The sequence below is a fragment of the Dasypus novemcinctus genome, chromosome 3, assembly GCF_030445035.2.
Source record: "Dasypus novemcinctus isolate mDasNov1 chromosome 3, mDasNov1.1.hap2, whole genome shotgun sequence".
Taxonomy (NCBI): Eukaryota; Metazoa; Chordata; class Mammalia; order Cingulata; family Dasypodidae; genus Dasypus; species Dasypus novemcinctus.
In genome coordinates, this window is record NC_080675.1 from 149038188 (window position 1) to 149178215 (window position 140028).

The window sequence follows — 140028 nt, forward strand, 5'->3', positions numbered from 1 at the left end:
AATCAAAGTATACTTATTTCACATAATTAACAATATTAAATTTCAAACCAACAGCCAAAAAGAGTGAAATGCAAGAAACATTCCTATTAAATCTGGGAATACACAGAGATTTCTACTATCCCATTAGTTAACATTGTTCTAAAGATCCTAACTAATGCAATTAGAAAGAAAAAAATGAGAAAATAGAACAAATTATTATTTACAAATATGATTGTCTTCCTAGAAAAACCAAGACAATAAATGAAAAATTATCAAAACAGAAGAGTTGTGTGAAGTGATTGGTGGTAAAATAACTACAAAAAATATAATAGCTTTTCCATTTTCTAGTAACCTGTTAGGAAACAGGATACAAAAAGAAAAAAAGATGCCTTTTTAGTTACTTATTGCTGCACAACAAATTACCCAAAAATTCAGTGGCTTAAAACATTTATTGTCTCACAGCTTTTGTAAATCCAGGAGTAGCTTAGCTGGGTCGTCAGCCTCAGCATCTCTCACAATCAATGTATCAGTCAAGGCCATGGTCTTATCTGAAGACTCAACTGGGGGAAAAGCTGCTTCCAAGCTCATTCTATGTGGTTGTTGGCCAGAGTCAGTTCCTTGGAGGTTGCTGGGCTGAGGGCCTCAGCTCCCCACTGGGTGTCACCTAGAGGCCACTCTCAGTTCCTTGTCACAAGGGTCTCTCCATAGGGCAGCTCAAAACATGGTGGCCAACTTCATCAGAACAAGCAAGACACCACACCAGAGAGACAGTGCCAGCAAGACAGAAGTAATAGTCTTTTATAATCTAATCTTAGATGTGGCATCCATCACTTTTCACCACATTTTATTCATCAGAAGCAAGTCATCAGGTACAGTCCACATCCACAGGAGATGGAAATCATTAGGAGTAATTTCAGAAGCATCCTACCACAAAATCATGTTTCATACCACAAGTTCATGAAAATAAGGACCAAATGCATATATTCATCTAGAAAACAAAACTTCACTGAAGAAAAACAACAAAAAAGACTTTAATAATAGATACTCCACGTTCCTGATGGAAATACTCTGATGTTGGAAAGAAGTCTATTATCACTAAGTTAATCTATAAATGTAATCCAATTCCAAATCCAAGAGGAATTTTTATCTTGGAAAAATATTAAAACTAGAGTTTGGGGAAGCAGATGTGGCTTAAGCCATTGAGCTCCTGCATACCACATGGGAGGTCCCAGGTTTGGTTCCTGGTGCCTCCTGGAGAAGATGAGCAAGACAGCAAGCTGATGTGACAGGCAGGCATGGCAAGCTGATGCAACTAGATGATGCAACAAGGAGACACAAAGAGGAAAGACAAAAGAAAACACAACAAAGCAGGGAGCTGAGTTGGCTCAAGTGACTGAGCACCTCTCTCCCACACGGGAGGTCCCAGGTTCAGTTCCCAGTGCCTCCTAAAGAGATGAGCAGACACAGAAAGCAAACAGCAAATTGACAGAGAGCAGACAGTGAGTGCAAAATAATTGGGGTGGGGGGGGAATAATTTAAAAAAATAAATCTTTTAAAAACAAAATGAAGCAAAAAAAAAAAAACAGAAAAACTAGAGTTTGTCTTGAAGAATATATGCTACAATAGCTGAGAACAATTTTTTTAAAAATAAAAGGGAATTTTACTCTCAGTTATTAATCTGTATTAAAAAGCCACAATTATTAAAACAGAGCAATACTGGTGTAAGAATGGTCTGAAAGACTGACAGAACAGAATAGAAAGCCCAGCCAAAGACAAAAGTATTTGGTGTAGGATAAAAGTAGCCTTTCAGATTTTCAGATCACTGAGAAATGATGGATTCATTTATGACTCATATTGGGATAGGCAATTTTTTTTAAGTTAGGTTCTAAACTCTCACCAGTCATGAAGATAAAATAGATTAAAGAGTTAACTATAAAAAAGCGAAATGAAATCATAAAATCATAGAAGAAAGTCTAATTGAAAATTTATATATTCTTGAGGAAGGCAACATTCTAAGTACAACAATAAAGTCTGAGACCATGAAGGAAAGATTAATCATTTGACAGCTTAAAAATGAAGTATGTCAAGAAACTATAAAAAAGGTTGAGGCAAATGACAAGCTTTAAAAATCAGCTGCGCAATATGTGACAAAGAGTGATATATGAAAAAGATGCTAAATATACTAAACCTTATAAATCAGTACTAAAAAGATGAACATACCAATAGAAAATAGTCAAAGAATAGGAACAAGAAATTCATCAGTTATTCAACAAATATTTATCGAGTGCCTTCGATATGCCAGGTGCGGTTCTAGGCATCTGGGACACAGCAGTGAACAAGACGGAGATCCCTGCATTTGTGGAGTTTATGTTCTAAGGGGGCCGAGACAAAAAACACATCAATGATGAAGTGCTCCAAAAGGTGATAAGTACCAGTGCAGAGTGCCCTTATGCACAACTGAGCAGAGTCTGAGAGACAGATAAAGCAGATACAACCCCCAGATATTGGTTCCTTTGAGGGCTAAAGAGACCCATGGGAGTTATGGTCATGGCCGATGGGGTTAACTACCAGGGCAGATGGCCCCTCTTTGGAAATGGTGTTTATGTGTGATGAATCTGGACTCAGATGGGATCTCCCTTCATAAGACTTTCATGCTAATGTGCTGGAGGTGCAGTTAACGTTGGGGTCTAAGATATATTTAGGGGATTTGAATCTCTGGACTGACAATGTGATAGCCAGATCCTGAGCCTCAACAGACTCCAGCACCTACAATCTGATTTATTGGACTTACCACACTCAGCTAAGATGGAGTTGAAGGACAACCACCACACCATGGAGCCTAGAGTGATTACAACTGAAAATGGGAGGATTGCATCCAGCATCCATGTGGAATCTGAGCCTCCTCTTGACATAGAGGTGCAATGGACACAACCAATCCAATGTCCACATAGAAGAGGTGGCATTGGATTGGGAAAAGTGGACATGGTGGCTGATGGGTATGGGGAAAGGCAGGAAGAGATGAGAGGTGGAGGCATCTTTGGGACATGGAGCTGCCCTGGATGGTGCTTCAGGGGCAATCACCGGACACTGTAAATCCTCACAGGGCCCACTGGATGGAATGGGGGAGAGTATGGGCCATGATGTGGACCACTGACCATGAGGTGCAGAGGTGCCCAAAGATGTACTTACCAAATGCAATGGATGTGTCATGATCATGGGAACGAGTGTTGCTGGGGGGGGGGGAGAGGTGGGGTGGGGGGGGGGGGGTTGAATGGGACTTCATATATATATTTTTAATGTAATATTATTACAAAGTCAATAAAAAATAAATAAAAATTTTTTAAAAATTAAAAAAAAAAAAGAAAAGCAGAGTAAGATAAGGGGATCCGGAATGAGGAAGGCCTCACTGAGAAGGCGATGTTCGTGCAAAGTCCTGAACAAGTCGAGCGAGCTGGCCCCATGGACAGTCAAGGATACAGAGTGTGAGAAGCCTGTGGCTCACGTGGTGCCCTGGAGGGACAGCGGGGAGACCAGCGTGGCTGGAGCAGAGAGTGTCAGGGGGAGATTGGTGGGAGACCACCAGTGACAGAACGGGGGCCAAATGGTGAGGCTCCCAGATGCCCTTAAGAGGACAATTGTACTCCAGGTGAACTGGAGAACATTGCAGGGGTTTAGGCAGGAGAGTGAAAATTTGACTGAAGTCTTAAAAAGATCATTCTTGGGAAGCAGACTTGGCCCAATGGATAGGGCGTCTGACTACCACATGGGAAGTCCACGGTTCAAACCCCGGGCCTCCTTGACCTGTGTGGAGCTGGCCCAGGCGCAGTGCTGATGCGTGCAAGGAGTGCCCTGCCACGCAGGGGTGTCCCCTGCATAGGGGAGCCCCACGCACAAGGAGTGCGCCCCGTAAGGAGAGCCACCCAGCATGAGAGGAAGTGCAGCCTGCCCAAGAATGGCACCGCACACACAGAGACCTGACACAACAAGATGACCCAACAAAAAGAAACACAGATTCCTGGTGCTGCTGATAAGGATAGACACGTTCACAGAAGAACACACAGCGAATGGACACAGAGAGCAGACAACTGGGGGGGGCGGGAAGGGGAGAGAAAGAAATCCTTAAAAAAAAAAACATCATTCTGGCTGCTATGTTGGTAATAGACTTCTGGGACACAAGGGTAGAAGCAAGAAGACCAGTTGGGAGGTCAAAAAAGAGGACAAAATGTTTACTCTCACAGGTGATTGAAGAAGTGCAACTAAAAAATGAGTTAACTTGTTTTTAACCTATTCAACGTTTAATGCTCTTGAAAAAAGATAGCACCCAGTGTCAATGATGGAGAGGGCACTCGGGGCAGGCAAATGGGGGCAACCTTTCCAGAGGCAGCTGAGTAATGTGTGCCAAAGCCTTAGAAACATTCTAACCCTTTCACCAGAAATCCAACTTCCTATTAATCAAACTGAGGTACTAATAAAGGCTGATGCTCACTGAGTGTGTGCCTGTACCCAGCACTGTACTAAAAGCACCCCAAAATGTCCCCTCATTTAAATCAGTATCAATATTTCCATTTTACAGACAGAAAAGAGGCCTAATGGGATTGACTTTTCCTGGTCCCACAGCTGACAAATGGTGGACGCTGGAGCCAAACCCAGGAATCTGATGCCATTATGCAGCGGAGGTGAACACAAAGACCAACGTCCACGGTGCTTGCAGTGAGCTGAACGCTGTCCCCCCAAATCCCTGTCCACCCAGAACTGGAGAGTGGGACCTTCTTTGGAAATGGGACCTTTGCAGATGTAATTAATTAAAACGAAGACATACTGGATCAGGGTGGGCCCTAGATCAGTGCCTGGTGTCCTTAGAAGGAGAGGACACAGAGAGACCCGCAGGGAGAAGACAGCGTGGGAAGGCGCAAGCAGAGCGTAGAGGGGTGCTGCCATGAGCCAAGGAACAAGAACCGCCAGAAGCCGAAGAGCAAGGAGGACCCTCCTCTAGAGGCTTTGGAAGGAGCATGGCCCTGCCGACACTTTGATTTCAGACTTCGGGCTTGCAGGATTGTGAGGGAAGACATTTCCGTGGTTTTGAGGCAGCCAGTTTCCAGTAACCTATATGGCAGCCCTAAGAAGCCAATACAGTGTTCATTATAGCATTATTTACAATAACTGAAAAATGAACCAACAAAGGAAGACATGTTCATTTGACGATGATTTATCCACACAATTCAGTCATTAACAATCCTGCTGAAGATAAACAGTTTGAGATGTAGTGGGCGTTGTCACAGGCAGAAGGTGAAGGAGCATCCTGTTAGAAGTTGCCAGCTGCTGTGATGCTGCATTTCTTGATCTAGGTGGTGGTTACGTGGGTGTGACACTTCAGGATCATTCATCAAGCTGTAGACTTAGGACGTGTGTGCTTTTCTGTATGGATGTTACACTAACATTTTTTAAAAGTATTAAAAAATAATTTGTCAGATGCCTCTCCCAGCTAGAGAAACACAAGAGGTTCTTGGAGCAGGTCTTCAGGGGTCAGGGAAGAGTCCCTGGAGGTTCCCTCTTAGTTATGGAGACACAGGGCTTGGGTAGGTGCTGCTTGCTCCACCTGCTTCATGGGGAGGTTGTGACCAACCAATGATGGTCTGGAAAGGTCTGGTCCTCCCAATACTGCGGTGCAGGAAACGGCAGGCCTTCTGGGCAGCCCCGCCATCCCACCTTCTCATCTCACCCCACGGTTGAGATGCCCCAACTCAGATCTGTCTGCAGAGCTAGAGGCTCCGACCGCAGGCTGAGGCTCCAGATCCCGTCCTGAGAGAGACATGGTTCCCACAGGGGAGGGCTGAGGCCGGAGCGCCCCTGAGCCAGCTCCCCGACCCAGCCCAGCGAGCATCTCAGGGAACACGGCTCGATCACCCCTCATCCGGGGCAGGGAAGTTCCTGTGATAGATGTGAACTCTGAAAGAAGCCATGACACGGGAAAAGGCTCATCAAATATGATGTCCACAAAGGAGGCCATAAAACAACCTGTGCAACATGACCCCAATTTTTTTAAGTAAGGGAATAGAGTCTGGAACAGCGTTTTTCTCTAAGTTAAAGGATGAGTTGTCTTTTCTCTTTATTCTGTATTTTCTAAATTTCTTATAATTGATGCATTTATCTGTAGTAAAAAGTTATTAGAAAATTAAGAGGCTTGCTGATATTTTGTTTCCATTCCTCTTCCAACACCCTGTGCCCATTCTTCTCCCAAACCCCAGACTTCTGGGGGCCAGGAAGTCACATACACTAAAGTAAAGGAAATACTATCAGTAAAGAACCTTTTTTTGTCCAGTCCTATGAAGACAGTAGGAGTTTAATCCTTACCATGACCATATAACTTGAAGTTACCTTCAAGGAAACAACTCTTTAGATAGAATCCTGACTGTCCGATGACTTGGATGGAACTGGGCAAATCATTGGGACCAGCAGAGCTGCGTCTGGAGAGCAAGTCCCCACCCAGCCCTCGTGCAGGCATGGCTCTCAGCACTGTCCCCAAGGCTGCTGCTCCTTCCACTCCACCCAAGGGCCCCAGCCCCTCATCCCAGACCATGTGCCCTTCTTCAGCTCCACTGCTGTCCCCTACCAGGAGAAATAAGCAAACTGCATGTCCCACAGCAAGCAGAACACAAGCCCCTTGTGAAGATGAAACAAGGAGAGTCACAGACAGACAGACATGGATAGAAGAATGGACGATGACATGGCGACTGAAGAAGATACAACCACAGCTCTCAAAGGTCAGAGAGTCAGCACAGTGTCTTCAGCTCCACCCACAGCCCGTCTCTCTGTGCTTCGTCTGCTCACCTGAAACAGGTCTGGCTTCTCTGTAACTCCCGTGGTGAACAGAGGGCCTGGCGTTCTGCGAGCACCCAGGGAACATGCTGACTAAGTGGATTTTTTTTCACAATTTATTTTATTTGTTCACACCCTCCCTTGTTGTTTGCACTTGCTGTCTGCTCTCTGTGTTCATTTGCTATGTGCTGTGTCTTCTCATCTTCTTTTTAGGAGGCACTGAAACCAAACCTGGGACCTCCCATGTGGGAGGCAAGTGCTCAATTGCTTGAGCCATCTCAGCTCCCTGCTTTGTTGTGTCTCTCATTGTGTTTCTTCTTTGTGTCTCCTTGTTGCATCAGCTCACTGCACCAGCTCACTGCCTTGCTTGTCTTCTCCAGGAGACACCAGGATATGAACCTGGGACCTCCCGTGTGATAGGCAGGAGCTCAATCGCTTGGGCCACATCCACTCCCCCTAAGTGTATTGGTGAATGAATACCTGGAGGAAACATCAGGAGAGATGGAGATGGAGAGAATGAATAGGAGATGTGAAAGAACAGCAACACAGGCGGAGACCAATGGAGACTGCAAGGCACAGCGACACAGGCAGAGGCAGACGGAGGGAGAGACAGAGAAAATGAACGCGTGAATGGGGGGGGTATTGAAAAAAAATCGCGAGAGAAGCCCAGAGAGATGCGAGTGAAAGTGAGAGACACCAGGGCAGAAAAACAAAAGCAGAGACAGACAGAAACAGGACTGCAGTCTACCCTTAGTCTGTCAGGCTATTTACCAGGGAGAACCATTGTGTTCCTGCCTTAGTTTCCCTGCTAATTCTCCAGGACTTCATCAGGCTGCAGCCCAAGAGAACTCTGTTGTGTCCTCTCCTTTACCCCCTGAACCAAAACCCTAAGAGCTGCCTCGCCTCAGGAGCCCTCCTCTCCAGCAGCCCTTGCCTGAGCCGAATTCCCTGAGTCTGAGCCTGCAGAGCTGCAGGGTCCCTGCCTCACCCCATCCCCAGCAAGGACAGCGGAATGCATTCACCAGGGGAGGCCCCTGGGGCGGCACGCCCCCTCCTCAGCTGCTGCACGCCTGTAATAACAGCCCCCTCGGCCACACCAGAAGCTGGCTGGGTGGTGGCTGGGGCGCCCACGAGGGCATCCTGCCTCCCGGAGCCTTGCCTCAGTGCCCAGACTACTCTACCAGCCCTGGTATTTCCAGTTCCCCAGGGAACCATGGGGGGGGGGGTGGCTAGGAGGGGAAATAGAGTGGGAAGTGGCCAGAGCCGCTGAATTCCCCCAGGTCCTGGAGGACGGAGGGCCTTTCCCTCCCCCCACCCCAGATGCCCCCACAAAGCTCTGACCTCACCTCCCCCACTGCCGGGCTGCTCCCAAGTTCCAGCCCTGAAGAGAGACACTTCCAAACCCCAGGGCCCAGTCCCCTCCACGGCAGCCTTGGCTCTGGGGACCAAAGCCCCCCCTGCCTCCCCTGCCACTGTGCCAGATGTGGCTGTGGGGGAGGGGGCGTCTGGGGCCCAGCTGGCGGTGGTCACCCAGTGGTCCTGTCCCAGCAGAGTCAGCGCTTTCTGTGCCAGCGCGCCTGCCTCCTCGCTCAGCACTTTCTCCAGCCCCACTTTCCAGGGTAACAGCTGGGCCCCGCACAGCCCTCCACTGGCCTGGGTGGGACTGCCATTTCCGATTCAGCATAAATCCCTCGGCCTTTCCTGAGGCGCCCGCCCAGGTGCCCAGGCCAGGGCCCAGAAGTCGGGCATCACGGGGAGGAGGCAGAGGCCCTCAGCCCTCAGCCCCAGTGGAAACTTTCTGACCCCACAGTGGGCCTCCGGGCCCTTTTTTGCAAAGCAGTGAAACAGTCCAGGGCTCTGGTCCCCTCCCTGCTCCCCAGACCCTCTGCTTCTCAGTCCTGCTGCCCCTTCGCTCCCCCTGCTGGTTTTCCCAAGCTTGGAGTTCTATCCCAGTGTCACAGGACAGGGCCTGTCCATGGGACAATCCAGCCAGAGCTGGGCATACAGTAGGCGCTTAATAAATGGCACACTGTCAGCAGGCTCTTTCAGCCCCACATCACCGGTGCTCTGAGTGGTGAGGACAGGCAGTGCGCCTCAACCACCTGCCTCCCTGGGTCTTAACCGTGGGTTCGAATCCCAGCCTGTGAGGAAGGGAACGGGCCTGGAAGGGGAGCTGCCTGGACCCCCCTCCGCAGCTCGGGCCCAGCCAGCCTGCTGTGAGGAATCCTCTCCCTCCACAACCTGCCCAGGTCTCTCCCAGGCCCCCACACTGCACTTACCCCTAGTTACTGAGGCAAGGTGGAGCCAGGCAGGCTCCCGGGGCTCACAGAGCTGGGGGCCCCACCCTGTGGGCCACTGCAGGAGACCCAGCCTGGCAGGGAGGAGGCCAGAGGGAGTGGACGGGAGGGAAGAGGACAGGCCCTGGCAGAGATGCCATTTCAGGCCCTGCACAAGGCTCACCCCGGGCAAGGAGGGACTCTGAAGATGGATAAAAACAGGAAAGGGACAGAGAAAAGAGGTGGGGGGAGACCCTAAGGAGACGAACCCTTCCCCTCTCTCTTGGGTCAAGAGAGGAGAAAGGAAACAGCGGTTGCATGCCTGGCACGGTGCTGGGTGCAGTTCAGAAGCCTCTTATTTCATCCTCCCAAGCAGGCCACGAGAGAGGTACTATTACCCCCAGGTCACAGCCGAAGACCCTGAAGCTCTGCCAGCTTAACGAGCGTCCCCGGGGGGAGGGGGGGGCGGCCAGGAGCCAGGCCAGGACCCCAGGGCCTCTGGTTTCAGCAAGGGCGGCTGGCAGAGCCGTAGCCCTGGCCCGGGGAGCCCATTTGGAGGCCCAAGCAATGTTCAGAGCGGAGTTTATTCAAACAGAGCCTAACAGGAAACTTGGCTCGGCTGACTCACTCTGATTCAACCTTATTAAGAAAAAAGAAAGGAGAGCAGAGCCAGCATCAGCTAGGGTTTCACGCCAAAAGTTGGCTCTGAGGCTGAGGCCGGCTGAGTGGGCCGGCTGGTGCCCTGTTCGTGCAGACATCGTCCCACAGCTCCCAGCCCCTGCACCCCTGCCTGGCTGCAGGAGGGGGCTGCGCCTTCTCCACTCCAGGCCAGTGGGCTCCCCCTAGCTCGCCACCACCCTCCGTCCTCTCTCCGTTCCTCCTCTTCCCTTCCCCTCCCTGCCTGGGGGTATCCTGAGGCCTGTTTCCACTCCTCCTCTCCTGGCGCTGCTGCCCATCTGGCATGAGAGCTGCACAGGACCCCAGGGATTCGAAGCAGCAGAGGCCAGCCCTGCAGGGGGCAGGCAGGAGGGAGGGAAGCCTTAACCCTCCAGATCCCGGCCTTGGGCGAGCCTCTCCCCCGGCATCTTGGTGTCATGAGCCAAACCCATTGCTCCTCAAAGGAGCTCTGCCTGGGCTCTGAGATGAAACCAAATGCTGGGGAGATGAGGGGTCAGTGTTGAATGGGTACTGGCCAGGGGTGGTGGTGGAAGCACCCTGTCCTCCCTGGCTGGTTTATGAATATTTAAAGGGTAGGTGCATGCCCTGAGTTGCCTGAAGGTCAGTGCAATGGGTAAAGAAGTGCTTACTGGCAAGGATGGGCGGTGAGGGGGGGCAAAGAGGAGGTCTGCAGATTCCAAGGAAAGTCCACCCCCCCACCTCTTCCAAGGTGGGCTCCAGGAGTTTCCAAAGTAGAGGGGGAATCTGCACGGGCCAACTAAAAAGTAGGTGCTTCCTAAGAGAGGGGAATTTCTGCCCTCCAGTTCCCAGGAGCAGGGGTGGAGAAGGCAGAACATGGGAGGCTGAAATACAGCATTCAGAGTGTGATTCCTCAGATGTCAAAGCAGCCAAAGCTCTGGGACCCCACCTCTCTCCAACACCCCAAAGGGGACCAAGCATCTCCCAACACTCAGCACATCTGGTCTAATCCTCCACTAGTCAGATGTGACAACTGGATTAGAAAGGGAAAGTGACTTGCCCAAGATCACCCAGCAACTTAATCACAGGGGACAAAGCCCCAGCTCTCCTGTATTCCCTACTCTCTTAAAGGCTTGTACTATGCTTTTCTACCTCAAAATGACCCCTATCCCATATCAGAGACAGCCCCAGGGCTTCATTTTATCCCCCTGTATACTCAGGTTATTCCCAGGGAATGAGGAATGGAGATTTAGGAGAGAAACCACATGTGATGTGTGAGATGTTCTTCTCACCCATAATTTCACAATTCCTGTTCGGCCCAGGGCACACCCCCATTCTACAGACTGGGACAGAGAGGCCCAGAGGTGTGCCAAGAAGGGAAAAAACGGAAGTTCTAGCCCCCTTGTGCGCGGCCTCTTCCCAAGGTGGCCTATCAATGAGGGGGTGTCTCTTCGCACTGGCTTCAGGGAGCAAGCGAAAAGAGAACCCAGGGCTCCTGGGGGAGAGGCTGGAGTGAACAGGGGTCAGGGGCTCATTCACGCCCGAAGAAGCAGCCCAGTAAGAAAGGAGGAAACCAGGGATGCTGGGCTCTGTTCTTTCCAAAGAAGGAAGGAATGGGCAGGGTGGCGCTGACTCCCCAGCCCTCTTCTGCCTGCCAGGGCCCCACTTACTGAGTCCCCAGAGGCCCCCTCCTACTCTCTACTTCATTCCTTCCCTCAGAGGCAGGTCTGTGGCTTGGCGGGGAGTGCCAGGGACTAAACAGAGCAGCTGTGGGACAGGCCAAATAGCTAAAACCCGGCGGGCCATAGGGCCCAGCGGAGGAGGCCCCAGCAGGCGGACCAAGCTGCCCGAACCCTCCCCAGGCTCCCAGGCTGTTGCTTATTCATTCAGAGTGGGAAAGCGCCAGCCAGCCACCAGCCAGTGCTGCGCGGGCCATGTAAGGCCCCCAGGCGGTCCTGCCCGCCCGGTGCCCTGCAGAGAGCCTGGTGCAGCCCCGGGCACCGCCCCTGCCCTGCCCTGACTCCTTGGCCTCGAAATGCTGTCATCGGAGGAGCTGTCCCGCCCGGGACAAGGCGAGGATGGACAAAGCTAGAGCTGGGGCAGGCAAGAAGCCATCCTGTCCTCGAGGCTGTGGAAAGAGAAGCACACACAGGGGGCTACTCCTGAGAGCCTCCCTCTCCACCCGGCCTCTGCAGAGGGGCCACCATGGCTCTGGCCTGGGCCGGCTGGCAGCTGGGGGCCGTGATGTGGGGCGCCTGCCTCTGTGTCCTGGTGCAGGGGCAGCAGGCGCAGCCGGAGCAGGGCTCGGACCCGGGGCGCTGGCGGCAGCTGATTCAATGGGAGAACAACGGGCAGGTGTACAGCCTGCTCAACTCCGGCTCAGAGTACGTGCCGGCCGGGCCTCGGGGCGCCGAGAGTAGCTCCCGGGTGCTCTTGGCCGGCAGCCCCCAGGCCTCGCAGCGGCGCAGCACAGGGGGCCCCCGGCGACGGCAGGCCCCGTCCCTGCCCCTGCCTGGGCGCGTGGGCTCGGACACTGTGCGCGGCCAGGCGCGGCACCCCTTTGGTTTCGGCCAGGTGCCCGACAACTGGCGCGAAGTGGCCGTCGGGGACAGCACCGGGATGGCCCGGGCCCGCACCTCTGTCTCCCAGCAACGGCACGGGGGCTCCGCCTCCTCGGTCTCGGCCTCGGCCTCGGCCTTCGCCACCACCTACCGCCAGCCGCCCTCCTTCCCGCAGCAGTTCCCCTACCCGCAGGCGCCCTTCGTCAGCCAGTACGAGAACTACGACCCCGCGTCGCGGACCTACGACCAGGGTTACGTGTACTACCGCGGCGCGGGCGGCGGCCTGGGCGCGGGGGCGGCGGCCGTGGCCTCGGCGGGCGTCCTCTACCCCTTCCAGCCCCGGGCGCGCTACGACGAGTACGGCGGCGGCGAGGAGCAGCCCGAGTACTCGCCCCAGGGCTTCTACCCGGCCCAGGCCCCGGAGAGGCCCTACGCGCCGCCGGCGCCCGACGGCCTGGACCGCCGCTACTCCCACAGCCTGTACCACGAGGGCACCGCGGGCTTGGAGCAGGCCTACCCCGACGCCGGCCCCGACGCGGCGCAGGCCCCCGGGGGCGCCTACGCCAGCGACCCCCGCCTCGGCTGGTACCCGCCCTACGCCAACGTGCCGCCCGAGGCCTACGCCCCGCCGCGGGCCGTGGAGCCGCAGCCCCCCTTCCGCGTGCTCGAGCCGCCCTACCTGCCGGTGCGCAGCTCGGACGCGCCGCCGCTCGGCGGGGAGCGCAACGGCGCGCAGCAGGGCCGCCTCAGCGTGGGCAGCGTGTACCGGCCCAACCAGAACGGCCGCGGTGAGTACTTGTCCCCGCGCACCGGGGCTCACAGGGCCCCTGTCCCGCCTTCTGGTCCCTGGTGAACTGCTCCCTGCGTCCAGACCCCTCCTCCCGTGCTTTACCAAGGCCTCCCCTGAGCTGCTAGTAGAAGCCCACCTGCAGCCCCAGCCACCAGCCTCCGTGGGCCCCACCACCCTGCCTTCCCACACCCAGGCATCACCGGTGCCAGCGTTTGGCCATTCTGGTCGGGGTCCTGAACCTGCATTTGGAGGGAGGGGAGGGGCCAACTGAGCTTCTGGAGGAGGCACCTTCCTGACCTGGCTTGGGTCATCTCAGGACAAAGGATGATGCCCTGCTCCCCACCTCTCCCTCATGCTGAGCCAGGCAACTCCTTCATCCATGGAGTGTCCCAGTCCCAGCCACACAGGTTGAGGCAGGGAGCGTCGGAAACCTGGTCTCCAGGGTCAAAAGGCCTTAGGTGATGATTCTGGAGGTGTGGCAGGTCCCCACCGCTGGACACAGGTGAGCTGGGTCCGAATGAGCAGGAGGTGAGAGGGGATGCTCCTGGCCCAGGAGGGGCCCAGGTTGGCTGACCTAGAGCTCCCCGAGGTCAGGAGTAAAGAGAGGCAAGTGAGGCACTGGCGGGGGGCACGGAATTTCGGGGGCACCAAAAAGCTCAGTAATCACGATGATTCATATTTTAAGGCAATATTTTGATGCTGAGCCTTATGGGAGCCTGAGATAAAAGGAAAACTCAGTAAGACCAATTCTGCCTTTATTGGAAATCAGGTCCTTTTTGCATACATTTTGATTTTTTTTAAATTATTGCATTAAAATATTACTCATCATGATTACTGAGCTTCTTGGCACACCTAAAATTTTGCACCCCAGGCCGGTGGCTCCCTCGTCTCATTCACCTCCCCTCTGGTCCTAGCCCTGTATTGGGAGGCAGCTGGGGACAGGACCTGGTGTGCCTGCCCCTGGCTTTTTGCAGGGGGTGATAGCATGACCCAGTCTTGGGAAGGCCCAATGCACTACACGCAGTGGGGCAGTAGAGGGGACAGCCTTCGAGGGGCGACCTCCACACTTGCTGTCAGCAGGTGGGGCTGCTGTGGCCAGGGCCAGCTGGGGGACTGGGCAGGGCTGGAAGGCTCTCTGCCCATCCTCTGCTGTCCTAGGAGTCCCCTTCTTCCTTCTCTCCCTGTGGGGCGGTCAGCTTTGGTCAGGGTCTTCGACTCAACTCCCCTCTGACCCGCCTCTTTCAGGCTACAGTCGGTGCTTTTACCCACTATTCTCTGCTCCATGCTGCCAGCCCCAGTCGTTGATGGCTGAGCCCTGTGGGACCCAGGGACCCAGGGGCCAAATCCCCAGCCTTGGTTCTTCTCCCTCGGTCAGCAGCGGGGACTGCTGCCTTGTCTCCAGCCATACTGACCTTGGAGGAGGGCTGCTGGTGAGGGGCCTCCTGACTCCCTGGGGGCTGCAGGAGCCCAAGGCTTGGGGACAGGACTGTCCCCACTTGAGACATTCGCTCCCTCACATTCAAGGCCTGGCACTCGAGTTGGGTACTGAATGCCACTTTGAGAACCTGCAGGAGCTCAGGACAGGAGCCCGATGGAGGCACCTTCTGTGATGTGGTGGAGGATGTGTCCTCCCGCACCCTGCGACCACCCCCATCTGGTCCTCCCCAGATACTTTGCAGCGTCCCCACAGCAGGCATCCACTGCCCCTGGAGCCCGTTTCCTAAAGGGTGCTAAACTTCTGTGGCAGTTTTTCTTAGAATGCAAGACCTCAGAGTGGGTCTCGGCCAGAAGAGCCCCACCTCTGGGCAGAGGAGACAGCTGAGGCCTCAAATGGCACAGCCTGAAGCTGGCGGAGCCAGGCCTGGGCCTCGGCCTCTGGGCTCCCAGCCAGGGAGCTTTCTAGGGCCCCTCTTTGGCCCATCAGCGCTTCAGGGAGTCATTGGGTTCAGGGTAGGATGGGCCAGGGCAAGGCTGAGTCTGAAGTGGGGGCGCTTGGTGCTTAGGAGGGCCTCTGGCCACAGCCGGAGCCCCGCAGTTGGTCTGGGGGGAAAGCCATTTATCCTCTGAATGGAGCACACTGTGTCTAGCCTTGTGTGCTAGTGAGCATCAGACCCAGGCCCTGCCCTGGGGCAGCGCCTGCGCGGGCGGGGGCGACTCAGCGCTGCCATTGGGCAAGTGCCGGGGCTGTGGAGCCAGAGCAGGGGGCCTCCCCAGACAGGGGCTGGGGGCTCAGGGCCGACTTCCCAGAGGAGACGGTGCTCAAGAATTGCGGCAAGAAATGGCGGCCCAGCTCCTCTCCAGGTCATGGAGGAAGTGCGGTGGGCTGGGAATGTGTGGCCAGGTGGGGGGGAAGGCAGGTTTGGGGCTCGCGAAGAGGCCAGGGAGGGAGCAATGCCATCTCCCATTATTGATTCCTTCTTCCCCACCCGGCTCGGTCGGGTTCATGGAAAATCCCAGTGCGGGGAAGGCCAAGCCCTGTCCTTAAACTCAGACCCCCAGGCCTGTGCGGGAGCCCAGGGCACATTCTCCAAACCTGACCTCACTCGTCCTGGCCTCACACCACGGGGTCTGAGGCCGCTGCTGGCAGCCTGCGCACGCGTGTGGGCGGGGACGTGTCCTCACAACACTAAACACATGTGCGCACCGCCCACGGCCTCCCCTGCTTGGGTGGTTTCCAAGCGCCTGTCCTGAGCCCGGGCCCTTCCTCAGGCACCCGCACCCTCTCCCCTCCCGCCCGGGGCCCAGGGGCCTGCCCAAGGCCTCCTCCGATACTGCTGTGCCCAACTTCAGAATCATTACCTGGAAGGAATGAGAGGAGGACAGAGAGACCCTGGCAGCGTCGGGGGTTCCCCTGGCTCTCACACAAGCCGGTGCGGAGAGGCCTAGAGGGGGTCGTCTGCTTCCCAGGCCCGCCGGTCCCCCGGGCTCTGCCGGCTCCCACAGCCTCTCGCTGACCATGTCCTCCTGCCTGGTCCCCTCTGCGGGCCTCCTCGCCCCTGCTCCTGCCTTCCCACAGCCTCAGCTTCTTGGAGCTGGTGGTCTCAGAAGACCACAGCTCTCCTCCCAGGCCTCCCCTCACCCCTCCCCTGCCCAGCCCAATACACCAGCTCTGGCAATCCCGTGAAAGTACCATGGAGCAGGCTGCCCTGCCCCTCCTCAGGGCACATCCAGGGGCTGAGCCCCTGCTGCCCAGCATGTGTCCTTCTTCCTGTCCTCACTTGGCCAGCTGGAGGCCAGGAGTGACCCCTGTCCACAGCCTCTCCTTTTCTCTTCCATCCTACACGTTGGGCAGATAAACCCTGGCTGTGCTAACCATGTCACTCCCCTGCTGAGGAAGGTTCTGTGGCTCTCCATGACTTCAGGACCAAATCTAAGCACCTTAAGCTGCTGCTGCAGAGCCTGAGGCTCTGCCTTCCTCCTCCTCTCCTCCTCTTCCCTTCTCTCAGGCCTTGAGGCTCTCCCTGTGCTGCTTCTGGGCCCCCTCTCAGTCCATCCTCCTGGGCCCAAGAGGCCAGTCCAGGACCCCCAGTCCACAGAGCCACACAGCTCCTTGCCCCACCCCCACTGCCTGGGGCCCTTGCCTGGCCCTGACCTCCGGGCCTCCTGCTGCCCAGGCCAGCTGCCCTCCCAGGCTCGCTTCCTGCCTCCACAGGGCTTGGAGCCGACACAGGGAAGGACAGAAGCTTCCCGAGTTAGAGCTCTAAGGCAGGGATAAGGCTAAGAACCCAGCCATTTGCTGAAGAGCACCTGCTGAGCTTAGTGGCTTAAATGTGCAATTCCAGTCATCCTCGTTCCCTCCCACTGAGGTGAAGATTTTCCTCCTCCTTCTGCAAAGGAGAAAACTGAGGCCTAGCATCTTCTCCCAGCAGGGTGCGGCTGACCCAGAATTCAAATGCAGCCTGTAGCCTCTGTCTTGTGCTGAGATGACCTAGGACAGCCCCTGCTCAGGCAAAGGATTGTGATGCCCTGAGACCAGCGAGCCAAGCAGGGCAGGGCAGGAGTTCAGGGCTCCTCCACCGACCGGCCCTTGCTGAGCCTCAGTCCCCCATTTGCAACCAGGGGAGATTATTGCCCTAGCATTTATTGAACACTTTACACATTGTCTCCCTTAATTCTCACAGAGAACCCGCGGGCCAGGTGCCATTATTAGTTCTACTTTCCAGATAAGGGACAGGCTGACTCACTGACTGTCATACATCCTCTTATTGGTGAAAGCAGGATTTGAGTTTACATGGCTCTCCATCCTGAGCTCCTTTTTGTTTTTTAAAGATTTATTTATTTATTTATTTCTCTCCCCTTCCCCCCTGCCCCCAGTTGTCTGCTCTCTGTGTCCATTCGCTGTGTGTTCTTCTGTGACCGCTTCTATCCTTATCAGCAGCACCGGGAATCTGTGTTTCTTTTTGTTGCATCATCTTGTTGCGTCAGCTCTCCGTGTGTGTGGCGCCATTTTTGGGCAGGCTGTGCTTTCTTTCACACTGGGTAGCTCTCCTTACAGGGTGCACTGCTTGTGCGTGGGGCTCCCCTATGCGGGGGACACCCCTGCGTGGCACGGCACTCCTTGCGCGCATCAGCACCGCACATGGGCCAGCTCCACATGGGTCAAGGAGGCCTGGGGTTTGAACTGTGGACCTCCCATGTGGTAGGCGGATGTCCTATCCCTTGGGCCAAGTCCGCTTCCCCATCCTGATTTCTTAACCACCATGCATTTTTTAAATTGTATGCATTCTTTTTTTATTATTATATTTTTTTGAAAATACATAGATCACAAAAAATGTTACATTAGAAAATATTAGAGTTTCCCACATACCCCACACTCCCCCCCCCCCACTCCTCCCACATCAACAACCTCCTTCATCATTGCAACATATCTCTTGCATTTGGTGAAAGTATTTTGGAGCACTGCTGCACCACATGGATTATAGTTCACACTGTAGTTTACACTGTCCCCCAGTCCACTCAGTGGGTTATGGCAAGATATATAATGTCCTGCATTTGTCCCTGCAATATCATTTAGGACAACTCCAAGTCGTGAAAATACCCCCACATCACATCTCTCCTTCTCTCTCCCTGCCCTCAGCAACTACCGTGGCCACTTTCTCGAGATCAGTGCCACAGTGTCTTCCATTACTAGTCACAATAGTTCTATAGTAGAATACCAGTAAGTCCACTCTAATCCATATTTTAGTCCTCCATCCTGTGGACCCTGGGATGGTGATATCCACTGCAGTTCAGTGCCTTGTCAGTGGGCCCCACTTTGAAATTTATGTCCCTGAGTGTGATGGAGTTGGACTCAGATGTGACCTTTCTACACGTGCCTCTTCTGTCACTTTTACTGAACGTGTGGTTGGCGCTGGGGTTGGTGTAAGCACAGGAGCCTTGAATTTCTGGACTGTCCATGCGCCAGCTGGGCCCTGAGCCTCAGCAGAGTTGCAACTCCTATTCTCCGGTTCATTGGACTTACCCAGATTGGCTCACAGTGGGGTGAAGATGGTCAGCCACCACACCGGGGAACCGAGAGCGCCTCCAACTCCAAGCAGGAGAATCACATCCATCAGCCATGTATGCATTCTTGTTTACTCTGCCCACCTCGTTCATTCACTCATCCATTCAACAGGTATTTGACTGACTACTATATTCCAGGTACCAGTTGTGACAGGATGAAGTGGGGTTGTGGGTGTGAAGGGCTTTGGAAGCAGAGTCCCTCCCCAGTATGTATTACAGTGAAGGCTTGTCATTCTTACTCCAGACTACAGAACACTTACTTAACAAACAATTATAGCATGCTTACTATGTGCCTGGTGCTGTTCTTGGACCTTTACAATTAGTGTCATTTAATCCTCCTGACTGGGAAGCGGATGTGGCTCATGCAGTTGTGCACCTGCCTACCACACAGGAGGTCCCAGGTTCGTTTCCCAATGCCTCCTAAAAAAAGAAGACAGGCAAACACAGAGAGCACACAGTGGACAGACACAGAGAGCAGACAGCAAGCCCAAACAGTGGAGGGGGGGAGGGAGAAATAAATTTAAAAAAAATTTTTAAACATCCTTCTAACAACCCAATGAGGAGGGACTATTATTATCCCCATCTGCAAGATGGGGAAACGGAGGACAGAGGACGTTTGAGAGGTTAAGTAGCTTGCCCAGGGTCACATAACGGGTAACTGGTGGAGCCATGGTTGGAGCCCAGCTTTCTTGCTCCCTTTCCTGACACTGCCTCAGGGTGCTCCTTCAGGAAGTCGCTCAGTGGAGGTGTGGAGACAGATGGCCTTGTCCCGCCTCCCTTTCTGGCAGCTGACGGTCCCTGGTGTCTGAGCAGACATGCCTCGTCCAGGCACGCTTCCTGTCTCCCCTCTTATCACCCAGTTGCAAGCCCGCCTCCTCTCTCCCCTGGCCTCAAACTAGACCATCCCTGCAAGAAGAGACAGCTCCTGTTTTAGCTAATTATGATAGCAGCTGCTATGTAATGAACACTAGCCATGTGCCAGACGCTGTGCTGAGCATCTTATTTTAGTCTTCTCGTCTCATCCCCCAACAGCCTTGTGAGATAGATGGAATTATCTCCCCTATTTACAGATGAGGAGGTTGAGGCTCAGAGAAGCGGCGTAACGCGCCCAGGGCCTCAGCGTTCTGAATGGCCAGCCTAGACTTCGGCTGACTCCCACTCTGCCCCAGCCTCACCTGGCTCCTGCCCCTCAGGGAAGGGTATTTTCAAGTCTGTGTCTCCTGTCTCGGGGTTCATGGTTTCTTTCAGGTCTAAACCCCCTGAAAAAACAAAAATTGGGTTTATGCCTTAAGTTTGCAGGCTCCACGGAGTTTTGGGGGTGACAGGGGTGAGGAGTGGAGAGTCTTTAGGGCAGGGCTTTTTGTTCCACAGACCCCTTTTCCAGTCAGGGGAAAACCAGGGACCCCTTACCAAGTCCACACTATACTGTGTGTTATTTAACAACTCTATCCCACCCACACCAACATGTCCCCACAAGAACAATGTTTTTTTGAATTTCAGTTCACACTCACGGACCCCTGGTGAAGAGCCACTGGTCTAGGACTTCCCTGGCTCCAGGCCACTGCCAGACCTGGCCTGGGAGCTCAGGCCTTCTGGACCCCTGCCCCTCTCTCCTAACCCTGGGGCACTTTACTGTCCTCTGGTCTCAGAAGGCACGCCTCTACCCTATAGCTGCCAGCCAAGAGCCACCCCATTTCCATCCAAGCCAAGAACTCAGGGAAAACTCCCCAGGGCAGTGGCTGAAGTGGGCAGGAGGGTTGGGAAGAGGGGGGGAGAGCGAGTGGGCCTGCTCTTGCTTCCAGTTCCTGTGCCCAGCATTCCTGTGGAGGAGCACCGGGGCTCTGGAGGCTGGCAGGAGAGGCTCTGGCCCCCCGCCTCCTCGCCACAGGCAGCTGGACCCAGAGAGCCTTTCCATCTGGGCCAGCTTTACAGGATGAGGGTGGGGCCTGCCTCCCTTTCTCCCTTGTTTCTGGGCACTCCAGGAAGCAGGCATTTCAGTATCACCTGAAATTGGGGTTTAGGTCACCAGAGCAAGAAGGGACTCAGACGTTTGCCACCAAAGCTTCAGACCCTTGCCACCATCCCCCTTCTCGTGGGCCAGTGGGATCCCTGGGGTTTCCAACCCGAAACATGCTTTTTTCCAAAGAAAGACTTTGGGGGCCAATTCCAGCCTCTCTCTCATAATGATGCCTATGCTCACATAGGCAGGTGCCACTAGACCCCTGTGGGACAAGCAGCCGTACACACCCTCACCAGAGGAGTCTAGAACAGGCCCTGGGCTGGTGTGGGGAGGCCAGCCTCACTGAGGTTGCAGCCTGGCAGCCAGAAGCCGGGCGCCGGGAACACAGAGGGGCCCGGCCCATTGCCGTCTCGCCCGTCCCTCCAGCCTCAAGCACCTGCAGGACACCCAGACCTGGGCCAGCAGCTGTGTGGCCAGGCAATGGAAGTACCACCCACCCCTGCCCTCAGGGGCTGCGTCGGGCTGAAGAGAGCAGACGTCATCTCATCCAGTCAACAGACACTTGTTGAGGGCCTTGCTGTACACCAGTGTCAGGCGTTGTTCTAGAATTGTGCGTCCATTAGTGAAAAGAAAGACAAAGATCCTTGCGCTTGTGGGTCTTAGATTTTAATGTGAACATAATAAATAGCTAACTAAGACATATTGGAAGGTGGTAAGTTCTGTGGAAAAAATAGAGATAAGGGGGAGCGGGAGTGCGGGGGGCGGGGCAGGTGACAGATTTCAGAAAGGTGGTCAGCGTAAGCCTCATGAAGGTGACATTGCAGTAACGACTCGAAGGGGGTGAATGCTTGAGCATCCGTGGGAAAAGCATTCCAGGGAGAGGGAATGGCCAGTGCAAAGGTCCTGAGGCAGGAAGCGCCTTGTGTTTTCAGGTATGTTCCACAGTGGTTGGAACCAGGTGAGGGGGCTCTGGGTAGTAGGAGACAAGGTCAGAGAGGTAACAGGGCACGGGGGACTTGGGCGTTTAGTCTGCTCCACTGGGGAGCAGCTGCAGGGTTTGAGCCGAGCAACCCTGACATTTATATGGGGTCCCCCCACTGCTGTGTTGGGAGGGGGCTGGGGGGCAGAGGTCCAGGCAGAGAGGATGGCAGCTGGGCAGGATGTCACAACAGAGGTGGTGAGAGGTCAGATCCAGGATATATTCTGGAGATAGAGCTGATGGGATTTCCTGACAGACTGGCTGTGGGGTGTGAAAGAAAGAGAGGAGCAGGGATAACACACAGGGGCGTGGCCCGGGGAGCCGGAAGGAAGAGGTGGCCATTGGCCAAGGTGGGAGGGCTGCGGAGAGCAGGCTGTGAGTAAAATTAAAATTCCACCCTGAGGGATCTGAGGGGACCCAGGGGGGCTGGAGCACCAGGGAGGGTTTCTGGGGGTGGGGTGGGGGGCACCAAGCAGGACCTGCAAGAGGGAGGAGGATTCTGACTGGACAGGAGGGGCCGGAGCTGTCTTCACACTGGGAAGGAGCGGAGCAGCGTGTGCGAGGAGGGGGTGGAAGGCGCGGCGAGGGGAGAGGTGGCCGCCGGCCGCCCCCAGCTCAGCGCTTGCCGGGGCGGTTTGCTCAGTGAACCCTCACAGGTCCCCTCTCTGAGCTGAACCCTGTGGCGCCCACATGCGGAGCGAGGTGGTGGCTGCCGCCGCACCTGTTGGTGGGTGTGTGCTCTACATGGGGCCGGGGCACGGGTGAGCAGGATGAGGAGCTGGGCTTTGGGGCCTAATGACTGTGGACCCCTGCGTGGGCAGAGCTGGTGTGGGGGGGGGGCAGGGAATTCCAGGACAAGGGCATCACAGGGTCATCGTGGAGGTGGAGGGTAGGAAATGTTGGGGTGCTGACCCTTAGGGGTGGGAGATCTGGGAGGACAGGTCAGGCCAGACCTCCCAAGGCCCCCCGGAGAAGCCTAGGCTTGACTCTGTAGGCCAGGGAGGGCCGCTAACGGTGGTGGGCCTGGCTTTGTGTCCCCCTTTCCTCATCTGTCTGGGCTGGGATGGCCCTGCACGACCCGGCTAAGCGGATCCTGCAGCAGCCCCGCCTCCTGCTCGCCAGGCAGGTGTGGGGCCGCGGGGGGCCGGCGCCGACAATTGACTGTCCTGATTATTAGATAATGACCACGCGGGGTCCGGAGCGGCCAGCTCGAGCCCCGGCGGCCCTCCCTGCTCATCTTTATTCAGGGCAGAGCTCGGGAGAGCTTCCTGCTCTCTCCCCACCTAGGGGCTCCTCTGGAGTCTGGCGGCGCTAGCCAAAACATCCCGCTCAGCACATATTTCACAACCGACTGACTGGTTCCTGCTGGACTTTGTTTATTCTCCGGCCCTGGGCTCGAGAGATTAGAGCTATTTTGCATTCCATTTTCCATCATCTGTTTCTTGCGAGCAGGAGACTCAGGGAGAAGAGGTTTTGAAGGAGACCAGGTTTCTTGTATCCACAGAAGAGGGCACGCCAAGAGGGAAACAGGTGATGGTGTGGGCAAAAGGCAGGAATGTGACCACAGGGCCCTCAGCACTGGGCAGCCTCCAGGAACCGCTGAGCTGGAGGGAACAGACTTCTAATGGAGCAGGAAGGATTTAGGTCAGACGCTGGGAGAATTTCCTGACTGTGAAAGCATTATCTGTAGAGGTCGTGAGAGGTCTCAGGCTCTTGCACAAGCCCGGGGCATGGACTGAATAGCTGCTAAAAAAGTATTTTAATCTCCAAGTGTTGATGATTCCATCAAATCTGTGCTCAAGGGTCAGTTAGTCCAATTCCCCCTATCATCCAGCTGGGGAAACCGAGGCTCAGAAAGTGGAAGGGACCTGTACAACGGGGGCGACTGGACAAGATGGCAAACTTGCCTGCTGACGTCTTTTTCGTGCAGAGGCCCCAACTGCGTCCCACCAGGGAAGGGGAAGGCGAAGACTGACATTGACCTTGGGTTCCTGCGGGCTGGCCCAGGAGCAGTGCGGCAGCTCTAGGCTTGCTGAAGTGGGAGGACAGGGATAGGGTCCAGAGCTGTTGGCGCCCAAGAGTCAGCGTGAAGGGTTTCTGTACTGGGGCCCCGGATCCCAAGCAGAGTAAGCCCCAGGGGCAGAGCAGGAGTAGAGGGCTCTAGTCTTTCTCCCTCACATGTGTGTCTTCACTGCCCTGGAGGGTCAGAAGGGGCCAGCCAAGGCCAAAGGGGCTCCCTGAGAGCAGGGGCTCTCTGCAGAATGGCCTTAGCTTTCCTCGCATGCAGCCCCTCCCCAGCAGAGCAGCCTGGCTTCAGCCATCCTAGGGCCTGCCCCCACCCCCGACCTGGACCCCAGCTCCCTGCGGCCCCCCCGTGGTCAGCACATCCCTCTGGCCAGGAGTAGGGTAGAGGGCAATTAGAACTGGACAGTTGGGAGCAGAGAGGGGCTGGGCTTGCCCATCGCACAGGAGGTCTGTGACAGAGCTGGTAAGAACCCAGGCTCTTGTCTGCCTCCCGGGTCAGAAGGCAGGATGCCCACGGTGACCAGGCCTCCCTGGGTGGCCTGAGCGAGACCCTCTACCCAGCCTTTGGGAGGTCAGACCCAGCACACCCCATCACCCCACAGTGAAGCTAGGCGCTTGGGAGAAAGCTGAGCGAGACTGGAGGTGATGCAAGAGTCGAAAGGGAGCCGGATGTGTGCCCTCGCCCAGGTACATGAGGTGGCATGTACAAGCTGTTCACTGGGGCCTGGGGGTGGGTTGGCAGTTGGAGGCGGCTGGGAAGTCCATCACCAGGAGGCTGGACGGACAGGACATGGCAGATACACTCTGGAGTCCTATTTAGCCAGGACAAGGAGTGAACTAGATCACGAAATAGAACGAGATCTCTAAGACAAGATTATTCGTATGCTCAAAAAACACGCACCCACCCCAAATGCACTGCAAATTTTATACAGCTACACAAATGTTCGAAGACATGCCTGAGGGTCAGGGGTGGGGATGAGGGCAAAAACAAATTTTAAGTAAGGCAAGAGAGAGGCCTTGCCTAGACCAGTGATAATGGGTTAGTTTGCTGTGGACCGAGAAGTATGATTAATTCAAATTTTTACATTTATAAAAATGGAGAGGAGCTGGGAGAAGTTTTCATTGGAACCCACTTTAAAGAGTCTCCCGTTCCAGGCCCAAGGTCTAGTTGAATCCATGTATCCTAGAAAAGAGATCCCAGCCCTCTCCCGCCAAACTGCGTCCCCGTGACTGACGGCTGAAATGCCCGCTTGCGCCTCCCTGCCTCGGGGGTGAGCTCCACCCTCGCTCCGGGGTCTTTCTCTAAAGCACACTTACGGAGATGGGTGCAGTCCCCCAGTCTGGTGATAGCTGGACTTCCCCCCACATTGGCCAGCCTGCCTGGAGGGCCTGGTTGTACCCCACGAGCCAGAAACAGTAGACGGGCACCCCGACCCTTACACCCCACGAGCCCCAGCTCAAGGCCCCTCATCCCCCTTCCCACCTCGCCCAGCCCCCTCCCCACACCCAAGCCCGATGGCCCAGGGCGCTGAGAGGGTGCCCCTGGGAGAGCAGGCCCTACAAGGAGGCATTGTTCCTTCCTGGAAAAACATACCCGCTGAGGGAGGGGGGCCTGCTGTTCCCGGGACCTCAGCAGGGGGTGCCCAAGGGTGGGGAGGAGGGCTGCCCTCTGGGCCAGCAGCCTCCCAGAGCTGCTGCCTTCCCAGGGCGCGGGGGACGGCCAGGGCAGCCGCAGGAGGCTGCGTGAGGGTCAGAGGCGGCGGAGCAGAGAAAATAACCAAACAACGGTAGGAGAGATTCCATTTCTGTGACATTCTAGAAGAGGCAGAGCTGAGCTGTGGTGATTAAAGAGCAGATCAGTGGCTGCTGGGGGGGTGTGGAGGCAGCGGGCAGGAGGGAACTTTCTGGGGTGGCAGAAACAATCTATAGCAGCGGTTCTTAACAAGGGGTCCATGAGCTTCAGCTGAAATTTTAAAAAAGCATTGTTCTTGTGGGGACGTGTTGGTGCGGGTGTGATATATTTATTAAATAATGCGCAGTGGAGTGTGGACTTGGCAAGGGGTCCGTGGTTTGCCCTGGCTGGCAGAGGGGTCTGTGGAGCAAAAAAAGGTGAAGGACCCCTGAGCTTGAGTGTGGTGGTGGTTACACACGTGGATGCCCTTGCCAAAATGTACCAAACCATACATCTAACATCTGTGCATTGGACTGTGTCTTGATTAAACCTTGAAAAAAAGTTGGCTTTTAGAAAAAGGAAGACCATGGGAGGAGTCCTGGGAGGGAGCTGGGACCTAGAAGAATCTCCTCCTGGGGCTGTTCCAACTTGCTATGTGGCCTTGGGAAAATTCATGGCTCTCTCTGAGCCTTCTCTGAGTCTCGGTTTCCTCCAGCACTTTCAAAGGTCCTGGGTGCGCTGGTGTCTCGAGGGCCAGAAGTGTGGAGCATGCTTGTGGATGGCTGAACAGTGATGTTTTGCGCCGCTAATTTTTAAAGACTCTTGCTTGCTGGAGGCTGAGGGCATCTCGGGCGAGTTAGTTATCCCCACAGTAAATGCTGGTGAGCACGGGGTGACGGGGTGACGCTGTGGGGCTAGAGGGGAGGAGACACAGGTCAGTATGAATATTACATACGATGATAGGTGGTGCGGTAGATCCGTGCAGCCTGTGATGGCACTGCCAGCAGGGAGCAGGAGGCACGCACCTGAGCCTGACAGGCTTCCCTGTTAATAAGGGGAAGAAGATAATCGCCAGCACGCGCGGGGTCAGGTTTCAGGGTGTGACCAGGGCCCAGCTGTCTGTCCTTAGTCTCCTCTCGCGGAGAACTCCTTGGTGTTGCTTGGAGCTTTCAGAAAAGCCACCCCATTTGGTTACAAGCAAAAAGGGTCAAGTGATGTCACAGCCACTCATTAACAAATGTTTTAAGTCCAGAGCTTTCACACATCATCTGGGGACACAGCAGTGAGGCTAGGCTCCGCGTTGTGGACAGGTATCAGGCCTCAGGGTGAGCCCTGCTCGGCTTGTGACCCGGCCGGGGCTCAGTACATAACCGGGATCGGGGCATAGTCAGGGCCAGGAGCAGCCCCAGCCTGCACTGAGCACCCCTGGCCCCTCGCTCAGCTGGCTCTTCTGACTTCCCTGAACTGCACAGCCAGCCCGTGGAATGGCCTCGAGAAAGTAGGGCCGGGCCAGAAAAGCCTTATGGAGCCATCTGTGCAGTGTTTATTGAAACCAGGTCGGGCGTGGAGAGGGGTGGGGAGGGGGCTGTCTGGTGCTGCCTGCTGGGTCCCCTGAGGCTTCAGGCCCAGCTGGGCCACCCCCACGTGCGGCAGAGGGAAGGCTCATTGATGACGGTGAAGGGGGCTGTCTCGCTCCGCCTCACCCCTCTCCCGCAGGCTGCCGCCACCCTAGGGTGAGCACCAGCTCCCACTTGGCAGTGAGGTGGGCCCTTGCTTTGTGGGCCAAGGCCCCTTGGGAAATGACTGCAGGCATTCCTGGGGGCTTGGATAATCAGGCCTCGGCTCGCCAAGACAGCCCCCATCAGCCAGGAGCTACCTCATCCTCACCCACCCCTGGACTCCAGCTTCCACCTCATTCCAAGTAGGTGAGATCACGCGGCTGCCTGCGCCAGCCTCCCGCCAGAGGCCCAGGCCCCCGGGGACGGCAGGTCTGGGGTCTGGGGACCCTAGGTGTGTGTGGGGGGGAGGGTTGGGGTTCATTCTGACACCTCTTTCAAAGGCTTGGAAGCCAGGGCTCCCCTTCGTTTGCCTCGTCTGGTGGACCTTAAAGCGGACGGATGAGGGTTCTGGCAGCAAGGGGAGGGGGCTGGAAGACAGTCTGAATGACTCAAGCCCTCCCTCCCTTGCTTGCCCTCATCCTCTCCTGCCCCCTGTTGAGCTTGAAAGAGGCAAAGAAGGCCCTAGAACCTCATTTCATCCCACCCCTCACTTACCTGCCAGAATCTCTGAGGCCTGAGTGGGGAAGGGACTTAGATGCCCAAAGCCGACTTGCCCTCTAGCTGGTGGCCGAGCCGGGATGGAGTCAGGGCTCTGGGGTCCCCCCATCAACCTGCCACCCCACCCCTGTGCACGTTGCTCCCCAGATTAAGACCAGCCCTTCTTTACCCCAGTGCAGATGGGGTATGGACACCTGAGCTTGATTTCTGCTTATTTCCAATAACTCTCGGATTAACTCAGGCACAGCCAGGAGGAGGGGTGGAGGGAGAGTGGCAGGAGGGACAGACCTCTGGCTCTGGCACATCCTGGGGAACAAGCGGCCCACAGGGGCTTTCTCCAGACCTCCCGGGGCGCCTGACTGGGGCCTGCCAGGGAGGGAGCCGGAGGCCCAAGGATGCAGGCAGGGGAGGGCGGGCCAGGTGTGGGGTGCCCGGTGGCAGGAAGCAGGAGGGAAGGGCCGTGCCAGGAAAGAGGAACCCTGAGTGTTTTCCTTCCAGCCCGGCCCTTCCTGCCCACACGCACTTCTGCCAACCAAAACCCACCTGGCTCTGCCTGGGAGCCTTCTGGGACCTGAAGCGCAGGGTTTTCTTAGTGGTTCACAAAGAATGTCGCCGAGGGAGTGTATGTCTGGTGTGGATATGAGGTATGATGATAAAAAGCAAAGCAAAACAGAAAAACCTAAAAATAAGTTAATTTCTAGAAAAGAATGCCACCATCAGCGGTGAGAGGAGCAGAGAGCATCTAGGGGCTGGTGCCCAGAGGCCTGGGGAGCAAAGGGCAGGGAGGGAGTGCTTCTGCCAGAACATGGCTTGGTCCTGCCCCCCCACCTTTTTTATACCGTTCCCCCTCCTCTCCTCTGGCCTCCAAACTCTGCCCTGTCTCCCAGATCTCGCTTCCGTCCCATCTCTCCCAGGAGGTCTTGGCGGCTCCCACACTATGGAGTTCTGATGCCGAGGAGCACCTGAGCCCAGGACTGGGCGCCCAGGGGGATTGGTCAGATTGTACACCTAGGTCGGGTGGGAAGGCTTCCTGGAGGAGGTGACGGTCCACGCAGCGAAAGGAGACTGGAAAAGGGTGTTGGGTTGGGGAGGCCTCTGGACATCGGCAGTGGTGGCCAGCCTGACCCTCCTCGATCTTGTGCTCTTCCTCCCTCCCTCCCATTTCCCCCTCCAGGCCTCCCTGACTTGGTCCCGGACCCCAACTACGTGCAGGCATCCACTTACGTCCAGAGAGCGCATCTGTACTCCCTGCGCTGTGCTGCGGAGGAGAAGTGTCTGGCCAGGTAAGGGGTTGGGACTGAAGTGTGGAAAGTTGGCACAGGTCAGGACCTGGCAGCCACCCCGAAGCAGTGCTTACGCCAGCCATGCTGCTTACGAGCCGCGTAACCTTAGCCAGGTGCCAGAGCCTCCCAGCACCCTGACCTCTTCCTCGCCCAGCCTCGTCTGTCCCAAGGGTGTTGGGAAGGGGTGGGACAAGCGGTTACTGTCTGTTTTCTGTATATATCACTGTGCCAGGTCCTTTACGTTGGCCATGGCATTTAATCTTCGCACCAGTCCTAAAGGTATGTGTTGCCCTCGCTTTAGAGAAGGGGAAGCTGAGGAGCAATGAAGGCTCTCAAGACCCAGGGCACGTCCTGTAGGGTGGGCGCGCCTCCAGGAGAGGGGGCACGACTATGGAGCCATCTCCACAGAGGACTTGGCTGGCCCGTGCTGCGTTGTCTGCTCACAGCTGGGGCAGTGGGCCTGGGTGACAAAGAGGCCCTAGTCAGGGGGAAGGACAAGAGAGGGGAAAGGACCAGCTACACGAACCCAGCATAGCTTCACCTTTGGTGGGTGATTCTGCCCCCTGCCGAGCTTGCTTCTAAATTCATGAGCAGTTAGTATTCTGGTCATATATGTGGGCTTCGGCAGGCACCTCCCTGCGCTCAAAGAACTGGTTAACAATTACATTTATTTCCTTCTTTGTCGAAAACCCTCTATGTCCAAAGCACCTATTTTCTTAATTACTTGGGTTTTTTTAAATAAAATTTTATTGAAGTTTATCATCCATATATGAACATACATAAACATACATGTACTATAAACAATAAGTGTATAGTAAAATTTGAATTTACAAAACGTGTATCATCATACAAGCCTCCCATATATCTCCCCACCAAAACCACCTTGCATTGTTGTGAAACATTTGTTACAGACTATGAAAGAGCATTGTCAAAATACTACTAACCATAGCCCATATCCTACATTTGATGTATTTTCCCCAACCTACCCAATTATTAACATCCTATATTAGTATTATATATATGTATTATATATATATATATATTGCTATTAGTATTATATATATATATATCGCTTAGGAGAAAATATTTTCATATTTGTCCTGTTAACCACAGTCCATCACCTGCCGCGGGATTCCCTGTGTTACACAGTCCCAGGCTTTGTACGATCCATTCAAAGTGGGCACTTAGTGGCTCTCATTTTCATCAACGAGTTGTGCTGTCATCACCTCAGTCAATTTTAGAACGCTCTTATTACTCCAGAAGGAAAAATTACTCTGGGTTTTTTGACCATTTAAAATCTCTTCTTGCTTTTACTTTTTAGTATTGGGAAGCCCTTTGGAACTCTAACATCATCTCATTTATAGACCCTCAAGTCCAATGCCACTCAGAGTAGCTGACTGCAAATTGTTTGTTACTTGTCTATAACAAGATAAGGAGCTTGCACCTTGTACACTGCTTCCTTCATCAAGAAAATCTTACTTTGTGGGAGGAGGGGACTGTCAGCTGAATTAAAGAGTGTGATTAGTGCTATAGTTGATTTACCTTCTGGTGCAAGTTTCCTCTTTCATCATAGACTGTCAGCAAGCAGTGTACAAGCTGACACTGTCCAGGGACCACCCTTGGAGTACCACTTAGTCTGCCGGCCCATTCGGGTCTTTTTCCGTCTCAGTTGTCCTGGGAGAGAGTTCCCACTGCTGTTCCTCCAGCCATGAGGAACTGACCATCTCAGTGGCAGTTTTGAGGGGTTTAAGACAAAGCTGAACTATCACTCCATCTTCAGGGGACCTCCTGGGGGCCCAGACCTGAGCTCGTGGATGAGGTGAGAGGAGGGAGTCTGGGCTGTGCCCTGGGGGAGTCTCCTGGTGTGGCTGAAGAGTGTCCCGATGCAGAACCAAGCAGTGCTGTGGGGTTAGAGCAGGAAGAGCCCTCTGCGAGGTCCCAGGAGGGAGGGGTCAGCAAGCTCAGAGGCTTCGGGCTGCGCCTCCGACAAACCTAGAAAACCTGGCAGAACCGGAGCCCTGGGGCAGGAGGGCCCTCCAAGGTCATCCTCGTGTCCGGGGACAGCGCCAGTTCACACACTGCAGAACCCAGAGAAGGAAAGGGACTTGCTCCAAGTCTCACCATGAGTCTGTGGCCAACTGGGCCTAGCACCTAGACCCTGATGGTTTCCCACGATATGCTGAGCCCAACAGAAAGGTAGGATTTAACTGAACAGAGGGGATGGTGGATGTTTTGTTCCAACCAGACACAGACAAATTCCAGGCCTCCCCCAGACAAGGCTGAGGGCTTTTTGTCCTGGCAGACGGGAGTCTGAGCAGCCTGTTGTCCAGACATCCTCTCAGAGAGCAAGTTAATCCCCAGGACTGGCCACCTCCTTCCTCTGGCCTTAGATCCAGACCTCAGTGAGGCTAGGGAAGGGCCCCTGAGCCAGGCCAGGGCAGCTGTGGGTGGTCAGCCAGAGGGGTGGGGCCTTCGGCCAGAAGGGGTGGGGCCTTCAGCTGGAGGGGTGGGGCCTTCAGCCGGAGGGGTGGGGCCTTCAGCCAGCCCTGCAGGGCCTACCCGCTGGGCGAGTGTGCGCATGCACGCAGCTTCTTCGTTGTCTCCTCTCTCCTCGTCTTACCCGGCAAGTCTCAGCTGGGAATTGCAGAACAACAGGGGAATTGTGAGCGGACAACCTGTAGCAGACCTGTGCTCCCTGAATGGACGCGCACAGGGCGCTGGCTCTGAAGCCTGAGCCCCAGCTGCAGTGGAAGGGGTCGGATGGGAGGCAGGGGGCAGGACGCACCCCTCTCACACCAGTCTCCTCACCTGTCCCCGCAGCACAGCCTATGCCCCTGAGGCCACCGACTACGATGTGCGGGTGCTGCTGCGCTTCCCCCAGCGCGTGAAGAACCAGGGCACTGCAGACTTCCTGCCCAACCGGCCTCGGCACACCTGGGAGTGGCACAGCTGCCACCAGTGAGTGGGGGCCGGGCTGGGGGCTTGGGCACCTCTGTCCACATCCATCTCGGCCTCGGGGCGGACTTGGTGCCCAAGTTCCCCTCCCCCACCAGAGCCCCAGGCAAGGCAGGTGCTGGGTGGAGGGGACCTGGTGAGTTGTGTTCTGCCAAGGACAGGTCACTGGGGTAAGAGTTTCTCAGAGGAGCCTCAGCAGAAAGCTAGGCTGGAAGATGGCACACAGACGGATAGTACTGAGAGGGTCTGGAAATGTCTGGAATACAGGGCATTGCCCAAGAAGGCTCGTCCAGGTGGGGGGTCCACAAAGAGATTGAAGGGTCCTGAAGGGGTACTGTCCTACGGTGGCCCACCTAGGCGGGGAGCACCAGAGATGCTGCCATAGGAGACACCAGGGCAGAAGAGCCCATACTGGTCGGGAGGCTGGGCCATCAGGGTCTCCTCATCTTCTCTGTCCCCAGACATTACCATAGCATGGACGAGTTCAGCCACTATGACCTACTGGACGCAGCCACAGGCAAGAAGGTGGCCGAAGGCCACAAGGCCAGCTTCTGCCTGGAGGACAGCACCTGTGACTTTGGCAACCTCAAGCGCTACGCCTGCACCTCTCACACGCAGGTCAGTCTCCAGAGGTGTGCGGGTGGGGGGTGCAGCAGCCTGGGTGGGCAGGGAGAGCTGCCAAGGCCCCTGGCTGCTCAGCTCAGGTCCTCAGGGCCTGCTGGGACTGCCCTTTCTGCCTCAGAACCCCCTCCTGTGCATCGTTCCCAACTGTGGCTGGATGGCACAGTGATCCATTTGCCCGTTTATCTCCCCAAATCCATCAGTTCACGCAAACATCCTATGCTGTCTCTCTACCCAGCCTCTATTCATTCCTCCATCCTTCTCTCCCAAGCATCCTTTCCTCCTTCATTTCATACCTCACCCCCTAAATTTGGCTATTATGGCTCTTGATCATCTCTCTTGTCCATCTATCCTGTGGGCCTAGGAAGAGGACAGAATCCGCAGGGTCAGGGAGGAGCACAGAGGAAGGAGGGCCCCAGAGGTGAAAGCATGGGGTGGCTCTGAGGAATGAGCAGCACCCCAGCCTCTCCTCCTGTCTCTCTTCCCAGGGCCTGAGCCCAGGCTGCTACGACACTTACAACGCAGACATCGACTGCCAGTGGATCGACATAACGGATGTCCAGGCTGGGAACTACATCCTCAAGGTGAGCCCCTGGTCTGCAGCATCCCCTCCAACGGATGGGCATGCGCAGTGCCCGCCCTCCCCCCGCCAAAACGTGCATCCACCTCCGGGCTGCTTTCCTCATCCCCAGCTGCCAAGCAGAGGCACCACCCCAGCGCCACACGCCCAGGTTTGCATTTCCCATCTGAAGCTTTCAGCCTCAGGGAGACACAGCTCTCTTTCCATGAAGAAGGCCAGGTGAAGGCATGCGAGAGGAGGCCTGCCCCATGCCACAGAGGAACCGAGAGCAAGGGGGGAGCTGGCGAGCCCCCCGTGTGCAGGCAAGGCAGGCTTTGTGCCTCTGGGAGAGGACATTGCCCTCCTCTGAGACTCGCTCCTCACGGTGACCCTGGCAGAGCTGAGGGCTCCTGTGGCCAAGAGTCCGTTAGAGTGTGACTCCCTCCTGCTCCAGCACCTGCTCACTGTACCCACGCCCCTTGTTGGGGAGCGAGTAGGAAGCATGTTAATTCACACAGCCCAACTTGGTACATCTGTGCGGACTGCGCAGGTGCCAGGTTGTCACCGCCTCACCTGGGGAGCCAAATCTCAGGTGTGACGTGAGGGTGGCGATCGCTGTACCAGTTCACTTGGACCCGCTCCACATGGAAGTTCAGCAGGGGGAGAGCAGTGGAGATGGGTTTGCAGGAGGCGACCTTAACCTACTCATGAAACAGGCTGGTGGACAGCTGCATTCAAAACACGCTCACCGGGATACAAGTTTGTTGCCCCTCCTCTGTCTCTGCTCAGCCCACCCAGTGGCTGCTGTGTCCCTGACCTTCCCTCTTTCATCTGTTCATCAAACAGGTGCAAGAGCCCGTCTGAGTTCTAGGCACTGCAGATGTGAACCACTTAAGTAATACACATTGAGGAGTAAACTAGGGTTTAAAGTGACCCATTTGCATCTGTTCTTAAGTGTCTGCATATAAAGCCGCTCCACCCCACTTGGTCCAGCGTTTAAAAGGTGTCCTTGTCCCACGGTTCCTTTTCAGATAAAAAGCCCCAAGGCTGGGGCCCTTCATCTCCATGCAGGAATGCCACCTGCACAGAGCCCCTCGGGCCATCTGGACAGGGGTGCATGGGGGGAAGAGTGTGAGCCTTGGAGGCAGGCAGGCCAGGCACCGAACCCCTGAGCAGGCCCCTCTGGGGCAGCCTCAGGCCTTTGGATAAGAGCGGTCCAATGGTGCTTTCTTTGACCACGTGCGTCTCTTCTTCCCTCTCCCTGCCTCTCACCATGTCCCTCTGCCTGTGTATCTGTCTCAGTGTCTGTTGGCCTTACGTGGTCTCTCTCCATCTCCCCATCTCCCTCTCCCTGTCCCTCCTCTGTGTCTGTCTGGCCATCTGCCTCTCCACCACCTTCCCTGGTGGCTGGATGAAGCCAACCCCTGACTCGATCCCTTTTCTCTCGATTTCCCTTCTGCCTGCAGGTGCACGTGAACCCAAAGTACATCGTCTTGGAGTCTGACTTCACCAACAACGTGGTGAGATGCAACATCCACTATACAGGCCGCTACGTATCTACAACAAACTGCAAAATTGTCCAGTAAGTGCTAACCCATGTCCCAGCCCCTTTCCAACCTGGGAGCCATTAGAGCCACATAAACTACAAAAGGTTCCTGCACGTTGGGTCACCTTAGGATGGCCAAACACGGCTGCAGCTGAGCACAGCCCAGTGACTCCACAGCCTTGTCCGTGCCAAACCCAGCTGAGAGCACATGGAGGCCTCAGTCTGCAGAGCGCTGATTTGGGGCCCAGTCACGTGGCTCCCTAAGGTTTCTCAAGTGGAAACCAGCAGGAGGTGGCATCTTGGGTGGAAATATATGGGCTCTAGAGACCCTAACTCTGCATCTGCGACACCGGGTAATTGACCTCCCCTCTCTGCACTATTCTTGTCAACTGTAAAATAGGTACTTCCCACACAGGTGTGGCAGGAAGCTTTAAAGTTCTGATATCTGTGCATGTGCTAGAGCCTGGTGTATAGTGACACTCTGTGAATGACAGCTGTGAGAACCAGTGTCCTTGCCAAGTGGATTGAAATGAACAATCCTAGACAGAAGTGACTTGGGTTGAATAAGCCATCACAGTTCTGGGCCCCCTTTGCAGGTGAAATTGGTAAACTCAGGGCCGGGGCCTTTGACTCATGGCTGCTGGGCGGAGTTAGCTGCAGCTGCCCCGGGCTGGCTGTGCACAGTCTCCCTCCCAGTTCTCCACATGAAGCACTTTGTAAAGGGACCCCCTACCTACAAGTGTGCAAAGAAACTCAGCACCACAGAGTGTGAATTTAAAAATTTTGATCAGGTAAAAATAACTCTTTTCTATAAAAATGAATATAAAGTACTCACAGAGCTTAGTCCATCAACTTGGGATAAATGGCAGAGATTCTGAGGCCCAGAGAGGCATCTTTCCCAAAAAAAGTATCTATATCTTTGAGTGGCTGACAGGTATGAGAGTTTTAGCCTGTGACTGAGGTCAGGACTGTGTGTAAACAGGCTCAGGGTTCAGTGTGTGACCAGGCTTAGGGCTCAGTGTGACCAGGCTCATTGCTCCGTGTGTGTCCAGGCTCAGGACTCCGTGTGTGACCAGGCTCAGGGCTCTGTGTGTGGCCAGGCTCAGGGCTCAGTGTGTGACTAGGCTCAGGGTTCAGTGTGTGACCAGGCCCAGGACTCAGTATGTTACCAGACTCAAGTCGGAATTCAGTGTGTGACCAGGGTCAGGACCCATTAAGAAACAACTACCACTAACCCAACTGTTCACAAGCCCTCACCTCTGGTTGAATACAGAGACACAGTTCCTCATGAGTAGAATTAGATCAGCATTATCCAGTCATAAAAATGAGTTTAAAACTACTGACTCCTGCTCTATCCCTGGGAATGTGGCTCTTTTGCAGTCCTGGGTTTCTGGCACCTTCCAGCTGTCAAGGCCTGTCTCAGCCAATTAAATTTAAGGGGTACCTAAATTCAGGATCTTCTGATAAGGACTTCTAGGGAGGGAGAAGGAAGAAGAGAGGAAGGGCAGATGGAGAAAAAAAGAGGGAGTAAGGGAAGCAGGGAGCCCCTGGCCCCGCCTGCTGCTGGGGAGGTACGGTGAGCAGCCACCAGCCCCTGGCAGCACAGACAGGAGAAACTGCCTGGCCTGCCTGCTCTGGGGGCCTGCAGGCGGCAGGGGAGGCAGCGGCCCTTTCTTCTGAGCCCTTTACATAAGTGCTTGGAAAGGGCTCGGGTCTGAGTGAGGCGGGTTTATTAGAGCGTCTCCACGACCCTGACCGCAGGCAGGCAGCAGGGCCAGTGCGCGCAGGAAGCAGACGGAGCTTTCCCAGAAAGGCCACGGGACTGACGCCTGCGGGTTTCCATCATGTTTCTGAAGAGGAAAAAGGAGGCTTTTTTTCTTTCTTTCTTTCAAAGCACTGAATTAGAAAATAACAAGAAATAGTATTTCCAGACAGTAGCAGTCTGCTAATGGCATAGAAAACAGTCTGGGGCTCAGGGCATGGGGAGGAGCATGCTGAGAGCATGCCGTGGAGGGTGGAGGGCCCATAAAAGACCCCATGTGGGCTCCCCAGGGCTCCCGTCTTCCTGGGGCTGGAGCTGAGGGGTCAGCCCCTTTCGCCTGCGCCTAAGTTATGGAGGGAAGTGGCATGTGTCATGAGATGTGGGCTCTGGAGGGGGACCCCCAGCTGCAGAGCCTGCCGGGAGTTTCTGCTGGTAGTTCAGTGAGGGACGAGTGCCCACCCCCCCACCTGCACTTGACCTCCCGTCTTCTTTTTCCCTTAGATCCTGATCTCCGAGTGGGTGGACAGATGGCCAATCTCTCCCCTTCCCAAAGCAGGCCCTGATCCCCAAGCAGCCTCCTGCCAGGACAAACCCGGCCCAAGGAGCCCAGCCCCCCACACCCACAGGCCGGGGCAGCTGGACGCCAGGGGCATCCCTCCCTGCCGACCTCAGGGAGCGGATGTGGACCGAAACCACAGGGATTCCAGATGTCAGGCCCATCTTTGTACTTAACTTTTCTCTAAAGCTTTGTTTTGTTGATTGTTAGTTTTTAAAATTTTTATATTTTGGCCATACCACAGAGCAAGATTGCCCAAGTTTGGGCTGAATAAAACAAGGTTTTTTTACTCTGTTGATCTGCATGTGATCTGCCAGCTGGGCTCGGTGGAGCTAGATTGGGCTCAGGGGATGTCCTGTGGCTTCATCCTTCCCCTGGAAAAGTGTGGAAAGAGCAACCACCACCCCAGACCAGAACCGCAGCTTGACCAGGAGGCATCCTAGCCCAGTGGGGAAACCCGGTGGGTTTAAACCGAGGGCCAAGCCCGCTGTGTGGGAAGAGGACCACAGCCTGCTGGGGGCCTCCCAGGCCAGGTGGGGAGGTTGGCCCCAGCCCCCACCTTCCTTCTTGAACTTCCCGCTCGTGCTCTCAGCCATTCCACTGTCCACTTGCCACCTTTTCCCTTCATCTCGTATTGATGAAGGCAGGCCCTGTGCTGAAGCTCAGCTCAAGCCGGAGAGTCTGCACAGCTCCTGCTCTCAGGAGCTCAGGACCCGGCGGGAAGGCAGTTTGCGGGTGAGACAGCCCTGTAAGGGCTCACAGCGAAAGCTCTAAGGGCAGGCAGCTTCCCAGCTTGGGGAGTAGCAGAGCTGCTCCGTAGGGAGGGCCTCTGGCCAGGAAGGGGAGAGAAGGGGGCAGCTTCTCCAAAAAGAAGCCTGTTACAAATCGGGAGGGGGGGGGGTAGGTGAACACCCCTTTCTGTCCAGCTTAAGCCCCCACTTCCTGGAAGCCTTCCTTAAGCGCCCCTTTCCTGTACACCCACCTTCCTGCCCTTAAACACGGACCTGCCAGGTGACCCCACCCAGCACTTGCCCACCCCCAGCCTTGCCACGGGGAAGCGTGGGAGTGGCAAGGAGGCCCACAACACAAAGGGTATGCCGAGTAAGGGCACGCAGAGTGCCAGGGCTCCTTGGGACGGGCCAGGCTGTCCAGCATTGGAGGGGGTTAGAGAGGGTGAGCAGGACCCACCAGGGAGGAGAACGCTGGGAGGAGCAGGACCCCTGTAACAAGCGCTTTCCTTCGAAGTCAAGTTCTGACGAAACAGTAGCGGGTTTGCCTGGCCATTGGGGCCTTGGTGCTGACCAGGGACCCTCCTGGCCCATGGCAAGGCCTGTGTGGAGCTTGGCACCCCCAGTCAGGGCCTCCTGGGGCAGCCTGCCCTCACCTGAGGGGCAAAGGGGGGGGGCTGAAACCCCCTCCTCAGCACGGGCCACAGCCTCAGCCCCAGCCCCTCCCCAGGCTCAGAGGCCTATAGCTCCACACTGTGCCCCCTACCCAGGGCGCAGCTCTCCCGTCAGGTCCCCGGCGAAATATCACCCCTCCTGTCTCCCCTCTCTTTCTGACAGCCTGATTAAGGTGTGACTGGCAGAGAACTGGCCCAGTGTCCTGTCTGCCTTTTAAAGGCGGAGCTTCTTAATCCACAGATAGGATGCCTAAGCGAGCACTTTAACAGACCTCTTGGCCAGGCAGGGGACCTGCAGGGATATCGGCAGATTTGGTGAAAATAAAGCCCAGGGCTCCCTTCTCCTTACCCCAAGTCTCCCTCTGTGCTGGAGGGCTCTCAGCCTGACTCCTTGCCCCAACACTGGTGCACGGGCCATGGCTCACCCTTGGCACTCACCCCACGGGCTAGCAGGGACTGGCTGGATGCCCTCAACGCCTCCAGGACGGGAGGTTGACAACGTCTACTCTCCAGCCTTGCCTGGGGACCCCCCGCCCCGCTCCTACCAGGCACCTCCTCCCCTTGATGGTCCAGACTAGAGACCACAGCCCCCTTGGGTGCCCCTGCTTGCTTCCGAGCCCCCTGCGGGTCACTCACAGGGACTGGCCTCCTGGGCCACTGCTCACCACGCCTGTGTCTGGGCACACACTATACCTGCAGCAATCCACACCCCACACACACACCTCCCTGGCAGCCCCCAGGCCGGGCCCTGCAGGCAGCGCCCTGCACACCTGCGCGGCCGGCACCAGCTGCCAGGGAGAGTGAGAAGCGCTGCCCACGTGCCAGCTCAGAAAGTGCCTAGGTAAGGGAAGCGGATGTGGCTGAGGTGACCCACCGCCCGCCTGCCACACAGGAGGTCCGTGATTCAGTTCCCGATGCCTCCTAAAGAAGACAGACAGCTGGCGTGACGGGCAGGTGCTGCGAGCTGATGAAACAAGCTGATGCAACAAGAGACACAAGAAAAAAAAACAATGGGAGGCACAGCAAAGCAGGAAAGGGAGGTGACTCAAGTGATTCGGCACCTCCCTCCCACATCAGATGTCCCAAGTTCAATTCCCAGTGCCTCCTGAAAACAGCACACAGCAAGTTCAAACAATGAGGGGGTGGGGAAGAATAAACATAAATAAATATATAAAATCTTAAAGAAAAAAAGTGTCTAGATGAGAAGTGTAATTCTTCCTAGGAGTAGTGTAATTCCTACGTAGATAGTTCTTTTCAGATAGGGAAGGGGAGTAGGGGAAAACTAAATCATCAGCTAGTCTACTCAAGGGAAATAATTACACAAAATATAAGATTAAAAGGGAGTATTAACAGCCATGGAGATGACTTTTGAAATTTAATAAAATAGTACCTACAACTCCACATTATAAATTGGTATGTTTCAACATCAAATAATAATTTTCTAGGAATATATTTATCAATTGCCAAAATTGACTCAATCTGTCGAAAGCATGAAAAGACCAGTGATGATAGAAAAATATTTAAAAGTTTTCTTCTCTAAAAGACACCAAACCTGGAGAATTTTAGTATGGATTATTTCAAAAGGCAATTTCTATGTTGGCAAATGAGGGAAATTGCGAATTGATCTTATGCTTCTGACTTGATTTTATGAACTAGCTTAGTCCTGACACCAACACAAAAACAGACTCCTACTCCGCCGCCCTCACAATGGTAACCACAGACCAATTTTCCTCCTGGCTTTCAATAAAGTCCTGGGCAAAATACCAGCAAATGGAATCCCGTCTTATGTGCTACCTAACTCTATCAATGTTGCCCAGAATTGTCCAATACCCAGTGTGTACCCCAGATCTGTACAAGGCAGAACTAAGACTACAATTCTGGGTCCAGGCAGTGCAGACACAACGTCCACTTTGTGTGGTCCTCAGCGCCCCCTCTCAGGACGCGGAGAGATAAAATGGAGCAGGAGTGCAAAGCTCCCAAAAATACAATAGTGACAGCTAGAATTACTGCTGTTGACTGGAAATGTGTGGTTACCTGGAATATCCTGTTAAGTTGATAATATGTCATTCCTGTACCTTTTTGAGAAATTCTTAAGTGTTTTGTTTTTTTTTTTCCCTAGGAGTTTACATTCTCTACCACTCCCGTGCAGGGCTAGGTAATATCTTATTAAATAATCAAGTCCTGGGAGAAATCTCTCTCTGCTGTATCAGTACGCGTACCTCAAAAAACTCGGGATGATGTCTGCAGAACCTCAGAAAAAACGTGGGGACAGTGTCTGTGGTGCTCTGGGCTACCTAGGCTGGAGCCAAAGGACTTGACCCAGCTGGCAGTGCACCCGTGACAGAGAGGGGCTTGGCCTCTTAGCCTGGGCACAGACTGTCCTTGCCCTTGGGAGCCACCCACAGGGAATAGGACTCTATTTCTCCAAGACTACCAGGTGATGTGACATAATGCCATCTCAGTTCTTTTTTATTGGAGAAAGTTATACATTTACAGAAAAATCTTGCAGAAAACATAGAGTTCCCATTCACTGCCTCTATTATTAATACTTGTGTTAGTGTGGTATATTTCCTATAAATGATGAAAGACTACTATTGTAATTATACTATTAACTATTGTCCATGATTACACTAGGGTCCCTGTTTGTGATGTACAGTCCTATGATTTAAAAAAATTTTTTATTCTAGTAACATATATACAACCTAATATTTTCCCTCTTAACCACACTGAAATATATAATTCAGTGCTGTTAATTATACCCACAATGTTGTGCTACCATCACCACCATCCATACCAAAACTTTTCTATCACCCCAAACAAAAACTCTATACAGTAAAAGCCATCTTGAGATGGCTTTTTTGATATAATACAGATTTATAAGGAATAATTTGCACTCAGCAAAATTCACCATGCAGTTTGATGAATTCTGACAAATATATGCAATCATGTAACTACCCCACAGAGTAATTCCATTACCCTAAAAATTTCTCTCCTGCCCATTTGTAGTCCATTCCCTACCCCTTACCCCCAGTGCCTGGCAGCCACTGATCTGCTTTCTGTCCCTATAGTTTTGCCTTTTCCAGAATGTCAGATAAATGGAATCATACATTATGTAGCTTTTGTATCTGTCTTCTTTCATTTACCACATTGCTTTTGAGATGCATCGGTAGTTTATTATTGCTGAGTTGTACTCCATTGCAAGGATGTACCACAATTTCTTCCCATTTCCAGTAGATGAATGTTGGTTTGCTTCCAGATTTGGGGCCATCATGAATAAAACTGCTGTAAACATTCGTGTGCCTTTTTGTGGGCATATGTTTTCATTTTTCCAGGGTAGGTATCTAGGAATAGGGTTGCTGAGTCCTGTGATATGTGTGTGTTTCACTTTGTAAGAAACAGCCAGATGGTTTTCCAAGGGGGCTATTACTTCACATGTCAGTCAGCACTGTGTACTTTCTTCTTTCAAGCCATTCTAGTAGGCATGGAGGGTTTTTCACTGTGGCTTTAATTTTTCTAATGACTAACAATGTTGGGCATCTGTTCATGTGCTTATTTGCCATTACATCTCTTCTTTGATGAAGTTCTGTTCAAATTCTTTGCCCATTTTTAATTGGTTTGCTTATCTTCTTATTGAATTGAAAGATATGCTAGATACAAGTTCCTTATCAGATGTGTGTTTGAAAATATTTCCTTTCAGTCTGTGGTTGGTCTTTTTATTTTCTTACTAGGACCTTTTGAAGAGCAGATGTTTTTAGTTTTGGTGAGAACCAATTTATTAGTCTTTTTTTTTTATGGTTTGTGTTTTTTGTGTTTTATCTAAGAAATCTTTGCCTAATCAAGATCACAAAGATTGCCTCCTATATTTTTTAATGTTATAAATTTCTCTCTCAGAACTATTTTTAACTGTCCCACAAATTTTGATATGTTGCATTTTTATTTTCACTTAATTAAAATATTTCTAATTATGCTTATGATTTCTTCTTCGGACCATGAGTTATTTAAAAGCGTGTTGCTTAGTTTCAAAATATTTGGGGATTTTCCAGATATATTTCTGTTTCTGATTTATAGTCTAATTTCATTATGATCAGAAAACATGCTTTGTATGATTTCAGCTTTTTAAAAAAAAATGTTAGATTTGTTTTATGGCCCAGAGTATGGGCTAACTCGTTGAATGATCCATGTGCATGTGAAAAGAATGTGTATTCTGCTGTGGCTGGGTGGAGTGTCCTAGAAATGTCAATCAGGCTAAATTGGTTAATAGTGTTATTCATGTTCGCCATATCCTTACTGATTTTCTGTCTACTTGTTCTATCAATTACTGAGAGCAGAGTGGTTTTGTCTACCTCTCCGTTCAGTTTTGTCATTTCAGTATTTTGTTTCAGAGGCTCTGTTTCAAGCATCCATATTCAGAGTTGTTAGTCCTTTGGATGAACTGAGCCCTTTATCATTTTGCATTACCTCTCTTTAATCCTGGAAATGCTCCCTGTTCTGAAGTCTTCCTTGTCTGGTAGTAATATAGACATTTTCTTTCAGTTAGTGTTTGCATAGTGTGTCTTTTTTCCATCTTTTACCTTTAGCCTGTGTCTATACTTAGAGCGGGTTTCTTGTAAAGCAGGAGGTTCCCGGGGCTTTGCTCGCTGGCGCTGCCCACCCCCGGCTTTCAGCAGCTTCTCCCGGCTGCCCCCTCCCCCAGAGGGGTCTCCCCCCAGACTCTGGCTCCTCCCCTGGTGGTAGACAGCTGTTGCTGGTTACTGGGTGCTAGGCTTGTGGTGGGGGCAGGGTATTTTGTTTCGCAGCCGTCCCCGCCCGGCCTTAACCGAGCCTGGGTCCCTGGGGGACAAGGAGATCGCCCGCGCAGTGCTGCCACCCCCAGCCCCCGGGCCTCGGATCTGTGGCAGGTCTTGGACTGGAGAGCCTTTCCTCCCACAGGCGCGAGCGGCTTTGACTTTCATCCTTCCCCGGAAGCAGGGGGTCTTTGTTGCCAGCTCTCCTCCAGCAGCCCTAGGACGGGAGGTTTTCGCCTCCCCTCCCCCAGCGGCTTTGTCTGATACCAGAGCCGTCCGCGAAGCGACGCGAGGGGAGTTTCCTGCCTGTCCTCCAACAGCAGCCGGTCGCCTCTTGCGCGCCTGCGCCACCAGGGGGCTCTCTGCAGCCGCCTGCTCTGCCCCTGGTCTTTGTCCCGCACACAGTGAGGAACACCTGAGGGCAAACCCCTTCCGGCCTCCGTGCCTGCAAAGACGGAACAGTTGTGTCCGGCCTTTCCGCGGAGGCGCGGCTCACTCTGTAATTCAGTTCTCTCGGTTGCCTGATGAGGAGCTTTCCGATGGGTTTATAGAGTATCTGGCTCTTTCCAGTCGTTAGAATGGGAATGAGGTTCTCATGTGGCTTCCCACACCCAAAAAGAAATAGAACTCCCCCTATTTCACCTTTAGTATTTGCAAATAATTCAAGTGCCCTCTGAGCGACTCCTGCTGCCTTCTAGGGCAATGTCCGTGGTTCACACAGTGTCTCATGGGTTTTCTCATTTCCCCATATTTGTTATATTAGCTATCAATTATGGAGCTGACATTGAGCCCTTCCTATGTTCAGGCACAGTTCTAAGAGTATGGGCTCATTTAAAACCTGGGCGACCCTCTCGACTCCTGTTTCCTCTCACACCCCTTAATCTAATCTTGTCAGATCATCGGGTTGGCTCTTGCCTCAAAAGATAACCAGTTCCTTTCCAGACTAAAACTGGACTCAACGTACAACCCAATGATTGCACTCTTGGGACTTTATCCCTGAAAAATTAAGGTTTTTTTTTTTCCACAGAGAACACAAATGTTCACAGCAGGTTTGTTTGTAATAGCCAAAAACTGGAAACGATCAATGTGCCTCTTGCTGGGTGAGTGGTTGAACAAGCTGTGGTGCATCCACACCAAGGAATACCACTCAGCAATGAAAAGGAGTGAACTATTGATGAGCTCAACAGCTCGGATGAACTGCAAGGAAATTGTGCTGAGTGAAACAAGCCAATCTCAAAAGGATGCATACTGCGTGATTCCATTCATGTAACAATCATGAAACTACAGTTCTAGAGCTGGAGAACAGATGGGTGGTTTCAGGGTTGGGAATGCGGTGGAGAGGGGGTCTGTGTGGCCAGGAAAGGGAAACCTACGTGAGTTTCCTGTGGTGATGGTGCAGTTGAGTGTCTTCACTGTGGTAGCGTTTACACAAGGCAGCACATGTGACAAAATTGTGTAGAGCTAGACACATACACACGAGTACCTGTAAAACTGACGGAATCGGAATAAGTCCTGTGGACTGTGCCAATGTCAATTTCTTGGTTTTAATATTGTAGTCATTGGTGGGATGTTGGTGCAGAGGGGTGGCTAGGAGAGAGAAGCACGGGACTTATCTGTATGTTTCTGTGCAAGCTTCTGTGAATCTATAATTATTTGGAAATAAAAATTTAAAAGTACAAATAACCAGATCCAACCCCTCCTAATCACCTGCCCTGCTTCCACTGTCATCCCTTGCCTAGATTATTGCAGCAGTTTCCTAATGGGTCTCCCTGCTTTTATATGCAGTCTCTTCTCAGGGGAGCATCTTTTGGAGATGTGAGGCAGATCCTGCCATTCCTCTCCTTGGGAATTCTCCAGTGGTCCCCAGCTCGGCCAGAGTCCTCACAATCCATTTCCCCTTTGGCTCATCTCCTCCCACTCTCTGCCCATTCCACCCCAGCCCCACAGGCCTCCTTGCTGCCCTGGAACAAGCTGGGTTCTCTCCCAAGCCACTTGCTGCCTTCTAACACCCGGCACGACTTGCTTATTTTTAACGTTTATTGTTTATGCCTGGCTCTCGCAGCTAGAATACAAATTCCACAGGGACAGGGGTCTTGCTTGGTTGTGTTCACTGCTGTACCCTCAGCACTTAGCCTTGCCTACGCATGGGGGGTACCCAATAACATTTTTAAAAATTTTTTGGAATGGATTAATGAATGGATATGTGAGTGTGTGTGTGCAGGCATATTTAATAAGAACTACTTCCTTCTACCGAATGCTTAAAATTTACCGGGTACCGTGCTAAGCGCTTTCATACATTATCCCATTTTGACCTGTGGGGTAGGTGTCATCAGGGCCACTTAGCTTTCATGTAAGGTAGGCCTAAACAGCACGTGGCCTGAGTCCTCCAACTTTTCAGGGACCTTCATAAATGTTTAAAGCCTATAAAAATGCCTTGGCTCCAAAATAAAAATAAATAAATCAAATAAATCAAATTAGTAAATGTTTAATCATATATCTACAAGATGCCTCTGATTTTTAATTTATGTCATTAATTTTATGTCAATGTCTTTAATTATTAAGTGTAGTGTTCATAAGAATTTCATTATATTTGAAAAGAATTTGAGGATTAGATTTTTTTAGACTCTGTGAGCACTTCAAGAATGCAAATGAGTGCCCAAGGACTGCTGAGAAATCATGGTTATTCTGTCATAAACAAATTACTCAGAGCCAGATAATCTCCAAGGCAAATTGCAAAAACAACTGCATGTTATTTTATCTTTAATGTAGGAATTCATTTTAATATTTGATAAGATGTGGGAAGGAGTCTCCAAAAGTAAAAGCACCTATTCCTAGGAAGGACCCCGTTTTTTCAGATTGAACCCCATGGTCTGCAGTTACCTGGCCACGCTAGGTGACCTCCCCCAGTTTCTCCTGGTCAATTCCATGCCCCTCCTCCCCAGCCATCTCCCACCTCCCCCAGCAAGCCCACCCGGGGCCAGGTCCACACACGGATGCTGTGCGTGAGTGCACCTGGGAACGGTCAGCCAAGGTGAACATCCCTGGCCAGCCCGGATTCAGGCTCTGGCTCCTCTTCACCCTCACGCCCTCCCGCCCTTGCTGGCCGCTGAAAGTGAATCTGCGAGGATGAAACCAGCTATCCCGCAAATAGCCACCAGATGGTGCCACAGGCCTGTGCCTGGGCCTCTGGGGCTCCGGTCGGGGAACAGGGAGCAAAGCTGTACAGTGGGGGTCTCTGGGGGCCTTCCCTGGGCTTCTCTTCCCAGGGATGACTGGGGCCCCCTCCAGAGGACCCACATGGCTTCATTTCAACTCTGTGGCAGGCACAGCGATTGGGGCGCCGACCTCTCTCAGCCCCAGCACCAAGCTCAAGGTTGGGGAGGAGCCCGAATCGGGGAGTGGGGCAGCGTCCCGTGACCCCAGAACAACTCTGAGACCCCCTTGCCTCCCTCTGCCACTCTGTCTGCCTCTCCTGTCTGTGGTCTTGCTTGGCTCTCCAGCTCTGGTTTCTACTCCCTCTCCCTAGTCCTTGATTTTCTGTTGTTTTGTCTCTCCTTGTTCATCATCCAGTCTTTGTCTCTCTCTTTCTCTCTCTGTCCCTCTCTCTCCAGCTTCTTCAACAAGTCTAATTGACTCCTTCATTTTTCTCAATAAATTAGTTTTAAAATCCAGCTGCAGGTGCCTAGTCTATAGCAGCCTGTGTCCAGCTCTGGAAATTCAGTGACAGTGACCTGGAGTCCCAGCCCAGGAGAAGCAGCTCACAGCTCTCTCTCTTTCCTGGCTGAGTGAGGGAGAACCTGGGGCCCAGGGGGTGGGGAGGTACCCACCTCCCTGCCACCCCCCCCCCAAGCCTCACCCCCACACAGTGGAGTCAGGCTTGGCAGAGCAACAGGAAGCCTCAGGATCTCGAGACCTTCTTTATTCCAAGCCAGTCCTACCTCCCCACAGTCCCCAGCTGATGAAATGGCCAAGTCGGGGGCTGGGAGCCACCACACTGGGTCCTGGGCCCAGCTCTGCCGCCAGCTCCCTCTGGGAGGCCACTCCAGGGATGCAGCCTTCCTGTATGGAAGATGAGATGGACAGATCAGTAATCTCCAGCCCCCTTTCCATCTCTGCACTCTAAGTTTCCCCTGGACCATCCTCTAGCCCTGCCTTGTCGTGCCATCGAGCACTCCCAGCTTCCCTCTCCAGTCTTGAAGACACTGCCTGTGGTCATCCCTAGAGACTCACTGTCCAGAATTGTTGGCTCGATCCTCTTGGCCCAGAACTGGAATGAAGAACCTCCAGAAACAACAATAATCCCCCAAGTGCAACGGCAAAGATCAACAAGGAAGGAGGGGCCAATAAGGAGCCCTTGATACGATGACTATGGTTAGGAACCTGTGTGCCTGAAATATGAACTAGGTCTAGAGCTGTAGGGTGCCTAAGAATTACCTCCTGAGAGCCTCCGTGTTGCTCAAATGTGGCCACTCTCTAAGCCAAACTCAATATGTAAATGCATTACCTTCTCCCCCAACATGGGACATGACTCCTGGGGATGAGCCTCCCTAGCGCCAAGGGATTACTACCAATCACTGACTGAAGAAACAACTAGAAAGAGACCTCCAATAAAAGGGTCAACTCAGACCAGCAGAATATCTCAGCCTATATGTTGGATCAAGTGTTGAAAACTGCTCTTTGACCTTGAATGAAAGAGGGAAATGGCAAAGACAAATGAGTTGTTATGGCTAAGAGTCTTCCAAAAAGATTCGGAAGGTCATCAGAGGGGTCACGCTTACACGCATCTCAGCAGGACCCCAGAAAAAGCCAAAATAGATACAACCCTAGGTACTGGTTCTCCTGAAGGCTACAGAGATCCACAGGGTATATAGTCATGGCAGATGGATTTGGAGTTCTGTGACAAGTCAGAGGGCCCTACTTTGGAATTTGTGCTCCTGAGTGTGATGGAGCTGGACTCAGATGTAACTTTTCTACACATGCCTCTTCTGTTACTTTTAATAAACTTGTGGTTGGCGCTAGGGATGGGCCATATTCAGGAGACTTGAATCTCTGGACTGCCCATGTGCCAGCTGGGCCCTGAGCCTCAGCAGAGTGGTGACTCCTCCTCTCTGGTTCGTTGGTCTTACCCAGGTCAGCTAACAGGGAGGTGAAGATGGTCAACCACCACACCAGGGAATCAAGAGCGCCTACAGCTGTAAGGAGAGGAATTGCATCCATCATCCATGTGGAATCTAAGCCCCCTCTTGTTCTAGAGGTGGAGGGGACATCACCATCCCAGGGTCCACAGAATGGAGGAATAAAATATGGACTAGAGTAGACTTACTGATATTCTACTATAAAACTATTGTTTTATAGTAATAGAAGAAATTTTAGCATCGAGGTAGCGAAAGTGGCCACAGTAGTTGCTAAGGGCAGGGAGAGGGAAGAAGAGCTATGATGTGGGGTCATTTTTGGGATTTTGAGTTGTCCTTAATGATATTGCAGGGTCAGATGCTGGACCTTATATATTCTGCCATAACCCACTGAAAGTACTGGGGGAGAGTGCAAACTACAGGGTAAACTATTATCTGTGTAGAGCAGCAGTGCCCCAAAATGTGTTCAGTGAGTGTGAATAAGTGTGCTGCAATGATGAGGGAGGTTGTTGGTGTGGGAGGAGTGGGGTAGGGGGGTGGGGGGTATACAGGAACCTCTTATATTTTTAAATGTAACATTTTTTGTGTGATGTATATATTTTCAAAAAAATACAATTTACAAAAGTGATGTGGTGGGGGGTGGGGAGTGGGTTACATGGGAACCTCTTCTGCCTTTTGTTTTTTTATGTTTTTTAATGTAACATTCCTTGTGATCTATTAACTTTAATTAAAAAAAGAAAAAAGAACCACCTCCAGAGAGAGCCAAAATGTTCTCCTCCCATCTTCCGCCCCTCCAATACACAAACAAATATCCCCAATTCCCTGCCTCCGCCCCATTTTCACTTCATGGTTCTGGCTTGGTGTCCCCAGAGAGGTGAGTGACCAACAGCACTTCTTTCCCTTGCAATTCTTACAGCTAAAAAACATTCCTAAGACCCCTCACCTATAGTTTCCTTGCATCTTTTTTTTTTAAGATTTATTTATTTATTTCTACCCCCAACCCCCCACCCCAACCAAGTTGTCTGCTCTCTGTGTCCATTTGCTGTCTTCTTCAGTGACTGCTTCTATCCTTAGCAGTGGAACTGGGAATCTGTGTTTCTTTTTGTTTCGTCATCTTGTTGTGTCAGCTCTCCATGTGTGCAGTGCCATTCTTGGGCATCTTTATTTTCTCCCTTCCTTTTCCAGGGTGAGACACCACTCCTTCCATCCAAGACTAATCCCTTCATCGGGGCTCATGACCCTTCTCTTTTCATCCTTTAGAAGCCACCCCTGCTTACAACCACAAAAAATGAGAATTTTTTGTGTGTGCTAATTTGGAAAGACCTTCAAGATGTAGTGTTGGGAAGCAGATTTGGCTCAACTGACAGAGTGTCCGCCTACCACATGGAAGGTTCAGGGCTCAAACCCAGGGCCTCCTGACCTGTGTGGTGAGCTGGCCCACGCACAGTGCTGATGCGTGCAAGGAGTGCCATGCCACACATGAGTGTCCCCCGCATAAGGGAGCCCCCACACAAAGAGTGCATCCCATAAGAGAACCGCCCTGAGCAAAAAAAGTCCAGCCTGCCTAGGAATGATGCCACACACAAGGAAAGCTGATGCAGCAAGATGATGCAACAACAAAAAAAGAAACACAGTTCCCAGTTCCGCTGACAAGAATGCAAGCAGTCACAGAAGAACACACAGTGAATGGACACAGAGAACAGACAATGGCGGCAGTGGGGGAGGGAAGGGTAAGGGGGGAGAAATAAATCTTAAAAAAAAAAAAGATGTGATCAAAGCAACTCGCAGAACACTGTGTTTGCTATGTGGCCATTTGTGTAAAAAAGGAAAAAAAGGGAAGAGAAGGAAAATGAGCATATATGTTTGGATTTTCTTGTATATGTATTTTTAAAAATCTTCTAGCAGAATAGCCAAGAAACTAATAGCAGGGGACACACATTTGGAGGAAGGTGTGGGAGGTATGTGGATGGAGTCAGAAGTATGAAGAATAATTTTCACAGTATGCCTTTTTAATCTATTAAAATGTTTGCGGGGAGCAGATGTGGCTCAAGCAGTTGAGCGCCTGCTTCCCACATGGGAGTCCCACTGCCTCCTAAAAAACAAACAACAAAACAAATGAAAAACTCAGGGGAGCCAAGATGGCTCAGTGGTTGAGCACTGGCTTCTCACACATGAGGCCCTGGGTTCATTCCCTGGCCCCTGGTACCCCCAAAAAAGAAAAAAAGACATTAGAAAATGTTTGGATCCTGTGAGTTATTAGTGATTCAAAAATTTAAATATTTAAAAATTTTTAAACATATTAATGTTTTATTAACATTACACACTTACCATTTTAAAAGTCATTACTCAACCAGATTATCTTGAAAGAAAATATATAGTATAGTAACTGTCTAGTCCAGTACAGAGACGTATTGGTCATATACTAGTGGTCACTATTTTTATCTCCCCCTCAAAAACCCCTGCACCTTCCCTGATACTGTAGTTTCCAATTCCCCCCCACCAGCAGTGGCCAGCTGCCTCTTCTGCCATGCCCTCACAGAGGCTTTCTGCTCTGCCCCTGGCCCCCGCCCCCCCAGCTTTCTCTCTCATGGTCAGTCTCAAGCCTCACCTCCTCAGGCAGCCTTCTCCAATGGACACACACCTCCCTGCCCCTCGCTTACACCCATCCTGTTAGGGGCCCTGTGTCCTCCCTCTCCCCCACCTCTTAGGATTCCTCATGTCCTCCCTCCCTCTCCCTTAGGTGTCCCCTCTGACCTACCTCCTCTCCACAGAAGCCCTCAGTGACTGCAGGGTTTGCCTAGCCATCTGTAGCCCTTGAGCCTCTGGACCCCCTTTCCTGGAGTGTTGGCCCCCCAAGGATGCAGCTGCCCTCCAAAAGGCAAGGTTTTACTAGCTGACAGGCAGGCCCTGCTCTCCACCCATACAGAGGGCAAGAAGATTCCGTTTCCCCTGAATGTTATGTTGCACTTTCCCCTAAACTGTTATTTCATCAATCCTGCCACTATGTGCCCTTCCCCCCTTCACCAGGGCAGTACCAGCTTTTGGCAAAGGGCAAAGGTGCAGCTCTCCTGGTGAAGACGCCTGAGGTTTCCCCACTGATTCTTTGCTGTGTGTAGCAGTGATGGAGGCAAAGTATGGATGAAGGCAGGCACATCCACGAGGGACGGCAGTGGGGAGCGAGCGAGCTGCTCTGTCCCACTGGGCAACGAGGTGGTGGGAGTGCAGCAGTGGAGACTGGAGAGAAGGCTTCTGAATGGCAAGTCCAGCTTCACCCAAGAGCGGCTTCTCCAGGTGGATGGAGGGAGGGCAGCAGCAGGTGGAGCAGGCGGGAGCTCCTGTGACTCCAGGGAAGGCGCTTGGGGCTGAAACCAGAGGCCCAGTGGTGGTAGAGGTCTATGTGGGCTTAGGGAGGTGCTCCTAGAGGACAGAGAGGAGGGACGAGGCAGTGTAGGGTCCTGGTAGGGGCAGAGGGACAAACTAAACTGAGCCTGGCCCCAAGGGACAGGGAGAGGACCCTGAGGGGGTCAGGCCTTGTGCCAGAGGGACAAGCTGAGCTTCCGCCTCAGAGGGGAGGCTCAGCGCTGATTGACTGCCCACCCCCATGCCTCTTCATCAAGTGAGTCTCATTTCTTAGGACTGGAGAAGCCAGAGGGCCCCTTCTCGGAGGTCCGGAGGTCTGGGGGGTCTGGCCTGGAGCAGAAGGCCCAGCTGGGCTCTGGGGGCAGGGCCTGGGGCCAGGCCCAGCTGCCTGTTCCCTCCCCGTTAGCTGGAGAGGAGGCAGGTCACCGCCCAAGCCCCCAGCCCACCCTCAATTAGATTAATGTGTTTGCAGGCCCAGCTCTGACCTGCTCATGCTCCTCTTTCTGGTAAACCTCTATCCCTACTACAAGGTGACCCCCTACCTTGCCCTCCTGCCTCCCGGGGCTTTGAGACAACTCGGAAGGAACAGGCAGGACAGGGTGGTTTGAGAGCATCGTCAGGGCTCGTGGCAGCTTCCAGACCTGGTGCCGCCTGGGCCAGCAGCGGGGAGTTGCCTCCTGAACCCTTCCAGCCCTTCCCCAGCCCCTACGCCTTCTCTCCTATTGATTATAAATACCACATTTATTTCTTTTTAAGATTGTCAAACCTCTGATGAGAAGCACAGGAAACAGCAGGGCCCCACTTCATGCTACCTGGGGCCCCAGCCCATCCCGCATGCAAACAGAGCTGGTCAAAATAGCCTGGGCCTGGACAGCAGCCCAGAGGGGTCCAGCCCTGGCCCCCAGGCCCCTCCCGCCACAGTGACCACCTCTTCCTGGTGGCTGCCTTCTCTCTCCTCCCTCCCCCCAACCCTCACTCCTTTCTGCCTTTGAAGCTCTCCCAGGATTCAGAGCCCAAGCCACAGGCTTTGGTCCCTCCCACAGGAATCAAGCCCACTGCTGTCAGGTCATTTCTGCGGGTTCTGCCTCTCCAGCCAGGGAGCGGAGCAGAGCAGGCCCAGCCCTCTCCTTCTGTCTCCCGTATTGTGTGCCCAGCTCAGGGCTGGGCAATGGGCAGGGGCAGGGGTGGGCAAAGGTTGTCCAGAGGACTCCTGTAGGCAAGAAGGGCAGGCGGTCTGACTCAGTCTCTCGGCCTCTGGTGTCTCACAGCCTCCATCCTTTGGCTCCCTGCTGGGCCTGAAATGCCTTAGGGCCTCAGCTCTCCAAGGTGCAGTGCCAAGGTCTCCTCCTACAACAGGCCCTCCTGGCTTGGTGCCAGGCTGAGTTGGGCTATGGGCAGCCATCCAAGGCTGCTACTTCAGGGCCCTGAGGACGGCTTCCAGCTTCATGGCCACAGCCAGGTCTCCCTTCACCTTCAGCCGCCCACTCATGTAGGCCCCCAGGGGCCGCAGCTCCCTGCACAGCAGGGCCTGCAGGTCTGCCTCGGCCACCTCCACCAGCACGTCAGGGATGCTGTCAGGTGCCCCGTGTCCTACCTTCCCCTGCCCTGTGCAGGAAAAGAAAACAGCATTAGAGAGAGCAGATTCCTCTGCTGACCAAGGCATTTTGTTCTCTCAGGTCCTTGGTTTTCCTACTCTGTAAAATGAATCTTACCTAACTAGATCAAATCCTCCCTCCATTTCAGAATTTTAAAAATTTTTTATTTTTTTGAAGATACTTATATTACATAAATGTTACCATTTCAGAATTTCTGAGGCTGGAGGATTATCATGTACAGTACTGGTTAAGAGTTCAGGTTCTGGAGAGGATGTGGAGAAACAGGAACACTCAATCATTGCTGGTGGGAATGTAAAATGGTGAAGCCACTGTGGAAAACAGTTTGGCAGCTCCTCAGAAAGTTAAGTATAGAATTACTATGACCTGGCAATCCCACTTCTAGTTATATATCCAAAAGAACTGGTAGCGGGCACTTGAGCAGGTATGTGCACTGATGTTCAGGGTAGCATTATTCACAACTGACAAAAGACGGAAGCAACCCAAGGGTTCAGCAGCCAATGAAGCATAAACAAAACGTGGTGTGCACACACCATGGAATAAATAACATTTGGCATTAACAAGGAAGGAAGTCCTATACCTGCAACAACACAGAAAACCTTGAAGACATCCTATTGAGTGAAATAAGCCAGACACAACAGGACAAATATTGTATGATCTCATTGATATGCAATATTAATAGTTAGACTAGGCAAACTCATAGGGCTAGAATCTAAAATATAGGTTACCAGGGGATGGGGTAGGGTTAGGGAATGGGAAGCTAAGGCTTAAAATATTTCTATTTTAAAAGTTTCTATTGGGGATAATGGTAATGTTTTGGATTGGATAGTGGTATGGAAGCACAACACTGTAAATGTAATTAACATCACTGAAGTATGTATTTGAATGTGGTTAAAAAGAGCTATGTTAGGTTGTATATCTGTTACTAGACTAACAATTTTTTAAAATCCAAGGAACTGCCTAATACAAACAGTAAACCCTAAGTTAAACTATGTACTATAGGGCAGTGGACTTGGCCCAGTGGTTAGGGCGTCCGTCTACCACATGGGAGGTCCGCGCTTCAAACCCCGGGCCTCCTTGACCCATGTGGAGCTGGCCCATGCGCAGTGCTGATGCGCGCAAGGAGTGCCCTGCTATGCAGGGGTGTCCCCCACATAGGGGAGTCCCATGTGCAAGGAAAGCACCCCATAAGGAGAGCTGCGCAGCGCGAAAGAAAGTGCAGCCTGCCCAGGAATGGCACCGCACAAACGGAGAGCTGACACAACAAGATGACGCAACAAAAAGAAACACAGATTCCCGTGCCATTGACAACAACAGAAGCGGACAAAGAAGACGCAGCAGACAGACACAGAGAACAGACAACCGAAATGGGGGAGAAATAAGTAAATAAATAAATCTGAAAATAAAATAAAATAAAATAAAGTATGTACTATAGTTAGTAGCACAATTATAAAAAGGTGCCTTCATCAATTCTAACAAATTATATAACACCAATATGAGGCGTTAAAAATAGGATAGTATATAGAAACCCTGTATTCTACATATGATTTTTCTATAAACCCACAACTTCTCTAATTAAAAAACAAAACAAATAAAAAATAATTCAGGTTCTAATACCCTGGGGACAAGTCCTATTGGCTGTGTGGCAGCTGAGAGCCTCAGTTTTCCAATCTGTGAATAGGGATGATGGTAATCCCTAAATTATAGACTCATGGTGAAAAGTGCGATAAAGCACGACAAGGGCTTAGCATGGAGCCTGGACGCAGTAGACCCGCAACACAGGCAGGGCGCCTGGAGTAGGAAGCCCGGCCGGCTCACCTGTCCTGCTGATGGCGGAAGGCTGAGGCCAGGACATCAGTGTCTGGAGATGGTGCCTGAGCCCCGGAGTGCTAAGCATCCACTCCACACTACTGGCAGGAGCTGCAGTTATTATCTTTGGGGTGGGGGTGGGGTAGCAAAACTACAAGCAACTCAGGTGGGAAGGAGGAGGCAGGGAGGGAGCCGCACCTGTGGTGAGGTCCAGGAAGTAGGTGCTCTGGGTGCCACCAGGTAGGACGACATTGAACTGGTAGCAAGCCCTGACCTGGCTGACCAGGGCCTCCGACAGGAACGGCTGCAGAGCACTCAGCAGCCCCTCGGCCACAGGCTGCTGCTTCGGGCTGGGCCCAGCACTGACATGCGGGGCAGGCTGCTCAACTTCGCTCACCATCTCCAAGGTGTCTGCTGGGGCTGGCCAACGGGGTGGGGCAGGGAGGCAGAGAGGGGCGAGACAAGTCAAGGTGCTGTGAAGGTCAGGGTCCCCGTGGCCTCGGTACCTTTGTGTGGTAGTTCCTCCTTTATCCCCTCCAAGCCTCATTCAACTTGTTCAGCTTCCTCCTCCAGGAAGAAATCTCCCCTGAGCTTTGAGCCCTAATCCCTTCACCCTGTCTCTAGGTCACTTCAGCTACCCTTCTGGGCCCTGTTGCTTCCTCCCACAGGGGCTCACAAAGGGGTCCACATACTCATAGACATCTACGCTCTCCTTACTGCATTAGCTCTGGGCAGCCTGAACAGCTGTGCAAGCTGTGCACTGAACAAGGGCACTTGGTTAAGGGAACAAACGGCCAAATCTGGCCTGCACTGTGCTCTGCTCACCAGCTGAGGGCCCTGGTGCTGGGCTGCACAGGCCCAGAGCAGAGGCCTTTTTCTATCTTGCAGAAAGGTGCTGGGTAGGCTTGAGAGATCCTGACTAGCACCATCCTCCCACAGTCTCCCTCCCCAACCCACACAACCCCCCAAAAAAATTTTTTTTCAGTGCCTCTTTCATTACAAGTATGTGGAGAAAAGCTTCTCCACCTGCCTCCCTGGGCTCCTTACCTGGCCCCAGGGATGGGGCACCTCCTGCCACCGAGGACATGCCTCCTCCTAGGAAGTGGAGGGCCAGCTGCTGGAGGGTGCTGTCCAGGCTGTGCCCAGCCGGGCCTTCCTGGGGCGGCTGGAGCACGGACTCCACGGCCAGCTCCACGCGGTCCACCTCCAGCCCCCAGGCCCTGGTCACGTCATTGATCTCCAGCTGGAGGAGAGCATGGGAGAGAGGGAACTCAGTCAACACATCTTTCCTGAGCACCCACTCTGAGCAGGCCAGGATGGCAGAGCAAGGTGAGGCACCATGTCTGCCCTTGAAAAGCTCCCAGCCTGGGAACACAGGCAGTGGCTATTCCAACCCAGCTGAGGTCAATGCCAGGCCAGGAAGGAGGCTGTGAGCACCAGGGGAGGGGCCTGGCCCACCTGGAGGGTCAAGGAGGGCCTGGGGCAGGGAGTGGGGGTGATGCTGGGGAGAAGGGGCAGAAGGGAAAAGAGAACAGCCCACATAAAAATCAAGACAGGAGAACCTGGCATGTTCAGCTGGCCCCTCAAATGTGGGTGGGAGCCTGGAAATAGCTGAGGGTAAGAGGCAGGGCTGCTCCTGCTAATGTGGATTTATTCTGTGGGAACAAGGAGTCCCAGAGAGGGTATAAGTGGTTGCGACAGAGCACCTCCTGGCTACTGTGTGGACTGGGATAGGAGGGGCCTGAGGCTGGGAGCAGGAAGACTAGACAAGGTATCATTTCAAACTGCAGGCAAAGAATAGTGCGGCTCTGGTGTAATGCGGGGTGATGGCTGTGAAGCCGAGATAAACCGAGGGAAGAGCAAAACTCTGCAAACTAGATAAAGCTACAGCAAGATACCAGAGAAACAGAAGCACTCAGCTTGTGAGCTGCCTGGAGGTGGGGCAGGGGTTGGAGTGGGGGAGTCAGGGGCCAGGGCACGCCCAGTTTCCAGTGTGGGCTTCTGAATGGGTTGTGAGTGTGGGCATCCACCTGTAAAGGACACTCAGGGGAGACACAGACTGGGGAGGTGGGGAGGAAGGAACGATGACTTTCTTCTCTAACTTGTGAAGCTCGAGGTGTCTGTGGACAGTCAAGTGTCCAGGGCACAGGAAGAGTCCGGACTGGAGCAGAGTGCTATGAATAATTAGCATCCAGGGGTAGCCCAAAGCTCTGGGATGGATGGTCACAGGGAGGTCACAGATGAGAAGAAGCCAGGTTGGAAACTGGAAAGTGACAGGCAAGAGACTGAAAACAAATCAGGGTGATCCAGGGAGGAAGGCAGGGAAGCTGGAGTGTGGAAAAACAGAAGATGAGGGAAGCAGGGGATCTGAAGAGAGAGGGGTCCACAGAGTCAACTGCTGCCCCAAGGTGAAGTGTGGAAGGCTGGGAAGTGCCTACTGGGCCGGCACAAGGGAGGTCACCATGATGCTGGAGCTGTCTTGAGCCTGGAGGAAGACTAGGCTAAGCATGGGAGGGGAGGCATGAAGGAAGCCAAGAGCATGTTTCTATGCAGAAAGGAGAGTGGGAGAGAGAGGAGGAGGAAGAAGAGAAAAGGGAGGAGGGGGGAGGAGGAAGATGAAGATGATGATGAAGACAAGCCAAGGAAGGAGAGGACTACAAGCAAGGGAGGGAGCTGTCCTGCCCCAAGGAGGTGGGCCCAAAGCACTGCCTGGTGCAGGGATGAACCTCAGACAAAGGAAATGGGATGCTGCCAACGAGGCAGGAAAAGCAGCCCAGCAGTAGATGAGGTTGAGGGAGGAAGCTGAAAGAGAAAGCTCTTGTCCTAGAGTTTTTCTCCTGAGGATTATGGGGTAAGGCCTGCTGCAGGGTGGGAGTGTGGGGTGGGGAGGGCAGCTGCGGGAGGGCAGCAACCATGAAGCAGCCACCCCACAGAAATGGCTTAGCCTCCAAAGAGGGGCCCAGGGGAGAGATGGGAAGTCTACAGTCCCTTCAGATGTAAAGCTGGCAAAAGAGGGAGCGAGACTGACATGTATGCCTAAACTCTAATACCGAGGTGCAAGTTTAACCACAGGAACTGACCCCACACTGCCAGGTGCCAACCAACTCTGAATGACTCTAACATCCCAGTGTGGGACTGATTTTCCCCAAACTGCCCCTCTCATGACAAAGCAAGGTGGAAGGAGGCCAACATCAATTTTCTCTTAAGGGTGAATCAAAATGGAGAGTGCTTTCACAAATAAAAACTACTATCAACCTATTACAAAACTGCTGTATCAACCTGTTATCTGAGTTGCTGGAATGAGCACTGGATTAGGTGGGTGAGTGGGGAGTCAGGTGGTCTGGTGCTCTGGCCCAGGCTCTGCCCTTGACTGTGCCTTCCTGAGCCTCAGTTCCCTCCCTCCAAAATTAAGCAAATACCTGGCCTCTTGCAACAAAAACATGAAGCTGAGATACTCAGGGACAGGCAAAAGGACTTTGTAAACTTTAAAATACTCTGCACCCAAGAGCTATTATTACTATCATGAATATTTTCTCAGGGATTCCACCTGGCTGACTGTTTAATGATTTACTTCCTGAAGGGACTGAGACCTGTAGGGTTGCATTTACCCCACTCTTCCTCCTGGGGAAAGTGGAGCTGAGGGAAAAGGGGAATTCCATCCACATTTCCCTTTCAGGAAGGAGGGTGTAGGCACAGGAGACAGGCCGCTGCAAGTGCAAGCATTTCTGCCCTATCTTGTTGCAGAAAGAGTTCAAGGTGGCTCTTGCAGTGTAGATTAGTTCTCACACACTTGGAGGAGAGGCAGGAAAAGGGTCCAAATGCTCAGAACAAAGAAAACGAAAGCCCTAAAATGCAAATGCCCAGGAGATGCCTGGGCTGGGAAAGACCCTGCTCCTCTCACCCAGCTGCCAGTCCCAGATGAGTCAGCCTGGGGAACTGGGAGTGTGCAGAGAGCCCCTGAGGCCCACTGTTGTCATGGCAACCACTGGGCCCGACAAAACACTGACGGTTAAAACCTTGGCAGTAACAGCCAGGGCCCCAAGAATTTCTGACCAAACTACTTCCTCCTCTTTAGAGACGCTTCACTCCCCAGCAACATGTTTGCCCAAGACTGCTGGGCTCCGTCCCACCTTCCGTCCCTCAAAGCACAGTCCCACCCACTGTCTCACTGGCTCTTCAAACGTTAGTACAGTCATCAGATATACGGTTCACTGAGGCCCAGAGGAATCTGTGCTTTGCTCAAGGTGACCTGCCAGGTAGAGCCAGGCGCAGGGACCAGCGGCCAAGCCCCACCCCCTGAGCAGGGCCAGCTGGGTGCCTACCAGGAGTTGGTCACTGATCTTGAGCTTCTCCATCTGGATCTCCCGCAGCGGCCTCTTGAGCAGGGCCTTGGTCATGGCATTCTGGGCCGTCATGCGTGTGGCCGTGTTCAGGTCCTTCACAGTCATCACCGACAGCACCGGGTCCCAGATACGGAACTGGACGTCGGCCCCCACGGACAGCACCGCCCCGTCCTTAGATGCCAGCTGTTGCAGGAAGCCATCAAAAAGGAGACACTCAGAGGCCAGGCCAAGAGACTGGGGCTGCAGGGAGGTCGGGCCCCCTAGGGCCCACTGGGCCCACCCAGCTTGGCATCCCAAGTGCTTCAGGTTAGGTGTGTGGAACAAGGATGTCCTCCCAGCCTCCATCTGCCATCTTCTGGTCGCATCTTCCCTCCCTTCCCTATCGGTGACTCGCAAGCCAAGGCCCTGGCACCCACAATACATTCTGCGCAAGCCTCCACTCCCTCTCTCCAGGGGCGGTGAGAAGCCCCTTACCTTGCAGGGTGGGACATTGAAGGCGCGTGTCCTCATATCCACCCTCTGAAAGGAGTCAATGAAGGGCAGGAGCAGGACCATGCCTGGCCCCTGGGGGGTGCGGATGCGGCCCAGTCGGAACACGATCATCCGCTCGTAGGTGGGCACGATCTGTCCACAATGGCAAGGGAAAGGGTTGAAAGTGGTGACTCTGGACCAGCCCACACCTCCCCAGGTCCCTCCCCCACCTCTCTCTCCCTCACCTTGGTCAGAGTGTATCTTTAGCTGTTTTTAGATGAGAAAACCAAGGCTCAGAGACAGTAAGTGACTTGCTCAAAAATTACACTGCCACAAAGTGAAACAGGTAAGATGTGAATTCAGTTCTGAATGACTCCAAAGGCCAAACTCTCAACCAGCACACTGTACTCATCTGATCTTCACAAAAACTTCTCACCACTGCTGTCTGAAGTTCATACAGGAAACTGCCTTTGTCAACTTCTGGTCCCTGGAGCCCTCAAGAGGCAGGTATGCCCAAGTTAAAAATGGAGGCCCAGAGAAAAGTGACTTGCTTGAGGTCACACAGCATTTGTTTCAGAGGCAGTTTTAAGACTAGGATCTAGAACCTTCTAAGGACTCTCTTCCAAGACCACATTGAACCTAGAGGCCTAGGGCTACCCAAAAGGCAAAGCCTGCCTGGGCTTCCAGTTTGACCGCTGCTTTCAGGTAATCCTCACCTAAAGCACTAATATTTATGCTCTTCCCATCTGCACCACACCTTGTTGAAAACCATGCCCGAGTTCCTTATTACTCATTACCTGCTGGGCCAAGTTGGGTGTGTTACGTGTTATTTTTTTTTTCATTTCTAATTTTACCCAGCCCTGGGTAATTTTACCCAGGCAGATTTGGTAAAGATATCTGTTTGAACCTTAAAGCAATGTCCAGGACTTGGGGTTTTGGGGAGACTTGTTTCTAATACTTACTAGCTCCCAGTAGGAATTTGCCTCAGTTTCCTCATCTGGACAATAGAATGAACAATCTTTGCTCAACCCATTTCACAAAGGTGAGATAATGGAATAGTTAGGGGAAGAGGGAGAGGAGGAGGGATTCATTCACCTATGTCAAAGCTGTCAGTGTGGTCACCACCCTAGGAGCTGACTGAGCTAGCCTTACCTTCAGGGCAAACCAGCCGGAAATTGGGAAGGTGACCAGCAGCAGCAAGAACCCCAAGAAACTGATGAAGCTGTGGCAGAGGCAGGAGGGCCAGCTCTGGGGCACATCTGCAGGAGAAAGCAGAGGGAGTCGTGGAATGCCCAGGCAGGGCAGCCACAGGTCCAGTGAAGCTGGTCAAGTTATGTATTTCCCCCTTCAGAGGCTCCTTCTTTCTCAGGGCTTTCAGTTAGTTTCCGTGCCTTCTACCCCCATATCCTTGGGCAGATGCTGGTTAGGGACTGTTCCCTCCTCCCCGCACATCAAAACTAGCCTGCCCCAAGTTCCGCCCCTACAAGGCTCTATTATCTGCTATGCAATAGCCACTGAATCTGACAATCCAATCCATGTGATGCTCTTCTCATTGGACAGAGCAGGTGTCAATCCCTTGTCTGATGTCGTCTCACACCTGGCATAGAGCCAAGAGCACCTGGGCACCTGTAACTATGTGCTGGGTGTGACTGGGTGCTGCTGGCATAACCCACTCCTCCTTTACCATCAGCCCCAGGAGTGTATTTTGAAGACGTCCTTTTGGAGAGAACGCCTTAGCCTAAAGGGATAAAATATTAAGGGCTCATCAAAAGGAACAGTTGTTCTTTTCTAGTTCACTATTCCTAAGGACCACTAAATGCACACTTTACTTTCAAGCAGCTTCAGGTGGGGGCAATGGGGGGCCTCGGAAAACAGGCCCATCTAAGCCAGAGGTCCTGACCTCTGGAGAACCAGAATCCCAGGATGGAAGTGGAGCCCATACAGTCCCAGACTCTGGGATGAGATTATTCTCTGCTTTCTTTCCTCCCAACCCTGGAGAGGAAACAGACAGATGCCTCTGCTCCATCCATCAACCCCAAGCTGTCCGAGCTCTCCAAGCGCCAGAGAATGAAGTCTCCATTCCTACCTGGCTCTGATATACAAAGTTCCTACAGAAGAGGAACCTTGGGATAAGCAAAGATGTCAGTAGAGAAGGGCCAGGATTTGGTTATCATGCTGAGGAGTGGGGGATCTAGCATGTAGCCCAAGAAAACCCCACAAGAGATAGCAGAGGGCCAGCCTCCATGGCCAGGCATCACCCGGAAACAGAGAGATGCCTAGTCCTAGGGCTTCCAGGGGTGCCCTCTGGGATGAAGATTTTGCCACTTCTCTGCAGCCAAGTGTCCTTGGGCGCTCATGACCTCCTCTGTCTAGACGGCAAAATAAGGGGCTGAAATCTCTGCCCAGGACTAGAGGGCTGGTAAAGGCAGAGGAGAAATGTGGCAGGGGTAAGGCTTTGGAAGATGGGAACCGCGCTGGCTCAGGGGCCGCAGCCCGGTAGCCCCAGGTAGGACGGATCGACGCCTGCACCCCAGGGCCGGGTCCAGACCCTTCTCCACATCGTGTCCCCTTTCGGTCCCTCCTCTTCGAGTTCGAAGGCTCCAGATCCGCCGATTCCCGAAAGGGACAGGAGTTTGTGCCCGGGGGCGCCGGCCGGTTCCCCCCGGGGCCCGCCGTGCTGGGCGGCCACTCACCGGCCCCCGGCCCGACACCGCCCTGCTCCGGGGACAAGCAGCCCTTCTGTGAGCCCAGGAAACCGAAGCTCGACTGCTGGAAACGGTCAAAGTCCCCCAAGGGCAGCGCCCGGTACCCGGACCTGCCAAGCATGGCGCTTGACAGGGCACAGAGCCCCCGCCCCCGGCGGAGCCCGGCTGACCAGGGTGACCAGCCGCCCCTACACGGCTCCGCCCCCGCCGCGGGCTCAAGCTCGGGCCGCGACTTGCGGCTTCCGGCTTCGCCTGCGCGGCCACCCACGCTGCCCGCGCGCAGGAGGAAGAGGCAGGCCTGGCCCCGCTACCGCCGTCGCACTGCGCCCCCTGCCCTCGGAGGACCGAACTGCAACCGCGGAGGCGGCGGGGTGAGGGGTGGCCCGGCTTTCCTGGGAGCAGACAAGGGGTACTCTCCGCCGCCTCCTCCTGGCTCCTCCGCGGTCTTGGAAAAGGAGCAGGAGAGGAAGTTGGGCTTGATAAAGTGGTTTTTCAGGACCGAATCGACTCCCTAATCCAGGATATGCTGTCATCAGCCTTCTCTGTAAACTTCCATTACCTAGGCTTAACGTCTCTTAAGGGCATGGCTGGCAAATTATCCCACTTTGCGTCCAACCGGGTCAAGTGAAACTTCAGTTCGCCCTTCTTGGGCATGGAAAATACTGCTTAGCTTGGGGCTAACTAAGGGGGGTGGTTGTGGGGGAGAATGTGGGAGGAGGATGGGACCTGTTTCAGGAGGTTATTTCTGAGTGGCAGGATGTTTGCCTGTCTTGCGGTTGGGTGTTCTGTTTGGGGAAGGAGGGGAAGCAGGTGTGGGTGGCTACCCTCCGGCAAGCGGGGCGCAGGGTCTCGCTTCTACTTAGGCCTCTACTTGGGACTGCTTGACTGTTTTGACCTACAGTTTGTCCCTCAACCTTCTCCCCCAAGACTGTGAACTTCACAAGAGCAAAGCCCTACACCATCTCTTATGGGCTGAAACATTACCCCCAAAAGATACGCTGAAGTCCTAATCGCCAGTGACGTTATGTGGAAATTGAGTCTTTGAAGATTTGAGTCGTTCAGATGAGGTCAAAGTGGATTAGGATGGGCCCCAATCCAATATGACTGGTGTCCTTATCAGAGAAGGAAATTTGGGCACAGAGACAGGTGGACCGAAGAGGGGAAAACACCATGTGATAACAGAAGCAGAGGCTGAAGTGCTGTAGCTGCAAGGCAAGGACTGCGGGTGCACTCTCTCTACAGGTTTCAGAGGGAGCACAGCCTGCTAACACCTGGATTTTGGACTTCTAGTCTCTAGAACTGTGAAACAATGCAATTCTGTTGTTTTAAGCCACCTAGGTTGTGGTAGGTACTTTTGTTACGGTAGCCCTAGAAAACTAAGACGCTGGCCCTTCTTGTCTGTTCCAAGTTGGAACTGAGCACAAAAGTGGGTACTAAGGGGTCAACAGAGTGGCTGGGATAGTTTGAAGTCAGGACAAGGACCTAGTGAAACTGCCTCCGGCTGTGCTCTTCCTCCCCTCCGCAGTGGGGATCTGGCGAGCTTCTCCCCTGGCAAGCCTGCCTCCCCTCACCAGCTCCCGCCTGCCTCAGGCCCCCAAGTGCCTCCCTCTCTGCAGTCGGTGGCCCACCTGGCCTCTCAGTGTCTCTGCCTCAGGCCCCTCCCCAGCGATCCGCAGCGCCAGGTTAGACGGGGCCACCTGCCCCTAGCCAGTCAGCGTGACCATGCCACATGCTGGTTCCCTCAGTCCACACCCTTTGTGGACTCTGTCACCCACAAATCTGGTCCGATCTCCTTAGCTATGCTCTAGCCCCAGCCCACTCCTCGGGTCTCATTTCTCACGAAGCCCCTCTTAAATCTGAAAGTAGTTAAAGTGCATTCCCGAATGGCACGCCTGGGTGCCTTTGCCAGTGCCGTTCACTCTGCTGAAGGGGTCCTAGTCTGGTGAATTCCAGCTGTTTCTTCAAGAGCCAGCTGAGGGTTCTCCTTTCCAGTCAGTCCCAACATTGTAGGTCAGTCTCATTCCAGTGGATCGTCCACTGGATCCAGAGTTCAAAAGGCAGGGCAGTCTGAGGCTCGCCTCCGTGTCCCCAGCTCCCAGCTGAGGGCTGACACAAAGCTGTGCCAATGGGAGCTGAATGAACGGCTCAGGGGCTTGGAGGGCTGCCTCCCCCTTGTCAGTCCTGCCTCTGCCCCTTTCCTGCCAGGTCAGCTGGGCGGTGGAGCTCGCCCTCTCACCTCCTCCCGTCAAGGCTCTTCAGCACACTCAGACTACCTCTCCGCCCCTAGAACCGCCCCCAGCTCCTGTCTCATTTCCTCTCAGGAGGCGGCCCCGAGCAGCACCACCCCTTTCACAACGCCCTCGGGGGTTAAGGGGGAGCCTCTAACCAGCCTATTGGCACACGCCTAACATTCGGTTTCTTTTCCCATCTCTGTAGATTAAAACCAGAGAATCGAAACTACTCGGGGGACCATGCAGCAGGAGCCGGTCTCTGCCCGATCTACGGGGCCCCAGCAGGACCCTGCACTGCCCCCCACGCCCACCATGCCACCCCCGGAGCCCCCCTTTGAGGACCACCAGCCCAGCCCCAGCCCCAGCCCCACAGAGGTACTCTCGGGTTGGGGAATGACGGGGCTTGGGCTTTGTTGGTTTGCCGTGGTGGAGGCGTGGAGGTGGGAAAGAGGAATCTGTAATGAGGAGTCTAAGTACTTTGAGGAGTGACACGGTCCTGAGCCTGGAGTGGAGGGGGTGGGGGAGAGTAGACACGGGACTGGGATTTGTCGGAAGAGCCTCTCCAGGTGGTGGTTTCTCCAAGGAGCAGTGGGGCAAGATACTGAGGGTCGGCGGCAGCTGGAACTGGGCTTTCCAGCCCACCTCTGGCTCCTTGCCCATTAGCTTCTGCCTCAGGTGTCCAACCATAGATTAGGGAGGATGCAAGAAAGAGCCCTAAGTCACCAGCCGGGAGCCAGGGGCATGTCCCAGGCTTGAAAATAGAAACCACAGTCCAGAGTTCCCAGATCTGAGACCAGAAAGTGTGGCCCAGGCGGAAGTATCTTGACCAAGTCCTCACACTCACGTGGTCTCGCCTTCAGGAAGCCTTCTGGATTTTTCTCTTGAACACTCCCACCCCTACCTCAAGAAAAGGGGGTATGTGAGATCCTCCTCCCGGAAGCTTTGCTTTGGCCCTCTCCTGGGCAACCCCCTCCATCCAAAGGAACTATAGGTCCCTTGCCCTGTTCTCCCCAGCCGTTTTGCTCCCCCACGTGAAAGTATAAATGACACCTTGTTGCAGTAGCATTTATTGTTAGCATGATTATAAGAAAGAATAATATTATTGCACAATAATAATGAACATTTACTGAGAGTTTCTCATGTGCCAGGGACTGTGTTAAGCCATTTGTATGATGCTGCTACTTAAGTGTGCCTACCATTTGAACTGAATGCCTTGAAGGCATGGACATGTCCTGTTGTCCTAGGACTGTGTCTGACAGGGATTGTGCAGTGAGGGTGGGAAGGGGGCTTCGCCTTGCTGACAAGCCAGGGTTCTGTATGATCCAATAACTGGATCCAGTGGAAAATGGGGGTTCAGGATCTCTTGATCCACAGGGGCAGGGGGTGTGGGCAGGAGGGTGGGGGTTGGGAACCCTGGCACTTCTGCAGGCCTCATGTCCCTCTCTGGACCCCCAGCAAGCCACCCAGGAGGAGTTCCAGTTCCTGCGCTGCCAGGGCTGCCGCGCCGAAGCCAAGTGCCCCAAGCTGCTACCTTGCCTCCACACGCTGTGCTCTGGGTGCCTGGAGGCGCCTTGCATGCAGTGCCCCATCTGCCAGGTGCCCCAGCCTCCAGGCGATGACATGCCCATCCTGGATAACATCTTTTTCGAAAGTCTGCAGCGGCGCCTGTTGGTGCACCAGCAGATCATGGACGCCCGGGCCTCGTGCACCCGCTGCAAAGAATCCGCGGACTTCTGGTGCTTTGAATGCGAGCAGCTCCTCTGCACCACCTGCTTCCAGGCTCATCAGTGGTTTCTCAAGCATGAGGCGCGACCCCTGGCTGAGCTCCGCAGCCAGTCGGTGCAGGAGTTCCTGGACGGCACGCGCAAGTCCAACAATATCTTCTGCTCCAACCCCAACCACCGCACGCCTGCGCTAACTAGGTGAGTGAGCTGACCCAGGGGAAGGGGGCGGGCAAGTCCTAGAGCCAGGGACTCGGTGGAGGGAGCAGAGACCCAAAGTCACCACACAGCCAGGGACAAGGAGCTTCTGGGAACTTGGGACTGTGTCGTCTACAGACCAGCAGCAGCAGTAGATTTGACCATAATTTACTCTACCTGTCACCACGTTGGTGGATACTAACAGTTTCTGATTGCCCCTCATTATAAATAATGCTGCTGTCATCATCTTTGCATCCTTATCCAGTAATTTCTTTCATTTTTGGAAGTGCCATTGCTGGATGAAGGATTATGAAAATTTTACTTTTTGATATGTTACCAAACAGACCTTTAGAAAGTCTTATAATAGAATATCCCCTCTGCGTTGTATTCAACTCATGTAAAAAGAAGTCATGTGGAATCCCAGTATAGGTGAATTCCTGGGTGATATGCAGGTAGTTAGTTTCTGTCTGAAAAGTCAAAAGCATAACATCTGGCAGTGCTACCGGAGAATGTCTATATGAAGAAAAAAAATCAACTCAGATATAATTATTCTTATTAAACAAAAATTTCAATTCTATTTTTAAGTAGATAATATATTTATATGGTTCAAAAATTACAAACAAAATTTATAGAACTAGAGAACAGTTTCCATTCTACCCCTCTTCTCTATCTGCCTAATTCCCACCACTGCCCCCCCATAGCTAATCAATGTTGTTAGTTTAGAATGTTTCTTTCCAGAGTTTCTTTGTGAATATATAAGTACATAGGAGTATATAGCCTTATAAGGTCTCATTTCCCCTTTTTAGCCACCTTTTAGCATACCTAAGTGAGTCTTTGAACCCCAGGAATATAGTGCTTGTTTAAGACACCACGTTTACTAGTTCTTTGGGATGACATTCCTTGGTCAGCCAGAGCTACACACCTGCTAAACTGAGTGAGGCTTGTTTTCGGTTTTGAGATGTACTACCTGCATTGCCATAGTGAGAATATGAGGCAATCTGGTTTTCCCATCAGATATTACTGTTTTTATTTGCATTTCTTTGCTAATTGATAAGGTTGAATAGCTTTTCATCTGTTTATTGGCCATTTGTGTTTCTTCATTTGTGAATTGCCTATTTAGGTCCTTTGCCCATTTTTCTTTGGAGGAATTAGTCTCTTTAAGAGCATGTTATAGTACACATATTTTCCCCATGTTGATCTTGATTATTTCTCTTAGTATGTGATATTGTGTTTAAAATAAGCTTTTAGTTTATGTCATCAGATCCATGAGTCTCTTCCTTTATGGTGGCTGGCTTTGAAGATTTTCCTTATTCTTGCCTTTCTCCAGACCCTGGGAACCTCTAAATCAGGGGTTCTTAACATTTTTTTCCACAGACCCCTTTGCCAGTCAAGTGAAAACCAGAATGTAGCAGCAGATAGTTTTATGACACTCAACATCGGCATTTATTTAAATTAAATTTTAGAATTATTCAAAATTAATTCAAGCTCCTGGTTAAGAGCCCCTGCTCTAAATCTACTTTCTGTCTTTTTGAGTTTGCCTATTCCATATAGTTCATGTTTGTAGAATCATACAGTATTTGTCTTTTTGTGTCTGGCGTCTCTCACTCAGCGTAACGTTTTCAAGATGGTAGCATGTATTAGCACTTTACTTCCTTTTATGGCTGAATAATATTCCATTGTATGTGTAGACCATATTTTTTTATCCATTCATCTGTTGATGGGCACTTGGGTTGTTTCCATTTTTGGGCTATTGTGAATAATGCCCCTATAAACATTGGTATACAATGTTGATTTGAGTCCCTGTTCTCAATTATTTGGGATATATATAACTATACTCTATGTTTAACTGTTTGAGGAACTGCCAAATAGTTTTCCACAGCTGCTGCACCATTTTACATTCTCACCAGCAATACGCAAGGGCTCCAATTTCTCCACATCCTCTCCAACACTTGTTATTTTCTACATTAAAAAAAAAAAAAAAGCCATCCTAGAGGGTGTGAAGTGGTATCTCATGGCAGTTTTGATTTGCATTTCCCTGATCACTAATGATACTCAGCATCTTTTCCTGTATACTCATTGGCTCTTTGTATATCTTCTTTGGAGAGCTATCTATTCAAGTCCTTTGCCCATTTTTAAAATTGGGTTGTTTCTATTTTTTGTTATTCAGTTCTGGGAGTTCTTTCTTTAATCTGGATGTTAAACCCTTCTCAGACATATGGTTTGCACATGCTTCCTCCCATTCTGTCATTGTCTTTTCACTCTTTTAATAGTGTCCTTTGATGCACAAAAGTTTTTAATTTTGGTGATGTCCAACTTAACGAATTTTTCTCTTGTTGTTTGTGCTTTTTGGTGTCACATCTAAAGTTCCATTGTCAAATCCAAAGTCATGAAGACTTACCACTAGGTTTTCTAAGTGTTTTATGGTTTAGCTTTTATAGTTAGGTCATTGATCAATTTTTAGTTAATTTTTGTATATGGTGTGAGTATACTGTTATAGAAATTCACAGTTAGATTCCATTTAATAGTATTTTACTAGGCTGTTATCTATATTCATAAATGTGATTAGTTCTGTATGAATGTGCGTGATTTCTTTGCCAGGTTTTCTTATCCATTTTATGCTAATCTCTTATAATCAATTTGTAAGCTTTCTTTCATTTTTGAACATGGTAATATATAAATCACTTAGCATAGTTCCTGGCACATATTAAATATTCAATAAATATTAAAGTTCTATTATAATTTTTCTGCTCTAGAACAGTTCAATGAACATAAGAAATTCTGTTCCATTCAGGCCTATGGGATTGGGGCCTTTTTTGAAAAGTAGATTTTTGATAACTTTTTCTTTTTTTCCCACAGTATTGTTCTGTTTTGAATCTTGAGTCAGATTTCCTGGAAAATTTTCTAGTTCATCCTGAGTTATCATTCATAGTTTTAAATCTCCTCTATACCTGTAATTATAGCTCCTTTCTTATTTCTAATGTATATTTATGTTTATTTCATTGGTCTTTTCAGAGAACCAATTCTTGGTTTTTCCTTAGATTGCCTACTGATATTAATGTTTTACTTCTTTCTAATTAATAGTTTGGCTTTTGTCATCACTATTTCTTTTCTTCTACTTGTTTTATCATTATTCACTATTTAGCTTCTCAAATTGAACATTTAATTAATTTATTCCTAAGTTTTACTTAATAATAAAAAATTACAGTTTCTCCTTTGAGGATGACTTTGGCTGCATCCCATAAGTATCATAGAGTTCTTATGGTCAATCATTGCTCAAATATCTATAATTTCAGTGTCGATTAACTCTCTGATGGAGGAATTCTGGGCAAGAGTCTTTTCTAAAGTTTCAAGTGGTTTGTGGTGTTTGGTTTCTATATTTGGTGTTAATTTCTACAGTATGGTCAGTTCCTATGGCCTTTAACCATTCTTTATCTCTGATTATATTGAGATTTTCTTTGGGGCCTAGAACACAATCGATTTCTGTAAATATTCCCTGGACTTAAAAAAAAAAAAAGTGAGTTCTTTGTAGGTTACAAAATAAAGCAAGTAGATAGGCTTCCTCTCCCTTGAACGTGGTGGATGACTTCAGAAACCTGACCATGCAGTTGATCCCACACATGATTCACGTTATCTCACCATTTACTGTGTTTACTGGAAAAACTCAACTTTATTTTTTCCCCCATAAAATCTCAGGTCCATAAAGAACCCACCATATGGTCCTGGTCCTTAGTCAATACACACCGCTCTGTCTGTTGACACTGAGCTGACCTAGCACTCACTGTGGGGAGCAGCGCCAGAGGTGGCTTCAACCTGGAGCTTGAACAGAGAGTGTCCACCCTGGGGCCACTGCCACTTGGACAACTGCCAGCGGCAGGCCCTCTGTTAGGAGCTGGGATTCGCCATGAACAGATAAAACCCCAGCGGCCTGGGAGCTCACAGCCTGATGGAGGCGCCAGGTCAGCAGGGAGCCATCAAGGCTGCAGTGCTGTGTGGAAGCCTGCCCCCGCCCACCACTGTGCTCTCCAGCTTCTCCGTCCATCTTTTGATTTTGTACTTACCACACAGTCTTCTACCTTATGTCACCTTTTGCTGGTATCACCCATCGGGCTCTGGTGCCTGATAGTTGTTGAAGGCCTGAAGGAAGAAGGCAGGCAGGCATGAAGATGGGTGCTCTCAGAAAAGGCCACCTGCCCAGCCTGGAGCGGCTGGAGAAGACAGCATCTAAAAGGGTGTCACACCTGGCCTGCCAGATAAGGAGGGGGCCCACGTGTGTGAAAGCAGGGAGGCACAAGTAGCCTGCCGCATTTCAGGAACTGCAGGTGAAGGGTGCACCATGGGTGCAGGGGCCGGGAGGGTGAGTGGGGATCAGGCAGAGTCAGGGCTCTATCCTGCTGTTTCCAGAAGAAGCTTCCTCTTGTTTGACCACTGGACATCCTGTAGCGTCCAGTGTGGGTGAGACCCTGTGGAGAGCTCTGTGGAGGTCCACTGATGAGTTTTAAGGCAGTGAGTGAGATAATCGTATCTTTTCTCTGCATTGTGGATCTTTGACCCAAGCGGGCAAGTTTAGGAAAAGGGAGACCAGTAATTGTTTCTTTGGGCTGCATACTTATTTATATTTTACCTCGTTCTTCAAAGACTTTGAAGGGATTTGCCATTGTGCTGTTGGACATGGACCCAACAGAAACTGAAGCGAAGGATCTGGATTGGGAGGAAGGGCCCCCATTAGGAGACTGGGGCCGTGGTCCAGGTAGGGGCGAGGACTGTGGGAAGGCAGGGGTGGTGGGGTGGGGAGCAGGCCACACTGCTGGGGTCTGCCTGACCTGGCGGTGGCCACCAGCCTTTCCATCCCGTGAGCTCGGTGAGAGCACTGGGTGTCCCTTAACCCCCACGAGTGATGTGGGTCTGGGATCACAGGTCGAGCTGAGACCCGTATCTGGGCGTCAGACAAATAGAGTGTGGGAATTAATCCAGGCCCTGAAAGCTGGGAGTTAGGGCACTATGCCTGAAGGAACGGAGTCAGATGACCCGTTGTCAAGTCTGTGAGCTCACCAAGGGGCTTGGCTTCAGAGCCAAGAGCAACTGCTTTGCTTTTCTTGGAGGGCCCTACAGGAAGTTTTGATGAATAATATGTGAACAAAAGGGATTTCCCCCCTTCTTTTCTACCTCCTCTGACCGTAGGGAGTGGGCTTTGCTGCTCAGGGAAATGCCTGAGGCAGGATGGCGTCTCTGACATTCTAGAAGAATTTTTAACTCAAAATTCTTGTTGACTCCTTAGGAATTAGATCCATCCAGCCTCTTTCTAGCCATTTCAGCAACCATTTAGTGAGCATTTATTTCATGCCTGGCATTGTAACAGGTTTTACCAGGCAGGTAAGAATTTCCATCTTCGAAGTCTGAACCTACAGAGCGTTTCCGTCTGCGGATAAACCCCGTGCTGCCCAGCAGTGACCCATGGGGCCCAGGAAGACAGGTTCAGATAAAATGCTGTGGCCATTTTAAGTAGGGAAAAGTTGTATTTATTTATCCATTTATTTTTATTTTCTTTTTTAAAAATTTTTCCTTTTGGGGAAAGCTGTATTTAATTTGGAGGGTCAGGGAAACCTCGATAGAAGAGTTGACCTTTGTGCTGTACCTTGAAGAGGTTTGGTGGTATGAATTTCAACTGAAACAAATTGTATCAGTTAGGGACAGAATTTCAGTGGCTTAAATCAAAAGTGGATTGATGGCCTGTGTGAGTAAATAGGGCCTAGCCCTCTGGCCTGACCCGACCAGATGTTCAGAATGGGTCACCAGGACCTGCTTTCTCTGTGTTTCTTTTGGCCTGGCTTTCCTCCAAGTCAGCTCTAGTCCCAGAAGGGTTTGCCTGTCATGGTTGTCAGTTGATTGCAGGAACTTCCGAGGTTACACACCCTCAGCCTCAAATCCGGTGAGGCAGAAACTTCCCCAGAGCTCTCAGCAAAGTCTGCGTGTCTTCCAGGCTCCGACTGGGTCAGGCTCCTCTCTGTGAAGCTTTGCCGAGGCTGGGGGAGGCTCACGGGCTGAGAACAGGGGATGTGCGACTCCTTAAGGGAAAGCCCAGTTCCATAAGGGCACAAAAAGAAAGTCTGCCCTTAATAACAGCTTAGCATTTGTCCAGCAACTACTCCAAGTGAAGGCAAAGCAGAGAAAATACTGCACGTGTGTGCAGTGGCCATGCGTGAAGCAGCCTGACTCTTCAGTGCACGAGCAGCCCTTTCCATGAGCAAGCAGGCCACTTGCCAGGATGATTGAGGAATGTACTTTCTGGCTGAAAACACCCTCTTGTTAAAACAGTAGAGCACTTTCTGCTTTTTGAGATGTTTTCCTGTGCCACTATCTTACTTCCCACATCCTCCCTTGATGCTGTTGGAAAAAGAATATTTCCACTGTACACATGGGACAAGAGGCCAGAGAGAGAATGGGAGCTATCCTGACCAGGGGAGCTTGTCAGAGCTGGGGCCGGAACAGACTGCGGGGTTCCTGGCTGCGGACTGGGGCCACCTTTCCTGGTACTGCTGGCCTCTACATTCAGGCAGTCCTCAGCTGACATCCGAGCTGGATTGCAGAAAAGGTGCCACAGGTCATTTGATTAGAGCTCAGACTGTTTTCCCTTAGAATTATGTTATTGAAAGTAATCATGCCATGTAAGCAATGTTAAATTTCACTTTGACTTTCACAGAAGAGAAAGAAGCTGCAGTAAAATGAGATGCACTGAACTTAAAAGAAGTATCTCCTCATCCTAAAATAATTTCCTAAAAGATCCCTCTAAGTTCAAGAAAAAAATTCCTAAGACATTAAGAGGTTGGAGTCATTGTTGTCTGTTTTCATTTTAGGTAGTAGTAACTGAGTTTCTGTTATGAAAGAGGACAGTCCATGTTCATCCTTCTAGTCTTGGTTCCGTATCAAAAATCACTCTTATCCTCAACACTGGCCCTTTTACTTTAACCTGCTTTTCCCAATCCTCTCTTTTGATTTAGCTCTTAATGGGATGGGTTTTGTCAATAAACAGTTTTTTTCAAGGACTTCTGTGTTCTGAATTCCTTCAGTCTCTTGGTGTTGAGAGTGTCTGTTGCTCTTATAGATGGATGACACCATGGCTGGGTATAATATACCTGGTTACACGCTCTTTCCTTCAGAACTTTGTGGACGCTGCCACATTGTTTTCTAGCATTGATGGTCCATGAGGAAAGGCCCAGGTCGAAAGTGATTTGCTTTTCCTGTCTTGATGCCCAAAGATATTTTTCATTCTTGGAGTTTATTAATTTAACCCAGCTTTCCTGATGTTGAGCATTCTATACCAAATTATTCTGGAACCTGTAATACTCCTTCAATCTAAAAATTTCTGTTCATTTCAAGGAACTATTTATATATTATTCCTCCTCCTTTTCCTTCCTCTTCCTTTCCCTCCTTCTTTCCTCTTAGTTTTCTCTTCTTCTTGCTGTGTTACCACTAGTGTTATAATTTTTCATTAATTATTTTTGGGTTATTACAGATAAGTACAATAACAGTATTATTACAATAAATGATCATTACAAAATTGTTTGTTAAGGATTGTTGAATGAGAAACCAAGATCAGAACCACAACATATATTCAGTGCTATATAAAAATCTTTTTATGTTTTTTTTTGTAAAAGTACTTGATAGTATCAAAATTGTTTGTGTCACATAGAAAGCTACTGCCTGTTTTCTGTGCCATCAGATTCTGTTAACATTTAGTTTTTGAATTTTGTAACTAATTTCTGCTTTAACATATCTTATAATTTGGATATATTCTGCCACAGCTATTAGAGCTGATGAGATTGATCGAGATTGCCATAACTAAATAGAATACCATATGTTAACTTAATTAATATAATGTTATATTATTGTCACCTTAATCATTAAATATTGCTTTTCTTATTCATGGCTTTAATTAATTGATAGTTTCAGATTTTTCTACCTCTTTTGCCATTTCATTTACTGAAATTAGATTGGATTTAGATAAAATAACTTAATAATCACTGTACTTATCTCTATGATAAACTGTCTTATTGTCCTGCAACATTTGCTGGCATCTAAATCCAAATTATATTAATATCCAACAATATTCAATACTGAATCATTATAGTTCATTTTCATAAAACTTGAATTTCCCCAAGTGATCTAACTTTGTTCCAAGAACTGAAACACCATGTTGACCATATGGGGGTGGGTTGTTTGAAGTTGGAGAGACCAGAGGCAGGGAGGCCTACTACGGGATATGCTGAATGACAGAGAAGCAATAATTGGGGCGAGAACCATGGCAGCAGCAATGGGAACTGATGTAACAGATGTAGGAGCCAGGAGCCTGTCTTAATCGTCTTTATGTCAGAAGTACCTGGCTTTATGCCTGTACATAGTAGGTATGCAGTAAATTTTTTTTTTTTAAGTAAATGAAGGTAGAAGCAACAAGACTTAATGATGGATTATTGTTGAAGGCAGAGGAGGGGGAGGAATCTGGGATGACCCTTAGGCTTCTGGCTTTGCGTGGCCATGTAAAAGGCGGTGCCATTCACTGCCTTAAAGAGGCCAGGAGGAGCAGAGAACCCATGTAGCAACGCACCTGCTACCTGTTGAGTGAGTGAGGGGGCCCAAAGGAACAACGCCTGTGCAAAAAGTTCACTGGGAAGGACACAAATTCGCTTACTCTTTCTCAGGGGGTAAGTTAATCACGTAAAATTAACGTAAGTTAATCACGTTAAATAGACAACTCTTCTTCCTCCCACTTCTGGTACTCTAACTTCTGGTCTCTTCCTTCACAACCTCAGGTTTTCCCCATCTCTCTGTCACCACCTTAACCAATGAATATGTAGGAGGGAAGGTGAATAAGGATAATGCTTCCCCTTTAAGTATCCCAGGCTTTGGAATTACCCATCTCCTCTCCTCACTTCAAAAATCTTGTGTCCTCAATGGTGTCACGCAGGAGGTGGCAGGAAACCAGGCTGATTAAATGCATTCATACTGCTGTGTAAATGATTGATGGACCCCTTAATTGCCCTGTAGTCATTTGAAGTTCAAAAAGAGGCTGCTCCTTTACTACTTTACCAAAGCGTAGTGGAGCTGGCCCATGCGCAGTGCTGTGTGCGCAAGGAGTGCCGTGCCATGCAGGGTGCCCCCCGTGTAGGGGAGCCCCAAGCGCAAGGAGTGCGCCCCGTAAGGACAGCCGCCCAGAACGAAAGAAAGCGCAGCCTGCCCAGGAATGGTGCTGCACGCACGGAGAGCTGACACAGCAAGATGACGCAACAAAAAGAAACACAGATTCCCGGTGCTGCTGATAAGAATAAAAGCAGACACAGAAGAACACACAGCGAATGGACACAGAGAGCAGACAGCTGGGGGGGTGGGGAAGATGGGAGGGGAGAGAAATAAGTAAAAAATAAATCTTTAAAAAAAACAAAAGTTTGCAGTGTGGAGGTGTGTGCCCTGGGGCCCTGATTCAGGGCCAGTTCTCCTCCACTCCTAACTTCAGAGCCTTTCTGCTTCCTCTACTTCTGAGCCACCTGTTTCCCAGAACAGCAGAAGTGGCATGCTGCTCCCCCTGCTTTGGTGAAATAGTAAAGGAGTAGCCTCTTTTGGAAATTCAGTTAACAGAGCAATTAAGGGTCCCATCAGTCATTTACACAGTGGTATGAACGCATTTAATCAGCGTGGTCTCCTACCAGCTCCTGGGTGACACCATTGAGGAAAGAGAATGTTTACGATAAAGGGATACGCCTAGTAATACACCCTAGGGAAGAAAAAGAGTTTTGTTGTAATTCCTAAATGGGATGTTCCTTTTAGGGTTCTCTGTTGCCTCCTATTTAGAATCCAAACTCCTTTACTTAGAATTGATTATAGAAACTTTTGGAAAGTCTAAATAGGGAGAAATGGTGGGGGCGAGAGGGGAGGAGAAACAAGTAATTCTGAATAGAGGATTTTTCCTTTCCTTCTCACTATCTTTATAACCATCTAAAACAAAATGAACACAGCATAGTGATCTGTAACTTGCTTTTTGCGTAAAAGTAAGTAATGAGTGCCTTTCCCCAAAAAAGTGCTGTTTTAAATTTTCAGGCAGTCCCATCTATCGAGTGTAGGAGTTCTTTCACTGCTTCAGTGACTCTAAGGACTGTATATCACGAGAGTAAATAGTCCACTATTGTTTCTCCTTTGTGGTGTTATTTTTTACACTTCACTCACTGATCCATCAGAAATGTATTTTGGTGTGGAGGATGGAACCAGGCTCTTAGTCCCCACCCCCAGGCCCCACCTTGGTAGCCAATTTCCCTCATATCAATTGTTGAAAACTCTTTAATTTCTATTACTTTGGCATGCTTTCTTTATGACATAAAGTATTACATTCTTGTAGATGCCGGGCCTATTTCAGGACTGTCTGATGTGGCCTGCTGATCCTCCTCTTGACTCTATTTAACAGTGGTAGCTCTATAGTGTTATTATCTGGCAGAACAAAGTCCCCCCTCATTACACTGATTTTTCAAAAAAAAAAAAATTAGCTATTAGATTTGTATATCCCTTCATGTGAAATTTAGAATCCTATGGTCGTATTTCAAAATCTTATTTGTAATTTGACTAAAATGCTTTAATGCTTTTTACTAAGTGGATGAGAGTTAATATTCTTATAATATTTAGTCTTTCCAGATGGGAACTTGTTGCACTTTTGTTTTTTAGAACTTCTTTTTTTCTTAGCAGGTTTTTGTTATTTTTTTCATGTAAGTTCTTCAGATTTCTTGTTAGCATTACACCCAGGTATTTTTATTTATTTATTCATTCTTTTTTTTTTTAAATTTCTCTCCCCTTCCCCCCCACCCCGGTTGTCTGTTCTCTGTGTCTGTTTGCTGCATCTTCTTTGTCTGCTTCTGTTGTTGTCAGCGGCACAGGAATCTGTATTTCTTTTTGTTGCGTCATCTTGTTGCCTCAGTTCTCCATGTGTGCGGCACCATTCCTGAGCAGGCTGCACTTTCTTTCGCACTGGGTGGCTCTCCTTACTGGGCGCACTCCTTGCACGTGGGGCTCCCCTACGCAGGGCACACCCCTGCGTGGCAGGGCACTCCTTGTGCACATCAGCACTGCGCATGGGCCAGCTCCACATGGGTCAAGGAGGCCCGGGGTTTGAACCGCGGACCTCCCATGTGGTAGACAGACGCCCTATCCATTGGGCCAAGTCTGCTTCCCACGCCTAGGTATTTTTAAAGCATTTTTCAAATTGCCGTTTGCCAAAGTGTATAATCAGTGGCTTTTAGTATAATCACAATGTTGTCTATGCACAAACTTCTGCACCTTGATTTTTTATATATATATATTTAAAGATTTATTTATTTCTCCCCACCCCTCATTGTTTGCACTTGCTGTGTCTGTTCATCTTCCTTGTTTCTTTAGGAGGCACTAGGAACTGAACCCAGGACCTCCGATGTGGGAGGGAGATGCCCAATCACTTGAGCCACCTCTGTTCCCTGCTTTGTTGTGTCTCTTGTTGCATCATCTTGTTGTGCCAACTTGCCATGCCTGCCCATCGCACCAGCTCGCTGTCTTCTTTAGGAGGCACTGGGAACCAAACCAGGAATGTCCCATGTGGTAGGCGAGAGCCCAATCACTTGAGCCACATCTGCTTCCCTTAATATAAATTTTTTATTAGAGAAGTTGTGAGCTTACAAAACAATCATGCATAATGTGCAGAATTCCCATACATCACCCCTCCACCGACAATTTACTTTGTTGTGGAACATTTGTTCCATAACAGATATGAAAGAAGATTATCAGACTGTTACTGCTAACTATGGGCCATAGCATACACTTGTTATTATTGACACTATGTATTAATATTGTACATTTGTTATAGTTCATGAGAGAACGCTCTCATATTTTTTTTTTTAAAGATTTATTTTTTATTTATTTCTCTCCCCTACCGCCCCCCCACTATCTGCTCTCTGTGTCCATTCTCTGTATGTTTTTCTGTGACTGCTTCTATCCTTATCAGCAGCACCTGGAATCTGTATTTCTTTTTGTTGCATCACCTTGCTGTGTCAGCTCTCCATGTGTGCAGCGCCATTCCTGGGCAGGCTACACTTCCTTTCACACTGGGCAGCTCTCCTTACAGGGCGCACTCCTTGCACGTGGGGCTCCCCTACGCAGGGGACACCCCTGTGTGGCACAGCACTCCTTGCGCGCATCAGCACTGCACATGGGCCAGCTCCACACGGGTCAAGGAGGCCCGGGGTTTGAACCGTGGACCTCCCATGTGGTAGGCAGACGCCCTAACCACTGGGCCAAGTCCGCTTCCCTATATTTGTGTTGTTAATCAGAGTCCATCTTCCACCACATGGTTCAGTGTTATACGGTTCCATGCCTTGTAGAATCTATCCAAAGTGTACACTTGGCAGCTCTCACTTTCATCACAGAGTTCTGCAGTTATTGCCCCAATAAATTTTTGAACCTTTTCCTTAGTCCCAAAGAAAAAATCCCTTACCCCCCATTGACCCTTAGCATTGATATTGTACCTTCTTTGACATTGAGGCAAGAATATTACAATATTGCTGTTAACTATAGGCCATAACCTGCATTAATGCATCACCATATTCTTACCACCTTGTAATAGTGACATACATTTGTTCCAGTTCATAGAAGAACATTCTTGCATTTGTACTATTAGCCACAATCCTCATCCATCTTCAGGTTCACTATGTTATTCAGTCCCCAGATCATTTTCTCTAGCTTTCTTTCAATTGAAACTTACATCCCTAGACTACCTCTTTCTGCCACAATCCCATTTAGTTATACTCACTATGCTGTGCTACCATCAACTCTGTCCATTTCTACCCTTTTATAGTCAAGGTAATTAAAAATTCTATATACATTAAGCATCAGTACCCTACTCTCAGCCCTCATCCTATCTCCTAGTAACCTGTACTCTAGGTTTACCTCTATGTGTTTATTCTTCATATTTAGTTCATATTAGTGAGCCCATACAATATTTGTCCTGTTATGTCTGGCTTATTTCACTCAGCATCATGTCCTCAGGGTTCATCCATGCTATCATATGTGTCCCAATTTCATTTCTTCTTACAGCAGCATAGTAGTCCATCATATGTATATATCTCATTTTGTTTATCCATTCATGCATGCTTGGGTTGTTTCCATCTTTTGGCAATTGTGAATAATGCTGTTATGAACATCAGTGTGCAAATGTCTGTTTGCTTCACTGTTTTCAGTTCCTTTTGATATATTCCTAGTAGAGGGATTGCTGGATCATATAGCAGTTCTATATTTAACTTCCTGAGGAAACTCCAAATTGTCTTTCACAGAAGTGGCATCATTCTACATTCCCATGTACGTTGATTTTTTTTAAAGTATACATCATAATAATAATACAAAAATATATTCTTTATTGAACATTTACTATATACTAGGTACTCTTCTAACCCTTTCACATGTATTAACTCATTTCATCTTCCTTTTATAATCCTCATTTCACCTTCAAGATTCTTCCATATCAGTGCATAAAGAACCTCCTCAACTTTTTACAGTGCATAGCTTCCATTTTATGGGGACACCAAGACTAATGTTAACTAATTGCCTAGTGATGGACACGGGCGCTTTCTAATTCTTTGCTATTATAGACTGCGCTGCCATGAATAACATTGTACAGGTGTCATTCTGTAGGTGTGGAGGAGAGAGAGCTGCAGGATAAATACCTAGGAGGGGATTGCTGGGTCAAAGAATAAACACATTTGTAATTTTGGTGGATATTGCCAACTTGCCCTCATAGAGTTATTGGTATCTTACATCACTGTTTAGGATGTCTAACGAACAGTTTTATTAGTGAGGGTTAAATTGCAGTAACTTGTAATTATTGTAGTCTTTGTTAAGATTGTTTGTTTAGGACTTGGTTCATTTGATCCTCTACAATACCACATGTGGGGTGGGAATTATTATTCCTATTTTACAGAGGAGGAAACTGAGAGGTTAAAAGACCTGCTAAGAGCACAGAGCTAAGCCCAGCTCATTTCTCTGCTCCAGCTGCTGCTTCCTTCAGCCATGGGTCCTGCTTCTGGGCAATGGGCCTCTGTTACTAGGGTCAGATTTCCAGAGGCTGGAGGAGCTGAATGCAAGACCCACTGGCGACCCCTGTTCCCCTTTCCCAGGCACTGGGTTCTCTAGGCAACCTCTCCTAGTCTGCATTTGATCTCCCAAAATGGCCTGCCCAGGCACCTGACCTTTTAATAAGTCTCCTGTGTTTGCTCAGGGGTATCGGGCCCTATGGCCTTACCACTTGGGTGTCCTGGGGAGGTTGAGAGCTGGCAAAGCTGAGGACGGGTGCCGGGCCACATCATTAGAATCAGGCTTTCTGTTGCAGGTCAGGAACCAGCAAATCTCAGAAGCTGAGGCCAAAGTGGCCCCAGCTATTGCCCTTTCTCCTGGCCTCAGATGAATGGACTTATTCTTACCATTGGTGGTGAGAGTAAAACCTCGATTGCCAGAGTTTTTGTATTCGTTTCTTATTGCGGCTGTAACAAATTACCACAAATTTAATGGCTTAAAATAGCGCAATTTTATCTTATTATTTATTTCTGCCCCCCTTCCTATTGTCTGCGCTCTGTGTCCATTTGCTGTGTATTCTTCTGTGTTGGCTTGTATTCTCATTAGGCAGCTCTGAGAACTGATCCTAGGACCTTCCAGAGTGGGAGAGAGGCAATTACTCTCTTGCACCACCTCAGGTCCCTGTTCTGCTATGTCTTCTTATTTTCTCTCCTCTGTGTCTCTTATTGCATTGTCTTGCTGCACCAGCTCTCTGCGTCGGCCAGCATTCCTGTGTGGGGCAGCTTTTTTGTATGGACGGCATTCCCACACAAGGCGGCACTCCTTTGTAGGGTGACATTCCTTGCATGGGCCAGCACTCTGTGTGGGCCAACTTGCCCTCACCAGGAGGCCCTGGGCATCAAACCCTGGACCTCCTATATGGCAGACAGGAGCCCAGTTGGTTGAACCACATCTGTTTCCCCCAATTTTATTATTTTACAGTTCTAGAGGTCGAAAGTTTGAAATGGGTCTTGTAGGGCTAAAATCAAGGTGTCAGGAGGACTGCATTCATTTCTCTTGGGGGAGAATCCATTTTCTTGTCTTCTCCATCTTCTAGAGCAGGGGTTCTTAACCTTTCTTGTTTCATGGACCCCTTTGGCAGTCAGGTGAAAGCCACAGACTCCTTACTAAGTCCACACTTTACTGTGTATTATTTAATAAATATATTACACCTGCACCAACATGTCCCCACAAGAATAATGTGTTTTTTTTTAAATTTTAATTCAGTCTGACAGACCGCCCCCTTTTTTTTAGATTCTTTTTTTATTATTTATTTCTCTCCCCTTCCCCACCCCACCCCCAGGTGTCTGCTCTCTGTGTCCTTTCTCTGCATGTTCTTCTGTGGGAATCTGTGTCTCTTTTTGTTGCCATCTTGCTGCATCAACTCTCTGTGTGTGCACAGTGCCATTCCTGGGCAGGCTGCACTTTATTCACGCAGGGCGGCTCTCCTTACAGGCGGCCAACTCTTTGCGCGTGGGGCTCCCCTACGCGGGGGACACCTCTGCGTGGCAGGGCACTCCTTGCGCGCATCAGTACTGCGTGTGGGCCAGCTCCACATGGGTCAAGGAGGCCCAGGGTTTGAACCTTGGATCTCCCATGTGGTAGGCAGACACCCTATCCACTGGGCCAAATCTGCTTCCCCAGACCTTTTGTTAAGAACCCCAGTTCTAGAGGCTGCCTGCATTTCTTGACTCAGAGTCCCCTGCCATCTTCAAAGCCAGCAATTCCATCACTGTGACATCGGTTTCCATCATCACATCCCTTTTTCTTGCTCTCCTGCCTCTCCCTCTTTCATTTTGAAGGACTCTTGTTATTACATTTCACCTACCCAGATAATCCAAGGTAAACCTCCCATCTCAACTATGTGCAGAGTCCCTTTACCATGTAAGATAATGTAAATACAGGTTCCAGGAATTAGGATGTATTAGGATGTAGACATCTTTGGGGGGCCATTATTCTGCCTTCTACGATTTGCATCTGGACTCTGCCACTTACTAATTGTTTGACCTTGGTCAAGTTATATTACCTCTTGCCTCAGTTTCCCAATCTTTAAAATGGGGATAATAGGGAAGGAGACATGGCTCAGCTCAAAGAGCGTCCACCTACCATATGGGAGGGTCCAGGGTTCGATACCCAGGGCTTCCTGACCCATGTGGTGAGCTGGCCCATGCACAGAACTGCCACGCACAAGGAGTGCTGTGCCACGCAGAAGCACCCCCACGTGGGGGTGCCCCACACGCAAGGAGTGTGCCCCATAAGAGGAGCCACCCGTGTGAAAAAAGCGCAGCTCACCCAGGAGGGGCGTCGCAGACACGGAGTGCTGACACAGTAAGATGATGTAACAAAAAAGAGAAGCAGTTTCCTGGTGGCACCGAGGGTGCAAGCAGACACAGAAGAACACATACACTGAGTGGACACAGAGAGCAGACAATGGGGGTGGGGGGAGGGAGAGAAATAAATTTTTAAAAATTACTTACAAAAAAAAGAGTGGGGATAATAATAGGACCTACTCCGCAAGGCTGTTAGCAGGATTAAATGGGTTAATATTTGTCAAGTACTTTTTTTTTTAAGATTTTTTATTTATCCTCCACCCCCAGTTGTCTGCTCCCTGTGTCCATTCACTGTGTATTCTTCTGTCACCTCTTCTATCCTTACCAGTGGCACTGAGAATCTGTGTTTCTTTTTGTTGTGTCATCTTGTTGTGTCAGCTCTCCATGTGTGCAGCACCATTCCTGGGCAGGCTGCACTTTTCTTTCATGCTGGGCGGCTCTCCTTATGGGGCACACTCCTTGTACATAGGGCTCCCCTACATGGGAGACACTGCTGCGTGGCACGGCACTCCTTGGGCACATCAGCGCTGCACGTGGGCAGGCTCCACATGGGCCAAGGAGTCCCGGGATTTGAACCGTGGACCTCCCATGTGGTAGACAGGCGCCCTAACCACTGGGCCAAGTCGCTTCCCAAGTACTTCTAATAATGCCTAACACAAAGCAAATGCTAGAGAAGTATCTGCTAAATAACCTATTAAATAAATTAAAATACTAAAAGAGCAGTCCTATTATTTGTACTCTATCTCATAGAAACAAAAGCATACATATATTAACCTATGTAACATGGATTTTATTACAGTATTGTTCATATTGACAAAAAGAAAAAGCACAAACAGGAAATCACCTGGATTTTCTCCAGGAGGAGAATGACTGAATAAATTATGGTCTACATCTGCAATAATGGAGATATTAAAGAGAAGAAATTAGATCTGTATTTACAGACCTGGAGGGATGTCCCTGATGAAAGCTAAATAAGAGGAAAAAGTTACAGAGAAATGAGATGGTGTGATCTCAGTTTTGAAGAACAATCATCAGTCGCTCCTCCCCCCACCCCATCCCACCCCTCCACAGATTGTTTTAGATATTTGGGCCAGTTATTTAACCCCTCTGTTTATCTTGGTTTCTTCGTCTGCAAAATGAGAATAGCAATAATTCTTACCTAACAGGTTCTTGTGAGGATTAAGTGAATTATGTTAGAATCCTGGAAGCATAGGGTGTTCTGGACATTTGGGTATGTGGGTACGGACGTCTGAGTGGATAAAGGGGTGGCAGCAGCACCCCAGGATACTCCCAGGGTTCCTTCAGAGGTGGGGAAGGGAAATTCAAAGATAGTGAAAAGAGATTATTAGCTTTCCCTTTGTATGTTTTTGTATTGTTTTCACGAATAGAGGCTAGCTATTGTTACTTTAGTAATTTTTTAGTACTTTAATGTTTTATTGGTAGTTTGGATACTATCACCAAACCCTAAAAACTGAATTGGGAAAAGCACGAAACCTACCATGATTAAGAGTTTTGCAATTTTTGAAGAGGAATTTAATAAAGAAAACTTAAAGAGGGAGGGGGCAGGAGAACCCTAAACCAGGCTGGACTGTCTGTCCACAGCATCTACTGCCGAGGCTGCTCCAAGCCTCTCTGCTGCTCGTGTGCACTCCTGGACAGCGGCCACAGCGAGCTCAAGTGCGACATCAGCACTGAGATCCAGCAGCGGCAGGAGGAGCTGAACGCCATGACGCAGGCGCTGCAGGGCCTGGAGGGCGCCTTCGGCGTGGCGCAAGCGCAGATGCTCTCCGCCGTCAGGCAGCTGGGCCGCGCGCGCGCCGACACCGAGGAGCTGATCCACTCCCGCGTGCGCCAGGTGGTGGCACACGTGCTGGCCCAGGAGCGCGAGCTGCTCGAGGGGGTGAACGCGCGGTACCAGCGCGACTACGAGGAGATGGCCGGCCGCCTGGGCCGCCTGGACGCCGTGCTGCAGCGGATCCGCACGGGCGTCGCATTGGTGCAGAGGATGCAGCGCTACGCCTCCGATCAGGAGGTGCTGGACATGCATGGTTTCCTGCGCCAGGCACTCCAGCGTCTGCGCCAGGAGGAACCCCAGAACCTGCAGGTGGCCGTGGGCACGGAAGGATTCGATGAGTTCAAAGAGTGCCTGCAGGACCTCATCTCTTACATCACCCAAGGGACAGGTAAGCACCTCCTCGAGCCACCCCTCCGGAAAGTCTGTTTACCATTTAAGGGCTTGTGCCTCACTGCTGCCCTCTAGGGAAAGGCAGGATGGGAAATATCATCTCCATTTGACCAAAAAGGAAACTGGATTTTTATTAAGTCCGGGGCTCCAGGATGCAGGAGGAGAGGAAAGAAGGCACTGAAGTGAGGTTGTAGCCACCAGACAAGGGGTACATTTTACTAATTTACACAACGAAGTCCTATGGATTAGCTGTGACCCTAGGGGAACACATGGAAGTTGTAAAACTGTAGAATTAAGAAGCAGCTCTGGTATCATTTTGGCCCCAGAGAGACAAACCACTCTGGGAGATATTCTTAGCCCCCTGAGATCGGGAACAGAGAAGTCAACTGAGACATGAGGTTTAGGGTGGAGGAGGTTGCTAAGGAAACGTCCCATAGTGGTTTGGTACTTGCGCAAAACCATGCAGTGGCAATAGAGGAGCACCTTTATCCCCAGGATGGCCTGCCCTCTGGGGCCTGGCTGGTACTGGGCACTTGGGACGTGGGGAGACAAGAGGTGTTCAGTCCAACTGGAAACAAGCCAAGGGCATATCACATAGCTAAAGAATGGGGCAGTGCTTAGCTCTGTAGTGCAAATCCTGTATGAGCCGGAGATGTTGGGGGCTCTTAGGAGAAGGCAGGGCACAAAAGGGCTTCTAGGGTGAGGAAGCTTTAATGGGTTTTGGAGTAAATCTATAAGCTGGAACCTGAGCTCTGGGCACTGGTGTGGGGATGCCCTTACTGGGAAAGGGGTGGAGGGTCCCCAGGCAGGGGCCAGTGATGGAAGGCTTGCTCACTGTTTCCTGGAGCTGAGGGACATGGGTTCAGAAGGTCTAGTCCTGGAATGGACATGGCACTTGTGCCTTCTCCACCCAGGCAGTGAATGCCATCTGGTGTACAGGAAATGACCCCACAGAACTTACACATCTTGCCTTGGGTGATGTAACTGGGCAGTGACAGAGAAAGGAGCCATTTTGTTCAGAAGCAGGAGAGATTTGGGTTAGGTTTAATGAAAACCAGGCTACAGGTCAGAAGAATATGAAGGAGTTCTTACTGTATGCAGAGAAGTCAGAGCAGGAACAGTATAGGATTGTCCTCCTGGTCTTGTTGGTAGCACAGAGATGGAGAGAAGTCAGAGCAGGAACAGTGTAGGATTGTCCACTTAGTAACACAGAGATAGATTGAGGTGCACTTGGGGTTTGGAGTCAAAGGCAAGAGCTCTCTGATGCCACCCACACTCCCGTCAGGCTGGACTGATGCCTACAGCCATCGAGAGAGCTTTCCTTCCAACTGTCAGCCCTTCCATGGAACTGTCCCGGTGCTGCAGGGATGCTCTGGAGGTCGGTCTCTAGGCAAAGCTACCCCACACTGCCCCAGGCCAGGATGCCTCTGACCTGTCTGTGACTTTCTTTGTGTTCTCCAGGTGGAGCACTACTCAGGAGAGTCAGCCCAGAGACTACCAGCAATGCCATGGGCCATTTTGAAGTTGACCTGGTGAGATGGGTTTGAGGTCGGACGGGGAGGTGGTAGGACCCTGTAGGTCCAGGGAATCAGGAGTTCCCTTGTGTCAGGAAGGTAATTGAGTCCTTGCTGTTCCTGCAGGGGACAGAGGAGGGAGCATGCCTGAGAGAGGGACAGCAAATGGCTAGACTGGAGCTTTCCAGTCAGGAGAGTAAAGGAAGATATCAAGCCAGCTGGCTGACTGGCTCTCCTAAATGCCAAAGTAGCTCTTGATGGGATGTGAGTTCAGGAGGAGTGGTCTAGAGCCAGGGGTGGACAAGGGGACGTGAAGGAGGTGATTGCTGGCAGTGGCCAGCTGGATGGACGTGACAGATGACCTGTCCTCTCACTGCACCCCCACCCCGGAGCCTTTTCCAGGGGTCAGTGTATGTGACCCTTCCCCTCCGCTTCCCCTAGACATGTGTGGTTCTTAAAGAGGAATGGAGAGCGGGGCCAGGAGCCAGCACTCGGTGCCAGCAGCCTGGCTGCCACCCTCGTCATTCCAGGACCAGCGTATTAGCTGATAACCGTGGCTCGTTAGGGCTGGAAGGCACTCAAATGCCATCTAACGTTGGCATTCCCTCTGCAGTGCCCCTGACCTGTGGTGTCCAGCCTTCACGCACGCACCTCCGGGGACAGGAGGCTCACTCCTTCTTGAGGCAGCTGCTCCCATCTCTGGACTGCTCTGACTTAGAAAGCGCTTCCCTGGGTGGAAATGAAGCGGCATCCCTCTGACTTGCTGCCTTTGGCACTCACAAGCACGGCCCCTCTCCGCCAGGATAAGCTTCCTCAGTTCTATCCCGGCCTTGGCCCCTGGCCGCCTTCCTGTCACGGCTGTCTGGGTTTGCGTGTGCCAGCCTCTCGTGGTTCCAGGTCCTCTGGGGTAGGTGGGTCTTCAGGTGGTGGGAGAGGAGGGGTTAGTGAGCCTTCTTCCCTTGCCAAGGCGTGACCCATAGGAAAGAGATTGCTGTAGGCTGAGGCAGTCGGGGGGTTTCCTAGAGGAGGCAGGGTTTTAGCAATCTGAGCGTTTTAGAGCTAGGAGAGAGCATGGAATCTAAGCCCCTCGTTTACAGAGAATGGTGCCAAGGCCCAGAGAGTGGGTGTGACTTACCCAAGGCCACACAGCAAGCTAGGGTCAAGACTAGAAGCCAGCTCCTGACTGCCTACATCCCCATATACATATGTTTGCAAGTTAAAGAGGACTGTTTATTTTATTTCTGGATAGGAAATACAACCACATGTTCAGAAATAAAAACATAGAAAGTGATCAGCAGTACATGTCTCTCTCTCTACCTTGTCCTCCATCTGTCCAGTCCTGACCCCCGTCTACCTATCTTGATGGTTTTTACATGTCCTATCAGAATTCCTTTACATAATTACAAGCGTATATGATTATAGTTACATAATGCCACTCCTTTTTTATGCAAAGGTATCATACGTGCTATATATACATAGTTCTGTATATATAGCACTATGGACTTTTTCACACAATGATGCTATCAATGAGTAGAAGCTTCCTGATTGCTTTTTTTTCCTCCTGATTCCTTTTTGCAGCTGCATCATGTTCCTTTGAGTGGATGTACCATGCTTTATTTAGTCAGTTCCCTATTGATGCATATTTAGATTGTTTCGCTGTTACGAACAATGCTACAACAAAGCAGCTCCACTAAATAAATTATGCAACAGGCATCGGAAAGTGCCCCATGTCCACAGATCCCAGCTACTTTCCAGGTGCTAGTCAGTGAACAACAAGCGGTCCTGTGCTGTTTTGCATAAAGGTCTAGGCATTTGCTGGGTCTTCCTCTTAAAGTCAGAGCAGATGTGACCTCTCACTGCTGGCTCTTAAGCAGTCTGAACTTGGAGGATGCTCTCTCTGCAAAACCTCTAGCTTTCACTTTGGTAATTGGCTGTTGGGGATGGGGAAATGGGGTGGGCAGTGGCTAACGGGGTGAGTGGAAAGGACAGGGTTTGGCAGCTCAGGTGAGGCAGGCATAGGTAGGCCCCATTCCCTGGCTCACAGGGAAATCAGTTCCAACACCTGTGCCAGAAGGACATTGGCTCTTGGACATGGTCCTGCCTTAGGAGGCAGGGGTAGGGTTCCTAGCTCCAACCCTGATCTCTTGAAACTTCTGGTTTACCTGGATTGTAACGGCGTGCCTGGAAAGAGCTGACGGGAAGGCACAGCAGGGTTGGTTGATGGGGATGGGAAGGGGGAGGCAGTGGCTCATGTACTCCCCCCCCCATTTCTCATAGGTCTTTTTTTTTGTAATGACAGCATAAAAATGGAAAAAAAATAAATACTTTTTAAAAGCTAAGTATCAACTACAACTCAGTCATCATGATTTTTTTCCCTTTACTGAGCCCCCATGTGTGTCCAGTGCTTCATAATAGTGGGGCAAAGGGGATACAGAGAGGGAGGAACAGGGGAAGGAGTGCCCACCCAGGCCTCGGGGTGCTCATGGGCCAAGTGGAGTCAGGCCCGAGAGGAGCGAGCTGGGCCTCTCTCCTTTTTTTGACCGATACCCACTGTGAAAAACAGATTCTACATCTTCACCTACAAGGCACACGCACATACAGAGAACTAAAACAAGTTTCACAAAACAGATGGACATGAGATATATGCCAGTATTTTCTAGTCCATATTTTTAGTTTTAAAAATGCTGATTATGACTCATTAAATCACTTTCATGACCTAATGGGTCACAAACTGTAGTTTGAAAAATTCTGGCCTAGAGAGCTCAGCGGAGACCTGGGAGCCTGGGAAAGCCTCTCTTCTCTCTTTTCCTGGGACAGATCTGCGCTCTCTGATTCTGGGAGATAAATCTTCTCCCGTGTTTGGGTTATTTTTCTTTCTCCTCTAGTTTTATAAAGATGTTGAGAAAAAGAAACTCAGGAAGGGGCAGGAGGGAGGCAGGGAGGAGCTCTGTCACAGCAGAGGGGGTGGGCGCTCCTTCCCGGAGCCCTCCAGATGGGGGAGAGCCTGGCCCCGGGTCAGATTTCCACCATGCTCCTGGGGCGCCCGTGCCTGGGCTCGCTGGCCAGGCAGCCTGTGTGAGGCTCCTCGCCGCGGGCGGGCCCAGGCCAGGGGCCCTGGGAGGTGGGCCAGGCTCGTTCATCCACCACCCAGACACAGACGCCCTGGAAAACAATCCCCGGCCCTGGTAATCTCAGCCCCGTGGTTCGAGGAGCAGCACCCTCCGGCCGTGTGGGAACCCCCTTCCTCTGTCTCCTGATTGAGGTCAGCCACTGAACCACACAGCACTTGGGCCACCCAGGCCCAGTGCCGGGAGGCAGGACTGAAGGTAGAGCAGCAGGCCAGGGCCGCCCGGGCGAGTTCCGGAAGCTGGGTCTCCCCTTTGTTTTTGTTTTTTAAAGATTTATTTATTTATTTAATTCCCCCCCCCCCCCAGTTGTCTGTTCTCAGTGTCTGTTTGCTGCGTCTTGTTTCTTTGTCCGCTTCTGTTGTCGTCAGCGGCACGGGAAGTGTGGGCAGCGCCATTCCTGGGCAGGCTGCACTTTCTTTCGCGCTGGGCGGCTCTCCTTATGGGCGCACTCCTTGCGCGTGGAGCTCCCCTACGCGGGGGACACCCTTGCGTGGCAGGGCACTCCTTACGCACATCAGCACTGCGCATGGGCCAGCTTCACACGGGTCAAGGAGGCCCGGGGTTTGAATTGCAGACCTCCCATTTGGTAGATGGACACCCTAACCACTGGGCCAAGTCCGTTTCCCATGGGTCTCCCCTTTGGAGAGTGCCACTCTCTTGTTTCCAGCAAATGGTCCCGTGTCCACTTCGGTTGCATGTAGAGAAAGATGGTGGAGAGGGAAAGAAAGAGGACAGTGACTAAAGGAAAGAGCTTGCAGGGGCAGGCAGGGAACTTCCCTTGAGGAACATTGGATTCAAACCCTGCTCTCGGCCCTTACTAGGGATGCAAGCCCCCCTGTGCCTCAGTTTTCTTCTCTGAATTGGCAGTACTCATAGTATGTCATCTGCTGTGTTGTGAAATAAGTGCTTGAAGCACTTGGCTCTGTGCCTGGTAGAGAGTAGCAGTCACAGCAATATCCATTAGTATAACATTATTATACGGCACAAAGTGCCAGGTGCTATCCTAAGCATTTTGCTTGTATTTAGCACATTCAGTCCACATAGTCTTACAAGGTAGGTATTGTCAGAGTCTTAATCAGTGACCCGAGGGTATCGGGAATGAAAGAAAGAGAAAAGGGGGAAGGAAACAAGGGGAAAGAGCGAGAGAGGAAAAGAACGAGAGTTGGGATCAGGGGATCTGCGAGTAGAGACTCATCAGACAACTTTATTGATTACAAGGGGCTCTTTATATACCACAGTGTACGTGTCTACAAGCAGGTGCACAGCAGCCTACGTGCCATTAAGCATAAACATTAGCATTAACATAGTGTACGTGACATCAAGGAGCAACACGTATTAACCATCAATATTACCTATAGTCTAAAGAATTTTCTTTTTTAAAAAAATCTTCTCAAGGTGCAAAGTCTAAGTGTTCTATACATTACAAAAGGTATGAGCTCATCTTTTCCTTCAGCCTTTAACAGTTTCAGCCCATTTGCTGGGAACTCCCAATCACTGCATTCCTTAGGTTGCAAGCATAGTCATGGAGACAGCATGTCTCTCCTTGAGAGGCCACTGTGCCTCAGTTTCCAACATTTCCCCCTTTTTGTTTTAGTTGAGGTGACCGTGCCTGTCTTAGGTTGCCCTCCTCTGAGGGTCTTACCCGTCATTGACTACCGGCCAAGCTCTTCGACTTGGGGAAATTATTGAGGCGCTTTTGCTAGCACCAGATTATTCACATGTCCCATGGCTGTTACGCTTTGCAGTTTTCTTCAAAAGCACTGTCCGGCACAGGTGAGAATAATGAGCAACAGAACAAATATGATTAGCCCTATTCCTAAAGCTGACAGGAAATGCTGTGATTTCCACCAATTTACTGGATTAAACTTATTGAAATGAGAAATCAAATCATTAAAGATATCCTCATCATCAGCTACATTAATCTGATTGAGACATTTCTAATTATCTTTTTCTGTAATTCTTCTTTCTATTTCTATTGACATATTACCTTTATGACCTATCAAATGATCCTACTATATCTGATTAATTATATATGCAGAGTCATAAAGAAATTACTTTCATCCCAACCACACCTCAATCCCCTTAACTAGTTTAAATTATACAATTGATCTCCAATATGCAAAACAGCAGATTCTAAATTATTAACCCAATTATTTAACTGTTCATCAATTGTGCTCTTGGCTATGCCACAAATCACTAGCATTTTTATGCCAATCATGCACGTATTGTTGAGTCTGTACTTTCACGCAAAGCTATCACAGCAGTAGCAGAAGCTGTAATGATTCCAGTCAGTCCCAAAATGCTTATAATAAGCAGTCCAATAAAGCATTTAGTCCATTTCAAGAATTCTTATACAGCAATAATTGACTTTCAGAAGATGACTGCCAAATCACATCATTCTCACTGGTATCCAGATGCATTTTCTTCTTTTGGTCATGGCTATTGTTTCTCCATCCTGCAACACACTTCCTGATATGTATACAAGGCACCATTTTCATAAAACATTAAATCATTCTTAATAGTTATCTTACCAGTTATGAAAACAAATGGATCTTCAACACAGGCTTTAAAATGATATGTTTAAGGATCAAGTATTATTTCCCAGCCATTCATACGGAGGGGCAATTCCAAAAATTATTTTCCACAGATTCTTTTGCAGGTTATGACTATGAGTGCCATTGGTCCAAGGGGCCAGTATCCATTTTCCTTTGTGATGTTAACAATTCCTGCCACAATAGCATAAAGAGAGCACACAGGCCCAAAGTCCATAGGCAGACACAAGCTGCAAGTTCACAGTTCCAGAATTTGTAAAGTTAATGTGATGCATGGCAGCAATTGAAAAATTTTTATGATTAAAGTTAAAATTGCCACAGGTCTCAGTGAAGTATTTTAATTTCTGGCCGTATTTCCACATTTCCCCCTTTTTGTTTTAGTAATGAATACAGCTTCAGTGGGTTTGAATAGTGCATCTGAGGGCTCATTCCTCTCAAAAGCAGGAGGGCTCTGATGTCAGTCATTGGAGTAAGCATGAAGGAACTTATGGGGGATGTTTATGAGCTGTTGGCGAGTAACCGGAATTGCTGGGCTAGGCACCACAAGGTTTGGTACTCACGATGTTCGCCTTTCTGGTGGAGCCTCTCTGCCTTTTCTCAGGTTTCAGTGGTAGGCCCTGGATCTTCACAGAGGCATCTGCGTCAACAGTCTTAAAAGGGATGTTAGAGGAGTGAGTGGCAGGGACATGACAGACAGTCACCTTTTACTACCAGCAGGTATCCTGGATGTTTTTTCATAATCTGAGGGTGATTTATAACAGTCCATCATTTCTGTCTTGTTTTCAGTATTTGCAATCTACCCCTGGATAGGGATGGCCATCTTTAGAGTGACCAGACACTATTGGGTTAAGTCTTTCACTTTTAGCAGGGCCTCCCATGCTGCACACAATTGCCTTTTATATTGCACTTTTGACCTCCTTCCAGAATTGTGATTAAAACCCAAGGGTTACTTTTAGAATTTTGCTTTTTTCACAAACTCCACCCAAAGCCAATATGGGTGCTTACTACATCCAATACATAGGCTGAGTTAATGTCCAAAATTTACCTTCTTTCTATTATTTAAAGCAGCTTGCTGGAGGTTTCCCTACTTCCATGAAGGACCTTTCCCAATTAATACATACAATGGTTTTAATATTTGAGACTAAGTGAGAGATGAAAGATTTTTAGCACTTCAACATTATTACAAACTCTATTAACATGAGAAAACATTGCATTCCATCAGTTATAACAAGAGGGCATAGATTTATCCCACCCAACCAAACCACATTTAGGAATTTGATGGAGCAGCAGGGACTTTGCAACCTGTCCCAATTGTTTGCTTAGTTCAGTCTTTTAAGAGAATATACTATTATCTCTGATGTTTCTTTTCATTCCGAAAAAAGGATTACTGGCTAACATAATGTCATCAGTAGAGTTTCAGCCACCAATTTTATGCAGCTAGATTATTATCACCATGCCAGGACAGATGGTTGGGCTATGCACACAGCCTTGGAGAAGCACTGCAAAAGTCCATTGTTGGGTTTTCCATAGGTAGGAGAATGCAGGCTGGCTTGACTTGCCTAAGGAAATTCTTAGCACGTTTTAAAACAAAGTGATAGTGACAAGTTGGATGTTAATTTTTTGCAACAAACTAGCAATATTTGTGACTGCTGCATACTACAATGTTGTTTTAATTTATAAGAGGTTGTTTTTGTGACACATACTCTCAATGTAATTAAAACCATAATTAACCACATTGTAATTCTCTTTAATATTATGCTAAACTATTGGTAAATTTATACACTCTTAAGCATTCATAGGAACCTTTTACTCATACAACTTTAATTAACAGAGGGTTAAAAAATCCTGTTAATTTTCTAACACTTTTATATAAACACTCAACTTGTAACATTAAATGAACTTAACTGTTACTTTAATTTTTCTTTCAAGGTGAAAGAACAAATCTCTTATAATTAGTTTGAGATAAAAAGAAAGCAGGTTTAAACATTATTTTCCTTTAAAAGAGTCTTTAAGACCCTTTCTTCCTTGAACACTGAGGAAATGTGAGGTTAAAGCATAAGAAGCTGTTTTGATAAAACAGACTCTTTGTATACTGATTATTCAGGATATAAACTTTCCATAAACTTTCACCAGAACAGACTAATGATTTCAGAGACTTTGAAAAAGAACAATATTTTTAACTTTGATACATACTACTTGATGCTAAGGCTTTTTCAAACTTTATAGACAGACCCATCAAATCTTACTTAACTTTAACCATAAAAATTTCTTTCCATAAACCTTCTACACTTTCAGTATTCATTCAGGTTTTGTCCCACATTTTACTCTTACTCAATAATCAGTCATTTTATTTTAGAATGAAATCATCTCCTGTTTCCTTAATTAAAAAAACCACATTCCATATATCCCACATACTAAGTTACCAGGCAAACTTCTTACAACATATCACTGCCATCAACACTAAACGAGCTTGTTAAAATAATGAACTTTTCTTTACTTTAAATACTTAGTAGCATGTAATACCAGAAACAATCCCCTAGAAGCCAGTTTGCACGGAAGACTAGCCACCAACAAGTTTTCCTGTTATAAAATTACCTTTTATTATTATCATATCATTTCAGTTTTATATATATTTAATAATGACTTTTTGGAATTAGCCATTTAAATACCTTAATTTAAACAATGCTTCATTAAACTTCTTATAATTATTTATAACCATATAGACTATATTATTTTAAGACAACTTTTACCTTCACAGAACACATTCCCTTACTTAAAGTTACCACAGTACCTTCTACAACTCGCCATATGCAAATTAAGTTCCAAGAGTTTATGAAAAATTAGCCATCCTATTTTAGGACAAAACACATCTTTTAGAAAAAACTTACTAAATTTCAGTCAGCATTCCCACAAACTTTTAACCTTCTTTAATATTCATTTAAGTTTTACATCCTTCATTTTATCCTGTGAAGAAAAATAAACTATTCATTTCAATCTAAGCAAGAATAACTTTTATGAAGACTTATAGTTAATTTTGTTAATCAAGACTTACAATTTTTATCATTGTAGATATCTTATTAACATTTAAACTTATGTATTAATATAATAAACTTAAGTATTAATATAAGCACTTATTTAATTTTTGGCTATTTGAATAGAGCTCTTTTAAAAAATTTTTTACTAATTTAATATTTACCATCCGGAGTATACACTGACATTGAACGAACAGACAAACACAAAACAATTACAACACATTAACAGAAACATAACAGTTTATTTACAATCAACTCATAATTCTTACTTTCTTGGTATAGCTGCTTTTAAGTCCTCTGTTATATATCACATCTTAGGTTGTACTTTTTAAGATTTCTTCTGGAATCCATGTTGCCTGTAATATGCAAGCTTGTGCTTGGAAACATTATTAGTTATCAGCAATCAGTAAAGATAACTTGATCAGCATAAATGTAGTTAAGTTCTTCAATACTTTAAAAGAAAGAGGCTCATGATGAGCATAAATTCCCCCTTGTGGATTTTGAGCATCAGGAGGAATTTGTTGAATAGTTACAGGAAAAACTGTTAACAGCTTGCATAGCCAGAGGCTCACCTTGACTAGATCCCAGTAAAAGACATCTCATTAATGGAGTAACAGGCACAGGATTTGACTTAAAGCTGCTATGAACATAAGGCAGGTCCGTGGAGAAAGTCCACTAGGTACTTTTCCAGGTTCCGGAGGTGCAGAAGGAACCTCATGAGTCAAATTAGGATATATGTTTGCCTTAGAAATATTTAGTTCCGACATGGATTTAGTTAAGAACAGGTTTGTGTCTTTAACTTCAAATAACTCCTCTTCTTCCTGATTCTCCTCCAAATTCCTGTCTTTACCTGTATCATTCATAGCCGTTTCCTTCCTTGAGAAAAGAACAATCTCTTCTTCCTCGTCAGACTGCAAAGGATCTAAGGCAGCAGCAATATGCTGTCCTAAAGCCCAAACTGATATAGGTATATTCTCTCCTTTCAGATATGCTCTCCGCAATGCTTTCATTACTTGCCTCCACTGCTTAACATTCATCAAATTCTTTCCTTGCGGTTGAAACCAGTAACAATGCTTTTGAACCAAAGCAAACAATTCTAACAAATCTGCAGTCTTAACTGTGACTCCTACACTGTGCAGCAGTGTTTTTAAAACCTGTGAATATTCTTCCAAGCATCCTGGTTATTACCCATACCCTGATGCTAGCAGAAAGCAAAACTTAATAATATGAAGCAGCAATCTACCCGGGTTAATTAATTTTGACGCTCCTTACCTTAAAAAAGGCTTTTCAGCTTTCCACGTTCCCTATCCAGAGGTGGAAGATCCTACGCTGCAGAGGTGGAAGATCCTACGCTGCTGTGTCTTGATGAATCCTCTGCCTCGGGCCCCACGTCTGGGCGCCATTTGTCGGAGTCTTAATCAGTGACCCGAGGGTATCGGGAATGAAAGAAAGAGAAAAGGGGGAAGGAAACAAGGAGAAAGAGCGAGAGAGAAAAAGAACGAGAGAGCTGGGATCAGGGAATCTGCGAGTAGAGACTCATCAGACAACTTTATTGATTACAAGGGGCTCTTTATATACCACAGTGTGCGTGTCTACAAGCAGGCGCACAGCAGCCTACGTGCCATTAAGCATAAACACTAGCATTAACATAGTGTAGAGCAACACGTATGAACCATCAACATTACCTATAGTCTAAAGAATTTTCTTTTTTTAAAAAAATCTTATCTCAAGGTGCAAAGTCTAAGTGTTCTATACATTACAAAAGGTATGAATGAGCTTATCTTTTCCTTCAGCCTTTAACAGCTTCAGCCCATTTGCAGGGAACTCCCAATCACTGCATTCCTTAGGTTGCAAGCTAGTCATGGAGACAGCATGTCTCTCCGTGAGAGGCCACTGTGCCTCAGTTTCCAACAGATATTATTATTCCCATTTTACAGAGGGACACAGAGACCCAGTGAGTTTAAAGTAATATGTCCAATTTGCACAACAGCTGTTCTGGTCCAGGCAGATTTCGGCCAAGGGAACTGGCAGGGAAGCCAGTTTCAGCTCAGTGAAAGAATCTCCTCACTGTTAGAACTTTGCAACTGTAGAGGGAGCGGCTTCCGTCAGTAGTGAGTGCTTCGTCCCTGGAGGTGTGTAAGCTGGAGCTAGTAACTGTGGCTGTCTGGAAGAGGAGCTGGCCGGTGTGACCCCCGAGGCCAACCTCCCGCCCTGTTAGGACGCACGAGCATTGAAGTGGTCCCTGGCCACCAGCACGTCAGGGTCAGGAGGAGGTGAAGGCCCTGGGGGCTTTGGCTCAGGTCGCCTGCACCTGTGGCTGGGTGAGGCCCTGGGGGGTGGCCATGGGCCTGGGCCCCCAAACCCTGGTGCTGCCCGGGTGTTTCTGACTCTCGTGTTTCCCAACTTTGCAGCCAGAGGAGGTGCAGAGGTCTCAGGCACAGACCCCAAGGCTGGCTGAGGTCCAGCCAGAGCCCGGGGCGCACCCTGTGCCAGTGTACGCCTTCTCCATCAAAGACCCCACCTCCAGAGAGGTAAGGCTCTGTGCAGCACCTGCCCGCCTTCCCGGGGGGCCCCCGATCCCACCAGGGAAGGAAGAGGTGGAGCTGGGTTGAGGACCCAGGCCTTAATCAGCTCTTCTGCGAGGAAGTGTTGGCCACACACCTACTGTGTGCTCTCCCTTGTTCTTGGCTGCATATCAGGAAGCTCGCCTCCAGGCCTGAGCCACTCCCAGCCCAGCTGGGCAGCCCAGACACCCAGGGCAGCAGAGGTCGGTGGTGAGCAGCTAGGGCCAAGTGCGTGGCCAGCTCGGAGGGCTTTCTGTTGAGGAGAGTTATGGTCTATCTAGGCAGAGAGCTGGGAGAGGGCGTGGTGGGCAGGGGGCTTCCCACAGGCCATGCCCCTGCCTGAGCCCAGAGCCCCTGGAGGCACCTGACGCGGCCTCGGGACTCCCCCACTGCACAGGAGGTCTCCTGCACACCCCCTCTGCGGAAGAGGAAGGCCTGCCAGACAGACAGCCCCAGGAAGAGCATCAAGATGGAGTCTGACAAGGAGAAGGAGGCCAGGCTGGCCTGGAGCTCCCCCGAGCAGCCCAGGCCCAGCACCTCCAAGGCAGTCTCACCGCCCCGCCTGGATGAGCCCCCCAGCCCCGGGAGCCCCACCGTGGGAGACGAGGGGGTCCTGCCCACCAGCAACCACAAGACTGGCGACCCTGGGAAGGCAGGTAGGGAGGCTGTCCCCCAGGGAGCCCCACACCATCCAGACTGCCCCTGCTCTGTGCTGTCGAGGAACAGGGCAGGAAGGCACGTGGTTTGCCTGGGGGGTGAGTGCATGCAGTTCACTGTGTGCTTTGCTGCGATGCAAGTGTGCGGAGCACAAGGGACTAAAACCCATCGTTCCTATAACTCCTAACCCCCAACACACTCTCACAGTGCCAACTCCATCCTCTGCCCAGAGTGGAGCTCCCCAAGAACTGTTTGCTCATGGGTACCTAGCACGCTCCCAAAGACAACTTGGGTAAAGTCCACACCCATCATTTCCCCAGATTTTTCTGCAAAGGCCACCCCCTGAGGTATCTCACAGCCACAGCCAGGCAGGGAGTCCCTGGGCAGGAGTCGAGGTCAACCCAAAGAATCCTGGCACAAGGGAGTTCTTCCTGGATCATCACCGAGAGTCCAGCTTTGTTTTTCATTCTAGTTCCCAGACTAATCCCCAACCCTGGTCACAGACTGAACCCTGATCCTGGTCACAGAGTGAGCCCTGATCCTGGTCATGTGCTGAGCCCTGATCCTGGTCCCAGATTGTACCCTGACCTGGATCACACTAAGCCCTAGTCTAATCATACAGTATGTTCTGAGGCTGGTCACACACTGAGCCCTGGCCCATATTTCTTTCTCACAAATGCTGTTGATTATCAGAGGATCTTGATTAACCAGTTGAAGCATCTTTTGACACTAGATGTCACCACTCAGGCTGAGAACTGGAACAAACCAATGTGCTTTTTTAGAATTGGAAAAGGTTCTAAACCAGGTGGTACTTGTCAAGCCTCCTGTACAGGGAGCAAATTCTGAACTCAGAACCAACATCTGAATTAAGTATTTACAGACAAGGCGCAGCAAGAAATGCTGGCCGCCCACTGGTGACGAGCCCCTCTGCGCAGACAGGGCAGAGGCACACTCACACACGCCGTAGGTCTTCCCCTTCCCTGGCTGGACACTCACCGCACAGCCCACTCACATGCAGGGATGCCCGTGGGAGAACAACCTTGCACCTGAACCTGTGCACACCCCAGGTGGGGCCTGACGCGGACTCCCCTGCCCTCTTTCAGAGGACCCCATCGTGATCAGCGGCTCGGAAGACTCAGATACCGAAAACTCGGTGAGTGGCCCAGCAGTTCGACCCAGGACTCCTGCCTCCCCGCATTCCAGGTCCCAGGGGACACAGGCCTAGCGGGTGACTCTCAGACTTGCCCTGAGCCTGGGGAATTTTCCTGCAAGGCAGTGAGTCCCAAGCTGTCCTGGGGACAGTCTCCAAATGTCAGCCGTGTGCCTGGACCACCCCAGCCCTCCCTCCACACCAGGGCAGGTGCCCTCAGCAGTCGTAGGTGCTCTTCTGAAACGCTGGTAGAGTGCTTCTTTCCCGAGCCCTGTCTCTTTTCTGAAATATCCAATGCCTTCATCTGGAGCTTCCTTATGTATCTTCCATCCTCTCAGTTCTCAGCAAGAGCTGGACAAGAGCCCCTTCCCTGGTTAACCTCAGCCACAGAGGACCATGAAGGGGTGTGAGGTCATAGGGGGCAGTACTGTGCAGGGGCCAAACCAGCAAGTTCTGATGGCATGTAAGAAAGGACTTCTTTAAAGCCATCCCTGCATGACACAAGTGGCCTTACGGGCACCGACCCTTCTGTCCCTGGAGGTTCATTAATAAGGCTGGGCTGTCACGCGTCCGGGGGAAGTGGGGTCCGGAGAGAATGAGAGTGGGGACTGGGTGGCCCTGGGCTCCCTTCCAGCCCTCAGGCTGAGGTTCTGTATTGGAAAGCACACGGAGCCCCTGAAGACCACGGAGCCACACTCCTCGACTGCCCACCCCCTGCTGAGAGCACGCGGAGCGTCCTGCCTCCACCCGGCCTCCCACCTGGCCCGTGGCACATGCGGCCCCCCCGCCGGGCCTCCCCACCGTCCCGCCAGCCAAGCCACCACCCCCGATGCCAGGTCTCCCAGCCAGCCTGCCGGTCCCCAGGAGCATGTCGCCGTCCACCGTGGGATCTTCCCGTCGCACAGGGCAGCAAGCGTCAGCCGCCTTCACCAAATCCTCCACTTGCCCGGCAGTGTTTTTGGTACCCCGACGCGGACTCATATGCTCCATGCAGCCCAGGCCACCACCCCTGCCACCACAGGGTCTCCCGCTCTCCCTGCCGGTCCCCAGCCTCCCGCCCTCCTCGACCGAACCAGCTACTGGCTCTGCGGGAGGCGCAGGGCAGCACGCGCCCGCGGCCGCCCCTTCAGGGGCGCCAGCGTTTTAGCCCGGCTTATCTCTAGAGTGGCTTCCCAGCTTGGTGCCTCTCCCCGGGGGGCTGAGAGGGCAGGGGAAGCACCCTGCACTCCTGGGGCAGCAGTGTCCCCCGGGGATTCTGGCAGAGCCCCCATGGAGAACCCCCAAGTCTGATGCCCACTGGAAGGCTCTCCAGTGGCTTTCCCACCCCTCTCCCTCCCGAGAGGCCCCCGACCAAAGCAGGTACCCCTCAGATGAGCTCCCCTGAGAGCCCCTCCCTTACAGCTGCTGGAAGCCATCCTCCTGTCACCTGGTGGCCAGACACCCCCGCCCTGGTCCCCCGGCCCGCTCTCCAGGCCGCACTCCCACACCTAGAGGGCCTGCACACGGTGGGCCTTCGGTGGACCCTGCTCAGTGGGTGAACCGAGGACTGAATAACCACCCAGGCCTCTGGGGGCTGGCCTGGGGCCTCTCGGGCTGAGGCCCTCATCGCTCACATTCCTGGGTCTCTTTGCCCAAGAAGGAAGCTTCTCTCACCCTTTGCGCCCTCCTGAATTCTGAGCCCACCCCCAATAGTATAGCCTCCTGCTGTCCCAAACCCCACCCCCATGCCCTTCCAGTGGGCCTCTGCCAGGGCCTTATCCATGGGGGCAGGGGCTGTGCCCATCCCAGGACCTGGCAGCTGTGACTGCTCAATAAATATTTGTTGAAAGATCACCCTTGCGAACCCTTATTCCATGCCCCCCCAGAGGTCCCAATGGACTTGGCACCTCCCGGCGGGTGGCTTCTGTCTCCTCCCTCCACTGAAACGCGGTTCTCCCCGGAAGATACTGTGTACCCTCTTTCTCCCACGCCCTGTGCGCATCAGAGGTGGCCTCTTACATCCCCACTTCGGGGGGAGACCCCCGTGCCTCTGAGGCACGCATGCCGCGCTCCACCCAGCTCCTCTCATTTGCTCAGCTAGGAAGGCTTGGGCACCTGCCTCCTGGGTTTCCTCTCCCCACCCGAGGCCTTCCTCCTTCCCGGTGATGTCAGCACCCGGCCCTCTGGCCTCTCAGGGCCCCATTCCCCATCAGCCACCAGTCCCCTGTCCACACCCTGGCCTCACCATCACTGAAAGCTGCCCGTCCCCCACACGTCCCACTCAGACGACCTGGTTCGTTGGCCCCCTTGGGTGCTCCGGCCTCTCTGCTCTCACCTGCCAGCCCCTCCTGTCGTGCTCTTCCCCAGCTGCACAGCCCACCCCATCAGCCCATGTCTCACTGGGATCTCGGCTCTCTCCCTGGCTGAACACAACCCTGGAAGGATTCAGTAGCTCGCCCCGCCACTTGGGCTCTCGGAGCAGTCACGCTGCAGGGAGGATGGCAGGCTTGTCTGTCTTCGCAGGGCTTCTTGGTGCTGCCTTCAGCTCTCCGGTTTCCTGCCCCAACATCCTCGCCGCCTGCACAGCAGCTCGTTCCGTACCTCCACTTCCCGTGCCCACGTCCCTCAACCCCACCCTCACCCTAGGTGAGGGTCCTGCTGTCTAATGACAGATTTACCTGCCCCTTTTGTGTCCTTTCCCCGGCCACCTCTCTTTGGGTGGAGGAGAAGTCCGCCTCCCTCTAGGTCCCACCCCAACTCTGGCCTGGCCCCTTGGGACCCTCGCTCCATCTGCTTATCTCTCCTGCATCTTCAAATGCTCCAGCTTCTGAATCACAGCCAAGCACTCAAGTATGTCCCAGCAGGGAGAACTCCACCCCGTGCCCTCCCCCTCCCACCTTGTTTGCATTTCAACTCTCCACTGCCTTGTAGCTCCTTCACCCAGGGCCTTGCCCTTCTCCGCCAGCACGGCCCTGGCCTCCAGGCCACGAGCCCAGCAGCCCCGTTCCATCCTTGTTCTTGACCAGCAGTTGGACACCCTTGACCTCTCCCTCCTCCTCTAAAGGCATGGCCTCCCTGGGGCACAGACATCACCCCTGCCTCTGAGGCCTTCCTCCCGGAGCTCTGGACACGCCTTTGCGCTCTCCTTCAGGGTGTCTTCTCAGTTCTGTTCTTTTGCTTTTTTTCAATTGTACATTCTTCCCGGTCATCTCAGCTATGCTCATGACTTCGCTTACTGCCCAGCGCTCGCTCCCACCTGCCAGGCCAGCAAGACCAGTGGCCTAACGACAACTCCACTTGGATGCCCCAGAGAGCCCTCAAACCCACCACCTCTTCCTCTTCTAGCACCGCCGTCCGCCCAGTGACACAAGCCAGGACCCTGGGGACACCCCCTCTTCATTATGATTCCTCACATCTAGTCCACTCTTGTTTGTTTGTTTGTAGTCTGGTTTTTTTAAGCAGTTTTGTTGAAATATATTCACACACCATACAATCTATCCAAAGTGTACCATCAGTGACTTTTAGTACAATCACAGTGTTGTGCATTCATCGCCACAAAAATTTTAGAACAGTTTCATTACTCCAAAAAGAAAAGACTTAGCTGTTACTTCTCAATCCCTTAATCTAATTTTATCTTTATAATTGATTTATATTTACATTTTATATAAATGGAATCATACATTATATAGTATTTTGTGTCTGGTTTCTTTCACTTAGCAAACTGTGGGGGTTTTTTTTTTTGTCTGATCTTGTAACATTAACACATGTTTGTTCAGTTTCAAAGAAAAGCATTCTTATATTTGCAATATTACCCATATTCATATTCATATGAGGTTTTGCTATGCTATACAGTCCCATGTTTTATTTATTAGCTTTCTTTTAAGTAATATATATGACCTTAGACTTTTCCCTTTCAACGACTGTCATACCCACACAATAGCACTGCTAGTTACAAATGTCATGCTTTCACATTTTATATCCATTTCCAAAGATTAATACACATCCTTTTTACTAATTCTGCTCCAGTTAACCCTCAGCTTTCCATTCTCTAATCTCATTCTATTTTCTAGTGACCCCATATTCAAGTTATTACCTCCATGAAATTACACAATATATTTAGTTCATAATAGCACAGTCATACTGTATTTGTCCTTTTGTGTCTCACTTGCTTTGCTCAACATAATGTTCTCCAGGTTCACGCATGTTGTCATATGTTTCATGACTTCATTTCTTCTTAGAGCTGCATAATATTCCATCATACCACAATTTGTATACCCATTTATTGTTTGATGGACTCCTGGGCTGTTTCCACCTTTTGGCAATTGTGAAAAATGCTTCTGTGAACATTGGTGTGCATATGTCTGTGTCACTGCTCTCAGGTCTTCTGGGTATAGACCCAGGAGTGGTATTGTGGGGTCACGTGGCAAAGCTATATTCAACTGCTTTAGGAACTGCCAAACAGACCTCCACAGTGGCTGTACCATTCTACGCTCCCACCAGTCGTAAATAAGTATTCCACTTTCCACGTCCTCTCCAACACTTGAAGTTTTCTGTCTTTTCAATAGTGGCCATTCTATTTAGCTGTGGAATGATATTGTAGCTTTGATTTGCACTTCCCTAATCGCTACTGATGTTGAACATCTTTTCACATGTACTTTCGCTATTTGTATTTCTTCTTTGGACAGAGGCTATTCAAGTCTTTTGCCCATTTTTTAATTGGGTCATTTGTCTTTTTATTGTTGAGTTGTAGCATCTCTTTATATACCATGGATATTAAAACCTTATCAGACATGTGATTTCCAAATATTTTCTCCCGTTGAGTTGGCTGCTTATTCACGCTTTTGACAAAGTACTTTGAGGTACAAAACTGTTTAATTTTGAGGCGTTCCCATTTATCTGGCTTTTTTTTCTTTTGTTGCTTGTGGTTTGGGTGTAAGGTCCAAGAAACCACCACTTACCACAAGATCTTAAAGAGGTGTCCCTACATGTTCTTCTAGTAATATTATGGTCCTGGCTTTTATATTTAGATCTGTGATCCGTTTTGAGTTGATTCTTGTATAGGGAGTGAGATAGGGGTCCTCTTTCATTCCTTTGGTTATGGATATCCAATTCTCCCAGTATCATTTGTTGAAGAAACTATTTTGTCCCATTAACATGGACTTGGTAACTTTGTCAAAAACCAGTTGACTGGAGAGGTGAGGGTTTATTTCTGGAGTCTCAGTTATATTCCACCAATTATATCTATCTTTATGCCAATACCATGCTATTTTTTGGTTTTGTTTTTGTTTTTACCACTGTAGTCTTGTAGTATGTTTCAAGGTCAGGAAGTGGAAGTCCTCCACATCACTCTTCTTTTTTAGAATGCTTTTGGCTATTCAGGTGCACTTTCCCTTCCAAATAAATTTGGTAATTGCGTTTTTTATTTCTATAAAGTAGGCTGTTGGAATTTCGATTGGTATTGCCTTTAATCTATAAATCAGTTTGGGTAGGATTGACATCGTCACGATATGTAGTCTTCCAGTCCAATGAACAGGGAATGTCTTTCCATTTGTTTAGGTCTTCTTTGATTTCTTTTAGCATTGATTTGTAATTTCCTGAATATAGATTCTGTATTTCTTTGAGTAAATTGATTCCTAGGTATTTAAGTCTTTTTGTTGCTATTGTACATGGAATTTTTTCCCTGTTTTCCTCCTCAGATTAATCAGTACTAGTGTACAGAAACTTTACTGATTTTTGCATGTTGATCTTGTATCCTGCCACTTGGCTGAACTCATTTATTAGCTCATGTAGCTTTATTGTAGACATTTCAGAGTTTTCTAACTATAGAATCATGGTATCCACAAACAGTGAGGGTTTTACTTCCTTTTTCCTATTTGGATGCCTTTTATTTTTTCTTGTCTAATTGCTCTAGCTAGAACTTCTAGCACAAGTTTGAATAACAGTGGTCACAGTAGGCATCCTTGTCTTGTTCCTGATCTCAAAGGGAAAGCTTTCGACTTTTCCCCATTGAGTACGATGTTGGCTGTGGGTTTTTCATATATGCCCTTTATCATATTGCATTATTTGTCTTGTTGAGTTGTAGGAGTTCTTTGTATATTTTGGATATTAAACCTTTTTTAGGTGTGTGATTTGCAAATATTTTCTCCCATTCTGTAGATTTTCTTTGATGTACAATGCATAATAGTTTTTTTTTAAAAGATTTATTATTTTTCCCCTCCCCTTCCCACACCTTGCTGTTTTTGCTGTCTATGTGTGATCCTCTATATCTATTTCTCTTTTTTGTCTTCTCATCTTTCTCCTCTAGGATTCAGAGGGATATAATCTTGGGGACCTCTGATGTGGAAAGAGGTTCCCTGTCACTTGCGCCATCTCAGTTCTTGGTCTCTGCTCTGTTTCACTTTGACTCTCCCCTTTGTCTCTCTTTTGTTGTGTTGTCATCTTGCTGCGTGACTCACTTGCACAGGCACTGGCTCACCACGTGGGCACTTGGCTCACCATGCGGGCACTCACGCTCCATGTGGGCACTGGCTCACCATGCAGGCACACTTTCTCTTCTTCTTTTTCACCAGGAGGTCCCAGGGATCGAACCTGGGTCCTCCCATATGGTAGGCAGAGGTCCTGTCACTTGAGCCACATCTGCTTCCCCATAAAAGATTTTAATTTTCATGAAGTCCAATTTGTTTTTTATTTTGTCGTCTGAGCCTTTGGTGTCATATTTAAGAAATATTGGCAAATCCAAGGGCATGTATATTTTCCCTATATTTTCTTCTAAGAGTTTTATAGTTTTAGCTCTTAAATTTAGATCTTTAATCCATTTTGAGTTTATTTTTGTGTATGGTGTAAAGTAAGAGTCAGAATGTCATTTTTTGTATGTGGATATGAAGTTTTCTCAACACTGTTTGTTGAAGAGACTGTTCTTTCCCCTATTCTTGGAATCCTTGTTGAAAAGAATTGACCTGGTATGTAAGGGTTTACTTCTTGGTTCTCAGTTCTATTCCATTGGTCTGTCCTTATGCCAGTATCACACTATTCTCCTTACTATAGAGCTGTAGTATCTTTGAACCTGGGAAGTGTGAGTGTTACAACTCTGTTCTTTTTCAAGAATGTTTGGGCTAGTTGGTGTCCCTTGAAATTCCATAGGAGTCTAGGATAAGTTTTTCTATTTTTGCAGAATATATATAACATTGACATTTTAATAGGGATTGCATTGAATCTTGAGATTGCTTTGGCTAGTATCATCTTAATAATGTCTTCTAATCCATTTATTTAAGACTTCTTGTTTTCTGTCAGCATTGTTTCATAGTTTTCAATGTAACTGAAATAAATTTAACTATGTTAAATTTATTCTTAAGTATTTTATTCTTTTTTATGCTGTTGTAAACGAAATTGTTTTCTTAATTTCCTTCTTGGATTGTTCATTGCTAGTATATAGGAATACAACTGATTTTTGCATGTTGATTTTGTGTCCTGCAACTTGGCTGAATTCATTTTTTACCCCTAATAGTTTTTTGGTGGGTCCCTTTAGGTTTTCTACATGTAAGACTATGGCATTTGTGGATAGAGATCATTTTACTTCTTCCTTTTCAATTTGGATGCTTTCTCTTGCCTAATTTCTGTGGCTAGAATTTCTAGTACTATGTCGAATAGGTGTGGTGAAAGAGGGTATCCTTATCTTGTTCCTTTTCTTAGGGAAAAGCACTCAGTCTTTTGCCATTGAGGATGATGCTGGCTGTGGGTTTTTTGTTTTATTTGTTTTTCTTATGTGGCTGTTACCATGTTGAAGAAGTTCTTGTCTGTATTAGCTTCCTAGGGCTGCCATAACAAATTACCACAAATGGAGTGACTTAAAACAACAGAAGTGTCTTCTTTCATGGTTCAGTATTCTAGAAGGCTGAAATCAAGGGGCCCGCACACCACGCTCTCTCCTGTGGCTGTAGGGGAGAATCCTTCCTTGGTGGCCAGCAGTCCTTGGTGGTCCATGGCTTGTAGCTGCAGAGCTCCCGTCTCCTCCATCTTCCCATGGCATCTCGCCTGTGTGCCGTTGTCTCCGTGTCTCTCTCTTCCCTTGTGTAATGACACCGATCATTTTGGATTAAGGAATGTTTTCATTTCCCAGCTGCTAAAACAAATACCATACAATGGGTTGGCGTAACAACAGCAGTTTCTTGGTGCACGATTTCAGAGGCTGGAGAACTTGCTTCCCCCTGGGGTGGGGATCTTCTGGCTGGCTGGCCATCTCGGGGGTTTCTTAGCTTCTCTGTCACTTGGTGATGCACGCGCCGCTGTCTTCTCCTTTCTCTTCCAGTTTCCATTGACTTCTAGCTTCTTATTTCTCCTGTGGCTTCTCTCTCTGTGTCCAATTTCCTTTGCTTTCAAAGACTTCAGCCATATTGGATTAAGGCCACTGTCATTCAGTTTGGGTGCCTGTTCACTAACATCTTCAGAGGTCCTCTTTTCAAGTGGGTTCACATCCCTGGGACCAGGAGCTGGGACCTGAACATGCCTTGTCCCCAGCAAGGACCTACTTAGTATGTCCTCCTCTTAACCAAATCTATCTGCAGTTACCCTATTTCCACATAAGGTCACATTCTGAGTTAATAAGAGTTGGGACTTATGTCATTTTGGGGAATACAACCCATAACACCTATTCTAAGTTTATTGAGTATTTTTGTCATGAAAGGGTGTTGGATTTTATCAAATGCTTTTTCTGCATCAATTGAGGTGATTATGTGGTCTTTCTCCCCTTCATTCTATTAATGTGGTGATGTATTACATTGATTGATTTTCATATGTTGAACTGTTCTTGTATACCTGGGATAAATCCCATTTGGTCATGGGTTTGGTAGTTTGTGTGTTTCTAGGAATTTTTCCATTTCATCAAGGTTATCTGGTTTGTTGCTGTACAATTTTTCATAGAATTTCCTTATAATCCTTTTTATTTCTGTGAAGTCTACTTTCATTTCTGCTTTTAGTAATTTTAGTCTTCTCTCTCTTTTTTTTTTAGCCAATCTAGCTAAAATTTTGTCAAGTTTGTTGATCTTGTTACAGAGCCAGGTTCAGTGCCCCCGGCACACGAAAGCCAATCTATGACCCTGGGATTTCAAAGAGAGAGAGGTTTTTTTTTACACGGCTGCCAGTAAAGAGAACAGGAGCTACTGAAAAATCAAGCTCAAATATGTCTCTGAGTCCAAAGAGCTCAAGTTTTTTATGGGATTAAACAAAGGGAGGTGGTGATAGTGAGGTTGGTAGATATTGATTGATTATGTTTAACTGGAAGTGTGTAAGTGTGGTCACAAGAAGCTGCTCTTGAAGACTGACAAAAGCCAGTTGGGGTCAGTATTGGGTTACAGGTTACAACTGGGTTGTAAATCGCTTAATTAATATAAGATAACAAGTAAAGAAATTGAGCTGAGTCAAACAAGTGGGCGGTTAAGAACTGACAAAGTCCGTCTCGGGCAATACATATGGTTATAGGTTACAGTAGAGTCATAAATAGTTCAATCAACATAAGATAATAAGGAGACAAGTTAAACAAATGGGTTATAAGATCTGACAAAAGCTAAGCTAGCTGGGGTAAACATAGTTACAGGTTAAAGCAGAGTCGTAAATAGTTCAATTAATATAAGATAGCAAGTAAGGAAACTAAGGTGAACAAATGGGCTATAAGATCTGACAAATTCCAGCTGGGGCAAACATATATAGCTACTGATTACAGCAGAGCTGTAAACCATAAGATAATAAGTAAAGGAGTGGAAGCAAACTAAAATGACATTTACAATTAAAACCTTGCAGTCAGCAGTTATGATGTATAGGAAACATTTTTCCCAAGGGAAATGGCCTAACAGGTGATGGCTAACTGGCGACAAAGGCAGTTAAACAGTTAGAAGAAACTTTTGGTTTCATTGATTTTTCTGTATTATTTCTCTATTCTCTATTTCATTTATCTCTAATAATGATTATTTCCTTCTTTCTGCTAGCTTTGGGTTTAGTTTGCTGTTCTTTTTCTAGCTCCTTGAAGTGTGCAGTTAGGTTATTGATTTGAGATCTTCTTTTTTAATGTAGGCATTTATAGCTATGTATTTTTCTGTCACTGCTTTTGTTGCATCCTATAAGTTTTGGTATGTTGCATTTTCATTTTCATTTGTCTCAAGGCATTTTGTATTTTCCTTTGTGATTTCTTATTAGACCCATTCGTTGTTTAAGAGTGTGTTGTTTCATTTTCCCATATTTGAGAATTTTTGTTTTTCTTCTGCTATTGATTTCTAGTTTCATTCATTTGTGTTTGGAAAAAACTCTTTGTATGAGCTCAGTCTCTATGTATGTATTAAGACTTATTTTATGGCCTAACAAGTAGTCTATCCTGAAGAAAGTTCCATGTGTGCTAGAGAATTTTATGCATTCTGCTGTTGCTGTATGGAGTGTTCTGCATGTGTGTTAGGTCTAATTATTAATCATTTCTAGTGTTGTTCCAGTCCTCTGTTTACTTATTAATCTTCTTTCTGGTTTTTATATCCATTATTGAGGCTGGAGTATTGAGGTCTGCAACTATTATTGTGGAACTGTCTATGTTTCCCTTCAATTCTGTCAATTTTTGTTCATATATTTTGTGGGTCTATTAGGTGTGTATATGTTTATAATTGTTAGATCTTCTTGATTAAACCTTTTATCAATATATAATGCCCTTCTTTGTCTCATAACATTTTTTTAAACTTAAAGTCTAGTTTGTCTGATAGTACTATAGCAGCCTAGATCTCTTTGGTTACTATTTGCATGAAATATCATTTTCCATTCTTTTACCTACAGTCCTTTTGTGTCTTTGGATCTAAAGTGACACTCTTGAAGACAGTGTATAGATTAATTATGTTTCTTAAAAATCTGTTCTTCCAATCTCTCTTTTAATTGGGTAGTTTTAACCCATTTATTTTAAAATAATTACTGATATAAAGGGCTTCTGTCATTTTGCTGTTTGGTTTCTATATGTCATATTTTTGTACCTCAATTCTTTAATTACTGTCTTTTTGTGTATTTAGTTTAATTTTTTTTATAGGTTACCACTTTGATTCCCTTCTTCTTTTCTTCTATTTTTTAGATATTTTCTTAGTGGTTACCTTGGGGATTACAATTAACATCTTAAACTTACAACAAAGAAGTATGAAGAATAATAACTTAGTATCGGTAGTATTCACTCTGCTCTAAACATCTCCATCCTTTCCTCTTTATATTTTTATTGTCACAGATTGCATCTTTATACATCTTGTGCCCATTAACATAGATCTGCAATTATTGTTTTATGCATTACCTTTTAAATCATGCATGAAAAAAGGAGACGTTACAAACCAAAAGTGCAGTAATCCTGGCTTTTATATTTACCCGTGTAGTTAACCTTTACCAGTGTTCTTCTTTTCTTCATATGGCTTACACCTCAGCCTGGTGAACCACCTTTAGCATTTCTTGTAGGGTAGGCCTGCCAGCTACGAACTCCCTTAGGTTTTGTTTTGTTTTGTTTTCTACTGGCTTTTATAAAGGGTATTTATTTGGGGCAAAAGCCCACAGTTACCAGGCCATAAAGTATAAGTTACTCCCTCACTAAAGTCTATTGCCACGTGTTGGAGCAAGATGGCTGCCGATGTCTGTGAGGGTTCAGGCTTCCTGGGTTCCTCTCTTCCCTGGGCTTGCTTCTTTCCGGGCTCAGCTTCTCTGCTATCTCCACGAGGCCATACAAGGACTAGTAGGCAAATGGCTTGTTTCTCTTCCCAGGGCCTTTTCTCTTTCCTCATGACCAAGCTCCTCTGTGTCTTTACTTCCTGGGGCTTCAAAACTCCAACTCTCCCTTAGTTTTTGTGTATCCGAAAACATCTTAATTTTTCCCTCATTCTTGAAGGATAGTTTTGCCAAATATAGAATTCTTGGTTCAGTTTTTTTCCTTTCAGGTCTTTAAATTATATCATCTCACTGCCTTCTGACTTCCATGGTTTCAGAAGAGCAATCTGTTAATGTGTTTCAGTGTGGATTTCTTTGAGTTTATTCTGCTTGGAGTTTGAGATTCTTGGATGTGTATATTCATGTCTTTTATCAAAAAAAAATTATAAGGGAGCCAGCAGGGTTCAGTATTTTCAGGATGAAGAACATTCCCATGACTGTAAGAGAGAAAATGGCCTGAGGACAAAGAGAGACACTAAAAATGAGGTTCAACGGCCTCCATACATGACCCTGGTAGGAAGGTGGTGCTGGGGTTGTAGCCTAAAGATACAGCTGTGCAGCTCTATGGAAGAGCAGGTACGGAGGCGAGAAAATTGTGGCTCTAGAACTGACTCTATGGCCTGAAGGAACATTACCAGAAGATCCAGGTTCCAAATGGAAAGAGACCTGTGGAAGCACTCAGAGCCCCAAGGGGGCTTTGGCAGTTGTGTTTGAAGCAAAAAGAAGAACAAAGATGAGAAAACCCAGTGCGCCATGTCAGTGGGTGGCAGAGAGGACTTGGCCAAGGGGACCTCTCTTCAACCATTGGCAAGAGGAGTCTCAGGCCATGGGGGTAGGGACACAGCAAGAGGAGACCAGCTCCTGCCTCCAGCTCCTGCCTTGTGAACAGGATAGTCACGAGAAAGCTGGACATAGAAAGCAACTTGATTCTCCAAAGGGGAAGAAGACAGTCCTTGATCCACCAGCCAGTAACTGATGATGAGTCTTTGTAAAGGCTCCGTGTAGGGAGGAAAGGGAGCAGCAATGGTGAGACCAAAGTGTGGGATCACCCAAAGCAGGGCATGTCAGATCAGCTGCGGGCAGCATGGCTGGATCCAGGCATGTAGATACAAGGCATTTGACAAAGTTCCTTATGTATAAAGAGCAAAAACCAGCTTTTGATGGATTTCTAGTGACTGTTCTCAACGACTAGAAGGTAGTTGGTGAGCCTTGGCCAGGGCTAGGAAATGCAAAAAAAGAAAAAGTAAATATCATCTACTCTTTGGAAAATCAAGTACATTTTAATTTATTAGTGGCCAGTAATGAATTTTCTCTTGGCTGAAGTTTACTGAAAATAAATGCTTCACCTGGCCAATAAGAAAGCCAAGGGGAATGTGGTCTTTATCTCCCAGGCCAGGGACATTAGCCAAGGTCAGAGTTAATGGAGGCCTCCATCAACAAGAAGCGAGAAGAAAGAGAGGCCTGCCCTGGGCTATGTTCCTGCAGTACCACCAATTGGTCCTGTGACACTGGCCATGTCTGCCTTCTCCCTGGTGCCTAGCTAATGTCCACAGGTGGGAGTCACAGGATGGTTCTGAGCTGGCCACCAAAGACTGAACACCTGGCCTTGGCATCTGTCAGATGTTGAGCAGTTACTTCTGTCTTACCCTCAGAAGCTCCACTTCCCTCCAAAGCTGTAGCTCCTCAGGAGAATCTCAGAGCTGGAGCCCTCTTCTCCTCCCCATCTTCATCCCCAACCCCAGATCTTTCAAACAGGGTTTCTGCCAGGTGCTTGGTGTTGGAAAGAACAGAGCCTCGAGTGCCCAGCCTGGAAGAGTCCCAAGCAGACTGGGTCATGGAGAGTGGATAAGGAAAGGGCCCTGGGCAGTCTCCAAGCCCTGAGGCCTCTCCCTCCCCTGCTTCCTCACTGTAGGGATCTGTCTTTCTAGATGTGACATTCAGGAGACTGAGCAGTCCTCCTCCTCTTCTTTGTGCACAACACCGGGTCATCTGCTTGCTTTGGGAACAAGAAAAGCCTGGCTCCTGGCACCTTCCAGAGAACATCTGGGGTTCCAGATGAGGTTCCTTCATCCTGTGCTAAGTTCATGGTGATTCTTGTGAGTCTGCTCAGGGAACTAAATTAGAAGCAGACCCATCAGGCCTGTCCACCACAGCAGCTGGCTCCCTCCCTGAGTCCCTGCACCCAGCCTGCTCACCCAGGCACACTCACTCACATATTCTCTCACACTTTCACACACTTGTGTCAATACTGGTTCACATAGTCACACTCCCATATGCACACAGACTCATAGATGTGCAGATGCACACACTTCACTCGTGCATTTGCACACTCCTGTATTTATACACACGCACACACTTGCCAGCACTCTCAGATCTTCATACCCACTCACTTCCTACTGCAGGCACACCAGTTCACACACTTGACCCTCACGCTCACATGCTTGTTTTCTATCCATTCGTGCACACACATTCCCTTGTATGCATATAGTCACTTGCACACACACATTCCCTTTCCCAATAATATACCTCACCTTGTGCACACAGATGCTCCCAGTCATACCAACTTGCTTCTGTTCACACACCACACACACTTGATCATGGGCACATGCTCACATTGCCGATGGCCTCCTCTCCCCCTCTGAACCCCTGACCTGTTGGTTTTTTCTGTGTTGCAGTCCCCCCGGGAGCTGGATGACAGCAGCAGTGAGTCCAGTGACCTGCAGCTGGAGGGCCCCAGTTCCCTCAGGGTCCTGGATGAGAGCCTCGCCGACCCCCAAGCTGAAGACAGGCCCCTGGTTTTCTTTGACCTCAAGATTGACAATGAAAGTGGGTTCTCCAGTGGCCATTCCCCTCCCCCCTTTCTAATTCACCTTCTGAGCTCTCAAGATAAGGGCAGGCAAAGCTATCTGCAAGGCCCAGGAGAGCCCTGAGTTTGGCCGATGCCTGCAACCAGAGGGTAGGCCCATCTCTCAGCCTCACCTGGGGCTCCCAGTGTGTCACTTGGTTGGTTGAGAAGGGACTTCTGCCTTGATGTGGCCTGGAAGTGTACCCACCTCATGGGGCAGCCCTCTCCCCTATGAGTTAACCTCTGACGGTGCTTCTCTTGGAGAACCTTAGAAACACTCCTAAACAGACACAGAGTGTGAACTCTTTGCTCTGAGACCAGGAATCCAAGCAAAGGCTTTGGCTGTGACCATGTGTACTCATTTCTGAGTACAGAGCCGAGGTCAGAGAGAGATATGACCCCTTCTCCCCAAGCCCCTCTACTCCACACAGTGCTTGCCCTGGCCCTGCAGTGCACCTCCCTGAGCCAGAAGCCCCGACCCCTGCGCCGTGGCACGGCCTGGACACTGGGGCCGAGCCACATGGACAGAGAAGCAGCAGGAGCCTTCAGGGTGCAGGAAGGCCCTGTGCGGTCCCCAGGGGGAGGCTGTGGGCTATGGTGTGGGTGGAGGAGAGCCGGCGGGTCTGCGTCCTGTACCCCGGGGCTTTGACACAGCTGAGGGGCTTGAGCGAAGAGGGGGGATTGGAGGCCATAGGGCAGGGAAGGAGGGCTACGGGGAAACATGAGGGGGCACGAGTAAGTAGAGGCTGGCAGGCAGGAAGGGCCTAGATCCAAAGGGTTTGTTGACCTCTGGAGAATATAGGGGGTGGCGAGGAGCTGGCCCCCTGCAGATGATCAGGGGCCGTCCTGGGGGTAGCTGCCTCCCTTCCGACCCATGTGCCCATCAGAGCCAGGCCAGGGCTGCTGGGAGGCCAGTGCTTGGTTCCTGCCAGCAAGCCCCAAGGTGGCTCAGTAGACGGTGGGTCAGTGGGTCGTTGCCCTAGAGGGGCCCCTGCTCCTGCCCGGGCACCTCCTGTGCCCCCTGGGAACTCACCCCACCCTTTTCTCCTGCCCAGCCCAGAAGATTAGCCAGCTGGCAGCTGTGAACCGGGAAAGCAAGTTCCGTGTGCTCTTCCAGCCCAAGACCTTCTACTCCAAGTCCGTCTCCCTGGAGGAGGGGCTGCGGCACTTCCTGCTCTTCCTGCGCTCCATGCCGCGCCCCATCTTGGCCTGCTACAAGCTGTGGGGGCCAGGCCTCTCCGACTTCTTCCGCGCCCTGGAGGACATGAACAGGCTGTGGGAGTTCCAGGAGGCCATCTCGGGCTTCCTGGCCGCCCTGCCCCTCATCCGGGAGCGCGTGCCCGGTGCCAGCAGCTTCAAACTCAAGAGCCTGGCCAAGACCTACCTGGCCAGGAACGTGAGCGAGCGCAGCGCCCTGGCTGCCGTGCTGGCCATGCGCGACCTGTGCCGCCTCCTCGAGGTCTCCCCGGGCCCCCAGCTGGCCCAGCACGTCTACCCCTTCAGCAGCCTGCGGTGCTTCTCATCCCTCCAGCCCCTGGTACAGGCGGCCGTCCTGCCCCGGCCCGAGGCCCGCCTGCTGGCCCTGCACAACGTGAGCTTCGTGGAGCTGCTGGCTGCCCACCGCCGGGACCCGCAGGGGGGCCTGAAGAAGTACAGCCGCTACCTGAGCCTGCAGGCCGCCCTGTCGCCCTCCACCCGGCCTGCCCTCGACCTGCAGGCCCTGAGCACCTACTTCCAAGGCCTGCTGGAGGGGACAGCCTTGGCCCGAGCAGAGGGCATCTCTGCCCCTCAGTCTGGCCACAGCTTGGAGGAAAGGGCTGCCCAGCAATGCTGAGAGGAGGGGCTGAGTGGCTTGGGACCTCTGGGAGACAAAGGGGATGGGGTCCCTGAGCCAGACCCTGCCCATCACACCATTCCCAGATCCTGGGTCCCATACTCAGTTGTTATTTGATCCAGAACCAGTTTCTCTTCTCTGGGACCAAACTCCCCTTCTTTAAAACTCCCACAGAGAAGGTTCCAGGGCCATGTGCCTGCCCCGCAGGGGCCTCCAGGATCCCCTGTGAGTCTTGGAGAGCCGGCGGTTGGCTCTCCAGGCCCCCCTATCACTCCCCACTCAGCCTGGAGGCCCTGATAGAGGGGGCGAGGCCTCCAGCCTCTAAGAAGTCTCCTCCTGACCCCAACCTCCCCCACCCCTGCCACTTCTCTGCGTGTCCTTGTATTTGCTCTCTGATGCCCGGCCACCACCCCAGGGGACCCGTTGACAGCTCCCAGGGACCGCTGTCTAAGGCAAGACTGCCTTCCACGCTGGCGGCCCCTCCAGTACCAAAGTGCCTTTCAAGCCCCCCAGCTCCCCATGAGCGTGGGCCTCTCCCGGCTCTGTGTCGGCCTCCCCTCTGGACCCCAGGGGGCCCTCATCACACCCACTGAGACAGAAGCTGCTGCTCCGTGGCCACCCTCCCGGTTGTGCCAAGCCACAGGACACCTGTCCCTGCTTCCGAGGTCCCACTCCTCGAAGTTCAGTTCCTTCCTGGGGGCCATGCAAACGCCTCCCCTTTCTCGTGGCCTGGCTCTTGCCGCCTCCGGGCCTGCAGGCTTCTCTCCGGGTGGCCCCTCCCTGGCCCTGCCCCCCCACCAGCCTTCCCAGGAATGGCCTGCACCAGCGCCACCCAGCACTGGCGTCCCCCGAGAGCCCGTGAGAACCTCACATTCACCTCCCGGCTCCAGTGTCTGCGGAGGGCCCGGCAGCCTGGGCTGTGACAGATTCGGATGCACTCTCAAATGAGAAGCCCTGTCTAGGAAACCGCCCCCCCCCCAAGGAGAAGCAGGGGACGTCCTGGCCCTCCTGGCCGTGTGCGCTGAGGGTGACCTAGGCTGCGGCCCATCCCAAACCCCAGCATCCGCTGCCGCATGGACTGATGGGCCCAGAGGTTCCAGGAGGCGCCGTCTAGCCCTGCCGGTCTGGGTTGTAGGGATGGACGCAGGCCTCTGAGGGAGTGGGCAACGAGTGTTCATGTTCTTGAGCCCCAGCTGGCATCCCTAGGCCACTGGCCCCCCAACCCGCGTCACCCCAGAAGCCCCAGCAGAGCCCAGCGGGCTGCCTGCCCTGCCCACCCCACTCCCCGATCCCTCCTCTGGGCCTTGCTCCTGGGATGCTTGGCAGACTCAGCCCAGGCCTGTGGAATCTGGATAGCCACCCCTGACCCCGTCCAGCGGGTGCCCTGAAGGAATTACATAGGTGCCTGAAAGTGTGGCAGTGAACAGTGCATTTAAAGCGGGCTACTGATGCCAGCCTTTAAGCAGGTCCCTGCTCCAAAGCTCCTGTGGGACCTGGCTGCTGGGGGCTGGGGGCGGCGACCCTAGCCTGGCCAAGATGACCGACTTGGTGCTGGCAGGGCAGCCCTTGGGCCCCCCCTCACAGCACCTTCCCTCGTCCCAGCCCTGTCCTGGGCAGCCCCCGTTGGTGTCCCAGCACCAACCACAGCCCACAGTGCTTGCTATTTTCAGATGTAGTTGATGGCAGCTTTTTAAAACAAAGGGGTATTCTGCCCTGTCCCTGCTCTTGCAGCCTTTAATAAAGATGTGAATCTTAAAAGCCTGATGCTCCCATCACAAACGGCTCCGCCCAGCCCAGAGGAGCCACCCCGCCGCCCTTGCCGGCTGAGGAGGGGGCAGCTTCAGCGGACCCGGGCGGGGTGAAGGACAGAGCTGAGGGCGCCTCCGGGATGAGAGCCCCCTGCTGCCGACGGGCGCCTCGGGTGGGCCTGCCTGGGTCCTCTCCAACGGCTGGTGCCCGTGGAAGGAGCGGGCACCCACCTTGAGAATTCCCTCCTGTTTGCAGAGACAGAAGGTGCATGAGAGGTCGCTAGCAGGGGGTGAGGGCGAGGGGGAAGAGAGGTTGTTGCTCCGTGTTTGGAAATCTGGAAATGCTAGTGCTGGGAAATTTTTAAATAAAATTCAAGAAGGAAGAAGGAGGATTACCTCCTAGAGGGAATCAGGGGCCAGAGACCGGCCTCTGGAGGAACTTCACCCCACCCCTGCAGGGTAGTCTTGCCTGTGTCCCCAGAGTCATGGGTGGTGAAAGCCCCTCTCAGGGAAGGAGGGAGACGCGGCCCAGCGCAGGAGCGGGCTGTAACTGTGTGTCACCCAGGGCGTGCTGCCCAGCAGGGATTGCCTCCGCGGCACAGCATTCTAGAAACTAGCCCTTCCCTGGCCTGGGTGAGCGACCAGTGATGTCTCCCAGACGTCCAAATTCAGTGTGGCCCTTTGACCGAAAAGATCAAGTCCAGCCTGGCCACGTGCGCTTCATTTCTGCAGTGATGGTCTCTTAGCTTTGCCCGCGCCAGGGAGCTTCCCCCGCGAGGGCAGGACGCCTGCGTCTCAGCCGCCCTCGGCACAGCGGGACTCCCAGTGTAGCGCCAGCTGGTCCTCGGGTGCCGCCTCTGTAGAATGGGACCGCAAGGGTCGTTCTCACCTCACAGGGTCTCTGGGAACCAGTGAGAAAGTGTCGATGAAATCGCTTTTTAATATAGGAGGATCACACAAATGTCAGATGCTATTTCACAACTGAGATGACGGTATATGGCTTTATAAGTTATAGAAAAATAAACATATGTTAGATCTTAGGGGAAAAATGCATGGGCTCGTCTTCGGGGAGATAAAGAACGAGATCTGGGAGACAGAAAACCCCTGAAGTGAGCAGATGACGGGTGGGGCCCTGGGTCTGAGGGAGCCAGGAAGGAGAATAGGAGGCCACCCTTGGAGTGGCTGAGCAGTAGGTGGCCCTGGGTTCCTGACACACCGACGGGAGATCTGGAGCAGAGGGCAGTCTTCCCTGTGGCAGCCCTGCCCAGCAAGCTCTACCCTGCCCTGCACAGCCAAGCCCTGCCTGGCCCATCCCTGCCCTGCACTGCACTGCCTGGCCCAGCCCTGCTCTACCCTGCCCTGCCTTGCCCTGCCCAGCCTAGTCCTGCCCTGCCCTGCCCTGCCCAGCCCAGCCCAGCCCTGCCCTGCCTGGCCCAGCTCTGCCCTGCCCTACCCAGCTCTGCCCTGCCCTGCCCTGCCCTGCCCAGCTCTGCCCTGCCCTGCCCAGCTCTGCCCTGCTCTGCCCAGCTCTGCCCTGCTCTGCCCAGCTCTGCCCTGCCCTGCCCTACCCAGCTCTGCCCTGCCCTGCCCTACCCAGCTCTGCCCTGCCCTGCCCAGCCTAGTCCTGCCCTGCCCTGCCCAGCCCAGCCCAGCCCAGCCCTGCCCTGCCCTGACCAGCCCAGCCCAGCCCTGCCCTACCCAACCCTGCCCTGCCCTGCCCAGCCCAGCCCAGCCCTGCCCTGCCCAACCCTGCCCTGCCCTGCCCAACCCTGCCCTGCCCTGCCCTGCCCAGCCCAGCCCAGCCCTGCCCTGCCCAGCCCAGCCCTGCCCTACCCAACCCTGCCCTGCCCTGCCCAGCCCAGCCCTGCCCTGACCAACCCTGCTCTGCCCTGCCCTGCCCAGCCCAGCCCTGCCCTGACCAACCCTGCTCTGCCCTGCCCTGCCCAGCCCAGCTCTGCCCTGCCCTGCCCTGCCCTGTCCTGCCCAGCCCAGCTCTGCCCTACCCAGCTCTGCCCTGCCCTGCCCAGCCCTGCCTTGCTTGAGTGCCTCCCTCAAGGCTCACGGGCTTACTCAGAACCCAGGATGGTCACTTAAAACTCGACCTTAACCCCATCCCTAACCTTGCTCTTATTTCCACATGCATGTCACCCCGCTGCTACCCTGGAACCTGCCTCTGCCGTTCTCCCTCCCCGCCGCCCAGTCCTCATTCCTGCCCTGACTCACTGACTCCTAGCTGCAGCCTGACCCTTCTCCATATCTCAAAGTTTAACCTATGCCCTACACCTCCCAGCAGGCCTTGCCCCTCCCTTTCTCCTTTCTCTTCCTCCAGTCCCTGCACCCAGGGTAGGAAGGGCATCGTCATCTTCCTTCATCCGCCATTAAGAGAATTCCATAGCTAGTGGCCCTCGGACCCAGGCTGTGGAGCACTAAACGTCAAGTCAGAGAGGGCAAGGGGCCTGCCCTGGGGGAAGGAGCTGAGTTAGAGCTGCTCCCAGTCTTGGCCAGCAGAGGGCGCTGCAGCTCCGCCGGGCCTGGTGTTGAGACCACTGCTCTGCCGAGTGCTAGGGGAATGATCTGGAAACTGTCTTTTCTAAGGCGGGATGCGGACTTTCAGTGGTATGAAGAAACTTTTTAAAAAATGTTAACAGTTTTGCATTTATTTTAACACCAGTTAGAAAAAAATATAACCAGCATATCAAAACTGTGATTTTGGGGATATAGTCGGGCAGAATAATAGGAAAGTGCAAGTTTAAAGACAAATATTATGTAACTAAAAATTCAGAAGGGACACAGGCATAGGAAAGCTTGTGACTGTGGAAATGAATGACTTGATTTGGGGAAATACTGGATAATCGGTAGAACTGAGGTGAGGGTTAGAGCTACATTAGGGCCCAAGGAAGAACTGAGGTAAGGATGGACTGGGGTAGGAGTTGGAGTCAGGGTTAGAGCTGAAGTTCAGATGAGGTCTGATATTAGGACTGGGGTTAGCTGAGATTTAGGGTCACTCTTGGTTATTGAGGTTAGAAGTGGAGTTGGAGTCACTGTTCAGGCTACTGGTATTTGTTCCTTTAGGAACTGAAAAGTCCATGAGACTTTGGCCAGGTGGGCAGGAATTAGACTTCCGAAGAGGACCTGACCTGAAGCTCCCTAATCTGGCACCCCAAGTCCAGTCTGCTTCCCTCCCCTGCATCCACTTCTCAAACTACCTGGCAGGGGCACTGCCTGACCTCCCTGAATCCCAGGAGGAAACTTGGAGGGACTGAGGAATGGGCAGCCCTAGATGGACAGAGCTTCTAAGACAATCAAGGGAGGGATCCTCCCAGCCAACAGGACGGAACCCTCCGTGCTTACCTGGTCACCCCCATTCTACAGAGGAAAGCAGTGAGGGCAGGCAGGTCAAGTGACTTGCTCAAGACCACTAAACTCGTATGTGCTAGAGTTGAGACTTGCCCCCAGGAAGCCTGTGTCTAGACTGCAGACACCTGTGGCCCACCTTGCTAGGTGCATTGTTGAGTGGTGGGGTGGGGAAGTGAGTTTCTTGCTTTCTCCTTTTGGTGCCCTCCCAGGACTGTCCATCTCACGTGATGAGAAAGGCAGGTCTTAGAAAGCTTGTGTCCCAGTCTTCTAGTCCCAGTGCTTGAATTTATCCTAATTCTAACCTTCTAGGGCAATGTTTCTCAATCTTTTTCCCCCACTCTTGCCTCTTAAGAAGACTTTTTTTTTTTCCTAATCACTCCCCACCTCCATGAATTATTTTTCATGAACTTTTTAATACCACAGATACACTGTTGATTCCTTAGGATTTTCTATATTCAAGAGCATGTCACTTGTGAACAGAGATACTTCTTCCTTGCACAGATATGCTGCATGTCTGTTTTTGTACTGTGGTCCTTTGGAGGGCCAGAAATCATTGCGGTAGCTAAGGCTGTCTGCTCCCTTCTCCCAAGAACCAGTTTCCATCTCCTCTGGAGCAATATTGCTTCTACTGGGAATGCCTCTTTTAGAGTAAGGCCACATTTCCAGTTTCAATGCAGGCAGGAAGAGGCTCTGGAGCAGCCATTGCTAACCCCTCTATGTGGCTCCGTCCATGGTTGGAGAGGAGTGGGCTGGGGGGAGATGGGAGGGGATGTGGACTCGGGTCTCTGGACACACTCCCCTAGAGCGGAGGGACAGGCCAGCACCATCATATCTTTTTGTCTCTGAATCCAGCCCTTTCTGACCTGAATCAAGCAGATGTTTGAAGGGCTTCTTTGCGAAAAGGGCTTAGAATTTCAGCTGACGCCCCCCCCAAAACAAAAAGTTTGGAAACCTCCACTCACCCTTACAAATGTATTTGCTGACAAGTAAGGGGAAAATTCCTTCATTCTTGGCTCAAGAAACTTCCTTAAACTCAGCCCAGAGGAATTCTCTAAAAGATCAGCTGCCTGTAGAATATTTGTATAATATTACAAATATTATAAATACCCCAACCTTGAAAGCCGAGTCGACTACAAAGGCTGACTAGCTAACCACAGAACTTTTCCACCAAGCTAGCCAGCCCGATGAGTGTGACGCGAAATCTAATGTTGCTTGTCTGATTGTCTGAATCTGTGTACTCGTTGCATGCTTGAGAGCAGAGGGCCTGAGAGATGGACCCGGGGCCAGCTCTCCTGGAGTTCTCCAGCCATAAAGCCCTGGCTGACACCGGGGGGCCGAGGCTACGCAGGTCACATCAGCCAGGGGGAGGCGGAAGGCTGAGCCCGCGGTGGTGCCTGGGAGAGTGTGCGAGGGAGTGGGGAACCGTGTCCCATGGTGGTTAAAACGTGGGCTTTGGAGGGACCTGGGTTCGAGTCCCACTCTGCTGTGTGACCTGGGACAAATTCCTTAGCCTCTGGGACCTCATATGTAAATTGGGGCTGGTCATACCTACTCTATGGATGTGAGGATTAAATGGCATACTTAAAACACTAACCTTAGTGAATCATCCACACTCAGTAAAAAGTAACTCTAGGCCTCTAACACCAGGCAGGCTGGCTCCCAGAAAGCACTGCTTCTATCTGCTCCCTTTCCTCCCCTTCCCATCCCCATCCCTTCTCTTCCCTCCTTTCCCTCTTCTCCCTACCCCTTCTCTCTCTCTCTCACTCCTCTCTCTCCTGGGTCCAGTCCACTTAGGATCAGGGTGACTGGCCCCCCTATCTCTCTAAGCCTTCTCGATGGAGGAGGGGTCGCCCGTAGGCTCCAGGCAGGAAGGATTTACAGCATTCCCCCTCTTCCGTGGCTACTAGACCCAGCTCCTGCAGGAAGGTCACCTTCCTATAGCATAGGCAGAGCTGTGGGCTGGACAGGGGAAGCCCTAGGCGAAGCAAATAAATACATCAAGCTCCCGGCTGGGCCTGGAGATAAGGGACCTGGGCGGCGAGGCCCCGGCAGGTCACACGGCACGGGTTCGCCCTTCCAGCCCGGGCACACCAGCACTGCAGAGAACGCCAGTCTGGGCCTGTCACAGAGGAACTGGCCAAGGACTACCCCTGCAGGTGCTCCCTTCCTGGGAGGCGCTGGGCTGGGGCCTCCCAGGGTTTGGACTTGGTAGGGACTGGTCTGAGAAGCGAGACTGTGACAGATTGGAGCCACCATCCCAGCCGAGGCAGGCGGGTGGGGAGGGACATTTAGGAGGAGAAACTGAGGTCCGGAGACAAGAGAGGATTTCCCACACAGCAGGTCAGTGGGAAAGCAGGTGTGGGCCCCTCACTCTCGACGGCCTGCTCTGGACGCCCCTGGGAACTGGCCTCCCCTGGGTGCAGAATTGGAGGCTCCTCTGTAGACAATCTCTCTCCAACGTGGGCGGAGGGCAGGGCTCTGGTTCTGATGTCCATGAGCACTGAGGGGAGGACGGGGGCAGAGCACAGGGTCTAAGGAGACCTACGAGTGGGGGCACGTGCCCCAGGCCAGAAACAGCCATCCCCTGCCATTGGAAGGGCCACACTGCCTGAGCCGCAAGGGCCAATCCAGCAAGCTCATCCGTGGCCACCAAGTCTGGCTCGTCCTTGACCCAGGCTGCCCCAAGACAGGATCTCAGAGGAGCTCTCTGCTGGGGGCGCCCTAGCCTGGCTTCCCACCCCGGCCCCACGCCAGCCACTGTGCGACGGCAGTCTCCCCTCTGATAAGGTGATGGGCTGGGAATGGGACCTCCAGAGCCTGTGCTCAAGGCATCCAGCCCTCCTCTCAGAAAGATGGAGCTGGGTGGGGTGGGTGGGTGCAGGCCTCGCAGAGTCGGTCTAGCCTCGGCCCCAGACAACCTGACGGAGAAGAAGGAGCCTGTCTGGGACGCAAAGGGCACGGCACCCTGCTGGGGGTGGAGAAGCCTGTGCGCTCTCTTAGGGACATCTTTTAGGCTCCCCATGGCACCCACACCCGGCCCATTACCTGGCAGGATCGGGGAGCAGTGGGGGACCAGGTGCTAGCTGCTGAGTGAGCGGTACAGCAGACCCGAGCCTGCGCCCATCCCTGCTCCTGCCCCCCTGTCTTCCCAGACCTGCTCTTGGCCCCTCAAGTTGCTCTGCCCAGAGGCAGAGGGAGGAAGCACCCTGGAGCTCACGCCCCCCTGGGGCAACCCTTAGCCCGTCTGACTGCTCTGCCTCCCAGACAGCACGGCTTCCCTACCTGCAATCCGACACATTCTGGGGTGTAGTCTAAGCTCTAGAGTTCCCCATGGGATCAGGCCAGGGCTGGAACTTCCTTAGCTTCTTCTCCTTCCTCTCCTGATTCCCCTCCTCCCTCACCAGTTTCTGCTGAAGCATTTCCTTAATCCTGGTCTCACAGTCTGCTTTGGGGAAACCCTTCCAAAACCAGATGGGAAGAGCTGTTAACAGCCAGAGGCCCAAGCTACCCAAGAGCAAACCCTGTTTATTCCTGTCCATCAAGTGCCATGTGCTGCTCTGGGCTCTGATGGGGACGGTGGGCAGGAAGGCCCTGGGCCTCCCCTCCGGGAGCTTCGAGTCTGGGGGCTGGCTCTTTTGGACTCTGTGGGGCCCCGGGGTGGGGAGGGAGTTTCTGAAGTTGCGCCTCTTGTGACCTCTCTCCACAGCCTCTGAAGGCGCTACTGAATGGAGAGCGGGAGGTCCCAGAGCAGAAGGGGGTGGCCAGGACTGCAAGAAGAGCTGTGCCCTCTTCTGGATGCCTCCACTGTCCAGGGAGGCCCTGGCAGCCTTGGTCTCTCCTCCTGGACTGAAGCACAAGGCACCTGAAATAGTCAATGATCAGATTTTAATCTCTTAACAGTGCCATTCCCGTGCCCACCCCCCAGAGCCCCAGGCTTTCCGAGGACATTCTCCCGCAGGAAGCCCCCTCTGGACCCCCTGAGAACTGGCCTCATTTGGGTGTCATCAGATGACAGCCTGCCTCCCAGAGGCCCCCGCTTGATCTGTAAACTGGCTTCTCCTAAAGCCGTAGCATGTCAAGAACCAGGGTCTCAGAGAACAGCAGCACTGAAAGAGCCTCAGAGAACATCTTGTCCACTCAGACCAAGGTCGCATGGCAAGGGAGTGACGCTGGAGAGGCTCCCGGCCGAGGAGCTGCCAGCCCAGTGCGGTCCCCCCTGCTCTGCGCTGCCTCTGCCTTCTTCAGAAGACCAGGGCAGAATTCTTCCCTCTGTTTTCCACCTCTCAGTAAAGCACCTCTTTTCTCTGCCTTGGGACAGGGTGACATATGCAGGGCATGAAGTCATATAGGAACATCACTGAGTTCATAAACATCTGCTGCTCGTAAATATGCAATGGATGACTGAAGCTTCCACTGCTCCTAAAATAGTTTTGGATTTTAGCACAGGCATTTCCAAGAACAGATTTTTATCCTTTCAAGAATTCCATGAAAGCAGAGGCTCCTCTGCTTCGCATGTCTACCCGAGAGAGCTCCCTCTCCGAGGCCCCAAACTGAGCCCTGACTCTGGCCCCAGAATGAGTCCTGACCCCTGTTCATAGACTGGGGGTATAGACTGGTCTAATCTCCAGATAAGGAGGTATCCAATACGGTTCATTATCATTTGGTCACTCTCATTTCAATCCATTTGGATTCAATATTAGATTATTCCCAACCTTTCTGGTTAGGGAGATTTCTGACTTGTAGTGGACCTTGGGATTGACTCCTCAATGTCCATTTCAGGGCCAGATGATTCCTCTAAGCCAATCTATTCCATCTCTTTCGCCAGTGACTGACTCAGAGATGGGGTGTTCTAAGCCAGTATGTGTCACTGAGATCCAAGGCGAGGTTTTGGTGTCTGAAAGAAATTCTAGCCTCTCTTCTCACCAGTCTGTTACCAGTAAGCATGCTTCTCCAGTTGCTACTGAAGCTATCGTGGAGCCAAAGGACATAAGCCTCAGGCAGAAAGAACCTGGTCTGCTGACATCACTGAGCCACTGAATCACCCAGCCCTGCAGCCAGTTCTGCTTCCAACTTTATGAGATGATACATTTAAAAGTTAAAAACCCTCTGAGGGGAAGCAGATTTGGCTCAAATGATAGAGCTTCCGCCTACCATATGGAGGGTCCAGGGGTCAAACCCAGGGCCTTCTGACCCGTGTGATGAGCTGGCCCACACGCAGTGCTGATATGTGCAAGGAGTGCCATGCCACGCAGGGGTGTCCCCCACATAGGGGAGCCCCATGTGCAAGGAGTGCGCCCCATAAGGAGAGCCGCTCTGTGCAAAAAAAGTACAGCCTGCCCAGGAGTGGTTGCTGACATAGCAAGATGACTCAATAAAAAAAAAAAGAGACACAGATTCCCGGTGCCGCTGACAAGAATCTAAGCAGACACAGAAGAACACACAGCAAATGGACACAGAGAACAGACAATGGGGTGGGGGAAGAGAAATAAATTTAAAAAATAAAAATAAAACCCTCTGAGGAGAAGCAAATTTGGCTCAACTGATGGAGCTTCCACCTACCATATGGAGGGTCCAGTGTTCAAATCCAGGGCCTCCTGACCCATGTGGTGAGCTGGCTCTCACACAGTGCTGATGAGCACAGGGAGTGCCATGCCACTCAGGGGTGTCCCCCGTGTAGGGGAGCCCCATGCACAAGGAGTGTGCCCCGCAAGGAGAGCTGCCCGGCACGAAAAAAGCGCAGCCTGCCCAGGAGTGGAACCGCATACACGGAGAGCTGATGCAGCAAGATAACGCAACAAAGAGAGACACAGATTCCTGCTGCCGCTGATAAGAAAGCAAGTGGACAAAGAAGAACACACAGCGAATGGACACAGAGAACAGACAATGGGGGGAGGGGAGAGAAAGAAATTTTTTAAAAATTAAAAAATTAAAATAAATCTTAAAACAAAAACAAAAACAAAACAACCATCTGAGGTTGGATTTTTTTTCAGTTGCAGATGGATGCATCATAAATGACTCCTCTACCCAGTCCCATACTTCCCCATCTCACCCTTCCCCAGCTCTTCACCACAGTAAGGCAAGCCACAGAGGGGCTGGCTGCCCCAGGACCCCCCCTGATGAGAACCAGCCCTGCCTGAGCTGGGGTAGAGAAGCTAAGCATGCTGGCCCTCGCAGGCAGGAGTTCTCCATCTTCAGTGAGACAAACGCAGACCCAGATAATTACATGAGCTGCCACTGGAAAAGCTGTCGTTAATTTTGATGGCAGTAAACAGCCTTGCCAGTGCGTTAAGCTAATTTCAAGAAAGCACCAGGAGGAAGGTCACGGGCTGGACCCTGGATTTTTAATAATGTCGAGTTTCATTTGAACCATTCAGGAAATTCCTCTCAGTTGCCTCCAGCAAACTGCCACAGGTTGCTATTTTCCTCTGAGATCAACAGTCTTCCCATATGCAAATGCAGATTTTTTTGTTTTTCCCTAGAAAATAATTAAAGTCACAGAGCCCGATAAATACTTAAACAGATTGTGGTTTAATTAAAAACCTTCTACCAAGGCTGCAGCTGCAGATCTCTTCCCAAAGAAGCACATGCTGGTGACTCAGTCACAAGCATCGAATCTGGGCTTAAGTGTGTGAAGCTAGACAAACTTTACAAATAACAGCAGCAGTAATTCTGATTTTGCTGCCTATACCTGTGGTGTGTGTGTGGTGGGAGATGGGGAGGGAGAGAGAAGAGACAGCTGGAGGCAGTGCCAAGGCCCACCCCATGTGGGGGGGGGGGAGGGTACAGGAAACGTGCATATAAGGCCAGGCACATCTCATCCTACCTCTACCCAATTTGGAGAGGCAACAGTAAAAAGCTAGGCGGTGGACTTGGCCCAGTGGTTAGGGCGTCCGTCTACCACATGGGAGGTTCGCGTTCAAACCCCAGGCCTCCTTGACCGGTGTGGAGCTGGCCCACGCGCAGTGCTGATGAGCACAAGGAGTGCCCTGCCACGCAGGGGTGACCCCCACATAGGGGAGCCCCACGCGCAAGGAGTGCCTCCCATAAGGAGAGCCGCCCAGCGTGAAAGAAAGTGCAGCCTGCCCAGGAATGGCGCGGCACACATGGAGAGCTGACACAACAAGATGACGCAACAAAAAGAAACACAGATTCCCAGGCTGCTGACAACAGAAGTGGACAAAGAGGAAGGAGCAAATAGACACAAAGAACAGACAACGGGGAGGAGAGGGGGAAATAAATAAATAAATAAGTAAATCTTTAAAAAATAAAAAGCTAATTGTAGTTACTGTTGGAAGAAAAAAAAAAAGAACTCATTTCCTGAATACTTTCTATGTGCCAGGTCCTAAGGGCTTTGTATATATTGACCCATCTAGTCCTCACTGCAACCCAGTGAAGTAGGGGGTCTTATTCATACCCCTTTTCCTGAGGCACAGAGAGGTTAAGTAACTTGCCCAAGGTTACACACACACAGCCAGTAATCGGTGGGATCCGATGCTGGAACCGTCCTCTTAAGCACATATAGAGTGTGTATAAGGGGAAGGAGAAGGGCCGTGTGCGGGAGGGAGCATGAACTGCGCCTGGCTGCCCAAAGGGATGAGCTTTCTGATGAAAAATAAGAGGAAAGCCGCTTCTTGGGGGTCTGGTGGGAGGACTGTGTGTATGGGGGGGGGGCGGGTAGGGGCACAGAACTGCAGAAGTTGAAAGGTGGAGGCAGTGAGCTCCAGAGCTTCCGCCTGCAGGCCAGCTGCGGAATGGGCATTCTCTCCCCATCTTCCCAGCACTGCTACACCCGGATGTCTGAGCCCATCTGGGCCCTGGCTCTGGTTCTCAGAGGCCCCACCCACATCCCCCGCAAGTCCATTAGCGCCCCCTGTGCCACGTTAAATAGAAGGCGTTTACGCACTGTGAGTGAAGTTGCAACTGAATCGTTTGCACAATGTTACATGTTCTGAACATTTAATTTCCATTTTGCAGTTTTCTTTTCTCCAACAGACTTTCTTTTTCAGATCTCGGACATTTTATAGGTCCCTGACCAAGTCCTAAGACTTAGGAGTTGTCTTCTAGGGCCCCGTACCAGGCTGGGAGAGAAGGCGCCAAGGCAGCTCCGGGAGGTGGGAGGGAAGTTCGGGAAAGCTCGTCCCAGGAGCTCCCGGTTCACTGGCTCGTGTCCAGGACCAGTCGCACAACAAGCGTTCATTGGGCGCCTAATTGTGCCTCGGAAGCTGGAAATACGCTGGGCGCTAAATCGAGATGGGGCCAGCGTGAGGTAGGGGAAGGGAAATTGCAGAGTCTGAATCTAGGTTGAGGTGGGCGCCGGGAGGAAAGGCTCGGGCCTTGGCTAAGCGTCCCGCACTTCAGGACACCGCGCCGCGGGGCTGCAGGCCGGTGTCCACGCACGACTGGTGCGGGCCTCGCCCGGTCACCCCGCCGTTGCTCCAGGTCTCCGCGCCCGTCGGAAGGTGTCCAGCAGGGGGCGTGCGCGACCGGTCCTGGACCTGAGACGCGAGCGGGCGGAGCCGGGAGACCCGCGCCGCGAGCCTCGGGGTTTCTACCCCCCACCCCGCTCCACGCTCCGGGTCGCCCGCAATTAAAGATCGATGCACAAGAAGCAGCCTGGGGCCCCAGCTCTCCGCACCTAGGTCTGTCTGGGGTCGGGACCCGAACCTCGTCGCCAAGCCTTATCTCAGATTCCCACAGGTTCCGAATCCCGGGCCTCGGCGCTCGCGGCTTGGCATCTTGCATCCCTCCTCTCCCCGCCTCTACTTTCGCACACCTGATTAGGCGCCTGTTTCTTTAACGATCAAAGGCGCGGGCGGCGGCGGGGGTGGAATCCTCGCTCCGGGTTCTCCGCCCCTCCAGGAACTGTATTATTATGAACATTATGAACAGAGACCCGCTGCTGCGCGCCTGGTGGCGCGGGGCGAGGCGCGCAGTCTCGCAGCTGAGCTTGGAAGCCGAACCCCGAGTCGCCGCTCCCGCCTCGGGCCTCGGCGGACTCTGCCTGGGCGGCTCGGGCTCCAACCCTGGCAGGGCGGGCACTCGCCGGGGTCGAAAACGGGGGTAAGGGGCGCCTTTCCCCCAGGGCAGGCTCGGGGAACAAAAGCGCTAGCTGGAGCGTGGGCGGGGGGCCCGCGGGAGTCAATGACCGCGCCCGGGTGGCCGCCGCACCGTTACCCGCCGCTCCAGGCGCTGGGAGCCCTGTCCCCCCGCCGGGTGCCCCGGCTTTCTGCTCTCCCCGCAAAAGAACAATGAAAAGGGACCTTTCCTTTTTCTCTCTCTTCATTCTTTCTTTTCTTCCTCTTTCTCTTTCTTTCTCTTCCCTCCCCCGACCACGCCCCCCCCTTTTTTTTTTTTGCCGGGGGCGACCTGGGAGGTTCCCGGAACGCTGGCGGGGCGCGTCCCTACGGCCAGGGAAAGCTCTGGACGAAGTAAGAGCAGGCGAGCCCATTCTCCCGTCCTCCTTCCAGCCTGTCTTTTAGTCCCTCGCCCCTCCAAGTGGCTGCCCGCCCGCCTCCCTGCCCGAGGCAAAAAGAACCGGAAAAAGGTGAAAACCTTGGAGGGTCGACCAGCCGAGACCGTCCACGCCCAGGCCCCGCTCCTCCCGCTCGGGAAGGCCCCGAGCCAGGGCTCGCCATCCCCCACTCGACCCTCGTCCTCTTGCAGCTGGGTCTCCGCCTGCTTGGGCCCCTCTTCACCCGCCAAGGCTCCCGGGACCACCCCCTCAGGGTGCCCGGGAAGCGGACACCACTCCCAGGATGCCCCCCGTCGCTGGGCAGACAAAGGAGCCCGTGACTGTTCCCCCCGCCCGAGCCAGTGGCCGACCCAGCCAGGCCCAGACCGCGGCGACCCCCTCCCGGGATAAGGACCCATTCCCGGCTGCCCCACCGCGGGGTCTCGGGCGAGGGCGGGATACCGCGCTCTCACTTCTCCGCCCTCCGCGAGGACCCCACGGCCAACAGGGGCCCCGCCCACTTCCCCTCCACAGGCTGTGGGGATCCCAGACCCAAGCAGGCAGAGTGATTGAAGTTCCAGGCAGAGTGCGATGCTCAGACACCAGAGTGTAGCGAAGGCAGGCGTGGGAGCCAGCGAGCCACGCCGCAGGTGCGTGCGCCGGTCTGCCCGGGTTTAATTTACAAAGGAGCCGGAAAAGCCCGGGCCGGGTGGTCTCTTCCAATGCAGCGCTCCTCGGCCGCCCTTCTCCTCCACCTCCTTCCCAGCTCATTAAAATGCTCAACACTCAAATCAGGGTATTGATCTCCGCAAAGACCCCAAACCGCGCAATCGACCGGTTGCGTGAGACCCCCACCGCCGGGGGTGAGGGCTGGAGGGCCACGCGCGCCCCCGAGAGCCCCGGGTCTGCTATGAGGAAGACGGACGTGTTTGGGGAGGCAGGTGCTGGCGTGTCTCCGGAGCCTGCCCGGCTGTCCTGGTTCTGGCCGACAGCTCGGTCTCCAGGGCTGCGGTGGGGAGCGCCGCAAGGGGGAAATCGGGTTTTAGCCAAACGTCTCGGCATCCCCGCGCCTCCGCCTCCTCGTAGCTAAAACAAAAGTCGGGGTTTCGCCAGAAACAGGGAGCGAGAGTCGGGAACAGCGAGTCTGCGAGTCAGCTGAGGACGGCTGTTCTGCGAGGGTGTGAGACGGCGGGCGGTGGCGGGCCGCTGCGGCTTTGGGAGATGGTGCGTTAAGGGCGACGGAGTGTTGGCTTGAAGCTGTGAAAATGGGGTGGCGGAGATACTCGGGCCTGAGGTCCCCAGGCCGCTGCACTCCAAGAGACGCAGCCGATTCGTGACCATCCCGGTCTGGGCCACCGTCCGCTGCATCCCCATTAGCCTTGAGCAGGCGAGACGAAAGGGTGAGGCGCTTGGGAGGACTCGGTTCTGCCGAGACCGCCAAGGCGCGTCCCACCCCTTGGTGAGCACAGTTCAGCGCGTCGGCCCGTGGGCCCTTCAAGGACTGGTTTAGTCACAAAAGACAAGACGTGGAGTCGGGCTCAAGGGGCTGGGCCGGGGGCGGGGGCCGGGCTGGGATGAGGGGTGTCGCTGCCCCGCGCGTCCTGCGGGGCTGGGCGTTCTTGTCTCGGGGCTGGGCTGGCGGGGGGCGGAGGAAACGGGGCTAGTATCTACCCAGATCCAGGCAAAAATGGCAGGGAGGGTGAGGCGCTCTGCTAACACTATCAATTATGCATCGTGTTGAATGTGGCTTCGGGGAGGAAGCGTCTAGCAGGGGGGTGCGCGAGGAAGGGGCTGCGCTCGCAGGGCTGCGCACAGCTCCGCGGGTCCCGCTCGAGGTCGATCTGCGCCACTGCCTGCCTTGGCAAAAAGAGTTTGCAGGCAAAGGCACGCCCCCTCCCCCCACCGCGGCGCTCCTTTCCTTCCCCCAAATTCCTCAAAGATGGTTTGTCTCACGTGTTGCGAGGCGTAAAAGCGCTCGCATTCAATTAGCAGCGAAGCTCACGGGCGCTAGCGGGACGGGCGCGCGAGGGTGAGTGCTCGTGAGTGTGTGTGCGTGCCGGGGAAGGAGGATGGTGAGTGTCTGGCATGGAGTGCCTGTGAAAACGTGTGTGAGGGTAGCGAGAACTCAGCAAATTGACGCGATTGTTACGGTATGATGGATAGTTCTAATGTGTGAAGGGCTTCTGTGTGGGAGGGTGTGAGCCTCTGTGTGTGTCTGTGCAAATGTGTTTTGAACGTGGGGGACCGCTGTGCTGAGGGATAGTGACAAGGTCAGCAAAAATGTAAATACCAGGGGAAGTGGGTTATGAGGGTGCGGTGGGTAGGAAGAGCCGAGCTGAGGGCAGTGGGACCCCCTTGTGATCCGCGTGTCTCGGCTTCAGGGAGGGTCTCTACGGCTTTAACAAATGTAGAAGATGCAGGAGGTGGGAGAGGCCGTGCGCGTGCTCGCCGGGCCCGGGAGCGCGCGCAGACTCTCCAACCTGCAGCCAGCGAGAGGTGGGGGGATCAGGCGCTTAATAAAAAGCTTCCAGTGGGACCTTCAGGCCAGGAGAGTCCCCACACTCATTCGTCCCTTTCTCTGCCCTTCCCCCGTCTCCCTCGACAGCCGCAGCAACAGATGCGGGCTGCATCCTAAGGTTGCCCCGGCTCTGCGACACCGCGTCTGGAGAAGGGGTTGTAGCCCGAGGGCAGCTCGCCGGGAGACGGCGAACTGAGGGTAAGCCTCGGGGACCGCCCCACACCCTTGACCTAGGTGGGGGGGTGGGGGTGGATCCCACCTAAAGCGCCAGAGCCGGAGAGCGCCGTCTGGCAGGACAGGGGAGGGGTCTCCCACGGGGAGAAGATGGGGTGAGATACCCGGGTTCTCTAGGATGGAGTATGGGAGGGGCTCTGCCGAGCCTGCCCTTCCCCCAGGCGGGGAGGGGGGGGGGGCGGGGAGTCTGCATAAGTGCAGTTTCTGTGTTTGGGCACAAAGAAGGTTTCATGGGGGCCCTCGAGCCTCGTAGAACAACAGCAGAGAGAGGCGCGGAATCTTGAACCTTCGCGGGCTTCATTAGGTAGCGGCAGCCGGGTGCACCACCCGGCGGGCACCGCTCTGCTCGCTAGGCGCCGCCTTGGCCTCCTGGACCCAAAGGGGAAGCTCCGGAGAAGCTCCAAAGCTCCGGTCCCGGGCTTCGCGGCAGGACCGTACCCCCTCCCACGCTCAAAAGGTTCACGGAGCGACCCTGGCTCTCTCCTTGCGGGAGCTGCAGCCCGAACAGGCGGCTGCGACCGCGGCCACCGCGGGAGGGAGTCCTGCGAGTTCGCTCCCCCGGGTCCCACGCCCTCCATCCCCCACCGCTAGTTCTCGGCGTTGCTGATGATCTAGGTTAGGAAAGCCGAGGGTGCAGTCCCCGTGAAGGCTTGTGTGCACGCGCGAGTGCGCGCCCGAGTTCCTGTGTGTGGGTCTTTCGTGTGAGGAATCGTGTCCTTGTGTCTGTCAGTTCTCACAATGGACAGAAAAGCGCTTTGCACCGTGGTGGAAAACGCTGTTCAAATGCGGGGTTCAGTGGAAAGAACAACGAGGTCTCTAGTGTAAATCCTGTCAGTGTCTGGGTGTTTGTGTGTTGAGGACCCCGATAGCGCATAGGGGGTCTAAGCCCCTGCACACGTTGGCTGTTTGGCGGCGATGCTGGAGCCTGCGTGTATATCGTGTGAGTCTATATGGGCGTGTGTGCGTGGGACAAAGGGCTGGAGGAAAGATAGCCAGTCACGGACAAAAATACCCTTTCTGTATATTCCTGTTAGGGAGCTGAACCGAGTCTTCCAGAAAGGGTCAGTGCGGAGCCGGAGGCCCCGGCGGGAGCGGCCAGCCTGTGGAAGGGTCAGCATTTGGTGGTATAGGGTGAGGGGGTCGGTGGGGAAGTGCGAGCGAGGTACTAGGCCTCTGGAAAAATAAGTCAGGGCCCTGAGAGGGAGCACCCATTGAATCCCGAGACTTTACTGAGCTCCACTGGTGCCCAAGAGGGCTCCTCGGCATAGAAAACGTACCGGAGCCCCGGAACCTGTGCTAAACAGGTTTGCGGAGGAAAAGCTTGATAGGGGAGGGAAGCAGGGGCTCCACAAGGCATCATCTTTCCCCCTTATTCCTGCTTCCATCTGCAGGAGCCGCGATGGCGCCCCTGCGGGCCCTGTGGCTGGCCTGGGCGCTGCTGGAAGTGGTCGGAGCCTGTCCCGAGCAGTGCGCCTGCGTGGACAAGTACGCGCACCAGTTCGCCGACTGCGCCTACAAGGAGCTGCGCGAGGTGCCAGAGGGGCTGCCGGCCAATGTGACCACGCTTAGTCTTTCAGCTAACAAGATCGCCGTGCTGCGGCGCGGGGCCTTCGCCGACGTCACGCAGGTCACTTCGCTGTGGCTGGCGCACAACGAGGTGCGCACCGTGGAGCCAGGCGCTCTGGCGGCGCTCAGCCAGCTCAAGAACCTCGACCTGAGCCATAACCTCATATCCAGCTTCCCGTGGAGCGATCTGCGCAATCTGAGTGCGCTGCAGCTGCTCAAAATGAACCACAACCTCCTGAGCTCGCTGCCCCGCGATGCGCTCGGCGCGCTTCCTGATCTGCGCTCTCTACGCATCAACAATAACCGGCTGCGTACGCTGGAGCCCGGCACCTTCGACGCGCTGAGTGCCCTGTCACACCTGCAGCTCTATCACAACCCCTTCCACTGTGGCTGTGGTCTTGTGTGGCTGCAGGCCTGGGCTTCGAGCACCCGGGTCTCGCTGCCCGAGCCGGATTCCATTGCATGCGCCTCCCCTCCTGCGCTTCAGGGTGTACCCGTGCACCGCCTGCCCCCCCTGCCCTGTGCACCGCCCAGTGTGCTTCTTAGTGCAGAGCCACCGCCAGAGACCCCTGGCTCCCCGCTGCGCGCCGGACTGGCGCTCCTTTTGCACTGCGCTGCCGAAGGCCACCCCACACCCCGCCTGCAGTGGGAACTTCAGATCCCGGGTGGCACCGTTGTCTTACAGCCACCGGTCCTGAGCGGGGAGGATGATGGTGTTGGGGCACAGAACCGGGAGGGGGAAGGAGATGGACCCCAGCCGACGCAGACCGAGGCCGGAACCCCGACACCGGCACCAGCTTGGCCGGCACCCCCAGCGACACCGCGCTTCCTGGCCCTTGCAAACGGCTCCCTGTTGGTGCCTGTTCTTAGTGCCAAGGAGGCGGGGCTCTACACATGCAGTGCACACAATGAGTTGGGTGCCAACTCGACGTCAATACGCGTGGCCGTCGCAGCAGCCGGGCCTCCAAAGCACGCACCAGGCACCGGGGGAGAAGCCGGTGGGCAGGACCCGGCCTCTGAGCACAAGCCTTCAGCCAAGGGCCGGGGCAACAGCGTCCTGCCCTCCAAGACCGAAAGCAAAACTAAAGGCCAAGGCCTGGCCCGGGTCAGCATCCTGGGGGAGACGGAGGAGGGGCCGCAGGAGGAGGCGGGCGAGGGAGACGAGGCTGAAGATCATGTCCCCGCGGATCCCGTGGAAGAGCGACGCTGCAGTGGTGGGGACTCCGCGCGGTACGTGTCCAACCACGCGTTTAACCAGAGCGCGGAGCTCAAGCCGCACGTCTTCGAGCTGGGTGTTATCGCGCTGGATGTGGCGGAGCGCGAGGCACGCGTGCAGCTGACGCCGCTGGCGGTGCGCTGGAGCCCTGGGCCAGGCGGGGCGGAGGGAACCGGGCGGCACGGATCGCGGCCCCCGCGCCTGCTCTATCTGTGCCCAGCGGGGGGTGGCCCCGCCGTGCAGTGGTCCCGTGTCGAGGAGGGCGTCAACGCTTACTGGTTCCGCGGCCTGCGGCCTGGCACCAATTACTCCGTGTGCCTGGCCCTGGCCGGCGAAGCGTGCCATGTACAGGTGGTGTTCGCCACCAAGAAGGAGCTGCCCTCGCTGCTGGTCATCGTGGCGGTGAGCGTGTTCCTTCTGGTTTTGGCCACCGTGCCCCTGCTGGGCGCCGCCTGCTGCCATCTGCTGGCCAAACACCCAGGAAAGCCCTATCGTCTTATCCTGCGACCGCAAGCCCCGGATCCCATGGAAAAGCGCATTGCTGCCGACTTTGATCCGCGTGCCTCCTACCTGGAGTCGGAGAAAAGCTACCCAGCAGGCGGCGAGGTGGGTGGCGAGGAGCCAGGAGAGACCCCCCGGGAGGACCTGGACGAGGACGCGGAGCAGGGGGACCCCAGTGGGGATCTGCAGAGAGAAGAGAGCTTGGCGGCCTGCTCGCTGGTGGAGTCCCAGTCCAAGGCCAACCAAGAGGAGTTCGAGGCCGGCTCTGAGTACAGCGACCGGCTGCCCCTGGGCGCCGAGGCGGTTAACATCGCCCAGGAGATTAACGGCAACTACAGGCAGACCGCCGGCTGAGACCCCGGCCCGTCCAGCCCGCCCGTTCCCATACCGCACCTAGGGTCCTGGCAGCAGAAGCCTTGGGCTGGCAGGACTTATCCCAACCCCTACCCTAGCACACTTTCTCTGCCCCCTTACCGCTTCCCAATCCTGACTTCTAGGGACTTCTAGTGGAGAGAGGCTGGCTTCACTAGTCCCGGAACACCCATGGCCTCCATTCTCCTGGGGAGCTGAACCCCCCTCGACCCCCGACCCAAGCACAGATCCCTGCTCTTCCCTCCTCACGAAAGACATAACCTTCCGAAGTGGGGAGAAATCCACACGGGCCCATTCCCATCGCCAAGGTTATCAGCTGAAACAATCAGCGGGTTGGCTGACTCTGACCCGCAGCCCAGACCCGTCCGCCCCCACAGCGGGGCTCTGGAGCCAAAGGAAAACCAGAGGAGACGTTTAAATATCTGGTGACAAAGCCTTGGGTCCCGAGCCAGCCTGGGATCTCCAGCAGATGTTCCCAGCCCGGGGCGCCACCGCGTCTGGCCTGGACCCCGACTCCCTCCACCCTTTCTGGGGAGCATGTCCCAGGAGCCCGGGAGCCGGTGGCATCAGGAGAAATCATTTTCCCTCCGACCCCTAGATTTTAAGTTTCAAAACACCTCCTCCAGACTAGTAATCAAACCCTTCAGTCCAGGACGGCTCCCCGGCCCCACCCCTCTTCTGCGCAGCTCCAGCCGAGCCGAGTGCCTGGGGCGCCTTTCGGCTCCGCACTTTGATTTTCATATTTTCGTTGTTTTCAAAGACAGCCACACTCCCGGGTCTGGTGCTAACATTCCCTTCCCAGCCTCTGGGAACACTGAGTGTGCGCCTCGCGGGAGAGAATCCGTTTTCTCTCATCCCTCTCCCAATTTAGAGCTCCGCGAGATCGCGCGTCCGCTTTCCGCAGAGGGTGCAGGTTTGGTCGGGAGCCAGTTTCGTTGTCTGTGGATGGGGGTTTCCAGAGCGCGGTGACCCTGGCAGCGCCTGCTTCCGCGGCTCCACGGGGCCAGACTCCAGCGCGAGAAGAGCAGGGGCTAGGAAGGCAGCTGTGGCCCCGCTGCTCTCGGCGCCTCGTGAGGACTTGCGCCCTGGCTCGCACAAAGCCTGCGCCCGACGCTGCGGCGGGATGCGGAGGGAGAAGAGCCGCTCGGTCCCCGCGAGTCCCCGTCCCGCCCTTCTTTCCAGGACAATAGCATTTGCCCGGCGTGTAGTCCTAGACGAGTGTGCTCTATAGAAGAAAAGTCTGTGTCCTGTAAAGTGTGACCGTGTAGTGTAGCGTGGGGGGCGGGTGGGCGGGGAGGGAGGGAGAGGGTGGGCGTGGCGCGGCGACTCGGGCAGGAGTCCTTTTTCTGTCCTGGAAGGCAAGTGTCGGCTTGGGTGGGGGTTTCCGGCCACTGCACCGACCGTCTCCGCGAAGCGCAGCACAAGCGCGGCCCGGGAAGCAGCAGCCCCTTCGGAGCGCGCGCCCTTTTCTAAACATGTCAGTCTGTAAACAGTCAATAAAACAATCGATTTGAACGGGGCTCGCTGACTTTGTCGGGGGTGGGGAGGCGGCAGAGGGAGAAGGCCTGGGGGATTAAAGGGGAAACCGCAGAAGGCCGGGGTGAATCCTTTGTGTGGTTTCCTCCTTATTTGACAACGCTGGGAGTTTGCCGGGGGTTTGCAACGCAGGGTGCCTCCAACTTCGAGGTGGAAGGGTGAAGCCACAAGGGTTGGAGGGAGGCTGAATGTATTGTAAAAGGAGGGGCACCTGGGAAGCTGGGATCCAGAGAACCAGCTGACACCTTTAGCCAATTGCCAGGTGTGGAGGTGTGGGAGTGTGGAGGTGGGAGGGTGGGGGGTGGGCAGGAGTGCTTAGTGAGTGATGTATGGACAACTGGCAGGGTGAGTCTGCCAGCGTGTGCTAAGGTGGCTGCACTGATGGAATCACAGCTGAAAGCACACTGGTTCAGTTGTCCTAGAAATGGGGTTTCTTAGCTGGGAAACAGGAGAGATGGGGATCAAGAGTGGATGTGGCACTTCTGACTACCCTCAAGAGAGAGCCCTGGGGTTGTGCTTCAACTGACTCTCCCTGGATGGGGAGGGATGGCCACCAGGGGGGCAGAAGAGAGGTAGGGAACACGAAAGAGGGAGCAGAAGAGTCCATCCCCACCCTCCCTCTCCTACTAGGTGCTCCAGCCCAGCTGGGGGCCAGTCACCCAGCATCCCGTCCTAGTCCTAGGCCTCTCTCCCCCACCACGCCCCCAGGCAGTGGCTGTGATACCTCCTGGAGGCCTGAGCCTGGGTTGTCTTCCCAGACCCCCAAAGCTGTCTCAGGGAAACTGGGCCTTCTAAGGGCCACAGCGTGAACCCTGGCCCTGTTCACCGTCTACCCCCTGCCCCTGCAGCCCATCCCACTGCCAGCGACACAGCTCAGGAAACCGTCTTCTGGGAAGTGGGTTGCTTTGTTCTACCTGCGAATGCCATCTCTGAGGAGAGAGCAGGGACTGGCTCAGCTCCTGATTGGTTTGGGAATGGAACCACATGATTTTATCCTAGCCACAGGCTTGCGTGGGCCAGAGAGTGCTCAGCTTTTGGTCCAATCCAATCCTCCGGTTATGGGTGCCTGGGTGAAGAAGAGCTCCTTGTGCCTCCCTGTCCGAAGGATTGGCACTGTCTGGGAGCCCCCCCAATATAGCATGCTGGCAGAGGAATGTCCAGGGGAGCTGAGAGTTCTGCCCCTTCTTTGTCAGGGGCCAAGCTAGAGAGAGGATGAACACAGACTGCTTGGTTAGATCCTGTGCTCCTAGCCCATACGCCCAGAAGGGGTGGCTGCTGGAGGCTGAGGACGGGGCTCCGAGAGGCTGCTGACCGTCCCCCAGGCTACCCACCCTTCCCTTAGTTCTTGGGACTCTGTCTGAATATCTGGCACATGTGCAGATCGTCCCCACCCTGGCCTTCCTTCCTCTGGCCTTTTACGTTGCATTCTC

The 140028-nt window shown here is 51.6% G+C and overlaps 4 protein-coding genes across 15 annotated transcripts; 3 read left to right on the forward strand and 1 right to left on the reverse strand.

The window, feature by feature from the left end:
- Positions 1–11569: 11569 nt before the first annotated feature.
- LOXL1 (lysyl oxidase like 1) lies at positions 11570–37050 on the forward strand. Its single transcript, XM_058294467.2, has 7 exons — positions 11570–13056; positions 28647–28755; positions 31576–31713; positions 32172–32328; positions 32820–32915; positions 34357–34472; positions 36700–37050. Exons 1-7 carry the CDS (start codon positions 11913–11915, stop codon positions 36704–36706), a joined length of 1767 nt encoding a protein of 588 aa, XP_058150450.1. The 5' UTR covers positions 11570–11912; the 3' UTR covers positions 36707–37050.
- A 13309-nt stretch (positions 37051–50359) lies between these two features.
- On the reverse strand, positions 50360–62696 carry STOML1 (stomatin like 1). 4 transcript variants are annotated; one of them, XM_004476608.4, is made up of 7 exons: positions 62362–62696; positions 60821–60927; positions 59672–59821; positions 59177–59380; positions 55902–56097; positions 55053–55268; positions 50360–53037 (listed from the first exon to the last, which is right to left on the reverse strand). In XM_004476608.4, the coding sequence occupies exons 1-7, from the start codon at positions 62492–62494 to the stop codon at positions 52844–52846; spliced, it is 1200 nt and encodes a 399-aa protein (XP_004476665.1). In that variant the 5' UTR covers positions 62495–62696; the 3' UTR covers positions 50360–52843. The 4 variants fall into 4 exon arrangements, with proteins under 4 accessions (XP_004476665.1, XP_071070389.1, XP_004476664.1 ...); XM_071214288.1 differs by having other exon boundaries at positions 55053–55265; positions 62362–62642; XM_004476607.4 differs by having other exon boundaries at positions 52714–53037; positions 55053–55274; positions 62362–62633.
- A 1996-nt stretch (positions 62697–64692) lies between these two features.
- On the forward strand, positions 64693–117857 carry PML (PML nuclear body scaffold). Of its 2 annotated transcripts, XM_004476614.3 has the most exons (9): positions 64693–64979; positions 66060–66526; positions 84562–85142; positions 86606–86676; positions 97782–97901; positions 98332–98590; positions 99695–99744; positions 114096–114246; positions 115321–117857. In XM_004476614.3, exons 1-9 carry the CDS (start codon positions 64845–64847, stop codon positions 116097–116099), a joined length of 2613 nt encoding a protein of 870 aa, XP_004476671.1. In that variant the 5' UTR covers positions 64693–64844; the 3' UTR covers positions 116100–117857. The 2 variants fall into 2 exon arrangements, with proteins under 2 accessions (XP_004476671.1, XP_004476672.1); XM_004476615.5 differs by lacking the exons at positions 114096–114246; positions 115321–117857 and adding an exon at positions 100405–101164 and having other exon boundaries at positions 64744–64979.
- A 12211-nt stretch (positions 117858–130068) lies between these two features.
- Positions 130069–138577, forward strand: ISLR2 (immunoglobulin superfamily containing leucine rich repeat 2). 8 transcript variants are annotated; one of them, XM_023584120.2, is made up of 3 exons: positions 130069–130264; positions 133261–133371; positions 134799–138577. In XM_023584120.2, the coding sequence occupies exon 3, from the start codon at positions 134807–134809 to the stop codon at positions 137042–137044; it is 2238 nt and encodes a 745-aa protein (XP_023439888.1). In that variant the 5' UTR covers positions 130069–130264; positions 133261–133371; positions 134799–134806; the 3' UTR covers positions 137045–138577. The 8 variants fall into 8 exon arrangements, with proteins under 8 accessions (XP_023439888.1, XP_058150459.1, XP_058150461.1 ...); XM_058294470.2 differs by lacking the exon at positions 130069–130264 and adding an exon at positions 131767–131879; XM_058294469.2 differs by lacking the exon at positions 130069–130264 and adding an exon at positions 131809–132114.
- The last annotated feature ends 1451 nt before the right edge of the window (positions 138578–140028 follow it).

What these genes read in the sequence shown, in the direction of transcription:
- LOXL1 (XM_058294467.2), top strand. Translation starts at nt 11,913, where the DNA reads ATGGCTCTGGCCTGGGCCGGCTGGCAGCTGGGGGCCGTGATGTGGGGC. An exon ending in GCCCAACCAGAACGGCCGCG is followed by an intron (nt 13,057 to 28,646) that starts GTGAGTACTTGT and finishes TTCCCCCTCCAG; the next exon opens with GCCTCCCTGACTTGGTCCCG. An exon ending in GAGTGGCACAGCTGCCACCA is followed by an intron (nt 31,714 to 32,171) that starts GTGAGTGGGGGC and finishes CTCTGTCCCCAG; the next exon opens with ACATTACCATAGCATGGACG.
- STOML1 (XM_004476607.4), bottom strand. Translation starts at nt 62,494, where the DNA reads ATGCTTGGCAGGTCCGGGTACCGGGCGCTGCCCTTGGGGGACTTTGAC. An exon ending in AGATCAGTGACCAACTCCTG is followed by an intron (nt 56,098 to 59,176) that starts GTAGGCACCCAG and finishes GCTCTCCTCCAG; the next exon opens with CTGGAGATCAATGACGTGAC. An exon ending in CTTCCTGGACCTCACCACAG is followed by an intron (nt 53,038 to 55,052) that starts GTGCGGCTCCCT and finishes TTTCCTGCACAG; the next exon opens with GGCAGGGGAAGGTAGGACAC.
- PML (XM_004476614.3), top strand. Translation starts at nt 64,845, where the DNA reads ATGCAGCAGGAGCCGGTCTCTGCCCGATCTACGGGGCCCCAGCAGGAC. An exon ending in GCCATTTTGAAGTTGACCTG is followed by an intron (nt 86,677 to 97,781) that starts GTGAGATGGGTT and finishes CCAACTTTGCAG; the next exon opens with CCAGAGGAGGTGCAGAGGTC. An exon ending in AAGACCCCACCTCCAGAGAG is followed by an intron (nt 97,902 to 98,331) that starts GTAAGGCTCTGT and finishes CCCACTGCACAG; the next exon opens with GAGGTCTCCTGCACACCCCC.
- ISLR2 (XM_023584120.2), top strand. Translation starts at nt 134,807, where the DNA reads ATGGCGCCCCTGCGGGCCCTGTGGCTGGCCTGGGCGCTGCTGGAAGTG.